The sequence below is a fragment of the Heterodontus francisci genome, unplaced genomic scaffold, assembly GCF_036365525.1.
Source record: "Heterodontus francisci isolate sHetFra1 unplaced genomic scaffold, sHetFra1.hap1 HAP1_SCAFFOLD_146, whole genome shotgun sequence".
Lineage (NCBI taxonomy): Eukaryota > Metazoa > Chordata > Chondrichthyes > Heterodontiformes > Heterodontidae > Heterodontus > Heterodontus francisci.
The window spans coordinates 2158980-2303158 of record NW_027140336.1 but is presented as its reverse complement, the minus strand read 5'-3'; positions in this window follow the sequence as shown (position 1 = coordinate 2303158).

Genomic DNA, 144179 nt, shown 5'->3' with positions numbered 1-144179 from the left:
CTCAGGTGATAATATTCCAGTTAATTGTTAAATTAGAAGTCATCACTAATGCACAAGGGATAATATTCCAGTTAATTGTTAAATTAGATGTCATCACTGATACAGGGGCGATAATATTCCCATTAATTGTTAAATTAGATGTCATCACTAATACACAGTTGATAATATTCCAGTTAATTGTTAAATTCGATATCATCACTAATACACAGGTGATAATATTCTGGTTAATTGTTAAATTAGATGTCATCACTAATACACAGGGGATAATATTCCAGTTAATTGTTAAATTAGATGTCATCACTAATACACAGGGGATAATATTCCAGTTAATTGTTAAATTAGATATCATCACTAATGCACAGGGGATAATATTCCAGTTAATTGTTAAATTAGATATCATCTTTAATGCACAGGGGATAATATTCCAGTTAATTGTTCAACTAGAAGTCATCACTAATGCACAGGGGATAATATTCCTGTTAATTGTTAAATTAGATGTCATCAGCAATGCACAGGGGATAATATTCCAGTTAATTGTTAAATTAGATGTCATCACTAATACACAGGGGATAATATTCCAGTTAATTGTTCAACTAGAAGTCATCACTAATGCACAGGGGATAATATTCCAGTTAATTGTTCAACTAGAAGTCATCACTAATACATGGGGGATAATATTCCAGTTGGTTGTTAAATTAGATATCATCACTAATACACAGGTGATAATATTGCAGTTAATTGTTAAATTAGATGTCATCACTAATACACAGGGGATAATATTCCAGTTAATTGTTCAACTAGAAGTCATCACTAATGCACAGGGGATAATATTCCAGTTAATTGTTCAACTAGAAGTCATCACTAATACATGGGGGATAATATTCCAGTTGGTTGTTAAATTAGATGCAATCACACATACATAGTGTATAATATTCTGGTTAATTGATATATTATATGTCATCACTATTACACAGGGGATGATATTCCAGTTGTTTGTTAAGTTAGGTGTCATCACTAATACACAGGTGATAATATTCCAGTTTGTTGTTATATTAGATGTCATCACTAATACACAGGTAATAATATTCCAGTTAATTGTTAAATTAGATGTCATCACTAATACACAGGTGATAATATTCCAGTTAGTTGTTAAATTAGATGTCATCACTAATACACAGGGGATAATATTCCAGTTAATTGTTAAATTAGATGTCATCACTAATACACAGGTGATAATATTCCAGTTAATTGTTAAATTAGATGTCATCACTAATACACAGGTGATAATATTTCAGTTAATTGTTAAATTAGATGTCATCACTAATACACAGGAGATAATATTCCTGTTTATTGTTAAATTAGATGTCATCACTAATACACAGAGGATAATATTCCAGTTAATTGTTAAATTAGATGTCATCACTAATACACAGGAGATAATATTCCTGTTTATTGTTAAATTAGATGTCATCACTAATACACAGAGGATAATATTCCAGTTAATTGTTAAATTAGATGTCATCACTAATAGACAGAGGATAATATTCCAGTTAATTGTTAAATTAGATGTCATCACTAATACACAGGTGATAATATTCCAGTTAATTGTTAAGTTAGATGTCATCACTAATACACAGCTGATAATATTCCAGTTAATTGTTAAATTAGATGTCATCACTAATACACAGGTGATAATATTCCAGTTAATTATTAAATTAGATGTCATCACTAATACACAGGGGATAATATTCCAGTTAATTGTTGAATTAGATGTCATCAATACACAGGGGATAATATTCCAGTTTAATTGTTAAATTAGATGCCATCACTAAGACACAGGGGATAATATTCCCTTTAATTGTTAAATTAGATATCATCACTAATACACAGGTGATAATATTCCAGTTAATTGTTAAATTAGATGTCATCACTAATGCACAGGGGATAATATTCCTGTTAATTGTTAAATTAGATATCATCACCAATGCACAGGGGATAATATTCCAGTTAATTGTTCAACTAGAAGTCATCACCAATGCACAGGGGATAATATTCCAGTTAATTGTTCAACTAGAAGTCATCACTAATACACAGGTGATAATATTCCAGTTAATTGTTCAACTAGAAGTCATCACTAATACATGGGGGACAATATTCCAGTTGGTTGTTAAATTAGATGCAATCACACATACATAGTGTATAATATTCTGGTTAATTGTTATATTATATGTCATCACTATTACACAGGGGTTGATATTCCAGTTATTTGTTAAGTTAGATGTCATCACTAATACACAGGTGATAATATTCCAGTTAATTGTTCAATTAGATGTCATCACTAATACACAGGGGATAATATTCCAGTTAATTGTTAAATTAGATGTCATCACTAATACACAGGTGATAATATTCCAGTTAATTGTTAAATTAGATGTCATCACTCATACACAGGGGATAATATTCCAGTTAATTGTTAAATTAGATGTCATCACTAATACACAGGGCAAATGCGAGGTGATGCATTTTGGAAGATCCAATTCAAGAGTGAACTATGCAGTAAATGGAAAAGTCCTGGGGAAAATTGATGTCCAGAGAGATTTGGGTGTTCAGGTCCACTGTTCCCTGAAGGTGGCAACGCAGGTAAATAGAGTGGTCAAGAAGGCATACGGCATGCTTTCCTTCATCGGAAGGGGCATTGAGTACAAGAGTTGGCAGGTCATGTTACAGTTGTATAGGACTTTGGTTCGGCCACATTTGGAATACTGCGTACAGTTCTGGTCGCCACATTATCAAAAGGATGTGGATGCTTTGCAGAGGTTGCAGAGGAGGTTCACCAGGATGTTGCCTGGTATGGAGGGCGCTAGCTATGAAGAGAGGTTGAGCAGATTAGGATTATTTTCATTAGAAAGACGGATGTTGAGGGGGGACCTGATTGAGGTGTACAAAATCATGAGAGGTATAGACAGGGTGGATAGCAAGAGGCTTTTTCCCAGAGTGGGGGTTTCAATTACTAGAGGACACGAGTTCAAAGTGAAAGGGGAAAAGTTTAGGGGGGATATGCGTGGAAAGTTCTTTACGCAGAGGGTGGTGGGCACCTGGAACGCATTGCCAGCGGAGGTGGTAGATGCGGGCACGATGGAGTCTTTTAAGATGTATCTAGACAGATACATGAATGGGCAGGAAGAAAAGAGATACAGAACCTTAGAAAATAGGCGACATGTTTAGAGAGAGGATCTGGATCGGCGCAGGCTTGGAGGGCCGAAGGGCCTGTTCCTGTGCTGTAATTATCTTTGTTCTTTGTTCTTTGTTTAGGATAATATTCCAGTTAATTGTTAAATTAGATGTCATCACTAATACACAGGTGATAATATTCCAGTTAATTGTTAAATTAGATGTCATCACTAATACACAGGGGATAATATTCTGGTTAATTGTTAAATTAGATGGCATCACTAATGCACAGGGGATAATATTCCAGTTAATTGTTAAATTAGATATCATTACTAATGCACAGGGGATAATATTCCAGTTAATTGTTTAATTAGATGTCATCACTAATACACAGATGATAATATTCCAGCTAATTGTTAAGTTAGATGTCATCACTAATACACAGCTGATAATATTCCAGTTAATTGTTAAATTAGATGTCATCACTAATACACAGGTGATAATATTCCAGTTAATTATTAAATTAGATGTCATCACTAATACACAGGTGATAATATTCCAGTTAATTGTTAAATTAGATGTCATCACTAATACACAGGTGATAATATTCCAGTTAATTGTTAAATTAGATATCATCACTAATACACATGTGATAATATTCCAGTTAATTGTTAAATTAGATGTCATCACTAATACACAGGTGATAATATTCCAGTTAATTGTTAAATTAGATGTCATCACTAATACACAGGTGATAATATTCCAGTTAATTGTTAAATTAGATGTCATCACTAATGCACAAGGGATAATATTCCAGTTAATTGTTAAATTAGATGTCATCACTAATACACAGGTGATAATATTCCAGTTAATTGTTAAATTAGATGTCATCACTAATACACAGGTGATAATATTCCAGTTAATTGTTCAACTAGATGTCATCACCAATGCACAGGGGATAATATTCCAGTTAATTGTTCAACTAGAAGTCATCACTAATACACAGGGGATAATATTCCAGTTGGTTGTTAAATTAGATGCAATCACACATACATAGTGTATAATATTCTGGTTAATTGATATATTATATGTCATCACTATTACACAGGGGATGATATTCCAGTTGTTTGTTAAGTTAGATGTCATCACTAATACACAGGTGATAATATTCCAGTTTGTTGTTATATTAGATGTCATCACTAATACACAGGTAATAATATTATGTTTAATTGTTAAATTAGAAGTCATCACTAATACACAGGTGATAATATTCCTGTTAATTGTTAAATTAGATGTCATCACAAATACGCAGCAGATAATATTCCAGTTAATTGTTAAATTAGATGTCATCACTAATACACAGGGGATAATATTCCAGTTAATTGTTAAATTAGATGTCATCACTAATACACAGGGGATAATATTCCAGTTAATTGTTAAATTAGATGTCATCACTAATACACAGGTGATAATATTCCTGTTAATTGTTAAATTAGATGTCATCACAAATACGCAGCAGATAATATTCCAGTTAATTGTTAAATTAGATGTCATCACTAATACACAGGGGATAATATTCCAGTTAATTGTTAAATTAGATGTCATCACTAATACACAGGGGATAATATTCCTGTTAATTGTTAAATTAGATGTCATCACTAATACACAGGGGATAATATTCCAGTTAATTATTAAATTAGATGTCATCAATAATACACAGGTGATAATATTCCAGTTAATTGTTAAATTAGATGCCATCACTAATACACAGGTGATAATATTCCAGTTAATTGTTAAATTAGATGTCATCACTGATACAGGGGCGTTAATATTCCCTTTAATTGTGAAATTAGATGTCATCTCTAATGCACAGGGGATAATATTCCAGTTAATTGTTCAACTAGAAGTCATCACTAATACATGGGGGATAATATTCCAGTTGGTTGTTAAATTAGATGCAATCACACATACATAGTGTATAATATTCTGGTTAGTTATTATATTATATGTCATCACTATTACACAGGGGATGATATTCCAGTTATTTGTTAAGTTAGACGTCATCACTAATACACAGGTGATAATATTCCAGTTTGTTGTTATATTAGATGTCATCACTAATACACAGGTAATAATATTCTGTTTAATTGTTATATTAGATGTCATCACTAATACACAGGGGATAATATTCCAGTTAATTGTTAAATTAGATGTCATCACAAATACACAGGGGATAATATTCCAGTTAATTGTTAAATTAGATGTCATCACTAATACACAGGGGATAATATTCCAGTTAATTGTTAAATTAGATGTCATCACTAATACACAGGTGATAATATTCTGGTTAATTGTTAAATTATATGTCATCACTAATACACAGGGGATAATATTCCAGTTAATTGTTAAATTAGATGTCATCACTAATACACAGGGGATAATATTCTGGTCAATTGTTAAATTACATGTCATCACTAATACACAGGGGATAATATTCCAGTTAATTGTTAAATTAGATGTCATCACTAATACACAGGTGATAATATTCCAGTTAATTGTTAAATTAGATGTCATCACAAATACACAGGTGATAATATTCCTGTTAATTGTTAAATTAGATGTCATCACTAATACACAGGGGATAATATTCCAGTCAATTGTTAAATTATATGTCATCACTAATACACAGGTGATAATATTCCAGTTAATTGTTAAATTAGATGTCATCACTAATACACGGTATAATATTCCTGTTAATTGTTAAATTAGATGTCATCACTAATACACAGGGGATAATATTCTGGTTAATTGTTAAATTATATGTCATCACGAATACACAGGTGATAATATTCCAGTTAATTGTTAAATTAGATGTCATCACTAATACACAGGGGATAATATTCCAGTCAATTGTTAAATTAGATGTCATCACTAATACACAGGTGATAATATTCCAGTTAATTGTTAAATTAGATGTCATCACTAATACACGGTATAATATTCCTGTTAATTGTTAAATTAGATGTCATCACTAATACACAGGGGATAATATTCTGGTTAATTGTTAAATTATATGTCATCACTAATACACAGGGGATAATAATCCAGTTAATTGTTAAATTAGATGTCATCACTAATACACAGGTGATAATATTCCAGTTAATTGTTAAATTAGATGTCATCACAAATACACAGGTGATAATATTCCAGTTAATTGTTAAATTAGATGTCATCACTAATACACAGGTGATAATATTCCAGTTAATTGTTAAATTAGATGTCATCACTAATACACAGGGGATAATATTACTGTTAATTGTTAAATTAGATGTCATCACTAATACACAGGGGATAATATTCCAGTTAATTGTTAAATTAGATGTCATCACTAATACACAGGTGATAATATTCCTGTTAATTGTTAAATTAGATGTCATCACTGATACACAGGGGATAATATTCCAGTTAATTGTTAAATTAGATGTCATCACTAATACACAGGTGATAATATTCCAGTTAATTGTTAAATTAGATGTCATCACTAATACACAGGGGATAATATTACTGTTAATTGTTAAATTAGATGTCATCACCAATACACAGAGGATAATATTCCAGTTAATTGTTAAGTTAGATGTCATCACTAATACAAAGCTGATAATATTCCAGTTAATTGTTAAATTAGATGTCATCACTAATACACAGGTGATAATATTCCAGTTAATTGTTAAATTAGATGTCATCACTAATACACAGGGGATAATATTCCTGTTAATTGTTAAATTAGATGTCATCACTAATACACAGGGGATAATATTCCAGTTAATTGTTAAATTAGATGTCATCACTAATACACAGGGGATAATATTCCTGTTAATTGTTAAATTAGATGTCATCACTAATACACAGGGGTAATATTCCAGTTAATTTTTAAATTAGATGTCATCACTAATACACAGGTGATAATATTCCAGTTAATTGTTAAATTAGATGTCATCACTAATACACAGGGGATAATATTCTGGTTAATTGTTAAATTAGATGTAATCACTAATGCACATGTTATAATATTCCAGTTAATTGTTAAATTAAATGTCATCACTAATACACAGGGGATAATATTCCAGTTAATTGTTAAGTTAGATGTCATCACTAATACACAGCTGATAATATTCCAGTTAGTCGTTAAATTAGATGTCATCACTAATACACAGGTGATAATATTCCAGTTAATTATTAAATTAGATGTCATCACTAATACACAGGGGATAATATTCCAGTTAATTGTTAAATTAGATGTCATCACTAATACACAGGGGATAATATTCCAGTTAATTGTTAAGTTAGATGTCATCACTAATACACAGCTGATAATATTCCAGTTAGTCGTTAAATTAGATGTCATCACTAATACACAGGTGATAATATTCCAGTTAATTATTAAATTAGATGTCATCACTAATACACAGGGGATAATATTCCAGTTAATTGTTAAATTAGATATCATCACTAATACACAGGGGATAATATTACAGTTAATTGTTAAATTAGATATCATCACTAATACACAGGTGATAATATTCTGGTTAATTGTTGAATTAGATGTCATTACTAATACACAGGTGATAATATTCTGGTTAATTGTTAAATTAGATGTCATCACTAATACACAAGGGATAATATTCCAGTTAATTGTTAAATTAGATGTCATCACTGATACAGGGGCGTTAATATTCCCGTTAATTGTTAAATTAGATGTCATCACTAATACACAGGGGGTCTTTTGGGCCTCCTTATCTCAAGAGACAATGGATTCGCGCCTGGAGGTGGTCAGTGGTTTGTGAAGCAGCGCCTGGAGTGGCTATAAAGGCCAATTCTGGAGTGACAGGCTCTTCCACAGGTGCTGCAGAGAAATTTGTTTGTTGGGGCTGTTGCACAGTTGGCTCTGCCCTTGTGCCTCTGTCTTTTTTCCTGCCAACTACTCAGTCTCTTCGACTCGCCACAATTTAGCCCTGTCTTTATGGCTGCCCGCCAGCTCTGGCGAATGCTGGCAACTGACTCCCACGACTTGTGATCAATGTCACACGATTTCATGTCGCGTTTGCAGACGTCTTTATAACGGAGACATGGACGGCCGGTGGGTCTGATACCAGTGGCGAGCTCGCTGTACAATGTGTCTTTGGGGATCCGGCCATCTTCCATGCGGCTCACATGGCCAAGCCATCTCAAGCGCCGCTGACTCAGTAGTGTGTATAAGCAGGGGATGTTGGCCGCTTCAAGGACTTCTGTGTTGGAGATATAGTCCTGCCACCTGATGCCAAGTATTCTCCGAAGGCAGCGAAGATGGAATGAATTGAGACGTCGCTCTTGGCTGGCATACGTTGTCCAGGCCTCGCTGCCGTAGAGCAAGGTACTGAGGACACAGGCCTGATACACTCGGACTTTTGTGTTCCGTGTCAGTGCGCCATTTTCCCACACTCTCTTGGCCAGTCTGAACATAGCAGTGGAAGCCTTACCCATGCGCTTGTTGATTTCTGCATCTAGAGACAGGTTACTGGTGATAGTTGAGCCTAGGTAGGTGAACTCTTGAACCACTTCCAGAGCGTGGTCGCCAATATTGATGGATGGAGCATTTCTGACATCCTGCCCCATGATGTTCGTTTTCTTGAGGCTGATGGTTAGGCCAAATTCATTGCAGGCAGACGCAAACCTGTCGATGAGACTCTGCAGGCATTCTTCAGTGTGAGATGTTAAAGCAGCATCGTCAGCAAAGAGGAGTTCTCTGATGAGGACTTTCCGTACTTTGGACTTCGCTCTTAGACGGGCAAGGTTGAACAACCTGCCCCCTGATCTTGTGTGGAGGAAAATTCCTTCTTCAGAGGATTTGAACGCATGTGAAAGCAGCAGGGAGAAGAAAATCCCAAAAAGTGTGGGTGCGAGAACACAGCCCTGTTTCACACCACTCAGGATAGGAAAGGGCTCTGATGAGGAGCCACCATGTTGAATTGTGCCTTTCATATTGTCATGGAATGAGGTGATGATACTTAGTAGCTTTGGTGGACATCCGATCTTTTCTAGTAGTCTGAAGAGACCACGTCTGCTGACGAGGTCAAAGGCTTTGGTGAGATCAATGAAAGCAATGTAGAGGGGCATCTGTTGTTCACGGCATTTCTCCTGTATCTGACGAAGGGAGAACAGCATGTCAATAGTCGATCTCTCTGCACGAAAGCCACATTGTGCCTCAGGGACGACGCGCTCGGCCAGCTTCTGGAGCTTGTTCAGAGCGACTCGAGCAAAGACTTTCCCCACTATGCTGAGCAGGGAGATTCCACGGTAGTTGTTGCAGTCACCGCGGTCACCTTTGTTTTTATAGAGGGTGATGATGTTGGCATCGCGCATGTCCTGGGGTACTGCTCCCTCGTCCCAGCACAGGCAATATTCCAGTTAATTGTTAAATTAGATATCATCTCTAATGCACAGGGGATAATATTCCAGTTAATTGTTCAACTAGAAGACATCACTAATGCACAGGGGATAATATTCCCGTTAATTGTTAAATTAGATGTCATCGCTAATACACAGGTGATAATATTCCAGTTAATTGTTCAATTAGATGTCATCACTAATACACAGGGGATAATATTCCAGTTATGTGTTAAATTAGATGTCATCACTCATACACAGGGGATAATATTCCAGTTAATTGTTAAATTAGATGTCATCACTATTACACAGGTGATAATATTCCAGTTAATTGTTAAATTAGATGTCATCACAAATACACAGGTGATAATATTCCAGTTAATTGTTAAATTAGATGTCATCACTAATACACAGGTGATAATATTCCAGTTAATTGTTAAATTAGATGTCATCACTAATACACAGGGGATAATATTCCAGTTAATTGTTAAATTAGATGTCATCACTAATACACAGGGGATAATATTCCAGTTAATTGTTAAATTAGATGTCATCACTAATACACAGGTGATAATATTCCAGTTAATTGTTAAATTAGATGTCATCACTAATACACAGGTGATAATATTCCAGTTAATTATTAAATTAGATGTCATTACTAATACACAGGGGATAATATTCCAGTTAATTGTTAGATTAGATGTCATCACTAATACACAGGGGATAATATTCTGGTTAATTGTTAAATTAGATGTCATCACTAATGCACAGGGGATAATATTCCAGTTAATTGTTAAATTAGATGTCTTCACTAATACACAGATGATAATATTCCAGTTAATTGTTTAATTAGATGTCATCACTAATACACAGGGGATAATATTCCAGTTAATTGTTAAATTAGATGTCATCACTAATACACAGGTGATAATATTCCAGGTAATTATTAAATTAGATGTCATCACTAATACACCGGGGATAATATTCCAGTTAATTGTTAAATTAGATGTCATCACTAATACACAGGGGATAATATTCCAGTTAATTGTTAAATTATATGTCATCACTAATACACAGGGGATAATATTCCAGTTAATTGTTAAATTAGATGTCATCACTATTACACAGGTGATAATATTCCAGTTAATTGTTAAATTAGATGTCATCACAAATACACAGGTGATAATATTCCAGTTAATTGTTAAATTAGATGTCATCACTAATACACAGGGGAAAATATTCCAGTTAATTGTTAAATTAGATGTCATCACTAATACACAGGTGATAATATTCCAGTTAATTGTTAAATTAGATGTCATCACTAATACACAGGGGATAATATTCCAGTTAATTGTTAAATTAGATGTCATCACTAATACACAGGGGATAATATTCCAGTTAATTGTTAAATTAGATGTCATCACTAATACACAGGTGATAATATTCCAGTTAATTGTTAAATTAGATGTCATCACTAACACACAGGGGATAATATTCTGGTTAATTGTTAAATTAGATGTCATCACTAATGCACAGGGGATAATATTCCAGTTAATTGTTAAATTAGATGTCATCACTAATACACAGATGATAATATTCCAGTTAATTGTTTAATTAGATGTCATCACTAATACACAGGGGATAACATTCCAGTTAATTGTTAAGTTAGATGTCATCACTGATACACAGCTGATAATATTCCAGTTAATTGTTAAATTAGATGTCATCACTAATACACAGGTGATAATATTCCAGTTAATTATTAAATTAGATGTCATCACTAATACACAGGGGATAATATTCCAGTTAAATTAGATGTCATCACTAATACACAGGGGATAATATTCCAGTTAATTGTTAAATTGGATATCATCACTAATACACAGGGGATAATATTCCAGTTAATTGTTAAATTTAATGTCATCACTAATACTCAGGTGATAATATTCCAGTTAATTGTTAAATTAGATGTCATCACTAATGCACAAGGGATAATATTCCAGTTAATTGTTAAATTAGATGTCATCACTGATACAGGGGCGTTAATATTCCCGTAAATTGTTAAATTAGATGTCATCACTAATACACAGGGGATAATATTCCAGTTAATTGTTAAATTAGATATCATCTCTAATGCACAGGGGATAATATTCCAGTTAATTGTTCAACTAGATGTCATCACTAATACACAGGGGATAATATTCTGGTTAATTGTTAAATTAGATGTCATCACTAATGCACAGGGGATAATATTCCAGTTAATTGTTAAATTAGATGTCTTCACTAATACACAGATGATAATATTCCAGTTAATTGTTTAATTAGATGTCATCACTAATACACAGGGGATAATATTCTGGTTAATTGTTAAATTAGATGTCATCACTAATACACAGGTGATAATATTCCAGGTAATTATTAAATTAGATGTCATCACGAAGGCACAGGGGATAATATTCCAGTTAATTGTTAAATTAGATGTCATCACTAATACACAGGGGATAATATTCCAGTTAATTGTTAAATTATATCTCATCACTAATACACAGGGGATAATATTCCAGTTAATTGTTAAATTAGATGTCATCACTATTACACAGGTGATAATATTCCAGTTAATTGTTAAATTAGATGTCATCACAAATACACAGGTGATAATATTCCAGTTGATTGTTAAATTAGATGTCATCACTAATACACAGGGGATAATATTCCAGTTAATTGTGAAATTAGATGTCATCACTAATACACAGGTGATAATATTCCAGTTAATTGTTAAATTAGATGTCATCACTAATACACAGGGGATAATATTCCAGTTAATTGTTAAATTAGATGTCATCACTAATACACAGGGGATAATATTCCAGTTAATTGTTAAATTAGATGTCATCACTAATACACAGGTGATAATATTCCAGTTAATTGTTAAATTAGATGTCATCACTAATACACAGGGGATAATATTCCGGTTAATTGTTAAATTAGATGTCATCACTAATGCACAGGGGATAATATTCCAGTTAATTGTTAAATTAGATGTCATCACTAATACACAGATGATAATATTCCAGTTAATTGTTTAATTAGATGTCATCACTAATACACAGGGGATAACATTCCAGTTAATTGTTAAATTAGATGTCATCACTAATACACAGGGGATAATATTCTGGTTAAGTGTTAAATTAGATGTCATCACTAATGCACAGGGGATAATATTCCAGTTAATTGTTAAATTAGATGTCATCACTAATACACAGATGATAATATTCCAGTTAATTGTTTAATTAGATGTCATCACTAATACACAGGGGATAATATTCTGGTTAATTGTTAAATTAGATGTCATCACTAATACACAGGTGATAATATTCCAGGTAATTATTAAATTAGATGTCATCACTAATACACAGGGGATAATATTCCAGTTAATTGTTAAATTAGATGTCATCACTATTACACAGGTGATAATATTCCAGTTAATTGTTAAATTAGATGTCATCACAAATACACAGGTGATAATATTCCAGTTAATTGTTAAATTAGATGTCATCACTAATACACAGGGGAAAATATTCCAGTTAATTGTTAAATTAGATGTCATCACTAATACACAGGTGATAATATTCCAGTTAATTGTTAAATTAGATGTCATCACTAATACACAGGGGATAATATTCCAGTTAATTGTTAAATTAGACGTCATCACTATTACACAGGTGATAATATTCCAGTTAATTGTTAAATTAGATGTCATCACAAATACACAGGTGATAATATTCCAGTTAATTGTTAAATTAGATGTCATCACTAATACACAGGGGAAAATATTCCAGTTAATTGTTAAATTAGATGTCATCACTAATACACAGGTGATAATATTCCAGTTAATTGTTAAATTAGATGTCATCACTAATACACAGGGGATAATATTCCAGTTAATTGTTAAATTAGATGTCATCACTAATACACAGGGGATAATATTCCAGTTAATTGTTAAATTATCTGTCATCACTAATACACAGGTGATAATATTCCAGTTAATTGTTAAATTAGATGTCATCACTAATACACAGGGGATAATATTCTGGTTAATTGTTAAATTAGATGTCATCACTAATGCACAGGGGATAATATTCCAGTTAATTGTTAAATTAGATGTCATCACTAATACACAGATGATAATATTCCAGTTAATTGTTTAATTAGATGTCATCACTAATACACAGGGGATAACATTCCAGTTAATTGTTAAGTTAGATGTCATCACTGATACACAGCTGATAATATTCCAGTTAATTGTTAAATTAGATGTCATCACTAATACACAGGTGATAATATTCCAGTTAATTATTAAATTAGATGTCATCACTAATACACAGGGGATAATATTCCAGTTAAATTAGATGTCATCACGAATACACAGGGGATAATATTCCAGTTAATTGTTAAATTGGATATCATCACTAATACACAGGGGATAATATTCCAGTTAATTGTTAAATTACATATCATCACTAATACACAGTTGATAATATTCCAGATAATTGTTAAATTTAATGTCATCACTAATACTCAGGTGATAATATTCCAGTTAATTGTTAAATTAGATGTCATCACTAATGCACAAGGGATAATATTCCAGTTAATTGTTAAATTAGATGTCATCACTAATACACAGGGGATAATATTCCAGTTAATTGTTAAATTAGATATCATCTCTAATGCACAGGGGATAATATTCCAGTTAATTGTTCAACTAGAAGTCATCACTAATACACAGGGGATAATATTCCAGTTAATTGTTAAATTAGATGTCATCACTAATACACAGGGGATAATATTCCAGTTAATTGTTAAATTAGATATCATCACTAATACACAGGGGATAATATTCCAGTTAATTGTTAAATTAGATATCATCACTAATACACAGGGGATAATATTCCAGTTAATTGTTAAATTAGATGTCATCACTAATACACAGGTGATAATATTCCGGTTAATTGTTATATTAGATGTCATCACTAATACACAGGGGATAATATTCCAGTTAATTGTTAAATTAGATGTCATCACAAATACACAGGTGATAATATTCCGGTTAATTGTTAAATTAGATGTCATCACTAATGCACAGGGGATAATATTCCAGTTAATTGTTAAATTAGATGTCATCACTAATACACAGGTGATAATATTCCAGTTAATTGTGAAATTAGATGTCATCACTAATACACAGGAGATAATATTCCTGTTAATTGTTAAATTAGATGTCATCACTAATACACAGAGGATAATATTCCAGTTAATTGTTAAATTCGATGTCATCACTAATACACAGGTGATAATATTCCAGTTAATTGTTAAATTAGATGTCATCACTAATACACAGGGGATAATATTCCAGTTAATTGTTAAATTAGATGTCATCACTAATGCACAAGGGATAATATTCCAGTTAATTGTTAAATTAGATGTCATCACTGATACACAGGGGATAATATTCCAGTTAATTGTTAAATTAGATATCATCACTAATACACAGGGGATAATATTCCAGTTAATTGTTAAATTAAATATCATCTCTAATGCACAGGGGATAATATTCCAGTTAATTGTTCAACTAGAAGTCATCACTAATGCACAGGGGATAATATTCCTGTTAATTGTTAAAATAGATGTCATCACTGATACACAGGGGATAATATTCCAGTTAATTGTTAAATTAGATATCATCACTAATACACAGGGGATAATATTCCAGTTAATTGTTAAATTAAGTATCATCTCTAATGCACAGGGGATAATATTCCAGTTAATTGTTAAATTAGATATCATCACTAATACACAGGTGATAATATTCCAGTTAATTGTTCAACTAGAAGTCATCACTAATACACAGCTGATAATATTCCAGTTAATTGTTAAATTAGATGTCATCACTAATACACAGGTGATAATATTCCAGTTAATTGTTAAATTAGATGTCATCAGTAATACACAGGTGATAATATTCCAGTTAATTGTTAAATTAGACATCATCACTAATACACAGGTGATAATATTCCAGTTAATTGTTAAATTAGATGTCATCACTAATACACAGGGGATAATATTCCAGTTAATTGTTAAATTAGATATCATCACTAATACACAGGGGATAATATTCCAGTTAATTGTTAAATTAGATGTCATCACTAATGCACAAGGGAAAATATTCCAGTTAATTGTTAAATTAGATGTCATCACTAATACACAGGGGATAATATTCCAGTTAATTGTTAAATTAGATGTCATCACTAATGCACAAGGGAAAATATTCCAGTTAATTGTTAAATTAGATGTCATCACTGATACAGGGGCGTTAATATTCCCTTTAATTGTGAAATTAGATGTCATCACTAATACACAGGGGATAATATTCCAGTTAATTGTTAAATTAGATATCATCTCTAATGCACATGGGATAATATTCCAGTTAATTGTTCAACTAGATGTCATCACCAATGCACAGGGGATAATATTCCAGTTAATTGTTCAACTAGAAGTCATCACTAATACATGGGGGATAATATTCCAGTTGGTTGTTAAATTAGATGCAATCACACATACATAGTGTATAATATTCTGGTTAATTGTTAAATTAGATGTCATCACTATTACACAGGGGATGATATTCCAGTTATTTGTTAAGTTAGATGTCATCACTAATGCACAGGTGATAATATTCCAGTTAATTGTTGAACTAGAAGTCATCACTAATACATGGGGGATAATATTCCAGTTGGTTGTTAAATTAGATGCAATCACACATACATAGTGTATAATATTCTGGTTAATTGTTAAATTAGATGTCATCACTATTACACAGGGGATGATATTCCAGTTATTTGTTAAGTTAGATGTCATCACTAATGCACAGGTGATAATATTCCAGTTTGTTGTTATATTAGATGTCATCACTAATACACAGGTAATAATATTATGTTTAATTGTTAAATTAGATGTCATCACTAATACACAGATGATAATATTCCAGTTAATTATTAAATTAGATGTCATCACAAATCCACAGGGGATAATATTCCAGTTAATTGTTAAATTAGATGTCATCACAAATACACAGGGGATAATATTCCAGTTAATTGTTAAATTAGATGTCATCACAAATACACAGGGGATAATATTCCAGTTAATTGTTAAATTAGATGTCATCACTAATACACAGGTGATAGTATTCCAGTTAATTGTTAAATTAGATGTCATCACTAATACACAGGTGATAATATTCTGGTTAATTGTTAAATTAGATGTCATCACTAATACACAGGGGATAATATTCCAGTTAATTGTTAAATTAGATGTCATCACTAATACACAGGTGATAATATTCCAGTTAATTGTTAAATTAGATGTCATCACTAATACACAGGTGATAATATTCTGGTTAATTGTTAAATTAGATGTCATCACTAATACACAGGGGATAATATTCCAGTTAATTGTTAAATTAGATGTCATCACTAATACACAGGGGATAATATTCCGGTTAATTGTTAAATTATATGTCATCACTAATGCACAGGGGATAATATTCCAGTTAATTGTTAAATTAGATGTCATCACTAATACACAGGTGATAATATTCCAGTTAATTGTTAAATTAGATGTCATCACTAATACACAGGGGATAATATTCCAGTGAATTGTTAAATTAGATGTCATCACTAATACACAGGTGATAATATTCCAGTTAATTGTTAAATTATATGTCATCACTAATACACAGGGGATAATATTCCTGTTAATTGTTAAATTAGATGTCATCACTAATACACAGGTGATAATATTCCAGTTAATTGTTAAATTAGATGTCATCACTAATACACAGGTGATAATATTCCAGTTAATTGTTAAATTGGATGTCATCACTAATACACAGGGGATAATATTCCAGTTAATTGTTAAATTAGATGTCATCACTAATACACAGGTGATAATATTCCAGTTAATTGTTCAATTAGATGTCATCACTAATACACAGGGGATAATATTCTGGTTAATTGTTAAATTAGATGTCATCACTAATGCACAGGGGAAAAGTATTCCAGTTAATTGTTAAATTTGATGTCATCACTTGTACACAGATGATAATATTCCCGTTAATTGTTTAATTAGATGTCATCACTAATACACAGGGGATAATATTCCAGTTAATTGTTAAGTTGGATGTCATCACGAATACACAGCTGATAATATTCCAGTTAATTGTTAAATTAGATGTCATCACTAATACACAGGTGATAATATTCCAGTTAATTGTTAAATTAGACATCATCACTAATACACAGGTGATAATATTCCAGTTAATTGTTAAATTAGATGTCATCACTAATACACAGGTGATAATATTCCAGTTAATTGTTAAATTAGATGTCATCACTAATACACAGGTGATAATATTCCAGTTAATTGTTAAATTAGATAAAATACACCCCCGTGAACAGAGACACTTCTAAATACACCCCCGTAAACAGACTCTCGTCGAAATACACTCCCGTGAACAGACTCTCATCTACACACCCCCCCGTTAACAGACACCCATCGACATACACCCCCGTGAACAGACTCTCATCTAAATGCACCCCCGTGAAAAGACTCTCATCTAAATACACCCCCGTTAACAGAGTCACATCTAAATACCCCCCCGGGAACAGACACTAGTCTAAATACATCCCTGTGAACAGACTCTCATCTCAATACACCCCCGTTAACAGAGTCACATCTAAATACACCCCCGTGAACAGACTCACAGCTAAATACACCCCCGTGAACACACTCCCATCTAAATACACCCCCGTGAACAGAGTCACATCTAAATACACCCCCATGAACAGACTCTCGTCTAAATACACCCCCGTGAACAGAATATCATCTAAATACACCCCCGTTAACAGAGTCACATCTAAATACACCGCTGTGAACAGAGTCACATTTTAAATACACCCCCGTGAACAGATTCACAGCTAAATACACCACTGTGAACAGACTGTCATCTGAATACAGCCCCGTTAACAGAGTCACATCTAAATACACCCCCGTGCACAGCGTCAAATCTAAATACACCCCCGTGAACAGACACACATCAACATGCACCCCCGTGAACAGAGTCACATCTAAATACACCCCCGTGGACAGACTCTCATCTAAATACACCCCCGTGAACAGACTCTCATCAAAATACACCCCTGTTAACAGACTCTCATGTAAATGCACCCCCGTGAACAGAGTCACATCTAAACTGAACCGTGTGAACAGACTCTCATCTAAATACACCCCCGTTAACAGAGTCACATCTAAATGCACCCCCGTGAACAGCGTCAAATCTAAATACACCCCCGTGAACAGACTACCATCTAAATACACCCCCGTGAACAGACACCCATCGACATGCACCCCCGTGAACAGACTCTCATCTAAATGCTACCCCGTTAACAGACTCTCATTTAAATACACACCCTTGAACAGACGCTCATCTAAATACACCCCCGTGAACAGACGCCCATCTAAATACACCCCCGTGAACAGACTCTCATCTAAATACACCCCCGTGAGCAGATTCGCATCTAAATATACCCTCGTGAACAGACCCCCATCTGAATATACCCCCGTGAAAAGACACCCATCCACATAAACCCCCGTGAACAGACTCTCATCTAAATACACCCCCCTGGACAGACACTCATCTGAATACACCCCCGTGAACAGACTCTCGTCTAAATACACCCCCGTGAACAGACTCACAGCTAAATACACCCCCGTGAAAAGCGACAAATGTACATACACCCCCGTGAACAGAAACCCATCTACATGCACCCCCGTGAACAGAGTCGCGTCTAAATACACCCCCGTGAACAGAGTCACATCTAAATACACCCCCGTGGACAGACTCTCATCTAAATATACCCCCGTTAACAGAGTCACATGTAAATACTCCCCCGTGAACAGAGTCACATCTAAATACACCCCCGTGAACCGACTCACAGCTAAATACACCCCCGTGAACAGACACCCATCTACATGCACCCCCGTGAACAGAGTCGCATCTAAATATAACCCCGTGAACAGAGTCACTTCTAAATACACCCCCGTGAACACACTCCCATCTAAATATACCCCCGTGAACAGAGTCACATCTAAATACACCCCCGTGAACAGACTCTCGACTAAATACACCCCCGTGAACAGACTATCATCTAAATACACCCCCGTTAACAGAGTCACATCTAAATACACCGCCGTGAACAGAGTCACATCTAAATACACCCCCGTGAACAGACTCACAGCTCAATACACCACCGTGAACAGACTTTCATCTAACTACAGCCCCGTTAACAGAGTCACACCTAACTACACCCCCGTGCACAGCGTCAAATCTAAATACACCCGCGTGAACAGACACCCATCAACATGCACCCCCGTGAACAGAGTCGCATCTAAATACACCCCCTTGAACAGAGTCACATCTAAATACACCCCCGTGAACAGACTCTCATCAAAATACACCCCCGTTAACAGACTCTCATGTAAATACACCCACGTGAACAGAGTCACATCTAAACTGAACCGTGTGAACAGACTCTCATCTAAATACACCCCCGTTAACAGAGTCACATCTAAATGCACCTCCGTGAACAGCGTCAAATCTAAATACACCCCCGTGAACAGACTGCCATCTAAATACACCCCCGTGAACAGACACCCATCTACATGCACCCCCGTGAACAGACTCTCATCTAAATACAACCAAGTGAACAGACTCTTATTTAAATACACACCCTTGAACAGACACTCATCTAAATACACCCCCGTGAACAGACACCCATCTGCATGCACCCCCGTGAACAGACTCTCATCTAAATACAACCAAGTGAACAGACTCTTATTTAAATACACACCCTTGAACAGACACTCATCTAAATGCAACCCCGTGAACAGACTCTCATTTAAATACACACCCTTGAACAGACACTCATCTAAATACACCCCCGTGAACAGACGCCCATCTAAATACACCCCCGTGAACAGACTCTCATCTAAATACACCCCCGTGAGCAGATTCGCATCTAAATATACCCTCGTGAACAGACCCCCATCTGAATATACCCCCGTGAAAAGACACCCATCCACATAAACCCCCGTGAACAGACTCTCATCTAAATACAACCACGTGAACAGACTCTCATCTAAATGCACCCCCGTGGACAGACACTCATCTAAATACAACCACGTGAACAGACTCTCATCTAAATACACCCTCCTGGACAGACACTCATCTGAATACACCCCCGTGAACAGACTCTCGTCTAAATACACCCCCGTGAACAGACTCACAGCTAAATACAGCCCCGTGAAAAGCGCCAAATGAACATACACCCCCGTGAACAGACACCCATCTACATGCACCCCCGTGAACAGAGTCACATCTAAATACACCCCCGTGGACAGACTCTCATCTAAATATACCCCCGTTAACAGAGTCACATGTAAATACTCCCCCGTGAACAGAGTCACATCTAAATACACCCCCGTGAACCGACTCACAGCTAAATACACCCCCGTGAACAGACACCCATCTACATGCACCACCGTGAACAGAGTCGCATCTAAATATAACCCCGTGAACAGAGTCACTTCTAAGTACACCCCCGTGAACACACTCCCATCTAAATATACCCCCGTGAACAGAGTCACAACTAAATACACCCCCGTGAACAGACTCTCGACTAAATACACCCCCGTGAACAGACTATCATCTAAATACACCCCCGTTAACAGAGTCACATCTAAATACACCGCCGTGAACAGAGTCACATCTAAATACACCCCCGTGAACAGACTCACAGCTAAATACACCACTGTGAACAGACTTTCATCTAACTACAGCCCCGTTAACAGAGTCACATCTAAATACCCCCCCGTGCACAGCGTCAAATCTAAATACATCCCCGTGAACCGACACACATCAACATGCACCCCCGTGAACAGAGTCGCATCTAAATACACCCCCTTGAACAGAGTCACATCTAAATACACCCCCGTGGACAGACTCTCATCTAAATACACCCCCGTGAACAGACTCTCATCAAAATACACCCCCGTTAACAGACTCTCATGTAAATACACCCCCGTGAACAGAGTCACATCTAAACTGAACCGTGTGAACAGACTCTCATCTAAATACACCCCCGTTAACAGAGTCACATCTAAATGCACCTCCGCGAACAGCGTCAAATCTAAATACACCCCCGTGAACAGACTACCATCTAAATACACCCTCGTGAACAGGCACCCATCTACATGCGCCCCCGTGAACAGACTCTCATCTAAATACAACCAAGTGAACAGACTCTTATTTAAATACACACCCTTGAACAGACACTCATCTAAATACACCCCCGTGAACAGACGCCCATCTAAATACACCCCCGTGAACAGACTCTCTTCTAAATACACCCCCGTGAGCAGATTCGCATCTAAATATACCCTCGTGAACAGACCCCCATCTGAATATACCCCCGTGAAAAGACAACCATCCACATAAACCCCCGTGAACAGATTCTCATCTAAATACAACCACGTGAACAGACTCTCATCTAAATGCACCCCCGTGAACAGACACTCATCTGAATACACCCCCGTGAACTGAGTCACTTCTAAATACAATGCCGTGAACACACTCCCATCTAAATACACCCCCGTGAACAGAGTCACATCTAAATAGAGCCCCGTGGACAGACTCTCATCTAAATGTACCCCCGTTAACAGAGTCACATGTAAATACTCCCCCGTGAACAGAGTCACATCTAAATACACCCCGTTAACAGAGTCACATCTAAATGCACCCCCGTGAACAGCGTCAAATCTAAATACACCCCCGTGAACAGACTACCATCTAAATACACCCCCGTGAACAGACTCTCATCTAAATACAACCCCGTGAACAGACTCTCATTTAAATACACACCCTTGAACAGATACTCATCTAAATACACCCCCGTGAACAGACGCCCATCTAAATACACCCCCCTGAACAGACTCACATCTAAATACACCACCGTTAACAGACTGTCATCTAAATACAGCCCCGTTAACAGAGTCACATCTAAATACACCCCCGTGAACAGCGTCAAATCTAAATACACCCCCGTGAACAGACACCCATCAACATGCACCCCCGTGAACAGAGTCGCATCTAAATACACCCCCGTTAACAGAGTCACTTGTAAATATTCCCCCGTGAACACATTCCCATCTAAATACACCCCCGTGAACAGAGTCACAACTAAATACACCTCCGTTTACTGACACTCATCTAAATACACGCCCGTGAACAGACTCTCATCTAAATGCACCCCCGTTAACAGAGTCACATCTAAATGCACCCCCGTGAACAGCATCAAATCTAAGTACACCCCCATGAACAGACTACCATCTAAATACACCCCCGTGAACAGACACCCATCTGCATGCACCCCCGTGAACAGACTCTCATCTAAATGCAACCCCGTGAACAGACTCTCATTTAAATACACACCCTTGAACAGACACTCATCTAAATACACCCCCGTGAACAGACGCCCATCTAAATACACCCCCGTGAACAGACTCTCATCTAAATACACCCCCGTGAGCAGATTTGCATCTAAATACAACCACGTGAACAGACACCCATCCACATACACCCCCGTCAACAGACACTCACTAAATACACCCCCGTGAACAGTCTCTCGTCTAAATACTCCCCCGTGAACAGATTCTCATCTAAATACACCCCCGTTAACAGAGTCACATCTAAATACACCCCCGTGAACAGAGTCACATCTAAATATACCCCCGTGAACAGACTCACAGCTAAATACACCACCGTGAACAGACTGATTTCTAAATACACCCCCGTTAACAGTATCACATCTAAATGTACCCCCGTGAAAAGCGTCAAATGTACATACACCCCCGTGAACAGACACCCATCTACATGCACCCCCGTGAACAGAGTGGCATTTAAATACACCCCCGTGAAAAGAGTCACTTCTAAATGCAATCCCGTGAACACACTCCCATCTAAATACACCGCCGTGAACAGAGTCACATCTAAATACACCCCCGTGGACAGATTCTCATCTGAATACAACACCGTTAACAGAGTCACATGTAAATACACCCCCGTGAACAGTGTCACATCTAAATACACCCCCGTGAACAGACTCTCATCTAAATACACCCCCGTTAACAGAGTCTCATCTAACTGCACCCCAGTGAACAGCGTCAAATCTAAATAAACCCCCGTGAACAGACCACCATCTAAATACACCCCCGTGAACAGACACCCAACTACATGCACCCCCGTGAACAGACTCTCATCTAAATACAACCCAGTGAACAGACTCTCATTTAAATACACACCCTTGAACAGACACTCATCTAAATACACCCCCGTGAACAGACGCCCATCTAAATACACACCCGTAAACAGACTCACAGCTAAATACACCACCGTGAACAGACTGTCATCTAAATACAGCCCCGTTAACATAGTCACATCTAAATACACCCCCGTGAACAGCGTCAAATCTAAATACACCCCCGTGAAGTGACACCCATCAACATGCACCCCAGTGAACAATGTCGCATCTAAATACACCCCCGTTAACAGAGTCACTTCTGAATACACCCCCGTGAACACACTCCCATCTAAATACACCCCCGTGAACAGAGTCACATCTAAATACACACCCGTGAACAGACTCTCATCAAGATTCACCCCCGTTAACAGAGTCACATGTAAATACACCCCCGTGAACAGAGTCACATCTAAACTGTCCCCTGAGAACAGACTCTCATCTAAATACACCGCCGTTAACAGAGTCACATCTAAATGCACCCCCGTGTACAGCGTCAAATATAAAAACACCCCCGTGAAAAGACTACCATCTAAATACACCGCCGTGAACAGACACCCATCTACATGCACCCCCGTGAACAGACTCTCATCTAAATAAAAACACCGTGAACAGACTCTCATTTAAATACACGCCCTTGAACAGACACTCATCTAAATACACCCCCGTGAACAGACGCCCATCTGAATACACCCCCGTGAACAGACTCTCATCTAAATACACCTCCCTGAGCAGATTCGCATCTAAATACACCCTCGTGAACAGACCCCCATCTAAATATACCCCCGTGAACAGACACCCATCCACATACACCCCCGTGAACAGACTCTCATCTGAGTACAACCACGTGAACAGACTCTCATCTAAATACACCCCCGTGAACAGACTCTCGTTTAAATACACCCCCGTGAACAGACTCTCATCTAAATACACCCCCGTTAACAGAGTCACATCTAAATACACCCCCGTGAACAGAGTCACATCTGAATGCACCCCCGTGAACAGACTCACAGCTAAATACACCCCCGTGAACAGACACCCATCTACATGCAACCCCGTGAACAGAATCACTTCTAAATACACCCCCGTGAACACACTCCCATCTAAATACACCCCCGCGAACAGAGTCACATCTAAATACACCCCCGTGAACAGACTCACAGCTAAATACACCACCGTGAACAGACTGATTTCTAAATACACCCCCGTTAACAGAGTCACATCTAAATGCACCCCCGTGAAAAGCGTCAAATGTACATGCACCCCCGTGAACAGACACCCATCTACATGCACCCCCGTGAACAGAGTCCCATCTAAATACACCCCCGTAAACAGAGTCACTTCTAAATACAATCCCGTGAACACACTCCCATCTAAATACACCCCCGTGAACAGAGTCACATCTAAATACACCCCCGTGGACAGACTCTCATCTAAATGCACCCCCGTTAACAGAGTCACATCTAAATGCACCCCCGTGAACAGCGTCAAATATAAATACACCCCCGTGAACAGACTACCATCTAAATACACCCCCGTGAACAGACGCCCATCTGAATACACCCCCGTGAACAGACTCTCATCTAAATACACCCCCCTGAGCAGATTCGCATCTAAATACACACTCGTGAACAGACCCCCATCTAAATATACCCCCGTGAACAGACTCCCATCCACATACACCCCCGTGAACAGACTCTCATCTGAGTACAACCACGTGAACAGACTCTCATCTAAATACACCCCCGTGAACAGACACTCATCTAAATACACCCACGTGAACAGACTCTCGTTTAAATACACCCCCGTGAACAGACTCTCATCTAAATACACCCCCGTTAACAGAGTCACATCTAAATACACCCCCGTGAACAGAGTCACATCTGAATACACCCCCGTGAACAGACTCACAGCTAAATACACCCCCGTGAACAGACACCCATCTACATGCAACCCCGTGAACAGAATCACTTCTAAATACACCCCCGTGAACACACTCCCATCTAAATACACCCCCGTGAACAGAGTCACATCTAAATACACCCCCGTGAACAGACTCACAGCTAAATACACCACCGTGAACAGACTGATTTCTAAATACACCCCCGTTAACAGAGTCACATCTAAATACACCACCGTGAAAAGCGTCAAATGTACATGCACCCCCGTGAACAGACACCCATCTACATGCACCCCCGTGAACAGAGTCCCATCTAAATGCACCCCCGTAAACAGAGTCACTTCTAAATACAATCCCGTGAACACACTCCCATCGAAATACACCCCCGTTAACAGAGTCACATGTAAATACACCCCCGTGAACAGAGTCACATCTAAATACACCACCGTGAACAGAATCTCATCTAAATACACTCCCGTTAACAGAGTCACATCTAAAAGCACCCCCGTGAACAGCGTCAAATCTAAATACACCCCCGTGAACAGACTACCATCTAAATACACCCCCGTGAACAGACACCCATCTGCATGCACCCCCGTGAACACTCTCATCTAAATACAGCCCCGTGAACAGACTCTCATTTAAATACACCCCCTTGAACAGTCACTCATCTAAATACACCCCCGTGAACAGACTGCCATCTAAATACACCCCCGTGAACAGACTATCATCTAAATACACCCCCCTGAGCAGATTCACATCTAAATACACCCTCGTGAACAGACCCCCATCTAAATATACCCCCGTGAACAGACACCCATCCACATTCACCCCCGTGAACAGACTCTCATCTAAATACAACCACATGAACAGACTCTCATCTACATACACCCCAGTGAACAGACACTCATCTAAATACACACCCGTGAACTGACTGCCATCTAATTACAACCCCGTGAGCAGCCTCTCATATAAATCCACCTCCGTGAACAGACTCCCATCTAAATACAACCCCTTGAACAGAGTCAAATCCAAATACACACCCGTGAACAGACTCTCATCTAAATACACCCCCGTGAATAGATGCCCATCCAAATTCACCCCCGTGAACAGACTCAAATCTAAATACACCCCTGTGAACCGACTCAAATATAAATACACCCCGTGCACAAAGTCCCGTCAAAATACACCTTCGTGAACAGAGTCACATCTCCATACTTTCCCGTGAGCAGTCTCACATCTAAGTACACTCCCGTGAACAAGGATACTTCTAAATACATCCCCGTGAACAACCTCCCATCAAAATACACACCCGTGAACAGAGTCACATCTAAATACCCCCCCGTGAACAGACACCCATCTAAATACACCCTCCTGAACAGACCTTCATCTGAAAACAACCACGTGAACAGACTCTCATCTTAATATACCCCCGTTAAAGGTGTCTCATCTAAATACACCCCCGTGAGCAGAGTCACATCTAAATAAAACCCCGTGAACAGTCACACAGCTAAATACACCACCGTGAACAGACTCCCATCTGCATACACCCCCGTGAACAGAATCTCATCTAAATACACCACCCGTGAAAAAACTCCCATCTAAATAAACCCTCGTGAACAGACTCCCATCAAAATACACCCCCGTGAATAGAGTCATATCTAAATAAATCCCCGTGAACAGACTCCCATCTAAATACACCCCCGTGAGCAGACTCTCATCTAAATACCCCCCCGTGAAAAGATTCGCAACTAAATACACCCACGTTAACAGACTCCCATCTAAATACACCCCCGTGAACCCACTCCCATCTACATACACCCCCGTGAACAGAATCTCATCTAAATACAACCCCGTGAACACACTCGAATCTAAATACACCCCCATGAACAGACACTCATCTAAATACACCACTGTGAAAAAGAGACTATCGTCTGAATACACCCCTGTGAACAGACTCTCATCTAAATACACCGCCGGGAACAGACTTTCACCTAAATACACCCCCGTGAACAGAGTCACATCGAAATACACCAACGTGAACTGACACTCATCTAAATACACCCCGTGAGCAGACTCCCATCTAAATAAAACCCCGTGAACAGACACCCATCTAAATGCACCCCTGTGAACAGACTCTCATCTAAATACACCCCCGTGAACAGATCCCCATCTAAATACACGCCCGGGACAGTCTCCCATCTAAATACCCTCCCGGGAACAGATCCCCATCTAAATACCCTCATCCCCCCCAGGAACAGACCCCCATCTAAACACCCACCCGGAACCGACTCCCTTCTAAATACCCCCCACTGAATACAGCCCCATCTAAATACCCGCCCGGTAACTGACCCCCATCTAAATACCCGCCCGTCACAGACTGCCATATAAATGCACCCACCCCACCCTGGGAACAGACCACCATCTAAATACCCCCACCCGCTCGGTAACAGACTCCCATCTAAATACCCCCCAGGAACAGACTCCTATTTAAATACCGGCCCCCTCCCGTGAACAACTCCCCTTCTAAATAGCCCCCCCATTAACTGATCCCTGTCTAATTCTCTCCCCTGCTCCCACTGTAAACATTCCCCCTTTCTAATTAACCTCCCTGTCCTATAAAAGCCCCCACTCTACTATTTCCCACCATGTTTCTTCTCCCCCATGAACAGCCGCACCCACCCGCTCCCCCTGTGCAACTCCCATCCCAGTCACCATCCTCCTCTCGCCCCCTGTGTAATTTCCACCCACCTCCATCACTTTCATGGTTTTGGCTCCGTCTCCCAACAGTTTTAATTCACTTTAATTCCTGGTCTGGATAAGCCACTGGAATTCCATCAACTGGCTCCCAGACCCCCCGGCACCTTTAGCTCATGTCCGGTCTGACACAGGGACGGGCATTGAGCATGGACCTCCAGAGGCTTAGAGGCTAACTGCCATTCTGAGCTTTTAATGCACAGGACGATCCCAGCCCCTCTCTGCAGAAAGGTGTTTCACCTGTTCTCCCCATCGGCTTCAGGGAATCAAACTGAGGGAGACACACACAAACACACACACACTGACTGACACAGGGACGGGAGGAGGCCATTCAGCCCTTTGATCCTGTCCCACCCCATGTTAGATCATGGCTGATCTGTCCCTTCCCCCATCGGGCCACAAGTAGATGGGCAGAGGCAGTCGGGGAGCAGATACACAGAGAGGCATAGAAACACTGGGCTGGACTCGGCCTTGGTACCAATGGTGCAAACCAGGGTGGAGGGGAGGAGGGTGGTTGTGAATCGGCTGCCCGTTCAGCATCTCTCCCCTGTTTTTACCTCAACGGGAGCAAACTGGGCAGAGAAGGAAAGCAGGATCCCGGCTCACAGTCACCCTGTACAACACCAAGGCAGCGAGTTTCCATGACTTTACCTGTGTCTCTCTCATGCTATCTCTCCCTCTCCCTCTTTTAATCACTCTCTCCTTCCCTCTCTCCTTGGAAAACCATGCTTTCAGTCATTTCGTAGTTAATTTCGAACCTGTAACTCTTGCCCTTGTTGGGAAAGTCACTGTAGTTTGAAAATATCAAACATAGATCCAATACTCACCCTAAAACCCTCACACGAAAGCCCCAATAATGAACTGAACAGAACGTGAGGATTATTACTAAGGTTCTGTCAAGTACTCCTTTCACCCTGTCTCCCTTCTTCCCTGCTTGTAATGTGTATCAGTTTTTTTCAAATAATATTTTTTCAACAACAATATATGTAAAAGTAAATTAAACCTGAGGCTCAGCATCAATAGCCATTTGTGTCAGAAACTTCCAAACAAATATCCCACCTGGTGTGTTGATATCTTTCTTCATTTCACTCTTGAAAGGTTTTTAGGCTATGTTTAGATTTTTAGACTATGTTCCAAAGTTCCTGACTCCGCAGCCAGTGGGAATAGTTATGCTCTGCATACCTTATCATTTTCCCTTACTATCTTGAAAACTTTAATCAAATCACCCCTTAACCTTCTAAATTCCAGGGATACAGAGTAAATCTCCACCGACAATGTCCCAGTAAACACTCCCAAGCCAAACACAACGGGAACACAGAGAGGGGAAACCTGGGGTGAGATACAGGGTAAAGACAGGGCCTATTGTATTAGAAACATCGAAATGGTCTTATGCAGTACAAACTGAGACCAGGTGAAACAAAGCAGAACCAGAGACTTGGCCGAGTGTAACAAACCGAGACGTTGTCTAGTGCAGTAATAATGGAGGCAGGGTCTCGTGCTTTACGAGCAGAGGCAGGATCTAGTGCAGTAATAACTGAAATAGATTGTTGGTCTTATACAGATAAAGACAAGGTCGCTAATCATGGGGCTGTTTGATTGGGGGATGAAGGGATGGAGTGTAATGTATCCACTTAGCTTATAACACAAATTGAGGTGAGACAGTAAGCTCAGTGACACAGAGAGGGTATGGAGTCTGGACTTCTTCAGTGAGTGAACAAGAAAGTGGTTGATGGAATATACAGTGGTGAAAAGTCAGGTATTCAAATTGGCTGAAAGAAAATGTCATTGACATTGAAATTATTGTGTTTTATTCAGCACATTATTTACATCAGAGTCAAATCTGCTGATGTAATATATTTGTTCAGGTGGGTGTAAATAATAGCAATACTCAGGGGTATAACCGTGTCAGTGGAGCCGTATCCCCTGTATAAATCAGCACCCATTGGAATGGATCAGCTCATAGTGCTGGAGCTGTGGGTTCCAGGCTAACAGAAGTCTCTGCTTCTCACAGGAATGGGATATTTAGTAATTCTTGAGATCGCATCGATTTATTATCCTGTACTTGCTGCAATTGGAATTCCTGGTTAGCCTGTATTTCAGTTGATAATGGTGTAACCCGATGTTAACTGTGCTGCTGTACTCGGTATTATTTCTCACTGTGTGTTTTACAGAGTCAATTTACTGATGTAATCTCCTCACTGTCTACTCTTTCAGTCTTGCAGGAGCTGCATTATAATGAATGCTTTTGGTTTTAGTAATCCTGGAATAGTTACTGGATTATTAAGTCTATTTATTATATTTGAATCAGATGTCTCGGTTAAGATCAAGAATAAGAGCATCAGGAGATTTTCACACTTTCGTGATGTGCAACTAACCGATCGTGCATTGTTTTTATGATTTTCTTTTTCGCTCTTTGATAATAAGACCTCCCATGGTGTCTATGCTACAAGGAGGCAGCAGAATATTCTTCCAACCCAATAACATGGTTCAGTTTAACAGGGATTTCAATGTATTTATTGGTTATCGCTGTTATAAAATATACTGTGTATGTCTGACGCTGCTTCAGAGGTCTGGCTACTGAACTGAGTTTACTGCTGCCTCTTTCACATCTCCTTCTCTGCTTCACTGTGGAGCCTTCACTGTCACTAAACTACATAGTAAAACAGAAAGTATTGATGTGATGTTTTATTGGTTTACACTGTATCAGTTGGAATCAAGAGTCTTTCCATTTATCTGCAGATTATCAGCTGCACCGCTGGTGTTGGTGTTTTTATTAATTTAACAACCCCACATTCTAACGGTGTACATTATAATTCCAGGAGAATGAATTTCAATGATTGTAAGCTTTGCCTGGTAGAAGCTTTCGATTCAGTTTATTCCATGCATTGTGGATGAAGTGAAGAGTGTAGGTGAACAGATGGAGATTTATGTGCTCTGTCGAGACATTAAATTATTCACAGAGGTTTCACCATTGAGCAAACCGACTCTGAGAATAGAATCATTGAACATGGGGCTGATGAACAGAACAAAGGCACAGAATGTGAGGATCAAATCGCTTCTGAAAAGTGGCATTAAGTAACAGTTTGCAAGGTTTGAGGAGCTCAGACCATCTGCTTCCGTCTCCTCTCCAGCTCAAACATGTCGTTTTCCTTCTCTGCCTCCCAATCACACTCAATTGTTCCACCTCCAGCTGCCTCTTCCAAATAAATTCCAACCCTCAAACTCACCGCAGTTGCTCTCAGACTTTTCCCACCTTGTACCGGCCCCTATCGGCTCTCTGAACCCAGAGAAACGAACCAGCTGTCCATCCCGCTGTTCTCAAACCTTCCCGAGCGACAATCTGGAGATAAATCCCCATTTAACACATTGGATTCCATCTCTGTAAAACCCCTTCTCATTTCCCGACTGGTAGTGCATCCTCACTCAGTACTTTCAGTTGCTCCAGTGCTGGCTTTACTCACTTTCTGTATCAATTTCCCAATTCATTAATAATAATTCAAGATGATTTATCACCATCTTGAAAAGAATAAGTTAATTAGCGATAGTCAGCACGGTTCTGTGAAGGGTACGTCGTGCCTCACAAACCTTATTGAGTTTTTTGAGAAGGTGACCAAACAGGTGGATGAGGGTAAAGTCGTGGATGTGGTGTATATGGATTTCAGTAAGGCGTTTGATAAGGTTCCCCACGGTAGGCTATTGCAGAAAATACGGAAGTATGGGATTGAAGGTGATTTAGTGCTTTGGATCAGAAATTGGCTAGCTGAAAGAAGACAGAGGGTGGTGGTTGATGGCAAATGTTCATCCTGGAGTTTAGTTACTAGTGGCGTACCGCAAGGATCTGTTTTGGGGCCACTGCTGTTTGTCATTTTTATAAATGACCTGGATGAGGGTGTAGAAGGGTGGGTTAGTAAATTTGTGGATGACACGAAGGTCGGTGGAGTTGTGGATAGTGCCGAAGGATGTTGTAGGTTACAGAGGGACATAGATAGGCTGCAGAGCTGGGCTGAGAGATGGCAAATGGAGTTTAATGCGGAGAAGTGTGAGGTGATTCACTTTGGAAGGAGTAAAAGGAATGCAGAGTACTGGGCTAATGGGACGGTTCTTGGTAGTGTAGATGGGCAGAGACGTACATAAATCCCTGAAAGTTGCCACCCAGGTTAATAAGGCTGTTAAGAAGGCATATGGTGTGTTAGCTTTTATTAGTAGGGGGATCGAGTTTCGGAGCCAGGAGGTCATGCTACAGCTGTTCAAAACTCTGGTGCGGCCGCACCTGGAGTATTGCGTGAAGTTCTGGTCACTGCATTAAAGGAAGGATGCGGAAGCTTTGGAAAGGGTGCAGAGGAGATTTACTAGGATGTTGCCTTGTATGGAGGGAGGGTCTTATGAGGAAAGTCTGAGGGACTTGAGGTTGTTTTCGTTAGAGAGAAGGAGGAGGAGAGGTGACTTAATAGAGACATATAAGATAATCAGAGGGTTAGATAGGGTGGATAGTGAGAATCTTTTTCCTCGGATGGTGATGGCAAACACGAGGGGACATAGTTTTAAGTTGAGGGGTGATAGATATAGGACTGATGTCAGAGTTAGTTTCTTTACTCAGAGAGTAGTAGGGGCGTGGAACGCCTTGCCTGCAACAGAACTAGACTCGCCAACTTTAAGGGCATTTAAGTGGTCATTGAATAGAGATATGGATGAAAATGGAATAATTTAGGTCAGATGGTTTCACAGGTCGGCGCAACATCGAGGGCCGAAGGGCCTGTACTGCGCTGTAATGGTCAATGTTCTAATTGTGTTTCAACATTTCACTGTTGCAAAGAACTGCCCTGGTCAATGAATCAGTTTTACTGTTCAATGCAGCAACAAAGCTGGAAATTTCAGCTCTGATCCTGTCAAACTGCTGCTATTTCCCCAAGCCTGATCACTAATTTCTTTGTTTCCTTTTCTCTCTCTTCCAGTTAACTTGATGGCGATTGTGATCCTGTCCCGAAGAAAGTGCGGTCTCTCCAAATGTATCACATTCTACCTGGTGGGAATGGCAGTGGCTGATCTCCTGGTCGTTATCTCTGGTCCGATATCGTTGTGGATTGTTTTCATGCATTTCCCAGATTCATTCCTGAGAATTACTCCCATGTGTTCTCTCATGGCCGTTCTGTTTTTTGCAGCGACATTTATTTCTGTCTGGCTCACAGTCTCTTTCACATTTGATCGATTTGTGGCCATTTGCTGTGAGAAGTTGAAAACAAAATATTGCACCAAGAAAACGGCAGCTGTGGTTGCAGGAACAGTGAGTGTGCTGGGCTGTTTAGAGAATGTCCCAGTTTACTTTGCATTTAAACCAAGGTACTTTATTGATAATGTTCCCATATTTTGTGTTTATAAACCGAGCTTCTTCACTTCCCCCACTTGGGGGGCATTTGAATTATTTAACCTCATTTTAATCCCTTGTGTCCCGGTATTTCTGATTTTGCTGCTCAATATTCTGACGGTCAGACGTATTTTATTGTCCAGTAAAGTCCGCAGGGGATTCCGGGGCCACAGAAATGGAGAGAATAACAAGGACCCAGGGATGGAGAATCGGCGAAAATCAATTGTTTTACTCTTCAGTATATCCGGCAGTTTTATATTGTTGTGGCTGACCCGGGTTGTGTATGTCATTTATAAGCGAATTGCAGATATTCGGGATAACTTCTCCGACACTGAGCCTCACGATACCGCAAATCACACATCAATGATGCTGCAGGTTCTCAGTTCCTGCACCAACACATGTATTTACGTTGTGACCCAGACTAAATTCAGACAGGAGCTGAAGTACGCGGTGAAATATCCTGTCAATCTCATTGTTAAATTAGTGAAATCATAGAAAGAGCTGACGGTTTCAAACTCTGAAACTAAATCCCATTCACTAAACTCCCCACAGGACAGAAAGTGCATTTTATATTCCCAGCACTGAGCCCTGAAATGATTTTAAATCTGTTTCGGAGATCACATTTTACTGATAATCAGACCGATTGAGGTGGGACTTCCTCTGCAGATGATTCATGAATTGTTTTGAAAATGTGTCACTGGAATGCGCCACTGAATTCAACTGAACCATCCCCGGACCCACAGCAAAATGGACAAAGTTGCAAATCACAGCGATTGTGAGATGGTGAGAGGGGCAGAAGCTGCAGTGAATCAGGGACACCAGAAGGTGGAGATGGTGAGAGGGGCAGAAACTGCAGTGAATCAATGACACCATCACCTGGAGATGATGAGAGGGGGCAGTAACTGCAGTGAGACAGGGGCACCAGCAGATGGAAATGGTGAGAGTGGGCAGTAACTGCAGTGAGACAGGGACATCAGCAGATGGATCTGTGAGAGGGGCAGAAGCTGCAGTGAACCAGGGACACCATCAGATGGAGATGGTGAGAGTGGGCAGTAACTGCAGTGGATCAGGACATCAGCAGATGGAGATGGTGAGAGTTGCAGAAACTGCAGTGAATCAGGAACACCAGCTGACGGAGACGGTGAGAGGGGAGACAGTAACTGCAGTGAGACAGGGACGCCAGCAGCTGGCGATGGTGAGAGCGGGCAGCAACTGCAGTGAAATTAGGGACACCAGCAGATGGAGTTGGAGAGGAGCAAAAACTGCAGTGAATCAGGGACACCAGCAGATGGAGATGGTGGGAGCGGGCTGTAACTGCAGTGAATCAGGGACACCAGCAGAAGAAGATGGTGAGAGTGGGCAGTTGCTGCAGTGAGACAGGGACACCAGCAGATGGAAATGGTGAGGGGCACAAACTGCAGTGAATCAGGCACACCAGCAGATGGAGATGGTGAGAGTGGGCAGTAACTGCAGTGAGGCAGGGACACCAACAGATGGAGATGGTGAGGGGCAGACACTGCAGTGAATCAGGGACACCAGCAGATGGATATGGTGAGAGTGGGCTGTTGCTGCAGTGAGACAGGGTCACCAGCAGGTGGAGATGGTGAGGGGCAGAAACTGCAGTGAATCAAGGACACTAGCAGATTGAGATGGCGAGAGTGGGCAGTAACTGCAGTTAGACAGGGGCAGCAGCAGATGGAGATGGTGAGAGGGGCAGTAACTGCAATCAGTCAGGGACACCAGCTGATCTAGATGGTGAGAGGGACAGTAACTGCAGTGAGACAGGGACACCAGCAGATGGACATGGTGAGAGGCGCAGTAGCTGCAGTGCGTCAGGGACACCAGCAGATGGAGATGGTGAGAGTGGGCTGTAGCTGCAGTGTGTCAGGGACACCAGCAGATGGACATGGTGAGAGGGGGCAGTGCCTGCAGTGAGGCAGGGAGACCAGCAGATGGAGGAGGTCAGAGGGAGGAAGTAACTGCAGTGAGAAAGGGACACCAGCAGATGGAGATGGTGAGAGTGGGCAGTAACTGCAGTGAATCCGGGACACCAGCAGTTGGAGATGTGGAGAGATGCAGAACCTGCAGCCAATCAGGGACGCCAGCAGATGGAGATGGTGAGAGGGGCAGTAACTGCAGTGAATCATGGACACCAGCAGATGGAGATGGTGAGAGTGGGCAGTAACTGCAGTGAGACAGGGACACCTGCAGATGAAGATGGTGAGAGTGGGCAGTAGCTGCAGTGAGGCAGGGACACCAGCAGATGGAGATGGTGAGAGTGGGCAGTAGCTGCAGTGAGACAGGGACACCAGCATTTGGATATGGTGAGAGTGGACAATAGCTGCAGTGAGTCAGGGACACCAGCAGATGGGGATGCTGAGAGGGGGACCGTAACTGCAGTGAGTCAGCGACACCAGTAGATGGAGATGGTGAGAGGGACAGTAACGGTAGTGAGACGGGGGCACCAGCACATGGACATGGTGAGCAGGGAAGAAACGTCAGTGAGACAGGAACACCAGGAGATGGAGAGGGTGATAGCGCGCAGTGCCTGCAGTGAGGCAGAGAAACCAGCTGTTGGAGGAGGTCAGAGTGAGGAAGTAACTGCAGTGAGACAGGGAAACCATCAGATTGAGGTGGTGAGAGGGGTCAGTAACTGCAGTAAGACAGGGACACCAGCAGATGGAGATGCTGAGAGGGGGACCGCAACTGCAGTGAGACAGGGACACCAGCAGATGGAGTTTGTGAGAAGGGCAGTAACTTCAGTGAGAAACGGACACCAGCAGTTAGAGATGCTGAGAGCGGGTAGTCAATGCTGAGAGACAGGGACGCCAGCAGATGGAGATGGTGAAAGGGACACTTACTGCATTGAGATAGGGCCACCAGCACATGGAGATGATAAGTACAGTGAGACAGGGCAACAGCAGATGGAGTGATGAGAGGGAGCTGTAACTGCAGTGAGACATGGAGATGAGCAAATGGAGATGGTGAGACGGGCAGTAACTGCAGTGAAACAGGGACACCAGCAGATGGAGATGATGAGAGGGAGCATTGACTGCAGTGAGATAAGGGTGAGGAAGAAAGAGCAAGAGAGAGAGAGAGACAGGGTGACATAGAAAGTGATAGATAGGGAGAGGTGCAGACTGAGGAGGCGAGAAGGTAGTATATGTAAACAGAGCTTCACTCCAGCTAACCCGTGTTGTACCTGCACTGGGAGTTTTCGGGAAAGGGTAGACAGGGCTTTGCTCTGTATTCATTGTGAAATGCAGCTGCTCTGTGCATTTTTGACAGAGCATACTGGAGGAAACTTTACTCTATACCATAACTTGTGCTTTACCTGCCCTGGGAATTTTGAAGGAATGGTGTAAATGTAGAAGTCTGGGACCAACTGGCTCATGAGGAGGTCATAATGTTGCCTCATAATTGACTGGTTAGCAAAATGAAAGCTCATTGAATGAACGGGACATTCGCAGAGTGGATACGACATTGGCTAAGGTACAGTACACAGAGAGTAGTTTTGAATGGCTGTTTCAGAATGGAGTGCACTATCTTTACCTGACATAATCTTGTACACGTCTATTGAATCATCCCTCAATCTCCTTTGTTCTAAGGAGAACAAACTCAGCTTTGCCAACCTAACCTTGTAACTAAATTACCTCATCCCTGGAACCATTCTGGTAAATCAGCTCCGCACCCTCTCTCAAGGATCCTCACCTCCTTTCTAAAGTTTGGGAAACAGAACTGGACACAATACTCCAGTTGTGGCCTAACCAGTGCTTTATAAACGTTCAACATAACCTCCCTGCTTTTGTAATCTCTGTATACAGTGTACACTGCGGTACAGTGGTATTCCCAGGGGCTTGGATTAGGACGAATGATATTTTTGACATATATTAAAAACTTGGACTTGAGTTTACGGGGCATAACTTCAATATTGTGCCATCTGCAATGTATTAAACAGGATAGGGAAGCGTTGCAGACTTCAGGAGGATAGAGGCAGTCTGCTTAAATGGACAGACACATGGCAGGATAACTTCAATGCTGCGAAATGTGAAATGCAGCATTTTTGAAGGAAGGCTGAGGAGAAGTTATATAACCTAAATGATACAATGTTAAAATGGGTGCAGGGACAGACTTTTTTCTGTCTTAAAGATTCAATTTGGCTCTTGGATTTCTCAGCTAAATCCAGAGTTAGCAAACGTGTTAGGTAATGTGTTATAAGTTTGTTCCATTCAGATATTACTGCATTGAGCAAGTCATAGGGAGATACAGCACTGAAACAGGCTCTTTTGCCCACCGACTCTGTGCTGAGTAACAATCAGCCAATTATACTAATCCTATATTAATCCCATTTTCACTACCACATCCTCACCATTCTCCTACCAACACTCGGAGCAATTTACAATGGCCAATTTACTTATAAACCTGCAAGTCTTTGGCTGTGGGAGGAAACCAGAGTACCCGGTGGAAAGCCACGTGGACACAGGGAGAACATGCAAACTCCACACATGTAGTCCCAAGAACCAAACCCGGGTTGCTGGAGCTGTAGAACCAGGGAATAGGGGTGTTTCAATAGACTTGAACGTATAGGTTCATGGTGTAAGATGAGAATTTGATTTGTGTCCCTTGCAAATGCACAGAATTGAAGGTATTATGGTGCACCACATGAAGGAAACAATATACAAAACTGGAGACAGTCAGATAATAGCAGTTGGAAAGTCAGTCTCTTTTTAATGGTTTTGGTTTGAAGGCCTGAGCTGATGATTGAAAAAGCCACAGTTCAAATCCCACTGGGCTGTTGTGAATTTCAATTCTTTTTTTTTTCTAACAACTAAAACTTAAATCTGGAATCAAAGAAAACTCCAGGATGTAATGATTCACTCCTGTCTGCTAGTGCAAAACCCGTCTGTGTCACAGTTTTTCTATATTTAACGATTGAAGATGAGGGGTTGAATGCCACATACCCAAGTTTGCCAATGACACAAAAATAGGCAGCATTGTGAGCAGTGTAGCTGGAAGAATACATTTACAGAGATATTAATACCCTAACTGAATGGGCAAAACTGTGGTGGATGGATTTCAATGATAGGGGAAAAAGAACTGAACAGAGTACATTCTAAATGCTGATAAACTCGAAACACTGGAAGTGCAAACAGACTTAGTACCTGCAGTGAGACAGGGCCACCAGCAGATGGAGATGCTGAGAGGGGACAGTAATGCAGTGAGACGGGGACACCAGCAGATGGAGATAGTGAGAGGGAGAACAGTAACTGCAGTGAGAGAGGGGCACCAACAGATGGAGATGGTGAGAGGGGGACAGTAACTGCAGTGGGACAGGGACACCAGAAGATGGAGATGGTGAGGATGCGGTTACTGCAGTGAGACAGGAACAGCAGCAAATGGAGATGCTGATGGGCCATTCTTTGTGACTGAACGTTTGGAAGTTTCCACAAGGTTGAGCAATGTATTTTATGTAAACTTGAGATGCTGAATTAAAAAAAAAATTGAGTTAAATGGATGTTTTGCAACTCTCTAAAAACTTGTGACATTAACCTGGTTCCTGTTTGGATAATTATTTTGAGTGATTCAAGGTAATGCATAAATTAACATCTGCATCAAATAAAACTCAATCACTTACAAATAAAAACTCTCTAAATAAGTTCTGTTGAGTTCTTCATCACTAAAGTTATGGCTTCTTTCTCTTCCACATCTCTTTTATGCTGGTATCTTCTCTTCTATAACTACGAGTATGTGAAGTTTTGATTCAATTGTTTATTGTTTATTGAAAGTCAGTATTTAATCTGCTTTCAGTAACCTGTCAGAGAGTGAATTCCAGACCATAACAACTCCCTGCCTATTTGTTTCTTCTCTCTGCTTGTGTAAACAGTCTCTCCTCATGTTTCCAAACTGAGGGAAATATATTGAATCCAATTTATTGCTCCAGGACAGCAGCTGCAGAGGAACTGGAACCTCCTGAATGTGGACAAGTGATGATCAAAAATAATTCTGAATCCCCCAGAAGAGCAGATGAAATGAACAAACAGGAAGGAAAGGGAAACAAGTGACACTATATTGCAACAGCACAAACTCTTCATCAGAATGTGGAGGTCTTTATTGATAAGCTTTATATAAACAGGCGGTGAAAAGTGGAAGATCTTTCATACAATGTGTGCTAAACGGCCATTTTCCAGCTGTGTAACACCTGTAACATTAAAGTGATAAATGTTAAGAAAGTTTATTCAATTGATTACAGGATAATACATAAATACAGCAGTATCAATTAAAGTACAAACAATCATTAACAAATATAATTGCAAATACGGGTCAAAATTGTTGTGTGAAATGGCAGCAGTTGTAAAAGTTCTCTTGGCAGCATCATTAACCGATTAAAAACTGCCTGTTTGTGCAGCAGTCAAACAGGCCTCTCAAGAAAAAAACTGTCAGAATTTCAAGGTAAATACAATGAGACATTTGCAGTCATTTTATGAAATTTCTGTTCACTGGAGATGAATATTGAAAGACATTAAAGCAATTTGTGACAAATGACCATTATCAAAAGCAGCCCCTCCAGTTTTAAAATTGCAGCAGTTTTTCTGCACTGTTAATTATGTTTTTGGGGAGGGAGAGAGCCAGACAGGCAGACAGGTTTCTGTCTGGAATGGTCCATTTAGGATATGGCTGTAATAAATCCTCACTCCCTCATTCCCTATTTACACAGAAACTCACCTTGGGCTGTTCCATACCTGGGATGGAGTGGCCAGATAGAGGAAGCTGAGAGCGAATTGGATGAGCAGCATTTTGGGTGGACTAGCTATATGAGTGACCGATTCTGGGATAGATTGGGACAACATCATCCACCATTCTTTCTTTCCATGCGGCTCGTGTCTGAAGGTGAGTTTCTGTGTCTCAGTCTCTGTATCTTTGTGCCCTGATGAATTGGAGCTGATTACAGTGTGTGTGTGTGTGTATGAGAGAGAGAGAGAGAGAGAGAGATTCCAGCCTGAATCCTCCTCTCTCTGTCACAGTCCTGACTCTTTTCTACAATTCCACCCCACTGCCCCTGTACATGACTTTTTTCCCATGGGCGAGCTGATGGAGGGAAGGTGCTAGAGTCCAACAATGGAGCGAAGATAATGTGGGATGGTGAGTATCACATGCTTGTTGTCTCCCTCTATCTTTCTCCTTCATTCTGACTCAATCTCTCGCTCTCAATCTTTCTCTCAATCTCTCTCTATCTGTGATTTTCTCTCTCACTGGTTTTCTTTCAAACTCTCTCAATATCAATCTCTTTCTCTCTAACTTTCTACCACTTTGTGTTCCTTCTCTCCCTTTATCGTTCTTTCTCTCTCTCCGTGTTTATCACTGTATGATTCTCTGTGTGTCTTTCTCTCTCACTGGATTTCTCTTGTTCAACCTCTCTCTCTCAATCTGTCTCCCTCTCTCTGTCTCTCTTGCTTTATTTATTTGTGTGTTTCTTTCTCTCTCTCTGATTTTTTTGTGTGTCTTTCTCTCTCTCTGGCTTTCTGCCTGTCTCTCTGGTGCCTGCAATTTCTTTGTGCCTCCATTCTTTCCCTCCGCTTTATTCCGCCAGTTTTTCTTTCTGTCTCTTGCATCGTTTCTCTATTGCTCTAATTTCTTTCTATCTTTCACTATCTCTATGACTTTTTCTGTCTCTTTCTTTGGCTCTTTCTGATTTTCTGTCCTCTCGAACTTTGTTCCTTTCGTTGCTTTCTGACTTTCTCTCTGATTTCTGACTACTTCTCAGCTTTCTGACTCTTTATCTGCTTTCTGACTCTTTCCCTGCTTTTGTAACCTTCTCTGCATTCTGTCACTTTCTCTGCTTTTGAATGTTTCACTGTTTTCTGAATCTTTCGCTGTGCTCAGTCTCTTTTCCTGCTTTCTGCCTCTTTCTCTGTTTTCCGTCTGTTGTGCTGTTTTCTCACGCTTTCTCTGTTTTCTGTCTCTTCTTCTGCTTTCTGTCTCTTTCTCTGCTTTCTGACTCTTTCTCTGTTTTCTGTCATTTACTCTGCTTTCTGTCACTTTCTCCGCTTTCTGTCTCTTTCTTTGCTTGCTGTCTCTTTCTGTGCTTTCTGACTCTTTCTCTGCTTTCTGTCCCTTTCACTAATTTCTGTCTCTTTCCCTGCTTTCTGTCTCTTTCTCTGCTTTCTGTATCTTTCTCCACTTTCTGTCTCTTTCTCCGCTTTCAGTCTCTTACTTTGCAATCTGTCTCTTTCTCTGTTTTCTGACTCTGTCTCTGTTTTCTGTCACTTACTCTGCTTTCTGTCTCTTTCTCTGCTTTCTGGTACTTTCTCTGCTTTCTGTCTCTTTCTCTGCTTTCTGTCTCTTTCCCTGCTTTCTGACTCTTTCTCTGCTTTCTTTCTCTTTCTCCGCTTTCTGTCCCTTTCTCCGCTTTCAGTCTCTTTCTCTGCTTTCTGTCGCTTTCTCTGCTTTCGTCTCTTTCCCTGCAATATGTCTCTTTCTCTGCTTTCTGTGTCTTTCTCTGCTTTCTGGCACTTCCTCTGCTTTCTGTCTCTTTCACTGCTTTCTGTCTCTTTCCCTGATTTCTGTCTCTTTCTCTGCTTTCGAATCTTTCTCTGCTTTCTGAATCTTTCTCTGTGTTCAGTCTCTTTTTCTGCTTTCTGTCGCTTTCTCTGTTTTCTGTCTCTTGTTCTGTTTTCTGTCTCTTTCTCTGCTTTCGGTCTCTTTCTCTGCTTTCTGGGACTTTCTCTGCTTTCTGTCGCTTTCTCTGCTTTCTTTGTCTTTCCCTGCGTTCTGAGTCTTTCTCTGCTTTCAGTCTCTTTTGCTGCTTTCTCTCTCTTTCTCCGCTTTCGTTTCTTTCTCTGCAATCTGTCTCTTTCTCTGCTTTCTGTCTGTATCTCTGCTTTCTGTCTCTTACTCTGCAATCTGTCGCTTTCTCTGCTTTCTGTCTCTTTCTCTGCTTTCTGTCTCTTTCTCTGCAATCTGTCGCTTTCTCTTCTTTCTGACACTTTCTCTGCCTCAACCCACTATAAATTCCCCAGCGCAGCAAATTACCCCTCCCAACACGCCCCCACCCCCACTCCCAATCCCGGGAACTGACTCCCAACTAATTTCTCCTGTGAATGGATTCCCCCAATCTAATTCCACCCCAATCCCCACACCCCCACTCCCCCGCACCCCTTCCCCACGCACCCGTCCCGTGAACAGTCCCATACCTAAACCCCCCATGAACAGACAGTAAAAGCTCCATCCCCAATTCAAATTAAATCCTGGAGAAGACCCACCTCCCATTTTAAAAGTGAAGAAGAATACCCTCCGATTTTAAATGTGGAGTAGACCCCCCACACATTTTAAACCTGGAGTAAACCCCGCTCCCTTTTTAAACCTGCAGTAGAGTCCCTTCCGAATTTAAACCGGGCGTCGATCCACATCCCATTTTAAACCTGGAAAGCCCCCCCCGCTCCTATTTTAAACCTGCTGCAGACCCAGCTCCCATCTTAAACCTCAGTCCCCCCGCCCAATTTGAACTGGGATGGTCCCACGTCCCATTTGAAACCGAGAGAATGCCCATCCCATTTTAAACCTGAAGAGCCCCCCTCCCATTTTAAACTTGGAAAATTGTCCCTCCCATTTGAAACATTACCTAATTCCCACAGTGAACATCGCCCTCTAATTCTTCCCTGCCTCCACTGTAAACACACCTCCCTTTCTAAGTTACCCTATCGGCCCAGTAAAAGTCGCCCGTCTCTGCTAATTCCCAATCTGTATCATCTCCCTTGTGAACATTCCCCCTCTGTGTAACTCCCGTGGCTGTGTAATTCCAAACTCCATCACGTTCCCGGGTGTGGCTCCATCCCCCGACTGTCTTTAATTCGTTTTAATTCCGGTCTGGATAAGCCGCTGGAATTTATCAAATGGCTCTCAGGCACCTGGCACCTTTTACTCCTTCTGACCAGACACAGGGTCAGCAGATAGCAAGGATGTGAAGAGGCTACCTGGCATTCTGAGCCTTTTATGCCCAGCAATATCCCAGCCTCAGACACATCCCTCCCTGCAGAAAGGTGTTTCACCTGTTCTCCCCATCACCCCCGTTAGCATCAGTGAAACAAGACTGAGGTGCACACACACACACACACACACACACACTGGTTGGAGCAGGGACAGGACGAGGCCATTCAGCCCTTTGAACCTGTCCCACCGATGTTAGATCATTGCTGATCTTTCCCTTTCCCCCTGAGCCACAGGAAGACAGGCATAGACAATCGGGAAGCGGATACACAGAGAGGCAAAGAAACGCTGGGCTGGACTTGGACTTGTTGCCAATAGTATGAACCGCGATGGGGGCAGCTGGTTCAGCATCTCTCTGCTATTTTACCTCCATTGGGAGAAGAACTCGGAAGTGATGGAAAGCAGGATCCCGGTTCACACTCACCCTGTACAATACCATGGCAGCGAGTTCAAATCCACCCCCAGAGAGAGGAACAGAGGCACAGAAAACAGAGATCCAGGGATCAGGACAGAACTGACTGAGGGAGAGCGTGAGAGAGAAACAAATGGAAAGGGAGATGGGGAATGAAAGAGAGGCAGGGAGTCAGAAAACAGTGAGAGAAACTAAAAGCACAGGGCAGAAATACAAAGAAGGACAAATAGAGAGATGGAGGTGCAGATAGAGAATGCAGCAGCGATGTAGATATTGAGAATAATCCCAGAAAAATAGAGAGATGCCGAGACAGAAAGATGTCGAGCAGCAGATTTACAAAGTAAGGTGTGGATTCTGAATAGAGAGGGCTGTCTCTGGAAGGGGTGTGGGAAATGCAGAGATAATCTTGCAGGAAATGATATGTGGAACTGAGTGAGAGAGAAATGCACTGAGAAACAGATAAAGATACAAAGAGTTGCAGAGCGAGAACCAAGACAGAGGCAGAGATATAATGGATATTGAGCGATGCAGAGCTAGGGATTTAAAGATGTGAAGAACCTAAGTGATGAACAAGGAGGGAAGGGGCAGAGAAATATTTGTAGCAAGAGATGGAGAGAGGGAAATATATGGGATTACATTGACTGTTCTGGGACAGCGCTTCCCAAACTATTTGCTTCAGAGGCCCCTCCAGTCCCCTCCCTTGTGGTAAAAAGGCCTCGTTCCCTAAAGCACAAAATCAAAATACTGCGGATGCCGGAAATCTGAAATCAAAGCCGTACTGGAAACACTGAGAATTTCCAGCACTTTGATTTTATATCAGCCACAAAAACACAAGGTCTTCTTTCCTGAATCTAAAAATGAATTAGACAATAACGCATATATATTTATTATCATTTTCCTCTCTGGTTAAAGCTCTTTTCTGAGAATTCCACGTATCAAAAGATTCTCCCTCTGCATCATCAAAGCTGCAATTTCTGGAAAGATTCTCCTTGGGAATAAGAGAAATAAAAAATGATTAACACAAAGCAAAACATTGTTGAACATCAAACAAACAGTGCAAGAGCCCAGGGCTCTTTCTCTCACTCACTGACATAAACAAATCTCTCAGTGGCACCCCATCTTACAAATACATCCCCCGATACAGAGAATGGGAGGTGATGGGAGATGTGTGAGAGCGTTTTCGGGGCTGAGTACATGCCCATTGTCCTGTTAATCCAGGTAATATCGCCAGCTGTGAGCAGAGGCATGACAAGCAGCTGCTTCCTGATGACCAGCAAACTTTTCAGTCCAAACGCCATTGTGGACATCATTGCTGTAATTTACACACAAACATTTGCAGCAATCAGCTCAATTCTGTTCCCAGAAACTGTGAAATTCGCTTTTTTAAAAAAAACTGAGATTAACGTGCCAACACTTAATCACTGCCCCAGCGTTTAACTTACCTCAAAGTCAAGCCACCCTCAAGAGTGGGAAATGTGGTTTGCAGGGTTGTGATGGGCTGTGGAGCTTCTCTACAGGGGCTGGGAGCTGGGCAGTGACTAAACACTGCAGAGCCCCCAGAGCCTGTGTGTCTCCCTCTATGTTTACCCTGTTACTTACTGCTGTTTCTCTCTCTCTCTTTCTGTCTCTCTCCATTTCTGTGTGTGTGTCTCTACATTGTTTCTGCCTCATTGTAAAAATACACAAACACTGCTGACCTCATCCCCTCTCCCGTAGAATGCTAGAAAGTGAAATCCACATTCTGTTCCCTGAAAATCTGAATTCAAATATCCCCTCGGTGTTACATTTCACTGTCAAATTCAGCCATCAGCCTAAAAAACCGACATTATTCGGGAATGATAACAAACCTTTACAAAACTTTGCATTTCGGCCACTGTCTGAAGATGAGTTTCTGTGTTTCAGTCTCTGTGTCAGTGTGCCCAGCTGAATTGTAACTGATTATAGTGTGGGTGTGTGTGTGGGACAGAGAGTTCAGCTATAATCCCCCTATGGTTATTCCAGTCTTAACACTTTCCCCCTATTCCAACCCCAATGTCCCCCGTTCCAAGGTTTTTCACCGACCCCGCCCCCCCTCCCACCCCCATCATGGACGAGCTGATGGCCGGAAGGGTAGAGAGTCCAACGAGGGAGCACATACCGTGTGGCATGCTGAGTACTAAATGTTTAATGTCCCTCACTGTATTTCTCCCTCTATCTCTCTTTGTGTGTCTCTTTCCCCTTCTTTGTGCCTCTTTCTTTCTCTGGCTTTCCTTTTGTCTGTCTTTCTTTCGCTCTCAGTCTCTCTCTCTCTCTCTGTCTCTGGCGGTCTTTATTTCTCTCTCACTCTCAGGCATTCTTTTCCCTTTCTTTCTTTGCCTCTTTCGCACTCTTCTCTAGCTTTCTTTCTCCCTATCTCTCTGACTCTTTCTCTCTCTGTTTCTCTCTCTCTCTCTGTCTCTCTGCTCTCTCTTTCTCTCTCTGGCTTTCTCTTTAGCTCGTTCCCTGGCTTTCTTCCTCTCTCTCTTTCTCTTTATATCTCTCTCATTCACAGGCTCTGTCTCTGTCTCTCCCTCTCTCTCTTCGGCTTTCATCTCACCATCTCTCTCTCCCTTTGGCTCCTTCTCTCTGTTTTCTGACTTTCTCTTTAGCTGTTGCTTTGATTTTCTTTGGCTCCTTCTCTTTTTCCTCGCTTTCTCTGGCGTTTTCTCTCTTTATATTTGGCTCTTTTTCTTTGGTTCTCTCTCTCTCTCTCTCTCTGTCTTTCCATGGTTTTTTCTCTCTCTATCTTTCTCTGGCCTTTTTTCTCTTTCTCTCTATCGCTGCCTTTTTTCGCTCTTTCGCTGGCTTATTATCTCTGGCTTTTTCTCATTGGATGTTTCTCAGTGGCTTTCGCTTTCTCCTCTAGCTATCTCTTTCCATATCTGTCTGTTTTTATTCTCCCTCTTCCTCTTGCTTTTTATTTCTTTGGCTCTTTCTCTGCGGCTTCTTCTCCTGAGAGCCTACAAAAGGCAGAGATCTCTTTGCTCATGGACTGAGAAGATTTATCTCCTGTCTGCTCCCATTTCTTTCTCACAGGCCTTTGAAGACACAAGAACCCCAAGAGAGAAAAGTCTCCTACAGTGAACAAGGTTTAAGACGAATACTGGGCCCCAACGAAATGCAAGATTACCTACAATAAAGGACTCTGCAGTGAGCTCAAAGAACAGTAACAACAACTCTTCAGATAGTTCCTCAAACATTTCTACTTTTTTATTCTGCTCTTTTCTGTCACTATTTGCATGTGTGTATCGTGTATGCATGCAAGCGTGGGCACGTCTTGTATCAGTAGATATCAACCAAATTAGAGTTCAAGTTTAATACATGTCAACTTTTCTTCTTTAAACCTAAGAAAGCCTGTTTATTCTGGTTTCTTTGCCTTAAAATTGGAAAGCGGTGAAGAAGGATTCGTCAAGGAGGGGCTAAGATTATCCTTTGTCTTCATTCCATCTTTTTTTAATCTGCATTTCCTTACGCCTCTTTCACTTTCTCGCTAAAATGCTCTCTCTTTCTCCCTTCCCTCTTTTTGAAGTCAAGTTTTGAAAATTATTTTTCAGCCTCAAGTTTTTCTTTTTCCATTTCTTACAGAATTCCAGCCAATTCAACTGTGTCACTCACTGACGTACTCTATTCTTCTTCTTCCAATTTCTGGTGTTGGTCTATTTCATTAATTATCTCCAGTTTTCTTTCGTACCTGATTTCAATTTTAACCCCAATTGTGCTACCAACTATTTTAGCTTTCTCGTTTCTTCAAGATTTCAAGTCACTGTTGGACACATTCTCCTCTCCCAGAAAAAAAACGAACTGCTGCAACTGCAAATACCATTCTGATGGTATAGCCTTCAACCTATTATATGGGAAAGCTGGCTATTTATTTTCCCTTTCAATTATTTACTTCCCTTGTACTTCATGTAATTAGTGTTGGAAACGATCCCAAGAGTCAGCAATTAACATGTTACGACCAAGGCGTGAGTAATGCACTGCTAATTCAGTCCCACTTCTCCACAGGTAGTTGCATACCATGTAAAGTTTTCCAGCTAGTGGACAATAGCAAAATTTAGCACTCTATTTGCGCACCAGAATGAAGTGCACAAAACCAGGTTTAATTTAACAATAACATTAACTATTTATTATTAAACTAAATCTTAAACAATAATGATATAAATCTATATCTGAAAGATTTTAAACTCCTTATTCTTCTTAACCCTCATGTACACAGGCATGCACTCAATAAACAGGTTAACCGGGTAAAAGGCATTTTTAGATTATAACTGTTTCTTGGAAATAATAAAATAACTGGGTTTTCACGGTCCAGTTGGGTATTTCCGGGTCGGTAAAGCGTCCCAGAGTCAAACAGTCAGATTCCACTCGAAGTAACTGCAGGCGACGTTGATGAACAGTCTGTGATGGGTAGGACGTCAAGGCAATTCGTTCGCAGCAGGCATCACACAAGGTGTTCCAACAGGGGTGCAGAAAAAGCTGTCAGTTATCACACTCAATGCAAAAATTCCCGATAAAAAATGCATGATTTTTGCAAATTCAGGACTTCTTCAAACACTGGAGGCAACAGTACTGCTTCCTGCAGAGATTCTTCAGAGAGAAGGGGCAACAGTAATCTGTTCCTGTTCCTGTTCCTCTCTCCAGGCAGACACAGCAACAAGGGTTCAGCTCCCATACATTTACTTCACACTCATGCAAAGTTCTTTTAACTTCATGAGGAAATTTCAATTACACTTGATGCAGGAATTATTTTCAAGAGAAAGACATTATTGGCTATATTTCTGGCAGGTCTAGTAGCGACTGAACTCAATCCAAAAGTGAAACTAACTTTTTCAACAGTCATGTCACATGACAGTCATAAATTTTCCTGTCATTTCCCTGTTGACTTGTTTGGAAACAGGTGCCTTGCAGTCTGAGCTCACTTCACTCAGTCCACAGTATTGTTTTCCAAGAAAGATAGAAGGAATCACATAACAGCTTTTATAAGAGCAAGTTTTATTTTCAAAACAGATCTGTGGAACTGAGAATGGAATCAATGGAGGTGGAAGTGAGAGTGTGACTGCTGTTCCGCCTCCTGTCCTGCAGGCAGCGCTCTGACAATCATCCCACCACCTTTCTGTCGGGCTCTCTAAAAGTGAAATCTTCCTGCTGCCCCGCTGTCCTTTGCTGTGTGTGATCAAGAGCCACCCACCCTCATCAGTGGATTTCCGGTCATCCAGCTGTCAGTCACCTCTTTTCTGCTGCAGCTACTGTTGTTGGGCGTGTGTGACCTCTCCCCTGCCAGTGAATTTTCGGGAATCCAACAGTCAGTCACCACTTGGAAGTTCGGGATAAATATTACATTCATCGACTGGAAACACTGGGACACTCTCTGGGCTGATCGCAATTGTTTTGTTTATTCATTAATTGAATAATTGATGCAACTGGATATTTCACCGCACTCTTGAACCACTTTCTGACCTTGGACTGAGTCACCACAGAAATAAATGCGTTTGGGGAGCAACTTAAGTTCAGCAACATCCATCCGACTTTTGGAATATACATTCGGCGAGCCTGCAATACAAGAGATCTCTTCCTGCAATGTTGTAATATAAGAAATCTGTAACAAATACCAACCACAGGAACATGAACTTATCGGATATGGTGAAGAGTAAAATGCTAGATTTCCTTCTGCCCTCTATCGCTGGGTCACTGCGATTCTCTCCCTTGCTGTCATCCCTCAGTCCCTTATGGACTCAACTGGTCACTAAAACGTGTTTGCCTGTCAGAGCGTTGAGGATCGGAATTAAAGCGATTGGGTGCAATCGGGTTAAAAACGTTTCAAATCTGTCAAATCATACTGATCCAGGATCAGTAAAATAGCTTTTCTCTGGAAAACAGAAGCATGATATATTGTTGATGCTCTCTGCAGGCTGATGTACAAAGTAGAAGCAGTCGTTTTCGAAACTGAGCAGCATGTAGATTGCTGATAGAACCACAGTCATAATTTTCTCGGTGCAATATTTTTCTTCCAGCTTCCAGCAACAAATGGACACAAATTGATCAAAGGTGAAAGTGATGGTCAACCAGACAGAAAATTCTCCGGCAGCACCAGCCAGGACACTGGTCATTGTAAACACAGGGGTGATATCCAGGAAAGATATTGCAAAGTAATACGAATTGATACGGTTCATTATCACGGCGATAATAATGAGCAGTGGATCCGCCTTTGCCATGGGCACCAGGTAGCCAATGGGACAGGGGAAGAGGCCGCAATTTACGTGGTTTAGCATCACAGTCGCCAGTAAATTAACTGCATGAGAGAGAAGGGAAAAGGGACTCGAATTACGAATCAAACATTTTGCGTGTCCGAGCCAAAGAGTAAGGGAAGGGCTGTAGCACCAAAAACAGGTTTATTGGAGGCCGGTCAGAGGTAGAAATTAATAAGCAAATCACAACTGACCTCTAAGCCACCCAGTTCTGGGTTTAACCGAGCCGGAACAGGGAGGGGCAGGCACTTGCTCACAGGGGTCACGTTGGAAGTGCCAATATTTAAATGAGACTGGAATTTTCTGAGTTAATCTGTGTTAGAGAAGTAACTCTGGCCCCTGGTTATCCCCATTATATCACACACCGCAAACAATGACACCCAGTATTGGTAGAGTCAGAACTGACACTCACGGCAGGATCAGACACTTTCCCTCCACCAAGATTGGATATCCCCTGAGATTGGATTCTCCCCAGGATCAGACACTTCCACTCCAGCAAGATTGGATATCCCCTGAGATTGGATTCTCCGCAGGATCAGACCACCCGCCCTGCTCTGACATCCCGCCTCCCTGGCATTTAAACCCTGGGATCAGATCCCTCCCAGAAATTTATCACACCCACTAAGTAGGACTGAGTACTCACAAACCCCTCCCGGGATTCGATATTCTCGGATCAGAAATCCCGCAGGGATTAGACCACCCACACGGGACTGCAACTCCACCCATGGATCGGACATCCCGGGTGTCAGAACCCACACATCAAGTCTGGAATCAGACACTCCGCGTGCCCCATCCACCTTTCCGGACTCGGAACACACTCCAGTATAGGAGAGCCCTCCCGGGTTTGGGAATCACTCTCCCTCCCCCAGACCCTTATGTGTCCAAGTTGTCAGATCACAGTCCAGCATGGGAAACCCCTTCCCAGTTTTGGGACCCACTCTCCCTCCCCCAGACCCTTCTCTGTCCCAGTTGTCAGACCACAGTCCAGCATGGGAGACCGCTCCCCAGGTTTGGGAATCACTCTCCCTCCCCCAGACCCTTATGTGCCCCAGCTGTCAGACCACACTCCAGCATGGGAGACCCCTCCCCAGATTTGGGAATCACTCTTCCTCCTCCAGAACCTTCTCTGCCCCGTTATCAGATCACACTCCAAGATGGGAGACCCCTCCCCACGATTGGGAATTACTCTCCCTCCTCCAGACCCTTCTCTGTCCCCGTTATCAGATCACACTCCAGTATGGGAGTTACTTCCCCAGGTTTGGGAATCACTCTCCCTTCCTCAGACCCTTCTCTGCCCCAGGTGTCAGAGCACACTTCAGCATGGGAGACCACTCCCGCTGTTGGGAATCACTCTCCCTCCTCCAGAGCCTTCCCTGTCCCAGGTGTCAGTCCAATCTCCACCATGGGAGACGCTGCCCTGGATTTAAGGACCAGACACACTCTCTAGCTGACTTCACATCTCAAGACTCGGACTGCACTGCCTGATAGGAGACCACTCCAGGGGTTGTGGATCCGCTGTCCGGCGATCAGTAATGTAACCACCCTCCCCACCTCCGGAGTTGGTGATTGGACACTCCCCAATACCAGGGAGCTCCCTGTACCTCGGGCTCATTGTTTGGACAATCCTGGGCCCGGGTCCTGCTCCAGAGTCCACCCCCTGTCCGACCGAAAGCCAAGCCAAGGCAATTACAATCTGCCTGACTTCAGAATTCAGGATGGGAACTAGTCAAGGTAAAAACAGACAGTCTGTGGAGCTAACACTCTGACAACTCGCACCCCACCGATGTTACTCACCTCTGTAATACCCAGGAATAATTACTGGATTAAAACTAAAATAATGGAACGGTTTTAAATCTGATACAATTAGGAGAATGCTGAAAACACTCAGAAGGTCAGGCAGCATCTCTGTAGACAGAAAAGAGAGTTAACACTTCAGGCTGAAAGCTTTTCATCAGAATTTGAATGTATTGCAGAATAACAGCGTTAAAGCAATGGTAAAGCCAGTGAAAAGTGGGGCAGAGGGTGGAAATAACAAAGGGGAAGGTCTGTGATCGAATGGAGGGCAAGAATGATTCAATGACCAAAAGGATGATGGTGCAAGGCGAATGAGATAATTAAAGAGCAAGAGGCTGGGTCCAGAGGAGGTGTAAGTGGTTACAGAATAACAGAGTGGGAGGGAAGTATGGAAAATCTGGCAAAGAGCAGAAGGTTGCATTCGACTGGAGAAGTGACAGCGAATGGTGAGTAAACTCCAGGGGCATGCACCAGTCTGCCAGCTTTGCTCCAAGAGGTGATCCCCAGGGAATATACCAGCCTGCACTGCCTCCACTCTCAGTGTGTCTGGTGTAGCCATCCTCCATTAACAGCAGAACCGTCCGAGAAAGTAGAAATAATTGTTATAATCTGACAGGCAATAAAGTGCCTCATTGAAATATGTGGTTCCGTTCTTCATTGAGCTTCAGTCGAAGCATCGTATTGGTCGGGGTTAGAAAGGTCAGAGTAGGACTGGTTGTAGAAGTAACGTGACAAGGGACTGGGAGCTCAGGGTCACGTTTGTCGACAGATCAGAGGAGTCCAGCAAAGCAATCACACAATCTCCATTAGCTCCACTCCCCAATGTCCAGGGAACTCCATTGCGTGCAGTGAATACAATTACTGGCTTGTAAGAAGTGGATAGAATTGGCATTTATAGCCACTCCAGGCGCTGCTCCACAAACCACTGACAACCTCCAGGCGCTTACCCATTGTCTCTCGAGACAAGGAGACCAAAGAAGAAGAAGAAGAAGTGGGAGCAATTCCCTGTTTCACCTGGAAGGAGTGCTTGTCCTTGGATAGTGGTAAACAAGGAGATGAAAGTCCTGATGTTGCATCTCCTGCACTCGCATGGAAAGGTGCTGCAAGAAAGGAAGCAGTTATTGGGGGAATTGAGGAGTTGACCAGGGTTTCATAATGAGCAGGGGGACGGGAGGGGAACAGAATATACGGTTGTACATGGGCATAGCCGAATGTGGCAGAAATCTGGCGGATGGTGCTTTGAATATGAAGGCTGGTAGGATGGAAGGCGAGGACGAATCGATCATTATCGTGGTCCTGGCACGGAGGGGAAGGGGAGATGGCAGTAACGGGGGAAACGGGATGGACACAGTCAAGGGCCCTGTTAGAAACAGTGGAGGGGAATATCTGGTTGAGGAATAATGAATATATTTCATAAGCACTGGTGTGGAAGGAAGCATAATCGGAAAAGATGTAACGGAGGTGGAAGAACTGGAAATTTGGAACAGAGTATTTCCATTAATTTCGGTGGGGGGAAGTATAGGCAAGGTAGTTGTGGGAGTCAGTGGGATAATAGCGGATATTAGTGGGAAGCCAATTTCCTGCAATGGAGGTGCAGAAGTAGAGGAAGAGAAGGGGAGTGTGAGAGATGAACAATGTTTTCGACGGGGGATGGTTAGAAATTAGAAGCAATGTTGACGAAATATTCCAGTTCAAGGCAGCAGAAGGAAATGGCATCAGCACAGTTATCAAAGTATCAAAAAAAAAACAATATGTAAAGGGAAGAAGCTGAGTAGAATTGGAATTTATCCTACACAAAGGCTCATCTCTCGGACCCAAACAGGCTTCCTTAGCATTTGAGTGTGGAATATTCATAGTCGAGACGTCCACTTTACAACAGGGTCATTGCCGCCAGGTCAAGATCAGGATCCTGGGAGGATTTCCATTCCCAGATGAGAGTCGCAGAGGAAAAGAGGTGTTCCAACAGGAATAGCGAGTGAATGAAAGACATCAATAACAAATGGGGCCCTGGGAATGTATCAGCAGGAGATGGTGAAGGGAAACTGGCTTCAAATGGCCTCGTAGTGTCTGTCAGGCAAGATCACATCCACTATGACTTTAAGGACATCTCGGGTGTACTGGAATCTGGATCAGAGAGGGGCAGACTGACATGGATAGAAATTTAGATGGAATTCTGGAGCACACCTTTGAGCTCAGAAGGAAGTAAGGCTCGTGTGCTGTGGGACCATTGGGGCTGAATGAACCCGTGGATAAGGATTCTGAGCTTGAAGGAGGGACAGAGATCTCTGAGGGGTGGAAGTAAATTTTGAAATAAGAGTGAATAAATTTGACATAAAAATCCTTCAAGATATTCAGTGGGAGATATTTGGTCAAGTTATCAAAAATAAGGTAGACTTTCTGCTTCGGATGGATTGCATCCACATACTGAAAAGATAGAGGAGAGATAGTAGAGGCACGATTATCTGTTCATTAATAATCATCAGAATCGGGAATACTACCAGAGGAATGATGAACAGCTACTGTGAGCCTGGTATTTAAAAAAAGATCGAACAAGTTCAAGGAACTATAGTCCAGTTCACATAACATCAATGGTAGGAAAAATAATGGAATCCTCATTCAAAGAAGAAATACATAAACATCTAAAACAAACACATGACATAATGAAGAGAAGCCAGCACACATTCCAAAAGGATATTTATCCTTGGCAAACCTGTTAGAATTATTTGAATAAGTGTCAGAAATAATAGATACAAATATAATATAGTACATGTAATATACATTAGCATTCCAACGGCCTTCGATAAGGCACCACACAGCAGACTCATGACTAATCTCAAAGCAAGTGGAGTTAGGGGACAAGAAGCAGAATGGACTTCTAGCTGGTGTTCTCACGTTGACAGAAGGTTGTCATTGATATTCCCCAAGCATTGGCACTTGGCCCACTCTTATTCACCTATTATCGAATTTACAGGGGATTGGGAAGGATGAGTAAAATTCATAATTTACGGACAAATCCAAAATGAGAGTAAAATTAATACAGAGGAGATTGCAACAAATACCTGGATACATGAACAAAAACCTGCACCACGTACAGGATTTTGAGAAGACAACACCAGGAGTAGTGTCTGCAGCTTTGCTCTCCGCATCTAAGGAGGCATATACTTCCCTTGGAAGGTGTGAAATGAAAGTTCACCAGATAGATTCCTGGGAGGAGAGGATTGTCCAATGAGCAGATATTGATTAAATGTGCCCGTATTCTCGGGAGTTTTAAAGAATGAGAGGTGATCTCACTGCAACATATAGGATTCTGAGACGGCTTTACATGGTAGATGAAAGTCTAGTTACCACTGGATGGACAATCTAGAATATGAGGCATTGTCTCAGGACATGGGGTCAGCTATTTCATACTGAGAAGAGGATACATTTCTTTACTCAGAGTGTTGTGAATCTTTGGAATTCCCTACCCCAGAGAGCTGTGGATGCTCAGTCGTTAAGTATATTCAGGACTGATTTCGATAGATTTTTAGATTCTCAGAGAATCGGCCGTGACCTTGTTGAATTGTAAAGCAGGCTCAAGGTCTGTGGTCTATTGAAGCTTCTATTTCTTATCTGTCAGTCTTATGTAAATCAGGCTGACCAATATATCTTAGATTCCATTCTATTGTTACATCAGGTGACGTATATTTTATGCCAGGGTAATTGCCTTCAAGGTGACACGTTGCTTCTGGCTGTGAACGTTAGCTGTGCCTCTGCCTGTCTTTGAGGGGGATCGATTTCGACTCGGGAACATGGTCGGCTCCAGTCAGGGCGCTTCCCCGCTGACAGCGAAAAGGTCTCTGGCTGTCCGCAAAACCACTTGTGGGGATGGACCGACAGGTGGAGGAGCAGCTGAAGCCTCCTGGATGTCTCTGATTGAGTGTTTGGAGTCTTCTCAGTAGCTGAGTACTCAGTACTCAGTTCTCCGCATTCTTCTCAGTGGCTGGTCTCGCATGGCCTGAACTGCCTCTTGGAAATGCTCTCTGTGTCATTCCACACAGCACAGAGGGACATAGTTTACGGGCTGCTCTTGCTCGCCCTCGTCTGGCACCCGGACACACCATGACTGTCCATGCTGCCATCTGGAGGCTAGGGGAATACAAGGTGGAGGTGTCTCATGCAGCAGCCCTCACCTTTTTGATCAGGAGATTGCTGCATAAGGAAGTCCCGTGCAATAAGCTTTGCCATAGATTCATGGGCTCCCAGGACACCTATAATTTCTGCAGCCTGGACAAGGTCATGCATCATGTTTATTTGGAGTGTGAATGTTTGCAGACGCAATTTGAAATTAATGGTGCTGTTCCTCCATGTTCAGCTCGATTCATCCCTGCAACCTTCACTCTTGGGCACGCGGGGCGGTGGGGTTTAGGCACAGGAGGAAGATCTGCCTTCTGCCTGCTCCTGGCCATGGCCAAGTTGGCATCTCACAGGTTCTGTCAGTGGGCCATGGGGAGGCGAGGTGAACGTGGTTTTGTCTGCACTGACTGCCTGTCCTCTTCACAAGTTATGTTTGCAACCATGTGTCTCTGGAGAAGAAACATGCGGTGCCCATCGGATCACTTGTGGCCTTCCACGGTACTTTCGTTTGAATTTTGTTTAATTTGTCTCTTAGTTCAGATATATAGTAAAGCGCGCTCTAGACTGTCCCATTAAACCTGATATAAAAGCAAAATACTGCGGATGCTGGAAATCTGAAACAAAAACAAGAAATGCTGGAATCACTCAGCAGGTCTGGCAGCATCTGTGGAAAGAGAAGCAGAGTTAACGCTTCGGGTCAGTGACCCTTCTTCGGAACCTGATGATGGAAGATGCTGAACCGATTAGGTACAGATCGAACCACCAATTAACAAGGCTTCATTATAAATTCCCAGTTCAGGTACAGACTGCCTACACACTATCTGTCCAGCATTTCCAGGGCTGCCCTCAGAGTGTTTGGAGGCAGAATAGATGTTTTTCAATTTTCTTGCACTGCAATGCCTCTAACCTTTCATCGTCAGTGAATATAATGGGACAAGTGATTGGGATTGAATATGTTGAATTGAGCTGAGTGTTAGTTTGGGGAATCTATTCAATTATATTGAGTAACATAAGAAATGTTCACGGGGAATTGTGTAACTTTGTGTCCTTAGCTCAAAAGAAGCTGAGATCTATTTTCCAACTGAGTAACATTAATTCCAGTCACTGAGCTGCATCATTAACTATTTACTATCTGGCTCTTTTTATATATTTATATCCAGGCGTCGGACAGATCTATATTAAAACCCACACAAACACATGAATATGATCATTGGAATGACTATTGGGAATTAAACCTGAACCCAATCTCTCAATCTGACGAGGACAATGTGAAGTGGGAACTGATTTGTTTACAGATTTAGAATTATTCACACGATGCTGATGTAATCCTTTCATTCTAGTGGATATACTTTCTATCCAATTCTCAGCACTGAGCTCCGGACTCACACATGGGCACTGACCCAAATAACTGGTCAGGTTCCATAAAAATATCAGAAATGGGGAAATCAGACATTTTCTATTGCTTTAACATCATGGTTCCTTCCCAGGATTTTTGCAATAATCTAAAACATGTTCTCTGCTCAGTATTTAATGAAAGCAATGGTCAGCGCAGATAAATTTACTGAGCATATTAACTATGTTGTGCAACACTGCCTCTGATCAACGAGCTGAAGGTGGTGGGAGCATCAGCAACTGCATGTTCCCCTCGAGGTCACACACCATCCTGACTTGGACATATATCACCTTGACTGCCGCTGGTTCAAAATTCTGGATCCCCATCCTAACAACACTGTGTGTGTACCTAAACCATAAGGATTGCAGTGGTTCAAGAAGGTGGCTCAACATCACCTTCTCAAGAAAAATTAGATATGGACAATAACTGCAGGCATAGCCAGTGACGCTCACATCCAGTTAAAGGATAAACTAATTATGGTACACTGAAAGAGAGTCTTTTTTTCTGAGGCAGCGACGTCGCCCAACACTGCGCCAATGTTGTACAAGGATGGTTAGTGAAAGTACAAGTCATGGCAGTGATATACCTGGATGGCCAGTAACGGTAATTTTGTCAGTGATATAAATGCAAGGGTAGTGGCAACGAGGTTGAGGCCTGTACTGCATCTGCAAGAGTAATAACAGTATAAAATCGCTCCATCATATATCTGGATGACTAGCAACATAAGAAGTGAGGTCAGTCATATATCTGTACTGATATTTACCGCAAAGGTAAGGTCAGTGATATATCTGAATGGCTATTTACAGTAAAGGTGAGGTCAGTGATATATCTGAATGGCTATTTACAGTAAATGTTAGGCCAGTGATATATCTGGATTGGTATTTAGAGTAAAAGTGAGGCCAGTGATGTATCTGGATTGGTATTTAGAGTAAAGGTGAGGCCAGTTATGTATCTGGATTGGTATTTAGGTTACAAGTGAGGCCAGTGATATATCTGGATTGGCTTTTATAATATTAGTGAGGTCAGCGATAAATCTGGATTATTTTATAATATAAATGGGGTCAGTGAGAGTGAGTGACAGAAAGCAGAGAAAGAGACAAAATGCAGAGAAAGAGACAGAAAGAAGAGAAAGAGACAGAAAGCAGAAAAAGAGACAGATTGCAGAGAAAGAGACAGAATGCAGAGAAAGCGACAGAAAGCAGAGAAAGAGGTAGAAATCAGAGAAAGAGACAGAAAGCAGAGAAAGAGACAGAAAGCAGAGAAAGATACAGAAAGCAGAGAAAGTGACAGAATGCAGAGAAAGATACAGAAGCTGGGAATGAGTCAGAAAGCGGAAAAAGAGTCAGAAAGCTGAGAAAGAGTAAGAAATCAGAGAAAAAGTCAGAAAGCAACGAAAGAAGCAAAGCTCGAGAGGATAGAAAATCAGAAAGAGCCAAAGAAAGGGACAGAAAAAGTCATAGAAATAGTGAAAAACAGAAAGAAATTAAAGCAAGAGAGAAAAGACAGCAAGAGACAGAAACAGAACTGGAGGTATAAAGCGGAGGGAAAGAATGGAGGCACAAAGAAATGGCAGGCACCAGAGAGACAGCCAGAAAGCCAGTGAGAGGGAAAGACACACAAAGAATCACAGAGAGAGAGAGAGAAACACACACTTAAAGAAATACAGAGAGAGACAGACAGAGAGAGAGATTGAGAGAGAGAGGTTGAACAAGAGAAAACCAGTGAGAGAGAAAGACACTCAGAGAATCATACAGAGAGAAACACGGAGTGAGAGAAGGAAATATAAAGAGAGAGAAGGAACACAATGTGGCAGAAAGTTAGACAGAGAGAAACTGAGATTAAGAGAGATTGAAATAAAATCAGTGAGAGAGAAAAACACAGATAGAGAGAGATTTAGAGAGAGATTGAGAGCAAGAGTTTGAGTCAGAATGAGGGAGAAAGACAGAGGGAGACAACAAACAGATGATACTCACCATCCCACATTGTATTCGCTCCATTGTTGGACTCGAGCTCCTTCCCTCCATCAGCTCGCCCATGGGGAAATAATCCTGTGCAGGGGCATTGGGGTGGAATTGTAGAAAAGAGTCAAGACTGGGACAGAGAGAGAAGCATTCAGGCTGGAATCTCGCTCTCTCTAATACACACACACACACACACACACACACACACACACACACACACACACACACACACACACACACACACACACACACACACACACACACACACACACACACACACACACACACTGTAATCAGCACCAATTCACCAGGGCACAGAGATACAGAGACTGAGACACAGAAACGCACCTTCAGACACTAGGAAAGAAAGAATGGTGGATGATGTTGTCCCAATATATCCCAGAATCGGTCACTCATATAGCTAGTCCACCCAAAATGCTGCTCATCCAACTCGCTCTCAGCTTCCTCCATCTGGCCACTCTCTCCCAGGTATGGGACAGCCCAAGGTGAGTATCTGAGTAAATAGGGAATGAGAGAGTGTGGGATCGTACAGCCATATCCCAAATGGACCATTCCAATAGGAAACCTGTCTGCCTGTCTCTCTCTCTCCCTCCCCCAAAACATCATTAACAGTTCGGAAAAGCTGCTGTAATTTTTAACCTGGAGGGGCCGCTTTGGATAATGGTCATTTGACACAAATGGCTTTCATGTCTTTCAATATTCATCTCCAGTGAACAGAAAGTTCAGAAAATGACTGAAAATATCTCATTGTATTGACCTTGAAATGCTGACAGTTTTTTCCTTGAGAGGCCTGTTTGACTGCTGCACAAACTGGCAGTTTTTAATCGGTTAATGATGCAGCCAAGAGAAATTTTGCAACTGCTGCCATTTCACACAACAATTTTGACCCGTGTTTGCAATTATATTTGTTAATGATTGTTTGTACTTTATTTGATACTGCTGTATTTATGAATTATCCTGTAATCAATTGAATAAACTTTCTTAACATTTATCACTTTTATGTTACAGGTGTTACACAGCTGGAAAATGGCCATTTAGCACACATTGTATGAAAGATCTTCCACTTTTCACCGCCTGTTTATATAAAGCTTAGCAGTAAAGACCTCCACATTCTGATGAAGAGTTTGTGCTGTTGCAATAAAGTGTCACTTGTTTCCATTTGCTTCCTGGCTGTTTATTTCCTCTGCTGTACTGGGGGATTCAGAAGGATTTTTGATCATCACTTATCCTCATTCAGGAACTACCAGATACTCTGCAACTGCTGTCCTGGAGAAATAAATTGCATTCAAAAGCTTTCCCTCAGTTTGGAAACATGAGGAGAGACTGTTTACACAAGCAGAGAGAAGCAACAAATAGGCAGGGACTTGTTATGGTCTGGAATTCACTCTCTGACAGGTTACTGAAAGCAGATTAAATACTAACTTTCAATAAACAATAAACAATTAGATCAAATCTTCAATTACTCGTAGTTACAGTAGAGAAGATACCAGCATAAAAGAGATGTGATAGAGAAAGATGCCATAACTTTAGTGATGAAGAACTCAACAGAGCTTATTTAGAGAGTTTTTATTTGCAAGTGATTGAGTTTTATTTGATGCAATTGTTAATTTATGCATTACCTTGAATCACTGAAAATAACTATCCAAACAGGAACCAGGTTAATGTTACAAGTGTTTACAGAGTTGCAAAACATCCATTTAACACAATTTTTTATTTTATTCAGCATCTCAAGTTTACATAAAATAAATTGCACAAACTTGTGGAAACATTCAAACCCGCAGTGACACAGAATGGCCCATCAGCAATAGCTCAGCATCTCCATCTTCTGGTGTCCCTGTCCCACTGCAGTTACTGTTCTCCCCCTCATTATCTCCATTTGCAGGTGCCCCTGTCTCACTGCAGGTACTGCTCCCTCCAACCAAGTCTGTTTGCACCTCAAGTGTTTCTAGTTTTTCAGCATTTATAAAGTACTCTGTTCTGTTCTTTTACCCCATAATATTGAAATCCATCCACCATAGTTTTGCCCATTCACTTAAGGTATTAATATCTCTGTAAATGTTATGCTTCCAGCGACACTGCTCACAATGCTACCTTTTTTTGTGTCATTGGCGAACTTGGGTATGTGGCATTCAACCCCTCATCTTCAATCGTTAAATATAGAAAAACTGTGACACAGACGGGTTTTTCACTGGCAGACAGGACTGAATCATTCTATCCTGGAGTTTTCATTGATTCCTGATTTATGTTTTAGTTTTTCGGAAAAAAAACAGAAATTCAAATTCACAAGAGCCCAGTGGGATTTGAACTGCGGCTTTTTCAATCATCAGCTCAGGCTTTCAAATTAAAACCATTAAAAAGAGACTGACTTTCCTACTGCTATTGTCTGAAAGTCGCTGGTTTGTATATTGTTTCCTTCATGTGGTGCACCATAATACCTTCAATTCTGTGCATTTGCAAGGGACACAAATCAAATTTTCACCTTCCAACATGAACCAAAACGTGCAAGTCCAATAAAATACCTCTATTCCCTGGTTCTACAAAAGTCGCTCAGCTGATGCAGTGGTGAGCACCACAGCTCCAGCAACCCGGTTTTGGTTCTGGGTACTGCATGTGTGGAGTTTGCAAGTTCTCCCTGTGTCCACGTGGCTTCCCACCCGGGTACTCTGGTTTCCTCCCACAGCCAAAGACTTGCAGGTTGATAAGTAAATTGGCCATTGTAAATTGCCCCTAGTGTAGGTATGAGAATGGGGAGGATGTGGTAGAGAAATGGGATTAATATAGGATGAGTATAATTGGCTGGTTGTTATTCAGCACTGAGCCGTTTGGCAAAAGAGCCTGTTTCAATGCTGTATCTCTCTATGACTTCCTCAATGCAGGAATGTCTGAATGGAACAAACTTATAGCGACAAGGTTAGGTTGGCAAACACTGGATTCAGCTGAGAAATCCAACCCCCAAATTGAATCTTTAAGACAGATAAACGTCTGTCCCTGCACCCATTTTTAGCATTGGATCATTTAGGTTATATAACTTCCCCTCATCCTTCCTTCAAAAATGTATCATTTCATTTCTCTCAGCATTGAAGTTATCCTGCCATGTGACTGTCCATTTCACCAGACTGCCTCTATCGTCCTGAAGTCTGCAACTCTTACCTATCCTGTTTAATACATTGCAGATGGCACAATATTGAAGTTATGCCCCGTAAACTCATGTCCAATTTATTAATATATGTCAAAAAGACCATTCGTCCTAATCCAAAACCCTGGGACTACCACTGTACCGCAGTGTACACTGTATCCAGTGATGACAAAAGCAGGGAGGTTATGTTGAACGTTTATAAAGATCTTGCTAGGCCACAACTGGAGTATTGTGTCCTGTTCTGTTTCCCAAACTTCAGAAAGGAGGTGAAGATCCTTGTGAAAGGGTGAAGTGGTGATTTATCAGAATGGTTCCAGGGATGAGGTATTTTAGCAACAAGGTTAGGTTGGCAAAGCTCAGTGTGTTCTCCTTAGAACAAAGGAGATTGAGGGATGATTCAATAGACGTGTACAAGATTATGTCTGGTAAAGATACCGCCCTCCATTCGGAAACAGCCATTCAAAACTACTCTCTGTGTACTGTACCTTAGCCAACGTCATATCCACACTGCGAATGTCCCGTTCATTCTATGAGCTTTCATTTTGCTAACCAGTCAATTATGAGGCAACATTATGATTTCCTCATGCGCCAGCTTGTCCCAGACTTCTACATTTACACTGTCTCTTCATATTTCACCGGGCAGGTAAAGCACAATTTATAGCATTGAGTAAAGTTTCCTCTACCATGCTCCATCAAACATGCATAGGGCAGCTGCAGTACACAATAAATACAGAGCAAAGCTCTGCCTACCGTTTCCCAAAAACTCCCAGTGCAGGTACAACACGGATTAGCTGTAGTGAAGCTCTGTTTACATATACCACCTTCTCGCCTCCTCAGTCTACACCTCTCCCTATCTCTCACTTTATGTGGCACCCTGTCTCTCTCTCTAGCTCTTTCTTCCTTACCCCTATCTCACTGCAGTTACTGCTCCCTCTCATCACTCCATCTGCTGATGTCCCAGTCTCACTGTGCTTACTGTCCCCTCTCACCATCTCCAGGTGCTGGTGGCCCTATATCACTGCAGTAACTGTTCCTTTCACCATCTCCAACTGCTGGTGTCCCTGTCTCACAGCATTTACTAACCCCTCTCAGCATCTCCAACTGCTGGTGTCCGTTTCTCACTGAAGTTACTGCCCTTCTCAAAAACTCCATCTGCTGGTGTCCATGTCTCACTGCAGTGACGGTCCCACTCTCAGTATCTCCATCTGCTGGTGTCCTTGTCTTACTGCAGTTACTGTCCCTCTCACCATCTCCATCTGCTGGTGTCCCTGACTCACTGAAGTTACGGTTCCCCTCTCAGCAAGTCCATCTACTGGTGTCCCTGAGTCACTGCAGTTACTGACCCCTCTCACCACCTCAATCTGATGGTTTCACTGTCTCACTGCAGCTACTTCGTCCCTCTGACCTCTTCCATCTGCTGGTGTCCCTACCTCACTGCAGGCACTGCCACCCTCTCACCATCTGCATCTGCCGGTGTCCCTGACTCACTGCAGTCACTGCCCCTCTTAACATCTCCATTTGCTGGTGTCCCTGTCACACTGCAGTTACTGCCCCTCTCGCCATCTCCATCTGCTGGTGTCCCTGTCTCACTGCAGTTCCTGCCCCTCTCACCATCTTCATCTGCTGCTGTCCCTTTCTCACTGCAGCTACTGCCCCTCTCACCATCTTCATCTGCTGGAGGCCCCTGTCTCACTGCAGGTACTGCTCCCTCTAACTAAGTCTGCTTGCACATCCAGTGTTTCTAGTTTTTCAGCATTTATAAAGTACTCTGTTCTGTTCTTTCCCCCCCAATATTGAAATCCATCCACCATAGTTTTGCCCATTCCCTTAAGGTATTAATATCTCTGTAAATGCTATGCTTCCAGCTACACTGCTCACAATGCTGCCTTTTTTTGTGTCATTGGCGAACTTGGGTATGTGGCATTCAACCCCACATCTTCAATCGTTCACAAATATAGAAAAACTGTAACACAGACGGGTTTTGCAATGGCAGACAAAAGTGAATCATTCCATCCTGGAGTTTTCAATGATTCCTGACGAATGCTTTAGTTTTTAGGGAAAGAAAAAGGGAATTCAAATTCACAAGAGCCCAGTGGGATTTGAACTGCGGCTTTTTCAATCATCAGCTCAGGCTTTCAAACTAAAACCATTAAAAAAAGACTGACTTTCCTACTGCTATTGTCTGACTGATTCTGGTTTTGTATATTGTTTCCTTCATGTGGTGCACCATAAATACCTTCAATTCTGTGCGTTTCCAAGGGACACAAATCAAATTCTCACCTTACACCATGAACCAAAACGTGCAAGTCCATTAAAATACCCCTATTCCCTGGTTCTACAAAAGTCGCTTAGGTGATGCAGTGGTTGGCACCGCAGCTCCAGCAACCCAGGTTCTGTTCTGGGTACTGCAAGTGTGGAGTTTGCAAGTTCTCCCTTTGTCCACGTGGCATTCCACCGGGTACTCTGGTTTCCTCCCACAGCCAAAGACTTGCAGGTTGATAAGTAAATTGGCCATTGTAAATAGCCCCTAGTGCAGGTAGGAGAATGGTGAGGATGTGGTAGAGAAAATGGGATTAATATAGGATTAGTATCTGGTTGTTACTCAGCACAGAGTCGTTGGGCATAAGAGCTTGTTTCAATGCTGTATCTCTCTAAGACTTCCTCAATGCAGGAATGTCTGAATAGAACAAACTTATGACATATTACCTAACACGTTTGCTAACACTGGATTCAGCTGAGAAATCCAAGCCCAAATTGAATCTTTAAGACAGATAAAAGTCTGTCCCTGCACCCATTTTAACATTGTATCATTTAGGTTCGATAACTTCTCCTCAGCCTTCCATCAAAAATGCTTCATTTCACATTTCTCATTTATGTGCCTGCCATGTGTCTGTCAATTTCACCAGACTGCCTCTATCCTCCTGAAGTCTGCAACTCTTCCCTATCCTGTTTAATACATTGCAGATAACACAATATTGAAGTTATGCCCCGTAAACTCAAGTCGAAATTATTAATATATGTCAAAAAGATCATTCGTCCTAATCCAAATCCCAGGAATACCACTGTACCGCTGTGTACACTGTAAACAGTGATTACAAAAGCATGGAGGTTATGTTGAACGTTTTTACACACTTGTTCGGCCACAACTGCAGTATTGTGTCCAGTTCTGTTTCCCAAACTTTGGAATGGAGGTGAGAATCCTTGTGAGAGGGTGCAGAGGTGATTTACCAGAATGGTTCCAGGGATGATGTATTTTAGCTTCAAGGTTATGTTGGCAAAGCTCAGTGTGTTCTCCTTAGAACAAAGGAGATTGATGGATGTTTCAATAGACGTGTACAAGATTATGTAGGTAAAGATACCGCCCTCCATTCTGAAACAGCCATTCAAAACTACTCTCTGTGTACTGTACCTTCGCCAATCCACTTTGTGAATGTCCCGTTCATTCTATGAGCTTTTTGCAAACCAGTCAATTATGGGGCAACATTATGACCTCCTCATGAGCTAGTTGGTCCCTGACTTCTACATTTACACTGTCTCTTCAAAATTCCCTGGGAAGGTAAAGCACAATTTATGGTATAGAATAAAGCTTCCTCTGCTATGTTCCGTCAAACATGCACAGGGCAGCTGCAGTACACAATAAATACAGAGCAAAGCTCTGCCTACCCTTTCCCGAAAACTCCCAGTGCTTGTACAACACGGGTTAGATGGAGTGAAGCTCTGTCCACATATACCACCTTCTCTCCTCTAGAGTCTACACCTCTCCCTATCTCTCACATCCTGTGTCACCCTGGCTCCCTAGCTATTTATTCCTCACCCTTATTTCGCTGCAGTTAATGCTCCCTGTCATCATCAAAAAGCCAGCATGAAATTTTCACAAACAATATCATGAGGGTGTAATGGCTCCCACAGTGGAATAGCTTGCTGAATATTTAAAATGGAGACTAATCCTTCTGGACCATCAGAAGTGTCCGCCTGTGCCCCAACTTCATCTGTATTTCCCCCTCTCCCGATGATTTTTTCCCCTCCATTCCTATCTCTTATATGTTTGTGTACACAGCAGTGAAGGATTACATCAAATTAATATATCTTACATTATCCTTTTCATCCACCTCAACAGTCTCTCTCGCTCCAAGTTTGTCCCTCTCTACAGCCCTCTCTGCCTTCATATCTAACCCTCCCTCCCTCTCCTCGTGTCAGTGATAGCAGAGAGAGAGAGAAAGATAGAAAGAGAGAGAGGGAGTGACAGAGAGGGAAGGACAGATGGAGGGACAGAGAGAGAGACAGAGATAGAGGTAGAAACAGAGAGAGAAGGAGAGAGTGGGAGAGACAGAGAGGGAAATAGAGATGAAGGGACAGAGAAAGATACGGAGACAGAACGAGAGAGAGCGAGAGACAGAGAGGGAAAGAGAGATGAAGGGACAGAGAGTGGCAGAGAGAGAGAGAAGGATAGAGAGAGGGAGACACAGAGAGGGACAGACATATGGAGAGACAGAGAGAGAGGCAGAGAGAGAGAGAGAGAAGGAGAGAGGGAGACACAGAGAGGGAAAGACAGATGGAGAGACAGAGAGAGGGAGACAGAGATAGAAGGAGAGAGAGAGAGACAGAGAGGGAAAGAGAGATGAAGGGACAGAGAGAGATACAGAGACAGAACGAGAGAGAGGGAGTGTCAGGGAGGGAAAGACAGATGCAGGGGCAGAGAGAGAGATAGAGAGAGAAGGAGAGAGAGGGAGTGACAGGGAAGGAAAGACAGATGGAGGGTCAGAGTGAGAGACAGAGAGAGAGGAGAGAGATGGAGTGACAGGGAGGGAAGGACAGATGGAGGGATAGAGAGAGAGTGACAGAGATAGAATGAGAGAGAGGGAGTGTGAGAGAGGGAAAGACAGATGGAGGGAGAGAGAGAGAGAGACAGAGAGAGAAGGAGAGAAAGGGAGAGACAGAGAGGGAAAGACAGATGGAGAGACTGAGAGTGAGAGACAGAGATAGAAGGAGAGTGAGGGAGTGTCAGGGAGGGAAAGACAGATGGAGGGACAGAGAGAGAGATAGACAGAGATAGAAGGAGAGAGAGGGAGTGACAGGGAGGGAAAGACAGATGGAGGGACAGAGATAGAAGGAGTGTGAGGTAGTGTCAGGGAGGGAAAGACAGATGGAGGGACAGAGAGAGAGAGAGACAGAGATAGAAGGAGAGTGAGGGAGTGTCAGGGAGGAAAGACAGATGGAGGGACAGAGAGAGAGAGAGAAAGAGATAAAAGGAGAGAGGGAGTGACAGAGAGGGAAAGACATATGGAGGGACAGAGAGAGACAGAGATAGAAGGAGAGAGAGGGAATGTCAGGGAGGAAAGGACAAATGGAGGGATGGAGAGAGAGACAGCGATAGAAGGAGAGAGAGGGCGTGACAGAGGGGGAAAGACAGATGGAGAGAGAGAGAGAGAAGGAGAGAGAGGGAGAGAGAGGGAGTGTCAGGGAGGAAATGGCAGATGGAGAGACAGAGAGAAAGACAGGGATAGAAGAGAGAGACGGAGAGACAGAGAGGGAAAGACAGTTGGATAGACAATTGGTAGACAGAGAGAGAAGGAGAGAGATGGAGTGACAGGGAGGGAAGTTCAGTTGGGGGGATAGAGAGGTAGATGCAGAGATAGGAGAGGGAGTGACAGAGAGGGAAGGATAGATGGATGGATAGAGAGAGAGATACAGAGATAGAAGGAGAGAGAGGGAGTGACTGAGAGGGAAAGACAGATGGAGGGACAGAGAGAGAGAGAGGCAGGGAGAGAGGCAGAGACAGAATTAGAAGGAGAGAGAGGGGGTGACAGGGAGTGGGGAAGACTGATGAAGAGAGAGAGAGTCAGAGAGAGGAGAGAGATGGAGAGACAGAGAGGTAAAGACCAATGGAGAGACGGAGAGAGATTGGCAGAGATGGACGGAGAGAGAGGGAGTGACAGTGAGGGAAGGACGGATGGAGGGATAGAGGTAGAGAGATAGAGATTGAACGAAAGAGTGGGAGTGACAGAGAGGGGCAGACAGATGGAGGGACAGGGAGAGAGGCAGAAAGAGAGGCAGAGACAGATAAAGGAGAGAGAGGGAGTGACAGGGGGTGGGGAAGACAGATGCAGATGCAGAGAGAGAGAGAGAGAAAAGGAGAGAGAGGGAGAGACAGAGAGGGAAAGTCAGATGGAGAGACAGAGAGGGAGAGGCAGAGATAGAAGGAGAGACAGGGAGTGTCAGGGAGGGAATGACAGATGGAGGGACACAGAGAGAGAGACAGAGAGAGGAGAGAGAAGGTGTGACAGGGAGGGAAAGACAAATGGAGGGACAGAGTGAAAGACAGAGAGAGAAGGAGAGAGATGGAGTGAAAGGGAGGGAAGGAGAGATAGAGATGCAGAGAAGTGACCCTGAGATTCTCTCTCTCACACACACAAACATACAGACACACACATAAAGGGACACACAGAGACACACACACACAGACACTCACACACATGGACACACACTGACACTCACACAGACAGATTTTACAATCCACGCTGATGTCAGTAAAAATGGCCAACAGAACCTCAGCGACAATACCCAGTTTCTGCCTAGTCCTGAGAGAGGCAGAGAGAGAGAGAGATAGAGAGTGACAGAGAGAGACAGTGAAAGAGGAAGGACGAAACAGCTTGTGGGAGAAACTTTACATTTATTTATGTTCCACAGATTTTATTAAAAGTTGAAAGGGACTGGAAACTGATAAACCTGTCAGCACACAACAACAACCCTGAGAGACTTTAGAAGTAAGGGAAAGGGAAACACATTAAAATTCACACTGATGTTAGTAAAGATCCCCAAACACAATTTCTGTAACGATCCCCATTTTCTGCCCAGTCCTGTATTGTAGGTTTAGTGTGAAGGTTTCAGGGGTGAGTGTTGGATCGGTATTTGATATTTTCAAACTGCAGGGAAAGAATTAAAGGTTTAAAATTAATGAAGAGATGGCTGAAAGCACTGCTGTGCTGGGATAAACATATCAATGGACTGGAAGAGTCAGGAAGGCCCTGTGCTGGGATTAACATATCAATAGACTGGAAGAGTCAGGAAGGTCCTGTCCGGGGATGAACATATCAATGGACTGGAAGAGTCAGGAAGGTCCTGTCCTGGGATTAACATATCAATGGACAGGCCCCCTCCCCCACCCCCGAGGCAGGAGATTGAGAGACAGCCCAACATGTCAGAGGCTCAAGGGGTGGTGTTTGCAAACAGCACACTCAGGATTTAACTGGGTTTGAAGATTCCAGTTCCAATCACAAAACCTACCTTCCATTCTCTCTCTAGAGAGAGTGGACACATTCCCCAGTCTGGTTCAGTGTGTGTGTCTGTGTGTGTGTGTGTGTGTCTGTGTGTCTGTGTATGTGTGTGTGTGTGCGTATCTGTGTGTCTGTGTGTGATCCCTCTGTCTCAATCTGGTTTATAACTGTTACTTGATTGTATTTCAATATTGCTGATTGTCTGTGTAACTGCGAAAGGAAACCCTGGGCTCTTGCTATGCTATTTTGCTTAAAAATGTCCTCGCTTTGTATTTTAATCGAATTTCTTTCTCCTTCTTTCCCCTGAGGAATTATCATTCTGAAAACTGCATCGTGATGGTGAAAAGAGGGAAAGTTTGGGATGAGGAATCCTTGGACAGCAGCTTCCTCCCGAGGGGACGGACTGAGGCCTTGTCCACAGGCTGCACCCAAAGGGCCCACGTGAGTTGTGTCTGTTTATTCGCCCAAGGTTCAATTTCCTCTCTGGGGCCCGCCTCACAAGACTCTCTCTCTCTCTTCATCTGTCTCTCTGAATGAGAGTAGCCGGAGGGAGAGAGATGCAGGAGAGTGAGGGAAACATGGAGGGTATCAAAGGGGGAGAGGAGGGGTAGCCGGCTGTTATCAGATTGCTGTTTGTCGGATCTTGTTGTGCACCAATGGCCTGCAGTATTTCCAACATTGCAACAGTGACGATCACTTTCAAAGTTAACTCATTGAGGGTCAAAAGCTTGGAATTCAGTCACAAATGTGATAGTTTGTAAAGGCTTGTTATAATTCTAGAGTAATCCATATCCTTTGGGCAATGTTCTGAATCTTTACTGTTAAATAAGATGTACGGAGCTTTTTTGTTTAACAATGCCTTTTAATCAATTTTCTGTCTCTCCCTCTTGCCTTCAGGAATTTTCATTCTGAAAACTTCATCATGAAGATGAAAGGAGGTAAAGTTTGGAACGAGCAATCATTGGACAGGAGCTTCCTCCAGAGGGGACGGACTGAGGCCTTGTCCACAGGCTGCACCTCAAGGGCCCACGTGAGTTCTGTCTGTTTATTAGCCCGAGGTTTGATTTCCTCTCTGGGGCCTTGGGTTAACCATTTCATGTCGGATTGGGGTTCCTGGAGTTTTAAACAGGTTGAAAGCCTGGGGTTAAAAGAGCAGCCCCAGGAGGGAGTCCCATATGCCACTTGCTCCATCCAGCCCTCAGTCTGTGAGGTTTGCTGATGATTTGAGCAATGCTTCGTGAACTGAGTGAAATAAGATGCATGACGCCCATTTTAATTTATTTCACTGTTGGCCTGAGCTTTCTCTCTGTCTCCACATTCTTTCCCTGTGTCTCTATCTCCCCCCTATGCTTTCTCTTCTCTGCCTCGGTTTCACACTCTCATTCTCCAATTAAACCTTTGATAAATAAAAAAACATGCCACACACAGCAATGTGATTTGTTGTTATTTGAAATGGTGAGACTGAATCAGCCACTTATTCCCAGTTTAAAGAAGGCGTTTCGCCCTTTATGGGGACTGATATCTGGCTATTATCACATTGCTGCTTCTGGGATCGTGCTGTGCATTTAGTGCCCTGCAGCACTTCCTACATGACAACAATGAGGACACTTCCAAATTCAGCTTCCTGAGGGTCTGAGTGTGGATTTCTCTGTGTTTTTACAAAACTTTTACAACAATTACAAGAACTGAACGTGAAGCTGGATAAAGACTTGTTAGAAGTTTAAAGATGGAGTTTTGCATTTTCGGAGGACTGTGATGGGATATCTGGCTATTATCACATTGTGGGATCCTGCTGTGCTTAAATTCCCTGCACTAATTCCTGCAGTACAACACTGAGGCCCAAACAGATGGAGAGAAAAAGAGGGAGAGAGAGAAACAGCTGGAGGTGGCAGGTTAAACGGAGAGAGAGAGAGAGAGAGAGAGACAGGTGGAGTGTGGGTGAGGGAGGAAAGGCAGAGAAGGATGGAGAAAAACAGAAAGAGAGAGAGAGAGAGACAGAGAGCAATCCACAATAAAATCCTTGGTTCATTGAATTTTGAAGTGTCACCATGGCTGGTATCTTGCTGTGCACAGCTTGCCTGCAGAATTCCCTGCATTATAACAGTGACTGCGTTTTAGAAGTGAATTCATTGTGTGTAAAGCTCGCTCTCCTGAAGGCCTGGAAGTAAAGTCCTGAGCTTGGAGCCGGTAGAATTCCCCAATAATGCAGGTTTTTTGGGACAGTGCTGTGAAGTTGAGAGCGAAATGAAATTGTGGGATCTTGCTGTGCACAAATGGCATGCAGTGTTTCCAACATTGCAATAGTGACGAGCACAATTCACTGTTCACTGAGTGTCAAATGTTCCCGATTCAAACAATTCATTTTACTAAAGTTCTGAGTTTCGATTTTTCTCTCTGTCTCTCTCCAGCTTTCTTTCCCTCTTTCTCACTATTTAAACCTTTAATAGTTAAAAACACACACAACTATGTGATTTGTTGTTGGTTTAAATGGTGAGACAGAAATATTTCTCAGCTATTTTCAGTCAAGATTACATTTGAAATAGAGGGACAAAAACAGATCTGGACAGAGAGAGAGAGATTGGGGGTCAAATGAGAAAGAGACAGCGAGAGATACAGAGACAGGGAGAGAGATACAGAGACAGACAGACAAAGACACACAGTGGTGGAGGTTGCTGTCTCATACCCCTTTATCCTTCGGTTCGAACTGTGATTTGTCTGCATTTGGGTGTTGCTGAGAGAGTGTCTGTGTAACCGAGGGCAATTCCTGGGCTCTTGCTGCGTTATTTTGTTTAACAATGCCTTTTCATCAATTTTCCCTCTTTCCCTCTTGCCTTCAGGAATTTTCATTCAGAAAACTGCATGATGAAGATGAAAAGTGGGAAAGTCCCGAACGAGGAATCCTTGGACAGGAGCTTCCTCCAGAGGGGATGGACTGAGGCCTTGTCCACAGGCTGCACCCAAAGGGCCCACGTGAGTTGTATCTGTTTATTAGCGCGAGGTTTAATTTAATCTCTGGGGCCCTGGGTTAACCATTTCATGTTGGATTGGGGCCCTGGAGTTTTAAACAGATTGAAAGCCTGGGGTTAAGGAAGCAGCCCCAGGAGGGAGTCCCGTTTGCAACTTGCTCCATCCAACCCTGTCTGTTTGCTGGTGTTTTGGGCAATGCTAGGAAGCTAACAGTTAAATAAGATGCACAGTTCCCATTTTAATTCATTTTACTGTAGTTCTGAGGTTAGCTTTCTCTCTGTCTCCACATTGTTTCCCTGTGTCTCTATCTCCCCCCATGTTTTCTCTTCTCTGTCTCTGTTTCACACTCTCCTTCTCCAATTAAACTTTTAATAAATAAAAAAACATGCCACACACAGCAATGTGATTTGTCGTTATTTGAAATGGTGAGACAGAATCAGCAGCTTGTTCCTAGTTTAAAGAGGGTGTTTCGCCCTTTCTGGGGACTGAAATCTGGCTATTATCACATTACTGCTTGTGGGATGTTGCTGTGCATCTAGTGCCCAGCAGCATTTCCTGCACAGCAATGAGGACACTTTAAAATTCAGCTTCCTGAGGGCCTGAGTGTGGAATTCTCTGTGTTTTCTCTCCATCTTCCTCTGCTTTTATCTCCCCCGCACTTTCCCTATTTTAACCATTGATCAATAGTTGCCACAATGTGTGCACAGCAAGATCCCACAGGCAGCAATATGATAATATGCAGATAATCTTTTTTCAGTGATGTAAGTTTAGGGATGGCAGAGGGAGGGACTTTCCTGCAGCGGCTAAGTGGTTAGCACCGCAGCCTCACAGCTCCAGCAACCCAGGTTGGGTTCTGGGTCCTGCCTGTGCGGAGTTTACAAGTTCTCCATGTGGGTTTCCTCCGGGTGCTCTGGTTTTCTGCCACATGCCAAAGACTTGCAGGTTGATAGGTAAATTGGCTTTTATAAAAATTGCTCCTCGTGTAGGTAGGTGGTAGGAGAATTGAGGGAAGGTGGGGATGTGAAAGGGGGGACAATGGCATTAATGTAGGATTAACATAAATGGGTGGCTGATGGTCAGCGTTGGGCCGAAGGGCCTGTTTCAGTGCTGTGTCTCTCGATGACTTGAATGTGATGTGTGGTTATATTAAACGGTGACAGAATCATTTCAGCGGCCGTTTCAATCTAGATTAAATCCCAGATCGAGAGAGAATGAAACAGATGTTGACGAGTTCGGGGAGGGAGCAGGAGAAAGACAGGGAGAGGGGTGTTTGAGATTTTCAAACTGCAGTAAAGTCCCTCCCTCTGGGATCTCTAAACTTACATCACTGAAAACAGATTATCTGCATATTATCATATTGCTGCTTCTGCGATCTTGCCGTGCACAACTTGGATTGAAGCCCTGGAGTTTTAAACAGATTGAAAGCCTGGGGTTAAAGGAGCAGCCCCAGGAGGGAGTCCCATTTGCCACTTGCTCCTTCCAGCCCTGTCTGTGAGGTTTGCTGGTGTTTTGGGCAATGCTCGGAAGCTTACAGTGAAATAAAATGCACGGTCCCCATTTTAATTCATTTTACTGTAGGCCTGAGGTTAGCTTTCTCTCTGTCTCCACATTCTTTCCGTGTCTCTATATTCCCCCATGCTTTCTCTTCTCTGTTTCACACTCTCCTTCTCCAATTAAACCTTTAATAAATAAAGAACATACCACACACAGCAATGTGATTTGTCGTTATTTGAAATGGTGAGACAGAGTCAGCAACTTGTTCCCAGTTTAAAGAAGGAGTTTCACCCTTTCTGGGGACTGAAATATGCCTATTATCATATTGCAGCTTGTGGGATCTTGCTGAGCATCTACTGCCCTGCAGCATTTCCTGCATGACAACAATGAGAACATTTATATAAACGACATAGATGACTATGTGGGGGGTAGGATCAGTAACTTCGTGGATGACACAAAGATTGGCAGAGTGATTAACAGTGAGGTTGAGTGTCTTAGGTTACAGGAAGATATAGACGGGATGGTCAAATGGGCAGAAAAGTGGCAGATGGAATTTAACGCTGAAAAGTGTGAGGTGATACACTTTGGAAGGAGTAATGTGACACGGAAGTATTCAATGAATGGTCTGAGACTGGGAAGTTATGAGGAACAAAGGGACCTTGACGTGTTTGCCCATAGATCTCTGAAGGTAGAAGGGCAGATTAATAGGGTGGTGAAAAAGGCATATGGGACACTTGCTTTTCTCGATCGAGGCATCGATTACAAAAGCAGGGAGGTCATGTTGGAGTTGTACAGAACTTTGGTAAGGCCACAGCTGGAGTACTGTGTGCAATTCTGTTGGCCACATTATAGGAAGGATGTGATTGCACTGGAGAGGGTGCAGAGGCGATTCACCAGGATGTTGCTTGGGATGGAACATTTAAGCTATGAAGAGAGGTTGGAAATGCTTGGGTTGTTTTCACTGGAGCAGAGAAGACTGAGGGGTGACGTGATCGAGGTGTACAAGATTAAGAGGGGCATGGATAGGGTGGATAGGGAGCAGCTGTTCCCCTTAGTTGAAGGGTCAGTTACTCGGGAATACAAGTTTAAAGTGAGGGGCAGGAGGTTATTGCGGGATTTCAGGATGAACGTTTTTACCCAGAGGGTGGTGACGGTATGGAGTGCCCTGCCTGGGAGGGTGGTAGAGGCGGGTTGCCTCACATCCCTTCAAAAAGTACCTGGATGAGCGCTTGGCACGTCATAACATTCAAGGCTATGGGCCAAGTGCTGGCAAATGGGATTAGGTAGACAGGTCGGGTGACTTTAGTGCATCGGTGCAGACTCGATGAGTCAAAGGGCCTCTTCTGCATTGTATTCTTCTGTGGTTCTCTCTCCATCTGCCTCTCGTAATGACAGTAACAGGAGGGAGAGAGACGCAGGAGAGTGAGGGAAACATGGAGGGAATCAGAGGGGGTAGAGAAGGGGTAGCCTGCTGTTATCACACTGTGGCTTGTGGGATCTTGCTGTGCACCAATAGCCTGCAGATTTTCCAACATTGCAACAATGACGACCACTTTGAAAATTACGTAATTGAGTGTCGTTTGTTCCCGATTCATTTCAATTCATTTTACTGATGTTCTGAGTTTCGATTTCTCTCTCTGTCTCTCTCCAGCTTTCTTTCCCTCTGTCTTTCCATTTAAACCTTTAATAGTTAAAAACACACACAGCAGTGTGATTTGTTGTTGTTTTAAATGGTGAGACAGAAATATTTCAGAGCTATTTTCAGTCAAAATTACATATGAAATAGAGGAGAAACAGTAACATATATGGAGAGAGAGAGAGACAGGGGACAAATGAGATGTGGACAGAGAGAGATACAGAGAGAGGGAGAGAGATGGAGAGAGGGAGAGAGAGATAGAGAGACAGGGGAGAAAGATACAGAGACAGGGAGAGAGAGATACAGAGACAGGGAGAGAGAGATTCAGAGACAGGGAGTGAGAGATACAGAGACGGGGAGAGATACAGAGAAAGGGGGAGAGATACAGAGACAGGGGAGAGAGATACAGAGAGAGGGAGGGAGAGATACAGAGACAGGGAGAGAGATAGAGAGACAGGAAGAGAGAGATACAGAGACAGAGGGAGAGAGATACAGAGACAGGGAGAGAGAGATACAGAGGCAGGGAGAGAGAGATACAGAGACAGGGAGAGAGATACAGAGACAATGGGAGAGATACAACGACAGGGGGAGAGAGATGCAGAGACAGGGGAGAGAGATACAAAGACAGGGAGAGAGAGATACAGAGACAGGGAGAGAGATATAGAGACAGGGGGAGAGAGATACAGAGACAGGGGGAGAGAGATACAGAGACAGGGAGAGAGAGATACAGAGATGGGAGAGAGAGATACTGAGACAGGGGAGGGAGATACAGAGAGAGGGAGAGAGAGATACATAGACAGGGGAGAGAGATAGAGAGAGAGGGAGAGAGAGAGCTACAGAGACAGGGTGGAGAGATACAGAGACAGGGGAGAGAGATACAAAAAAGGGGAGAGAGATACAGAGACAGGGGGCGAGAGATGCAGAGAGAGGGAGAGAGAGCTACAGAAACAGGGGAGAAAGATACAGAGACAGGGGAGAGAGATACAGAGACAGGGGGCGAGAGATACATAGAGAGGGAGAGAGAGATACAGAGACAGGGGAGAGAGATACAGAGAGAGGGAGAGAGAGATACAGAGACAGGGGTCGAGAGATAGAGAGACAGGGAGAGAGATACAGAGACAGGGAGAGAGAGATACAGAGACAAGGAGAGAGATACAGACACAGGGGAGAGAGATACAGAGACAAGGGAGAGAGAGATACAGAGACAGGGGAGAGAGATATAGAGACAGACACGCACACAGAAGTGGAGGTTGCTGTCTGAACCCTTTTATCCTTCGGTTTATTAACTGTGATTTGTCGGTATGTGGGTGTTGCTGAGAGAGTGTCTGTGTAACCGAGGGCAATTCCAGGGCTCTTGCTGTGCTGGAGTTGGCAGGTTAAACAGCGATAGAGAGGGAGAGACAGGCGGAGTGTGGGTGAGGGAGGGAAGGCAGAGAAAGATGGAGAAAAGCAAAGAGAGAGAGAGAGAGCGAGAAATCCACGCTCAAAATCTTGGTAAACATCATGCTGAAGTGTCACCATTGCTGGGATCTTGCTGTGCACAGCTTGCCTGCAGAATTCCCTGCATTGTAACAGTGACTGCATTTCAGAAGTGAATTCATTGTGTGTAAAGCTCGCCTGAAGGCCTGGAATTAAAGTCCTTGAAGCTGGTATAATTGCCGCACAAGCCTTATTGAATTCTTTGAAGATGTGACACAACACATTGATGAAGGAAGAGCAGTGGATGTGATGTATATGCATTTTAGCAAGGCGTTTGATAAGGTTCCCCATGGTAGGTTCATTCAGAAAGTAAGGAGGCATGGGATTCAGGGAAAGTTGGCTGTTTGCATACAAAATTGGCTGGCCCATAGACGTCAGAGGGTGGTAGTAGATGGAAAGTATTCAGCATGGAGCTCGGTGACCAGTGGTGTTCCACAAGGATCTGTTCTGGGACCTCTGCTGTTTGTGATTTCTATAAATGACTTGGATGAGGAATTGGAAGGCTGGGTTAGCAAGTTTGCCGATGACACGAAGGTTGCTGGAGTTGTGGATAGTGTGGAAGGCTGTTGGAGGTTGCAAGAGGAAATTGACAGGATGCAGAGCTGGGCTGAGAAGCGGCAGATGGAGTTCAACCTGGAATAGTGTGAAGTGATTCATTTTGGAAGGTCGAATTTGAATGCAGAATACAGGCTTAAAGACAGGATTCTTGGTAGTGTGGAGGAACAGAGGGATCTTGGGGTCCATGTCCATAGATCGCTCAACGTTGCCACCCAAGTTGATAGGGTTGTTAAGAAGGCGTATGGTGTGTTGGCTTTCATTAACAGGGGAATTGAGTTTAAGAGCTGCGAGCTTATGCTGCAGCTCTATAAGGCCCTGATTCGACCACACTTGGAATAATGTGTTCAGTTCTGGTCGCCTCATTATAAGAAGGATGTGGAAGCTATAGAGAGGGTGCAGAGGAGATTTACCAGGATGGTGCCTGGACTGGAGGGCATGTCCTACTAAGAAAGATTGAGGGAGCTAGGGCTTTTCTCATTGGAGCGAAGAAGGATGAGAGGTGACTTGATAGAGGGGTACAAGATGATGAGAGGCATAGATAGAGTGAATAGTCAGAGACTTTTTCCCAGGGCAGAAAGGGCTATCACCAGGAGGCCTAATTTTAAGGTGATTGGAGGAAGGTTTAGGGGAGATGTCAGAGGTAGGTTCTTGACACAGAGAGTGGTGGGTGCGTGGAATATGCTGCCAGCGGTGGTAGTAGAAGCAGATACATTAGGGGCATTGAAGCGACTCTTGGATAGGTACATGGATGATAGTAGAATGAAGGGTAGGTAGTTACTTAGATGTTTGAGTAGGTTAAAGGTTCGGCACAACATCGTGGGCCGAAGGGCCTGTACTGTGCTGTACTGTTCTATGTTCTATAATAATGCTGGTGTTTTGGGCAGTGCCGTGAATTTGAGGGTGAAATTAAATCTGCAGCAGCCATTTTAATTGAGAGTGAGGCTCTGAGTGTGGATTTCTCTGTTTCAGTCTCTGTCTCTCTCATTCCATCTGTCTCACTGAATGAGAATAACAGGAGGGAGACATAGGAAAGTGAGGGAAATACAGAGGTAATCTGAGGGGTAGCCAGCTGTTATCACACTTCTGCTTGTGGGACCATGCTGTGCATTTGGTGTGACAGAATCAGCAGCTTGTTCCCAATTTAAAGAGGGCACTTTGCCCTTCCTGGGACCTGAAATTTGGCTATTATCACCTTACTGCTTGAGGGATGTTGCTGTGCATCTCACGCCCTGCAGCATTTCCTGCATTGGGGCACTTTAAAATTCAGCTTCCTGGGGTTCTGAGTGTGGATTGCTCTGTGTTTTTACAAGAATTTTACAATAATTACAAGAGCTGAATGTGAAGCTGTATAAAGACTTGTTAGAAGTTTAGCAATTTCGGAGGACTGTGATGGGATATCTGGCTATTATCACATTGTGGGATCCTGCTGTGCATACATTCCCTGCATCAATTCTTACATTACAACACTGAGGCAGAAACAGATGGAGAGAAAAAGAGGGAGAGTGAGAAACAGCTGGAGGTGGCAGGTGAAACGCAGAGAGAGAAAGACAGGCGGAGTGTGGGTGAGGGAGGGAAGGCAGAGAAAAATGGAGAAAGACAGAGAGAGAGAGAGAGAGAGAGAGAGTAATCCACTCTCAAAATCTTAGTTAACTGAATTTTGAAGTGTCACTATTGCTGGGATCTTGCTGTGCACAGCTTCCCTGTAGAATTCCCTGCATTGTCACAGTGACTGGAGTTTAGAAGTGAATTATTTGTGTGTAAAGCTCTCCTGAAGGCCTGGAATTAAAACCAGTGCTTGAAGCCCGTCTAATTCCCGAATAATGCTGGTGTTTTGGGCAGTGCCATGAATTTGTCTGTCTCTCTCCACCTGTCTCTCTGAATGAGAGTAACAGGAGGGGCAGAGGCGCAGGAGAGTGAGGGAAACATTGGGGGAATACGAGGGGGAGAGGAGGGGTTGCCGACTGTTATCAGACTGCTGCTTGTGGGATCTTGCTGTGCACCAATAGCCTGCAGCATTTCCAACGTTGCAACAGTGACAACCACTTTAAAAAATCATTCATTGAGTGTCAAATGCTTCTGTGAATCAGCAATGAAAAGGGTGAAATGTGAACGTTTGTAAAGGCTTGTTCTCATTCCCGAATATTGCTGGTGTTTTAGGCTGTGGGCTGAATTTGACAGTGAACTGAAACACCCGGCGGCCATTTGTATTCAGATTTTCAGGGATGGGAACGTGGATTTCTCCCTCCATCCTTCTACGGGAGAGGGGATGGGGGTCACCAGTTTTTGTGTGTTTTTACAATGAGGCAGAAACAGATGCAGAGAGACACAGAGAGAGAGAGAGAGACAGCAGGAAATGACAGGGTAAACACATCCACACTTCCCAGTCTCTGGCTCTGTGTCGGGGGATATGTATGTAAGTTACTGAGAGATTGTTTTATGTCAGTGAGTGAGAGAAAGAGCCCTGGGCTCTTGCTGTGCTTTATTTCGGTGCAAAAATGCTTTGCTTTGTTTGAATCAATTTTCTTTCTCTTATTCCCAAGGAGAATCTTTTCGGAAGCTGCAGCTATGATGATGCAAAGGGAGAATCTTTTGGCCACGTGGAATTCTCAGAAAAGTGCTTTAACCAGAGAGGGAAAATGATATTAAATATATATTTGTCATTGTCAAATTCATTTCTAGATACAGAAAAGAAGACTGTGTGTTTTCGGGGCTGATAGAAAAACAAAGTGTTGGAAATGCTCAGTATTTCCAGCACGGTCAGTATTTCCAGCACGGTTTTTATTTCAGATTTCCAGCATCCACAGTATTTTGATTTTGTGTTTTCGGGGGTCTGTGGATTTTTTACCACAAGGGAGGGGGCTGGATGGTTCTCCGAAGGGAATAGTTTGGGAAGCGCTGCTCCAGAACAGTCAATGTAATCCCCGAGATTTCCCTCTTTCCATCTCTTGCTGTAACTTGTTCCCTGAACCTTCCTCCTTGTTCCCAGCTCTATTTCGTCACATCTATAAATCCCTATCTCTGTATCTCTGTACATCCTTTAAATCTCTGCCCCTCTCTTGCGTCTCACAAGTTTCCATTGTCACTCTCTTTCTGCGACTCTCTGCATCTTTTCTGTCACTCTCTCAGTCCACTTCTTCTCTCACTCAGTTCCAAATCCCTGAATCTTTCCATCTCTGTTCCTCCTTTCCTGCAAGATTATCTCTGCATTTTCATCCCCCCTGTCCCAGGAGACCCCTCTCTATTCTGTAAACACATCTTACTTTGTATCTCTGCCCCTGCACATCTTTCTGTCTCTGCATCTCTCTCTTTGTCTGGGATCTTTCTCAATATCTGCATCACTGCTGCATTCTCTCTCTACACCTCCAGCTCTCTCTCTCTCTCTGTATGTCTCCATTTCTCTCTCTGTCCTTCTTGGTATTTCTGACCCACAGCTCTCAGTTTCTCTCTCACTGATTTCGGACTCCCTGCATGTCATTCTTCATCTCCCTTTCCATTTATTTCTCCCTCTCTCTCTCTGTTCTTTCCTAATCCCGGGATCTGTTTTCTGTGTCTCTGTCCCGCTGTCTGGGGGTGGATTTGAACTCGCTGTTATCCACCTCTGCCCAGTTTTTCTCCCATTGAGGTAAAAACAGGGGAGAGATGCTGAACGGACAGCCGATTCACAACCACCCTCCTCCCCTCCAACCTGGTTTGCACCATTGGTAACAAGTCCGAGTGTAGCCCAGTGTTTCTTTGCCTCTCTGTGTATCTGCTCCCCGACTGTCTCCTTGGGGCCCGATGGGGGAAGGGACAGATCAGCCATGATCGAACATGGGGTGGGACAGGATCAAAGGGCTGAATGGCCTCCTCCCGTCCCTGTGCTATTCAGTGTGTGTATGTTTGTGTGTGTCTCCCGCTGTTTGATTCCCTGAAGCCGATGGGGCGAACAGGTGAAACACCTTTCTGCAGAGAGGGACGTGCTGAGGCTGGGATATTCCTGTGCGTTAAAAGCTCAGGATGCCGGTTCGCCTCTGAAGCTCCTTGCTCAACGCCTGGCCCTGTGTCTGGCCGGACATGAGTTAAAGGTACCGGGGGGTCTGGGAGCCAGTTAATGTAATTCCAGTGACTTATCCAGGCGAGGAATTAAAGTGAATTAAAGACTGGCAGGAGACGGAGCCAAACCCAGGAAAGTGATGGAGGTGGGAATTACACAGGCGGGGAAAGAAGGGGCTGGTGACTGGGACGGGACTTACACAGTGGGGGCAGGCGGGGGCGGCTGTTCACAGGGGAGATGATACAGGGTGGGAATTAGGGAGGGGGGATTTTACAGGACCGGGAGGGTATTTTGAAAGGGGGGAGTGTTTACAGTGCGGGCAGGGGGAAGAATTAGATTTGGGTAAGTTAAAGGGGGGATTATTTGGATGGGGGTCGCTACTCAGAGGGTATTGAGATGGGAGTCTGTTCCAGGGGGGAAGGGTATTTAGATGGTGGTCTGTTCCGGGGGGGGGTATTTAGATGGGAGTATATTCCCGGGGGGTATTTAGATGGGAGTCTGTCCCCGGCAGGTACTTAGATGGGGGTCTGTCCTGGGGGGTATTTAGATGTGGGTCTGTCCTCGGGGGTGCATTTAGATGGGAGTCTGCCCCCGGGGGGTACTTAGATGGGGGTCCATCCACGGGGGCTATTTAGATGGGAGTCTGTCCCCAGGTGGTATTTAGATGGGGGTCTGTTCACAGGGGTGTATTTAGATGGGAATCTGTCCCCGGGGGTGGGTATTTTGATGGGGGTCTTTCCCCGGGGGTGTACTTAGGTGGAGGTCTGTCCCCGGGTGTGTATTTAGATGGGAGTCTGTCCCCGGGGGGTATTTAGATGGGGGTATGTCCCCTGGGGTGTATTTAGATGGGGGTTTGTCCACGGTGGGGTTATTGAGATGGGAGTCTGTCCCCTGGGGTGCATTTAGATGGGGGTCTGTCCCCGGGGGTGTATTTACATGGGAGTCTGTTCCCGGGCGGTATTTAGATTGGGGTCTGTCCCCGGGGGTGTATGTAGATGGGGATCTGTCCCTGGGGGTGTATTTAGATGGCACTCTGTTACTGGGGGTGTATTTAGAAGGGTGTCTGTCCACGGGGGTGTATTTAGATGGGAGTCTGTCCCCGGGGGTGTATTTAGATGGGAGTCTGTCCCCGGGGGGTGGGTATTTAGATGGGGGTCTTTCCCCAGGGGTGCATTTAGATGGGAGTCTGTCCCCGGGGATGCATTTAGAATTAGACTTAGAATTTAGAACATTACAGCGCAGTACAGGCCCTTCGGCCCCCGATGTTGCGCCGACCTGTGAAACCATCTGACCTAGACTATTCCATTTTCATCCATATGTCTATCCAATGACCACTTAAATGCCCTTAAAGTTGGCGAGTCTACTACTGTTGCAGGCAGGGCGTTCCAGGCCCCTACTACTCTCTGAGTAAAGAAACTATATCTGACATCTGTCCTATATCTTTCACCCCTCAACTTAAAGCTATGTCCCCTCGTGTTTGCCAACATCATCCGAGGTAAAAGACTCTCACTATCCACCCTATCTAACCCTCTGATTATCTTGTATGTCTCTATTAGGTCACCTCTCCTCCTCCTTCTCTCTAACGAAAACAACCCCAGGTCCCTCAGCCTTTCCTCGTAAGACCTTCCCTTCACACCAGGCAACAGCCTAGTAAATCTCCTCTGCACCCTTTCCAAAGCTTCCACATCCTTCCTATAATGCGGTGACCAGAAATGCACGCAATACTCAAGGTGCGGCCTCACCAGAGTTTTGTACAGCTGCATCATGACCTCGTGGCTCCGAAACTCGATCCCCCTACTAATAAAAGCTAACACACCAAATGCCTTCTTAACAGCCCTATTAACCTGGGTAGCAACTTTCAGGGATTTATGTACCTGGACACCAAGATCTCTCTGTTCATCTACACTGCCAATAATCTTCCCATTAGCCCAGTACTCTGCATTCCTGTTACTCCTTCCAAAGTCAATCACCTCGCACTTCTCCGCATTAAACTCCATTTGCCATCTCTCAGCCCAGCTCTGCAGCCTATCTATGTCCCTCTGTACCCCACAACACCCTTCGACACTATCCACAACTCCACCGACCTTCGTGTCATCCGCAAATTTACTAACCCACCCTTCTACACCCTCATCCAGGTCATTTATAAAAATGACAAACAGCAGTTTCCCCAAAACAGAACCTTGCTGTACAACACTAGTAACTAAAATCCGGGATGAACATTTGCCATCAACCACCACCCTCTGTCTTCTTTCAGCTAGCCAATTTCTGATCCAAAGCTCTAAATCACCTTCAACCCCATACTTCCGTATTTTCTGCAATAGCCTACCGTGGGGAACCTTATCAAACGCCTTACTGAAATCTATATACACCACATCCACGGCTTTACCCTCATCCACCTGTTTGGTCACCTTCTCGAAAAACTCAATAAGGTTTGTGAGGCACGACCTACCTTTCACTAAACCGTGCTGAATATCGCAAATGAACTTATTCTTTTCAAGAATATTATAAATCCTATCTCTTATAACCTTTTCCAACATTTTACCCACAACCGAAGTAAGGCTCACAGGTCTATAATTACCAGGGCTGTCTCTACTCCCCTTCTTGAACAAGAGGACAACATTTGCTATCCTCCAATCTTCCGGCACTACTCCTGTCGACAATGACGACATAAAGATCAACAACAACGGCTCTGCAATCTCCTCCCTGGCTTCCCAGAGAATCCTAGGATAAATCCCATTTGGCCCAGGGGACTTATCTATTTCCACACTTTCCAAAATTGCTAACACCTCCTCCTTGTGAACCTCAATCCCCTCCAGCCGAGTAGGCTGTATCTCAGTAATCTCCTCGACAACATTTTCTTTCTCTACTGTAAATACTGACGAAAAATATTCATTTAACGCTTCCCCTATCTCCTCTGATTCCACACACAACTTCCCACTACTATCCTTGATTGGCCCTGTTCTAACTCTAGTCATTCTTTTATTCCTGATATACCTATAGAAAGCCTTAGGGTTTTCTTTGATCCTATCCGCCAATGACTTCTCGTGTCCTCTCCTTGCTCTTCTTAGCCCTCCCTTTAGATCCTTCCTGGCTGGCTTGTAAATCTCAAGCGCCCGAACTGAGCCTTCACGTCTCATCCTAACGGATGCCGAATTCTTCATCTTGACATGCGCTTCAACTTCTTTAGTAAACCACGGCTCCCTCGCTCGACAACTTCCTCCCTGCCTGACAGGTACATACTTATCAAGGACACGCATTATCTCCTCCTTGAATAAGCTCCACATTTCGAATGTGCCCATCCTCTGCAGTTTCCTTCCCCATCCTACACGTCCTAAATCTTGCCTAATCGCGTCATAATTTCCTTTCCCCAGCTATAATTCTTGCCCTGCGGTATATACCTGTCCCTGCCCATCGCTAAGGTAAACCTAACCGAATTGTGATCACTATCGCCAAAGTGCTCACCTAAATCTAAATCGAACACCTGGCCGGGTTCATTACCCAGTACCAAATCCAATGTGGCATCGCCCCTGGTTGGCCTGTCCACATACTGTGTCAGAAAACCCTTCTGCACACACTGGACAAAAACAGACCCATCTAAAGTACTCGAACTATAGTATTTCCAGTCAATATTTGAAAAGTTAAGGTCCCCCATAACCACTAACCTGTTACTCTCGCTCCTGTCGAGAATCATCTTCGCTATCCTTTCCTCTACATCTCTGGAACTATTCGGAGGTCTATAGAAAACTCCCAACAGGGTGACCTCTCCTCTCCTGTTTCTAACCTCGGCCCATACTACCTCAGTAGACGAGTCCTCAAACGTCCTTTCTGCCTCTGTAATAATCTCCTTGATTAACAGTGCCACACCCCCCCCCCCTTCTTTTACCCTCTTCTCTGTTCTTACTGAAACATCTAAATCCCGGAACCTGCAACATCCATTCCTGCCCCTGCTCTCCCCATGTCTCCGAAATGGCCACAACATCAGGATCCCAGGTACCAACCCATGCTGCAAGCTCACCCACCTTATTCCGGATGCTCCTGGCGTTGACGTAGACACACTTTAAACCAAGTTCTTGCTTGCCAGTGCCCTTTTCCGTCCCTGTAACCTTATCCCCTACCTCACTACTCTGAACAGCCAGTACACTGGAACTGCAATTTAGGTTGCCATTCCCCTGCTGATTTAGTTTAAACCCCCCCGAAGAGCACTAACAAATCTCCCCCCCAGGATATTGGTACCCCTCTGGTTCAGGTGAAGACCATCCTGTTTGTAGAGGGCCCACCTACTCCAGAAAGAGCCCCAATTATCCAGGAAACGAAAACCCTCCCTCCTACACCATCCCTGCAGCCACGTGTTCAACTCCTCTCTCTCCCTATTCCGCTCTTCGCTAGCACGTGGCATGGGCAACAGCCCAGAGATAACAACTCTGGTTGTTCTCGCTCTAAGCTTCCACCCTAGCTCCCTGAATTTCTGCCTTAAATCCCCATCTCTCTTCCTACCTATGTCGTTGGTGCCTTTGTGGACCACGACTTGGGGGTGCTCCCCCTCCCCCTTAAAGATCCCAAAAACACGATCAGAGACATCATGTACCCTGGCACCTGGGAGGCAACACACCAACCGTGAGTCTCTCTCGTTCCCACAGAACCTCCTATCTGTTCCCCTAACTATGGAGTCCCCAATGACTAATGCTCTGCTCCTCTTCCCCTTTCCCTTCTGAGCAACAGGGACAGACTCTGTGCCAGAGACCTGCACCCCATTGCTTACCCCTGGTAAGTCTTCCCCCGCAACAGTATCCAAAACGGTATACCTGTTGTTGAGGGAAACAGCCACAGGGGATCCCTGCACTGCCTGCTGGTTCCCTCTCCTTCCCCTGACGGTAACCCATCTACCTACTTCTTTTACCTGAGGTGTGACTGCCTCCCTGTAACTCCTGTCAATAATCCCCTCCGCCTCCCGAATGATCCGAAGTTCATCCAGCTCCAGCTCCAGTTCCCTGACGCGGTCTGCGAGGAGCTGGAGTTGGGTGCACTTCCCGCAGATGCAGTCAGTAGGGACACTCTTGGCGACCCCTACCTCCCACATTCTGCAGGAGGAACATACAACTGCCTTTACCTCCATTCCCACTATTCTAGATTCCCAACAAATATACTGAAAAACCAAACAAAAAAAAAAGTCAAAACTTGTTCGCTTAGCAATCCGACGGACTGAACTTTTTAAATAAAAAGCTTACCTTATCAACACGCCAGAGGCCTTTATTTTTAGTTAGAGGAGAGGGTGGGTGGGAGACACTACACGTGGGGTGTCTCGGGTACAGCCATTGCCCAAATAAATATTTTTCCCTTACCCAGCAGTCCCCTGGTCCTCCGAAACAAAAGTGGATTAACTTGTAACTGACACTGAAATTGACTGCTCAGCTGTAAATTCGCTCCACACCTAGTTCTGTCAAAGCTGCTCCTCGCAAAAAGAAAATGATTTTAAAACTGCCCAAATAAATAGTTTTCCCTTACCCAGCAGTCCCCTGGTCCTCCGAATCAAAAGGGGATTAACTTAGATGACGGTCTGTCCCCGGGGGGTGGGTATTTAGATGGGGGGCTTTCCCCGGCGGTGTATTTAGATGGGAGTCTGTCCCCGGGGGGTATTTAGATGGGGTTATGTCCCCGGGGGTGCATTTAGATGAGACTCTGTCCCCGGGGGTGTATTTAGATGGGAGTCTGTTCCCGGGGGGTATTTAGATTGGGGTCTGTCCCCGGGGGTGTATTTAGATGGATGTCTGTCTTTGGGGGTGTACTTAGATGGAAGTCTGTCCCCGGGGGTGTATTTAGATGGGGGTCTGTCCCCGGTGGGGTATTTGAGATGGGAGTCTGTCCCCGGGGGCGCATTTAGATGGGGGTCTGTCCCCGGAGGTGCATTTAGATGAGACTCTGTCCCCGGGGGTGTATTTAGATGGGGGTCTGTCCCTGGGGTGTATTTAGATGAGAGTCTGTCCCTGGGGGTGTATTTAGATGGGAGTCTGTTCCCGGGGGTGTATTTAGATGGGGGTCTGTCCACGGGGGTGTATTTAGATGGGAGTCTGTCCCCGGGGGTGTATTTAGATGTGAGTCTGTCCCCGGGGGAGATTTGTAACAGGGGTATTATAAGGGGATAATTAGATGGGGGTTTGTACAAAGGGGGAAAATTTGCTTGGCGGTGTAATAAATTTTTGTATCAGCCCGCAGTGCTACAGCACCTCCTATCTCTGCAATCTAGCCCAGCCCCTACAACCCTCCCGATCTCTGTAATATCCTCCATCCCTGCAACCCTCCCTATCTCTGTCACCTCCTTCAACCCATACAACCCTCCTTCTCTCTGCAATATCCCGCAGCCACTGCAACCCTTCCTAACTCTGTAACCTCCCCCAGCCCCTACACCACTCCCCATCTCTGTAATATCCTCCAGTCCCTATAACCCTCCCTATCTCTGTAAACTCTTCCAGCCCCTACACCCCTCCCTATCTCTGTAACCTCCTTCAACCCCTACAACCCTCCTTATCTCTGCAATATCCCGCAGTCTCTGCAACCCTCCCTATCTCTGTAACCTTCTCCAGCCCCTACAAATATCCATATGTCTGCATCCTCCACCAGCAACTGCAAACCTCCCAATATCTGGAATTTCCCCAGCCGGTACAGCCGTCCAAGATTTCTGCACTCCTCCAATACTGGAATCCTGAGAATCCCACAAAACCATAACACCACCGGCTGCATCAGGAGAGGGAGAAAGAGAGTCAGATGGCAGTGACTAGGTGGGGGGAATGGAAGTGAGATAGGCTCAGAGTCTCAAAAATCAAAAGAAAGTAACAATAATCAACTGACAGGAGAACCTTTCCAGTGTCTGCAGCAGTTTTCATTTGTACGTTCAAGTTTTCTTCATTAACCAGATGTGAGTGTTGGAAAATTTTCTGAGCTTTGCTAATTATTACTTAACTTTGTAGAAATAGAGAAACAGGACGCAGCTTGTAGCTAACCTAACCAATGGTCATAAAATGTAGACAGAGCAACTGACCACAATCAATTGTCTTACGAAGAGACAGAGCTCATGATGGATTTTGGGGAAATGAACTCAGACTGTTTGTTGCTGACTCTTCCGCTTTTATCATGTTTGTGCAACCTAGCCAGAAGTAACGGCCAGATATAGTCTGGAGTGGGCATTGAATTAAGGAACTAGCATGTTAAGCTCGAACTAACGCTCTACTGACCTCGGACTTTGCAAAGGGCACAGAGCTGCAGGCGGTCTTGTGGTTGTCCTGTGGTTTATGCTTAATTGCGAAACTGCTAGCTCTGCTTCTTTTATACTATATAAGTCCACGGCGATTTGTAGCTCGGGGGGAGTAGCACTGGACCGCCTTTAGGTCAGGTGTGCACCCCCATGATATCATGCAATAAAAAGTTTGTTCTCATCGTCTGGGTCCGGAGAATTTGTTCAACAATTGGACACAATCTGGATTTTTCTCCAACAGATTTGGCGTAGTCGGCAGGATCCCTTTTGTACGGGATCCTGAATGAACCTAACAGGGATTAGGAACCTAAAGTAGAAAATCCAGTAAAATGTGGCGAATTCGGTGTAGTAGTGGTACCAAATTCCGGGAAGTTGGTGATCCTAATTTGAGTTTGCACGAGCTGTTCCTCCACCGGGTGGAGTGAAGAGGCTGTGGGACAAAAGGAATTAGGACAACCGTCTGGGACGGTGAACGACTGGGGCTGGAACTAGACTACCAAAGTGACTCAACAGGCACGTGATCGTTGCTCCTGAGTACACGAGCCGGAATCTGGCCCCAGAGAGAGAGGCTGTGGGACGGAGGGAGAACGAAAGAGCGTTGGCCTGAGAGACAGGGTGTGCCGGTTAGCTGACCTTGAGAATTTAACATTAACTGCGCCTCTTCGTACCCTTGTGTCTATTCGTTTTGTTGTGTCTTGTTTGTTTTCCTTTGTTTTAATGCTACTTGATTCATAGAAAAGAACTCGTAAATTTAGAAGGTTTTGAGAAAGTAGAAGTAAGAGTGGACTCAACGGCTTCCAAGCAGGAAGGGTCACCCCTGGGTACAAGTAAACCATGTCCTCTGGAGAAAGGCGACCCACGTCCGTTTCCCCCCTCGAAGGAGATGCAGAAACGCCACGGTAGATATGTGTTTTAAAGATAGGTATGTGTTAGAGTAAAAACAAGTTACTGTGTCTTTGATTCGACTGTGAGAATGTCGGAAGCTTCCGCGTATGAATTGAATATCTGGGAAGAACAGATTGTGTTCTGTAGAACTGACTGTCGTTAAGTCTTTGTGTCTGGCTTTAATGTTGAAAGCAGGAGTTTATTAAGTTGTTTGGAATTGAGTGAGTGTGAAAAGTGATTGTTGAGTGTGTTCATTACGATTTAGTGTTGTGCACCCAGGAATGGGATATAAAATTGAATTATATATTAAGTTAAAGTTTTATTTTTAGTTGGTTTTGCAACTGTGAAAAGACAATGAACAATTTTCTGAGAGATAAGCTTCAGCCTTGAAGGTCTGAAGATGTCTGGCAGAAATCTAATTTGGGGTTTGGAACATTGTTTTAATTGGAAACTCTGCTATTGTTTTATTTTACAGTCTAAATTTGAATACATGTTTTACTGACAGTTGTATTGTTTTAAGGGAAAGAAAGGATAGAAAAGGAGATATAGGAAAGATTCTGTCTATTTAAAAACATTAAAGTTTGTGTAAGGACCTAGTGTTAAGTCCTTTGCTGGAAGAATGTAAAATAACTTTTTCTTTAGTTTTTGGTTTTATTGCAGTCATTTGAAAAGGCGCCTGAAGAAAGAGCAAGAAAATGACGTAATTTACCTATCTTTTAAAATAAGCACGTGCTATTCTGTTCTGTTGTGTGTACTTAATAAGTATTATAAGTTAATAAGTCTGAATTGAATTAATACTGTTCAGGTTAATTGACCTGTTTAAGTTGAAGAACTGGAAATTTAATTTGTTGCAACAATGAACTTTCAAGTTTATTATGTCATGTTTTGGAGGAGTCTTAAGTTCCAGACGTGGGACTCACTCATATAACATCGGCAGATTTGATTTTTTAAAAAAAATATTATTGCAGTGAATTGGAATTGGAATCATCTTTGTTGTAAAAATCCTTGGATTAGGAACCTCTTGCAAAAGATACCAAAAAATTTGGAAACAATTGGAGTGTAATCTAAAATGCTGTCTTTCCTGATGGAGATGCTTTCCTTTGAAGTTGAAAAATGTTACACATGATTTTGTTGTTTTTAAACACTAAGGATACCAAAAGGATTGAAAAAATTAAAAATGGATAGTTCTTTTCGATCAAAAACAAAAGTTTCGTAAAGTGACGTAGCTGAGAATGTTTTGTTCCGCCCCCTTGGAGACAAACAAAGAACTTCACCCGCTGCAGCTTTTTGCATTGCTGAGAGTCAAATTTATACATATTGGACATTGTTAAATTTTACATTTCTAATAGACAGATAGAATTGGACAAATTAACCCATTGGGCTCAGGGGCAGAGCCACAATGGATTCTTTTTAAGCAGGTGACGGCAGGTTCCAAGGCCACATGAGAACTGATGCCACAACAAGAGATCCAGCAGCTTCGAGAATTTAAAATTTAATTGCAGACATCAAATATCATAGCATCTTTATCAATGAGACAAAATGCTTGAGAAGGAAAGATAGTTGCAAACACTTCTGTCCTTAACGTACAAAAAGTACAACCAACTCTGGGCAAAAGAAATTGGAATCAATAAACAAATTTTAATTGATATGAGCGGTTATTTAAAGCGCTCAAAGGGAAATTTATCTGATATTTAAGAGGACAATCAAAGTTTTAGAAAATAACATTAGCAATGGGTTCTGGTCCATACAGTTGGCACAAGAGTCAATATAAATTTGCATTTACGTTCAAGGGACAACATTACATCTGGACGTGTCTCCCCCAGGGATCTTATAATAATCCATCGATATTCCACCTTCCTTCAGAAGGTTAGAGTGAAAGTTAAGCTGAAAATGGCACCGATAATGAAGAAAAAGGTTTCATATTTGGGAATAGTAATAACACAGGGAAAGCATGATACAGAGCAAAAGTGAGTGCAGACAATCCTCGAACTCCCCCTAGCGCAAGATATTAAAGCTCTAAGATAAAAAAAAGGACACTTCCTATTTCAGGTTGTGAGATTAAGCAGACAAGAAGCACCAACCCCCACGGTTAACCCCACATTCTAATTACTAACGAGTAAGATTACGACCCAACAGCCACAAGTGACTGGTCTCCATTGCCCTGTCTTGACTACAGTATTGAAAATGGAATTGCGATAATAAAAAGTAATACAATTGTATATGATAATATAAAGCTTGAGTTGGTGCAGGTAATATTGATTTTCTCAGATATCCAGCTACCTGTCTGGTGCACTGAGAAGACCAAAGAGTTGTACAAGGTATTACTGTAACAATTGTTGAGACAGGAATTTGGTAATGAGAAAATGATAAAAAGATTACATAAAATACAATGATATTTTACCCTATGTTATGGAAATTGGAAAAGAGGTAATTGGAACAACATTGTCCATTGTCTGAGTGTAGTCTGGAAAACCAGGTGATCAAATGTCCTCATCCTTTAGATAAATTGGCAGAATCAAAATGTGGATTTAATGCAACTGTAAATTGCACCATGGAAACTAGGAGAGCATTGTCAGGACTAACCCATTTGGCCTATATGGGAAAGGGGAGATATTGCTTAAACACCACTGCGAAGGTGTACCAGTATGGAGATAAACGGACTTGTCCGGTGAGCAACAGTACATTTTGGTTCAACCCACAAATACCAATCCGAGTAGGGAAGATGGAGTTGGTAGAGATACAAAAACAAAAGACATAAACAATAACTGTGACAGAAAGTATTAAGGAGGATTTGACAAATTACCTCCGGGACTATGAATATACTATTCATCCATTGCCCACACGCTTGGGTAAAGAGAGACAGCAGCTAGAAGTCATTGCAAGCTGGAACAACAGTCGAAGATGCTACAAGATGAGATTGACAAGATACATGATTCTACCTGGCAGGAGGACTTATGGAACTGGGGGTCAGACGTGCAGATACACCCCTGGTTTAGAATTATCTCCCATGTCCTGATAGTGGTTTTGGGTATCCTGGTGTTAGATGTGACATACTTAATTTGGCAACTTTAGAAATTAATTAGGCAACGCAGGAGGATGTATGAACGCAGGTTGGACAGCTACCCGAAAAGCAATTAGTGTTCGAATTTGCTCTGTCAAAGGAGGGACAATTAGTTATGACATAAAAGGGGTAATTGTGTAACCTTTTCATGTATACTGAAAGTGAGCTGATGAATGATCAAAGTGCTTTATGAAATTATATTATGTTTATACAAACGATTATGTAACGGTGATGTTTAAATGAATTTGTAATTGTACAAGTGTACCACCTTTTATTTTGGAAACAAGTAATTGAACCTCTGGAAAACTTATGTCTTTACAGAGTTCCCGCTGCCCCTTGTGATATAAGCAGGCAACGTATTGAAAGTGACCCCTCCGGGTGTTGAAGGCCGTTTCTAGACAAATAGAGACCATTAAAGGCACCCAGGTGGGATCAAGGGAAAGATTCTTAAAAGGGTTTTGAAGAGTCAAGAGGGGGACTGTGAGAACGGAATATTAGAATTTTAAGAACAGAATTTTATGGGGACATTTAAGCTGAGATTAATCAATCATGTATTGCTGCAGAGATGGTGTAGGAGGGAGGGTTTTGGTTTCCTGGATAATTGGGGCTATTTCTGGGGTAGGTGGGACCTCTACAAACAGGATGGTCTTCACCTGAACCAGAGGGGTACGAATATCCTGGGGGGTAGATTTGCTAGTGCTCTTCGGGGGTGGTTAAACTAATTCAGCAGGGGGATGGGAACCAAAATTGTAGTTTCAGTGGACAGGATGTTGAGAGTAGTGAGGTCAGGGATAAGGTTACAAGGACGCAAGAGGGCACTGGCAAGCAAGAACTTGGTTTAAAGTGTGTCTACTTCAACGCCAGGAGCATCCGGGATAAGGTGGGTGAGCTTGCAGCATGGGTTGGGACCTGGGATCTCGATGTTGTGGCCATTTCGGAGACATGTGTCGAGCTGGGACAGGAATGGATGTGCAGGTTCCGGGATTTAGATGTTTCAGTAAGAACAGAGAAGATGGTAAAAGAGGGGGGGGTGTGGCATTGATAATCAAGGAGAGTATTACGGCGGCAGAAAGGACATTTGAGGACTCGTCTGCTGAGGTAGTATGGGCCGAGGTTAGAAACAGGAGAGGAGAGGTCACCCTTTTGGGAGTTTTCTATAGACCTCCGAATAGTTCCAGAGATGTAGAGGAAAGGATAGCGAAGATGATTCTTGACAGGAGCGAGAATAACAGGGTAGTTGTTATGGGGGACTTTAACTTTCCAAATATTGACTGGAAATACTATAGTTCGAATACTTTAGATGGGTCAGTTTTTGTCCAGTGTGTGCAGGAGGGTTTTCTGACACAGTATGTAGACAGGCCAACCAGGGGTGATGCCACATTGGATTTGGTACTGGGTAATGAACCCGGCCAGGTGTTAGATTTAGATGTAGGTGAGTACTTTGGTGATAGTGATCACAATTCGGTTAGGTTTACCTTAGCGATGGGCAGGGACAGGTATATACCGCAGGGCAAACATTATAGCTGGGGGAAAGGAAATTATGATGCGATTCGGCAAGATTTAGGATGCGTAGGATGGGGAAGGAAACTGCAGGGGATGGACACAATCGAAATGTGGAGCTTAATCAAGGAGCAACTACTGCGTGTCCTTGATAAGTATCTATCTGTCAGGCAGGGAGGAAGTTGTCGAGCGAGGGAGCTGTGGTTTACTAAAGAAGTTGAAGCGCTTGTCAAGAGGAAGAAGAAGGCTTATGTTAGGATGAGACGTGAAGGCTCAGTTAGGGCGCTTGAGAGATACAATCTAACTAGGAAGGATCTTCAGGGAGAGCTTAGAAGAACGAGGACAGGACACGAGAAGTCATTGGCGGATAGGATCAAGGAAAACCCTAAGGCTTTCTATAGGTATATCAGGAATAAAAGAATGACTAAAGTTGGATTAGGGCCAATCAAGGATAGTAGTGGGAAGTTGTGTGTGGAATCAGAGGAGATAGGGGAAGCGTTAAATGAATATTTTTCGTCAGTATTTACAGTGGAGAAAGTAAATGTTGTCGAGGACAATACTGAGATACAGACTACTAGGCTAGATGGGATTGAGGTTCACAAGGAGGAGGTGTTAGCAATTTTGGAAAGTGTGAAAAAAGATAAGTCCCCTGGGCCAGATGAGATTTATCCTAGGATTCTCTGGGAAGCCAGGGAGGAGATTGCAGAGACTTTGTCCTTGATCTTTATGTCGTCATTGTCGACAGGAATAGTGGCAGAAGACGGGAGGATAGCAAATGTTGTCCCCTTGTTCAAGAAGGGGAGTAGAGACAGCCCTGGTAATTATAGACCTGTGAGCCTTACTTCGGTTGTGGGTAAAATGTTGGAAAAGGTTATAAGAGATAGGATTTATAATATTCTTGAAAAGAATAAGTTCATTACCGATAGTCAGCACGGTTTTGTGACGGGTAGGTCGTGCCTCACAAACCTTATTGAGTTTTTCGAGAAGGTGACCAAACAGGTGGATGAGGCTAAAGCCGTGGATGTGGTGTATATGGATTTCAGTAAGGCGTTTGATAAGGTTCCCCACGTTAGGCTATTGTAGAAAATACGGAAGTATGGGATTGAAGGTGATTTAGTGCTTTGGATCAGAAATTGGCGAGCTGAAAGAAGACAGAGGGTGATGGTTGATGGCAAATGTTTATCCTGGAGTTTAGTTACTAGTGTTGTCCCGTAAGGATCTGTTTTGGGGCCACTGCTGTTTGTCAATTTTATAAATGACCTGAAAGAGTGTGTAGAGGGGTCGGTTAGTAAATCTGCGGATGACAAGAAGGTCGGTGGAGTTGTGGATAGTGCCGAAGGATGTTGTCGGTTACAGAGGGACATAGATAGGCTTCAGAGCTGGGCTGAGAGATGGCAAATGGAGTTTAATGTGGAAAAGTGTGAGGTGATTCACTTTGGAAGGAGTAACAGGAATGCAGAGTACTGGGCTAATGGGAAGATTCTTGGTCGTGTAGATGAGCAGCGAGATCTTGGTGTCCTGGTACATAAATCCCTGAAAGTTGCCACCCAGGTTAATAGGGCTGTTAAGAAGGCATATGGTGTGTTAGCTTTTATTAGTAGCGGGATCGAGTTTCGGAGCCACGAGGTCATGCTGCAGCTGTACAAAACTCTGGTGCGGCCGCACCTGGAGTATTGCATGCAGTTCTGGTCACCGCATTATAGGAAGGATGTGGAAGCTTTGGAAAGGGTGCAGAGGAGATTTACTAGGATGTTGCCTGGTATGGAGGGAAGGTCTTACGAGGAAAGGCTGAGGGACTTGAAGTTGTTTTCATTAGAGAGAAGGAGGAGAGGTGACCTAATAGAGACAGACAAGATAATCAGAGGGTTAGATAGGGTGGATAGTGAGAGTCTTTTTCCTCGGATGGTGATGTCAAACACGAGGGGACATAGCTTTAAGTTGAGGGGTGATAGATATAGGACACATGTCAGAGGTAGTTTCTTTACTCAGAGAGTAGTAGGGGCGTGGAACGCCCTGCCTGCAAAAGTAGTAGACTCGCCAACTTTTAAGGGCATTTAAGTGGTCATTGGATAGAAATATGGATGAAAATGGAATAGTGTAGGTCAGATGGTTTCACAGGTCGGCGTAACGTCGAGGGCCGAAGGGCCTGTACTGCGCTGTAATGTTCTATGTTCTATGCTAGCTTGGCCTTGCGGCTGGTCCAGCGCGATGGCAGGAAAGATATTATGCTTCAATGACTACTTAAATACCTCTCCCCTCCACATACGATGATATTGTGTTATCATGGTATGATAAAAGGAGGGATTGTTGGAGAATTTTCTGAGCTTTGCTAATTATTACTTAACTTTGTAGAAATAGAGAAACAGGACGCAGCTTTTAGCTAACCTAACCAATGGTCATAAAATGTAGACAGAGCAACTGACCACAATCAACTGTCTTAGGAAGAGACAGAGCTCATGATGGATTTTGGGGAAATGAACGCAGACTGTTCGTTGCTGACTCTTCTGCTTTTATCATGTTTGTGCAACCTAGCCAGAAGTAACGGCCAGATATAGTCTGGATTGGGCATTGAATTAAGGAACTAGCGTGTTAAGCTCGAACTAACGCTCTACTGACCTCGGACTTTGCAAAGGGCACAGAGCTGCAGGCGGTCTTGTGGTTGTCCTGTGGTTTATGCTTAATTGTGAAACTGCTCGCTCTGCTTCTTTTACACTATATAAGTCCACGGCGATTTGTAGCTCGGGGGGAGTAGCACTGGACCGCCTTTAGGTAAGGTGTGCTACCCCATGATATCATGCAATAAAGTGTTTGTTCTCATCGTCTGAGTCCGGAGTATTTGTTCAACAATTGGGCACAATCTGGATTTTTCTCCAACAGTGTTGAACTGAGAATGGAGCCAGTAGAGGTCGAGGAGAGACTGAGGTTGTTGTTTCCACTCCTCTCCTGCATGGGTCGCTCTGAACCTCCTCCAGCCCCTTTTCTGTCTGGCCCTATTTATTTCACCACTTTCCCATTGTCCTGTTGCTCATTGGCATGTCTGACACCTCCCCTCCCCCCGGCTGCCCACCCCATTCCAGTCCCACAGCAGTGTATGTTGGGTCATCATGCTGTCGGTCCCTTTTGCCCATTGGGCATAAATATTACATTCACGGACAAAAAATTGGGACCCCCCCCCTTATGCTGTTCTCATTTATTTTGTTTATTCATTAATGAATAATTGATGTAAATGGATATTTCACTACGCTCTTGACCTGCTCTGTGAACTTGGACTGAGTTGCCCCATAAATAAATGTGTTTGTGCAGCAACTTAAATTCCGCAGCATATATCCAAGATGTTCCAATGTATATTCAGAATCATTGTAATCCCGTGGATTTTTTTTCTGCAATGGTACAATATAAGAATTCTATAATGATTACCAGCCACAGAAGTATGAAGCTGCCGGATATGGTGAAGAGTAAAATCATAGACTTCCTTCTGCTCTCCATCTCTGGGTCACTGCGATTCTCTCCCTTGCTCTGACCCCTCAGTCCCTTGCGGACTCGACTGGCCACTAAAATGTGCCTGACTGTCAGAGCATCTAACAACAGAATTGAAGCAAATGGGAGCAAAGGGGTTAAAACCTTATCAATCCAGTCGAATCCCACCCATCCAGGCTCAGTGTAATAAATTCGTTTTGTAACACAGCCCCATGGTACTTTGTCGATTATCTCTCTCGGTTTAAATATAAAGTAGAATGGGACGCTTTGAAAACAGAGCAGAATGGAAGTTGCTGCGAGTACCACAGCCGCAGTTTTCTCGGTACCGTATTTTGTTTTCAGCTTCTGGCAATAAATGGCCACATATCGATCAAAGGTGAAAGTGACGGTGAACCAGACTGAAAAATCTGTTGCTCCACGTCTCAGGGCAGTGATAACGCTACACACAGGGGTGGTGACGAGGAATGAGCCTGGGAAATAATAATAACTGATCTGATACAGTCTGACCTCAGCGATAATGACCAGCAGATCCGCTGCTGCCATGGCAACCAGGTAGCGAGTGGTGCAGGTGGAGAGGCCACACTTTCCCCGGGACAGGATCACAATCGCCAGTAAATTAATTGCAAGAGAGAGAGCAGGTAAAAGAGACTGAAAATTACTGATCAAACATTCTCTGTGTCTGACCACACAGTAAGGGCAGGATTTTAGCACCAAAAACAAGGGAACTGGGGGCAAAGACAGAAGTTAAAATTCAAAAATCTCAACCTTGACACCAAACTATCTTCAACCTGGCCACTTACAGTTTTAACCGAGTCAGGAAGGGGATGGGCAGACAACCACTCCTTGGAGGCGAGTTTGCATATGTAAATATTTAAATAAGGATGGAAGACTTACCCTCCGGGAGTGGAGTGGACCTGTGGGGAGAACGCCAAGAGCGGAGCCGATAAATTGAGCCCGAGGATCGCAGACCAGTCACTTACCTTACGGGAGCGGAGAGGAGTGGACCTGTGGAGAGAATGCCGAGAGCAGAGCTGATGAATTGAACCCGAGGATCGTGGCCCAGCCACTTACCTTCCGGGAGAGGAGTGGACGTGTGGGAGAATGCCGAGGGCAGAGCTGATGAACTGAACCCGAGGATCGTGGCCCAGCCACTTACATTCCGGGAGTGAAGCGGACCTGTGGGGAGAATGCCGAGAGTGGAGCCGATAAATTGAGTCCGAGGATCGCATACCAGTCACTTCCATTCCGGGAGCGGAGCAGAGAGCAATCCAGTCACGGCAGAATTTGAGAAAAAAGTGAGCAGTGACATAACAGGAAAGGTACAAGGTGATTGGTTGGTGAGTAACTGCTGTCAGGGAATAACTCTAAATAGCTGGGTAAGTAACTATAAGTGAAGGGAAGGGTTTACAGTTTTCATTTTAATATACTTTTGTTTTACGGAATCAAGGTCCCTAGTGTAAATAATCTAATTTTGGGTAATTTGAGGGGGAAACGTACGGCAAAGTCATGGCAGGGCAGCTCGGCAGTGTGGAGTGCTCCTCCTGTGCAATGTGGGAAGTCAGGGACACTTCCAGTGTCCAGGGCGAGCACGTGCACGGGATGTGTCTCCAGCTATAACTGCTCGAAATTCGCGATTTGGATCTGGTGTGGCGCTGGAGACATTGTGGAGCATCCGCGAGGCTGAGATCATCGTGGACAGCACGCACAGGGAGGTCACACTGCAGGTAAAGACTGCTCAGCAGAAAGGAAATGGGTGACCACCAGGCAAAGTAGAAGAGCTACGCAGGTAGTGAAGGAATCCCCTGGGTCTATCTCCCTCTCTGACAGATTTTCCGCTTTGAATACTGTTGGGGAGATAGCTTCTCAGGGGAATGCACCAAGGGCCAAGTCTGTGGCACAATGGGTGGCTCATCAGCACATGAGTGGAAGGAAAGGAGTGGAAGAGCTATAGTGATAGGGGATTCTATCGTACGGAGTACAGATAGGCGTTTCTGTGGCCGCAAACGTGACTCCAGGATGGTATGTTGCCTCCCGGGTGCTAGGGTCAAGGATGTCATGGAACAGCTGCAGGATATTCTGAAGTGAGAGGGTGAACATTCAGAGGTCTTGGTACACATTGGTACCAATGACATATGTTGAAAGAGGGATGAGGTCCGGCAACAAGAATTTAGGGAGCTTGGTAGCAGATTAAAAAGCAGGACATCAAAGGTTGTAATCTCTGGATTGCTCCCTTTGCCACTTGCGTGTGAGTATAGGAATAGGTGGATAGAGCACATGAATGCATAGCGGAGGAGATGGTGCAAGAGGGAGGGCTTAATTTTTCTGGATCACTGGGTCTGTTTCTGGCAAAGGTGGGACATGTTCAAGCTGGACGGGTTGCACCTGAACTGGAATGGGACCAGAATCATTGCTAGGAGGTTTGCTAGTGCTGCTGTCGGGTTTTTTAAATAATGTGGCAGGGGGATGGGATACAGATTGGAGGTACAGTAGGGGGTGATGCACAGTCAAATATAGAAGAGAAACTGAGTCAGTCTGGAAGGAAGAGCAAATATAGACATGTTAAGGCGCAAGTGAAAGAAGCAAGTCTAGATTGCATCTGTTTTAATGCAAGGAGACTGACTAGGAAGGCAAATGAATTGAGGGCATTGATTAGCACATGGGATTATGATATTACTGCAATCACAGAGACATGGTTGAGGGAGGGGCTGGACTGGCAGCTCAATATTACAGGAATTCGAATCTTCAGGCATTATCGGGGAGGGGCTAAGAGAGGAGGTGGCAAGGTACTGTTGATCAAGGAGTCAATTACTGCAGTAAGGAGGGATGATATCTGAGAAGATCAGCGAGGGGGATTGTGATATATTTGAACATATCAGCATTGAAAGGGAGGAAGTATTAGCTGTTTTAGCGGGCTTAAATGTGGATAAATCCCCAGGCTCAGATGAGATGTATCCCAGGCTGTTATGTGAGGCAAGGGAGGAGATAGCAGGGGCTCTGACACAAATTTTCAAATCCTCTCTGACCACCGGAGAGGTATCAGAGGACTGGAGGACAGCGGATATGGTGCCATTATTCATGAAGGGTAGCAGAGATAAACCTGGTAATTACAGGCCAGTGAGTCTCACATCGGAGGTTGGGAAACTACTGGGAAAAATCCTGAATGTCAGAATAAATCTCCACTTGGAGAGGCAGGGATTAATCAGAGATAGTCAGCATAGCTTTGTTAGGGGGAGATCGTGTCTAACTAACTAGATTAAATTTTTCGAGGCGGTGGCTAGATGTGTAGATGAGGGTAAAGACGTTGATGCAGTCTACATGGACTTCAGTCAGGCTTTTGCTAAGGTCCCGTATGGAAGATTTTAAAATAAAATTCATTCATGGGATGTGGGCGTCGCTGGTTAGGCCAGCATTTATTGCCAACCCTAATTGCCCATTAGACGGTGGTGGTGAGCTGCCTTCTTGAACCGCTGCAGTCCATTTGGAGTAGGTATACCCACAGTGCTGTTTGGAAGGGAGTTCCAGGATTTTGAACCAGTGACAGTGAAGGAACGGCGATATAGTTCCAAGTCAGGATGGTGTGTGACTTAGAGGGGAACTTACAGGTGGTGGTATTCCCATGCATTTGCTGCCCTTGTCCTTCTAGTCGGTAGAGGTCGTGGATTTGGAAGGTGCTGTCTAAGGAGCCTGGGGGCATTTCTGCAGTGCAGCTTCTAGATGGCACACTCTGCTGCCTCTGGGCGTCGGTGGTGGAGGGAGTGAATGTTTAGAAGGTAAGAGCCCATGGGATTCAGGGCAATTTGACAAAGTGGATCCAAAATTGGCTTAGTGGCAGGAGGCAGAGGGTGATGTTCAATGGTTGTTTTTGCGAATGGACGCCCGTGAGCAGCAGTGTACCACTGGGATCGGTGCTGGGACCCTTGCTGCTTGTCGTGTACATTAATGATTTGCACGTGAATATCGGTGATATGATCAGTAAGTCACAGATAACACGAAAATTGATGGTGTCATAAATAGTGAGGAGGAAAGCCTTAGTTTACATACGATATAGATGGGCTGGTGAGATGGGAGGAGCAGTGGCAAATGGAATTTAATCCTGAGAAGTGTGAGATGATGCATTTTGGGAGGACTAACAAGGCAATGGAATATACAATGGATGGTAGGACCCTAGGAAGTACAGAGGGCCAGAGGGACCTTGGCGTACTTGTCCATATATCACTGAAGGCAGCAGCACAGGTAGATAAGGTGGTTAGGAAGGCATATGGGATACTTTCCTTTATTAGCCGAGGCATAGAGTATAAGAGCAGGAAGGTTATGATGGAGCTGTATAAAACGCCAGTTGGACCATAGCTGGAATACTGTATACTGTTCTGAGCACCACACTATAGGAAAGGTGATTACACTGGAGAGGGTGCAGAGAAGATTCACCAGCATGTTGCCTGGGCTGGTGCATTTCATCTATGAAAAGAGACTGGATAGGCTATGGCTGTTTTCCTTAGAGCAGAGACCTGATTGAGGTATAACAAATTATGAGGGGCATTGATAAGTTAGATAGGAAGAATTTTTTTCCCTTAACAGAGGGATGAATAACCAAGGGGCATAGATTTAACGTAAGAGGCAGGAGGTTTAGTGGGATTTGAGGAAAAAAATCATTCAGCGGGTGGTTGAAATCTGGAACGCACTGCCTGAAGAGGTGTTAGGGGCAGCAACCCTCACAGCATTTAAGAAGCATTTAGATGAGCACTTGAAACGGCATTGCCTACAAGGCCAAGTGCTGGAAAATGGGATTAGAGATGTTAGGTGCTTGATGGCCAGCACATACACGATGGGCCGAAGGGCCTGTTTCTGTACTGTATAACTCTATGACTGTGTATTCCTTTGTCTTGCCAGTTTGACTCTTGCCGGCAGGATTTCCCCATTAGATCCTTGGCAATTTACAAAGACACCTAGAATTGGTGATTGGAACTGTCAACCTTGTCCCAATATTGAAACACCTCCGGATCAGTTACTCTGGGGCTGAACAATGTCCTTCCCGGATTGGATGATCTTCTGCGTCAGACAGCTCCCCAGGATCGGAAAGCCCCAGGATCAGCCCACACCTGGGCCCAGACCCCCTCCCAGGATCAGAGTTCTTTCAGATTCCGACCACGTTCCAGAATAGGAGACCCCTTGCTGGCGTTGGGGAGCAACAGCCCAGTAATTAGAGATGTCAACAGTCTTCGAAATTGATGATTGGCACCCGCCCACCTCCCGATATCAGACAGACCCACTCCCTCCCAATACCCCGGGTTCATGGTTTCGATTTCCCTGGTCCCAGAGGCCTGTTATAGAGTCCTGCCTGTTCGACAGGAAGCCAGGCCTATCAAGTAGCATGAAATAAGTGCGGATAACCTGTCAAGCATAAATGAGGCAGTCTGTGGAGTTGAAACGCTGAAAATTCGCCCCCCCCCCCACCTATGTCGCTCACCACTGTTAATATTCGGACCTAATCACTAGAGTTAAAACTACTGAAACTGCTGTAAATCTGGTAAAACAAAAAGAGAGATTAATGAAAGCACTCAGCAGGTCAGACAGCATCTGCAGAGAGAAATAGTTAATAGTCCAGACTGATAGCCTTTCATCAGAACCATAAGATATCTGAGATTAGCAGTTTTAAAGCAATGATAGCGCCGACATAAAGTGGGGTATAGGGGGAGGAACGAACAAATGGGAATTTCTGCAATCGGGTGGAGGGCAGGAGTGATTCAATGGCAAAAGATAGGATGGTGCAAGGCGAATGAGGCTATTAAATATACAGATGATGGGTCCAGAGGACTTGCAATTGGTTACAGCAGAATAACAGAGGGTGAGTAGAGCCTGGAACATCTGACAAAGTGGAGAAGGCTCCAGTGACCAGGAAAAGTGATGGAGAATGGTGGGTAGACCCCAGGGGTGTGGACCAGCCTGCTGGCTGTATATTGATAGCGAATCCCCCACCCCAAGCACAAACCCACTCCCCCTCCATTCCCAGCAGCTCTAGTGTAACCATCCTATATTACTGGCAGAGGTCATCCGAGAAAGTGGGAGCAATGGCTATAATATGAAATTTATCACCTCAGCGTTGATTTGAGAAGTAATAAAATGTCTAATAGATAAAAAGAATCTGGTGCTGTTCCTCATTGAGTTTCAGTGGAAAAGTACAGGAGGTCGAGGATGGAGAGGTCAGTGGGAAGTCGAATTAAAATGACATGTGCCCGGAAGCTCAGCGTCAAGCTTGCAGACTGAACAGAGGAGTGCGTCATAGTGATCACCCAATCTGCATTTACTGCTCTCCCATTGTTCAGGGGACTCCATCGTGAACAGCGAATACTGTTAATAAATTGTAAGAGGTACAAGAAAATCCCCGTTTCACCTGAAAGGAATATCTGGAACCTTGGATAGTGGAAGGGAAGATGTGTAAGGGCAGTTGTTGCATCTCCTGCACTTGCATGTAAAGGTGCTCTAGGGAAGGGAGCATATGTTGAGGTCAATTGAGCAGTGGAATAGGGTTTCACTCTGAGCAGCAGGACGGGAGGGAAGTATAATATATGTTTGGTATTATAATTAGCTTGATGTGGAAGAAATGTTGGAGGATGATGCATTGAATGCGGAGGCTAGTGAGGTGGAAGGAGAGGAGAAGGCGAGACCTATCGTGATTCTGGCAGCAAGGGGAAGGGGTGAAGGCAGTAACGTGGGAAATGGGATGAACAAGGTCCAGGGCCCTTTTTACCACATGGAAATAAATCTTCAGCTGAGGAATAATGGAGACATTTCAAAAGTACAGTCTGGAAGGCAACATTGTCAAAACAGATAGAATGGCAGAGGAGAAATTGGGAGAATGATAAAGAGTCTTCCAAGAATCGGGGTGGGAGGAAGTATAATCAAGGTTGTTGTGCATGACGGTGAGATTATATTAGATATTGGTGGACAGCCAATTCCCTGAAATGGAGATAGAGAAGTTGAGGAACGGAAGTGAAGTGTCAGAGACGGACCATATGAAGATGATGGAGGGTGGAAATTAGAAACAAATTTGATGAAATGTTGCAGTTCAAGCCAAAAGAAGAAAATGAACCAGCACAGTGATCAAAGTATTGGAACAAAATATGTGAAGCAGATCACCTGAGTAAGATGAGAACAACGAATGGTCTCAACATGCAACACAAAGGCAGCATAGCTAAGACCCATACAGCTCCCTTGGTGACACAAGTTGACTGCAGAATATACAAGTGTTTACACCAAAGGATCCACACACCTATATTTTCCAACGGGGTCCCTGCACTGGGCCAAGGATCAAGAACCTGCGAGTGTTTTCATTCTGAGCCCAGAGCCATTGAAAGGGAGAGCAGTTCTAATGGAAATGGTGAGGCAATGAAACAAAATGAATCAATTCCAATAGGGTCCTTGAAATGTACCAGCAGGAGATATTGGAGGAGAACTAGCCAGGGAATTGTCTCATGGTGTCTCGGACAAGATCCAATCCACTATGAGTTTCAGGTAAGATCGTATTTACCAGACTTTGAAGCAGAGAGGGGCAGACTGACATGGTCAGAAATGTAAATTGAATTCCGGAGCAGAGCTCCAAGCTTAGAAGGAAGGACGTCTCTGGTGCTGTGGGGCAGTCTAGACAGAAGGAAACAGTGGATGAGGATTCAGAGCCTGAAGAAGGGGCAGAAAGATCACAGAGGGCAGGAACTAAACTGTCAAATAATAATGAGTAATTCAACAGAAAAACTTCAAGACATTTCAGGTAGAAAGTGGAGATATGAAAGAAAGTAATCAAAGAAAGGGGAAACTCTCTGGTTAGCATGGATTGCATGCACACATACTAACAAAAAACAGAAGAGCTAGCAGAGGCACAATTATCTGTTAAACAATATTCATCCAAATAGGGAATAGTGCCGTACGATTGATTGACAGCTAATACGATTCTTGTATTGAAAACTGAAGATAGACAAAGTCCAAAGAGCTATAGACCAGTTAGTATAACGTCAGTGGTAGGACAAGTAATTGAATCCTCATTCAAAGATGCAACTGAAATCAGATTGAAACACACAATATAATAGAGTAGTCAGCACAAATTCTGAAGATAAAACATGCTTGACCAACCTTCTTGAATTCTTTGACTCATATTAGAAAGAGTAGATAAGACGAATGTAGTAGGTGTAATATTCACTGAAATTCTAAAGGACTTCGATCAGTACCACACAGCAGACACATGACTAATCTCACAGCAAGTGGAGTTAGGGGACAAGCAACAGAATGGAGAGCAAGCTGCCTACGAAAACAGAAAACAGGGAGGAAGGGTTTAAGGTATTTCGTCAGATTAGTGGAAGGTGGGAAAAGGTGTTCCACAAGGATCAGCGTTGGGAACACTGTCGCTCACCATTTACACAAAGATATGGAGTCGGGAAGGGGAAGCACAATTTCAAAATGTGCAGCCATATCCAAATTGAGCGTTCAGTTAATACAAAGAAAGAATATGACAAAATGCCTGAAGATATTATTGATAATAATTATTAAAGTTGCACAATAGGCAATAAAATGCCAAATTAATTTCAGTATAGCTACGTTTGAGGCTCTGAATTTTTGTTGGAAGAAGAAGCTTCCCAAATAATCCTTGGAAAATAAGTGAGCGAATAAGGTAGGGGGGGGGGGGGGAAGGGTACACAGGGACAGATCCACAAACCGTTTAAAGTAGCCATGCAGATGAACAGGGCCATAAAATTGCAAACAAAGCATGGAGATCATTCCCAGAGACATGGAATTGAAAAAAGCAAAGTACTGAAATTAAACTAGTCTACCACATTGATTCTGTAACACTTAGTGTACTGTAATAAAAACAAGAAATGCTGGAAATACTCATCAGGTCTGGCAGCATTTGTGGAGAGAGAAACAGAGATATTATTTCTGGTCAGTGACCCTTCATCAAAACTGGCAGATATAAGAAATGTAAAAGATGTTAAGCAAGTAAAGCGGTGGTTAGTGGTTTGTGAAGCAGCGCCTGGAGTGGCTATAAAGGCCAATTCTAGAGTGACAGTCTCTTCCACAGGTGCTGCAGAGAAATTTGTTTGTCGGAGCTGTTAAACAGTTGGCTCTCCCCTTGCGCCTTTGTCTTTTTTCCTGCCAACTGCTCAGTCTCTTCGACTCGCCACATTTTAGCCCCGTCTTTATGGCTGAACGCCAGCTCTGGCGAACGCTGGCAACTGACTCCCACGGCTTGAGATCAATGTCACAGATTTTAATGTCGCGTTTGCAGACGTCTTTAAAGCGGAGACACGGACGGCCATGTGGGTCTGATACCAATGGCGAGCTCGCTGTACAATGTGTCTTTGGGAATCCTGCCATCTTCCATGCGGCTCACATGGCAAGCCATCTCAAGCGCTGCTGACTCAGTAGTGTGTACAAGCTGGGGATGTTGGCCGCCTCGAGGAATTCTGTGTTGGAGATACGGTCCTGCCACTTGATAACAAGCATTCTACGGAACCAGCAAAGATGGAATTAATTGAGACGTCGCTCTTGGCTGACATACGTTGTCCAGGCCTCGCTGCCATAGAGCAAGGCACTGAGGGCACAGGCCTGGTACACTCGGACTTTTGTGTTCCGTGTCAGTGCACCATTTTCCCACACTCTCTTGGCCAGTCTGGACAGAGCAGTGGAAGCCTTTCCCATGCGCTTGTTGATTTCTGCATCTAGAGACAGGTTACTGGTGATAGTTAACCCAATGTAGGTGAACGCTTGAACCACTTCCAGAGCGTGGTCGCCAATATTGATGGATGGAGCATTTCTGACGTCCTGACCCATGAAGTTCGTTTTCTTGAGGCTGATGGTTAGGCCAAAGTCATTGCAGGCAGCCGCAAACCTGTCGATGAGAATCTGCAGGCACTCTTCAGTGTGAGATGTCAAAGCAGCATCGTCAGCAAAGAGGAGCTCCCTGATGAGGACCTTCTGTACTTTGGACATCGCTCTTAGACGGACATGGTTGAACAACCTGACCCCTGATCTTGTGTGGAGGAAAATTCCTTCTTCAGAGGACTTGAACGCATGTGAAAGCAGCAGGCAGAAGAAAATCCCAACAAGTGTGGGTGCGAAAACACAGCCCTGTTACACGCCACTCAGGGTAGGAAAGGGCTCTGATGAGGAGCCACCATGTTGAATTGTGCCTTTCATATTGTCATGGAATGAGGTGATGATACGTAGTAGTTTGGTGGGCATCCAATCTTTTCTAGTAGTCTGAAGAGACCACGTCTGCTGACGAGGAAAGGACAGCACTACCACTGAAATAATCACGAGTGCCAAGCCTGCGAGACTCTCAGCACTACATGAACTGCTATGCCTGTGCTGGGACTTGGGAGCAGTACCCCAGGACATGCGCGATGCCAATATCATCACCCTCGAAAAAAGCAAAGGTGACCGCGGTGACAGCAACAACTAGTGTGGAATCTCCCTGCTCATCAGAGTGGGGAAAGTCTTTGCTTGAGTCGCTCTGAACAGACTCCAGAAGCTGGCCGAGCGCGTCTACCCTGAGGCATAGTGTGGCTTTTGTGCAGAGAGATCGACCGTTGAAATGCAGTTCCTCCTTCGTCAGATACAGGAGAAATGCCATTAGTGACTCACACTCAGTACAATTCTACAGTTACAGTTATCCCAATAATACATGGTCACTGGGGTCAGGTGCTCCACTCTGGTCAGTGACCCACACTCAGCACAATTCTGCAGTGACAGAGACTCCCAATAATACATGGTCACAGGGATCAGGTGTTCCATTCTGGTTAGTAATCCACACTCAGCACAATTCTGCAGTGACAGATACTCTAAGTAATACATAGCCACTGGGATCAGGTGGAGCACTCCGGTTAGTGACCCACGCTCAGTACAATTCGACAGTGACAGATACTCCCAATAATACATGGTCACTGGGATCAGGTATTCCATTCTGGTTAGTGACCAACACTCAGTACAATTTTACAGTGACAGATACTCCAGTAACACATAGTCACTGGGATCAGGTGTTCCGTACTGGTTAGTGATTTACACTCAGCACAATTCTGCAGTGACAGATACTCCAGTAACACATAAACACTGGGAGTAGGTGTTGCACTCCGGTCAGTGATCCACACTCAGTACAATTTTACAGTGACAGATACTCCCAGAAATACATAGCCACTGGGATCCGGTGTTGCACTCCGGTTAGTGACCCACGCTCAGTACAATTCTACAGTGATAGATACCCCCAGTAATTCATAGCCACTGGGATCAGCTGATGCACTCCGGTTCGTGACCCACACTCAGTACAATTCTGCACTGACAAACACTCCAGTAATAGATAGTCACTGGGATCATGTGTTCCATTCTGGTTAGTGATTAACACTCAGCACAATTGTGCAGTGACAGATACACCTAATAATACATGGTCACTGAGACCAGGTGTTCCTTTCTGGTTAGTTACCAACACTCAGTACAATTCTACAGAGACAGATACTCCCAATAATACATGGTCACTGGGATCAGGAGTTCCACTCCGGTTCGTGACCCACAGTCAGAGCAATTCTACAGTGACAGACACTTCCAGTAATACATGGTCACTGGAATCAGGTGTTCCACTCTTGTTAGTGATTCACACTCAGTATAATTCTACAGTGACAGTTACTCCCAATTATGCATGGTCACAGGGATCAGGTGTTCCATTCTGGTTAGTGATCCACACTCAGCACAATTCTGCAGTGACAGATACTCCAAGTAATTCATAGCCACTGGGATCAGGTGTCGCACTCCGGTTAGTGACCCACGTTCAGTACAATTCTACAGTGACAGATACTCCCAATAATACATGGTCACTGGGATCAGGTGTTCCATTCTGGTTAGTGACCAACACTCAGTACAATTCTACAGTGACAGATACTCCTAGTAACACATAGCCACTGGAATCAGGTGTTGCACTCTGGTTACTGATCCACACTCAGTACAATTCTACATTGACAGATACTGCCAATAATACATGGTCACTGGGATCAGGTGTTCCACTCCGGTTAGTGACCCACACTCAGTACAATTCTACAGTGACAGATACTCCTAGTAACACATAGTCACTGGAATCAGGTGTACCACTCTTGTTAGTGACTCAAACTCGGTATAATTCTACAGTGACAGTTGCTTCCAATAATACATGGTCACTGGGGACATGTACTCCACTCGGGTTAGTGACCCACACTCAGTACAATTCTGCAGTGAAAGAGATTCCCAATAATACATGATCACCAGAATCAGTTGTTCCACGTTGGTTAGTGACCTACATTCAGTACAATTCTACATTGACAGATACTCCAGTAATACATAGTCACTGGGATCAGGTGTTGCACTCCGGTTGGTGATCCACACTCAGCACAATTCTACAGTGACAGACACCCCCAGTAAGTCATAGTCACTGGGATCAGGTGTTGCACTCCGGTTAGTGACCCACACTCAGTAGAATTCGACAGTGACAGATACTCCAGTAACACATAGTCACTGGGATCAGGTGTTCCATTCTGGTTAGTGATTTACACTCAGCACAATTCTGCAGTGACAGATACTCCAGTAACACATAAACACTGGGAGCAGGTGTTGCACTCCGGTTGGTGATCCACACTCAGTACAATTCGACAGTGATAGACACTCCCAGTAATACATAGTCAATGGGATCATGTGTTCCATTCTTGTTAGTGATTCACACTCAGTACAATTCTACAGTGACAGTTACTCCCAATAATACATGGTCACTGGGGTCAGGTGCTCCACTCTGGTTAGTGACCCACACTCAGTACAATTCTACAGTGACAGATGCTCCAGTAACGCATCGTCACCGGGGTCAGGTGTTGCACTCTGGTTAGTGATCCACACTCAGAACAATTCTACAGTGATAGACACTCCCAGTAATACATAGTCAATGGGATCATGTGTTCCATTCTTGTTTGTGATTAACACTCAGCACAATTCTACAGTGACAGACACTCCCAATAATGCATGGTCACTGGGATCACGTGTTCAATTCTGGTTAGTGACCCACACTCAGTACAATTCTACAGGGACTGTTACTCCCAAGAATACATGGTCACTGGTGTCAGGTTCTCCACTCTGGTTAGTGACCCACACTCAGTACAATTCTACAGGGACAGATGCTCCAGTAACACATAGTCACCGGGATCAGGTGTTGCACTCTGGTGCTTGATCCACACTCAGTACAATTTTACAGTGACAGATACTCCCAGTAATACATAGCCACTGGGATCAGGTGTTGCACTCCGGTTAGTGACCCACACTCAGTACAATTCTACAGTGACAGATACGCCCAGTAATTCATAGCCACTGGGATCAGGTGTTGCACTCCGGTTAGTGACCCACACTCAGTACAATTCTACAGTGACAGATACTCCCAGTAATACATAGCCACTGGGATCAGGTGTTGCACTCCGGTTAGTGACCCACACTCAATACTGTTCTACAGTGACAGATACTCCCAATAGCACATGATCACTGGGATCAGGTGTTCCATTCTAGTTAGTGACCCACACTCAGTACAATTCTACAGTGACAGATGCTCCCAGTAATACATAGTCAAAGGGATCATGTGTTCCATTCTGGTTAGTGATTAACACTCAGTATAATTCTACAGTGACAGTTACTCCCAATAATACATGGTCACTGGGGTCAGGTTCGCCACTCTTGTTCGTGACCCACATTCAGTACAATTCGACAGTGACAGATGCTCCAGTAACACATAGTCACCGGGGTCAGGTGTTGCACTCTGGTTAGTGATCCAAACTCAGTACAATTCTACAGGGACAGACACTCCCAATAATGCATGGTCACTGGGATCACGTGTTCAATTCTGGTTAGTGACCCACACTCAGTACAATTCTGCAGTGACAGATACTCCTAGTAATACATGGTCACTGGAATCATGTGTTCCACTCTTGTTAGTGATTCACACTCAGTATAATTCTACAGTGACAGTTACTCCCAATAATACATGGTCACTGGGGTCAGGTCCTCCACTCTTGTTAGTGACCCGCATTCGGTACAATTCTGCAGTGACAGATACTCCTAGTAATACATGGTCACTGGAATCAGGTGCTCCACTCTGGTTAGTGACCCACACTCAGTACAACTCTACAGTGACAGATACTCCCAGTAATACATAGCCCCTGGGATCAGGTGATGCACTCCGGTTGGTGATCCACACTCAGTACAATTCTACAGTGACAGACATTCCTAGTAATACATAGCCACTGGCTTCAGGTGCTGCACTCCGGTTTGTGACCCACGCTCAGTACAATTCTACAGTGACAGACACTCCCAATAATACATGGTCACTGGGATCACGTGTTCCATTTTGGTTAGTGACTCACACGAAGTACAATTCTACAGTGACAGATACTCCTAGTAATACATGGTCACTGGAATCAGGTGCTCCATTCTGGTTAGTGACCCACACTCAGTACAATTCTACAGTGACAGATGCTCCCAGTAATACATAGCCACTGGGATCACGTGTTGCAATCCGGTTAATGCCACACGCTCAGTACAATTCAACAGTGACAGCTACTCCAGTCGCACTTAATCACTGGGATCAGATGTTGCACTCCGATTAGTGATCCACACTCAGCTCAATACTGCAGTGACAGATACTGCCAATAATACATGATCACGAGAATCAGGGGTTCCACTTTGGTTAGTGACCCACACTCAGTACAATTCTACAGTGACAGATACTCCAGTAATACATCGTCAGTGGGAGCAGGTGTTCCATTCTGGTTACTGATTTACACTCAGCACAATTCTGCAGTGAAAGATACTCCCAATAATACATGATCACTGGGATCAGGTGTTCCATTCTGGTTAGTGACCTACACTCAGTACAATTCTACATTGACAGATACTCCAGTAACTCACAGCCACTGGGATCAGGTGTTGCACTCCGGTTGGTGATCCACACTCAGTACAATTCGACAGTGAAAGATACCTCCAGTAATTCATAACGAATGGGCTCAGGTGATGCACTCCGGTTCGGGACCCACGCTCAGTACAATTAACAAAGAACAAAGAACAAAGAAAATTACAGCACAGGAACAGGCCCTTCGGCCCCCCAAGCCTACGCCGATCCAAATCCTCTTACTAAACCTGTCGCCTATTTTCTAAGGGTCTGTATCTCTTTACTTCCTGCCCATTCATGTACCTGTCTAGATACATCTTAAAAGACGCTATCGTGCCCGCGTCTACCACCTCCGCAGGCAAAGCGTTCCATGCACCCACCACCCTCTGTGTAAAGAACCTTCCACGCATATCCCCCCTAAACTTTTCCCATTTCACTTTGAACACGTGTCCCCTTGTAATTGAATCCACCACTCTGGGAAAAAGCTTCTTGCTCTCCACCCTGTCTATACCTCTCATGATTTTGTACACCTCAATCAGGTCCCCCCTCAACCTCCGTCTTTCCAATGAAAATAATCCTAATCTACTCAACCTCTCTTCATAGCTAGCGCCCTCCATACCAGGCAACATCCTGGTGAACCTCCTCTGCACCCTCTCCAAAGCATCCACATCCTTTTGGTAATGTGGCGACCAGAACTGCACGCAGTATTCCAAATGTGGCCGAAACAAAGTCTTATACAACTGTAACAAGACCTGCCAACTCTTGTACTCAATACCCCGTCCAATGAAGGAAAGCATGCCGTATGCCTTCTTGACCACTCTATTGACCTGCGTTGCCACCTTCAGGGAACAATGCACCTGAACACCCAAATCGCTCTGTACATCAATTTTCCCCAGGACTTTTCCATTTACTGTATAGTTCACTCTTGAATTGAATCTTCCAAAATGCATCACCTCGCATTTGCCCTGATTGAACTCCATCTGCCATTTCTCTGCCCAACTCTACTGTCGATCTATATTCTGCTGTATTCTCTGACAGTCCCCTTCAGTATCTGCTGCTCCACCAATCTTAGTGTCGTCTGCAAACTTGCTAATCAGACCACCTATACCTTCCTCCAAATCATTATGTATATCACAAACAACAGTGGTCCCAGCACGGATCCCTGTGGAACACCACTGGTCACACGTCTCAATTTTGAGAAACTCCCTTCCACTGCTACTCTCTGTCTCCTGTCGCCCAGCCAGTTCTTTATCCATCTAGCTAGTACACCTTGGACCCCATGCGACTTCACTTTCTCCATCAGCCTACCATGGGGAACCTTATCAAACGCCTTACTGAAGTCCATGTATACATCTACAGCCCTTCCCTCATCAATCAACTTTGTCACTTCCTCAAAGAATTCTATTAAGTTGGTAAGACATGACCTTCCCTGCACAAAACCATGTTGCCTATCGCTGATAAGCCCATTTTCTTCCAGATGGGAATAGGTCCTATCCCTCAGTATCTTCTCCAGCTGCTTCCCTACCACTGACACCAGGCGCATCGGTCGATAATTACCTGGATTATCCCTGCTACCCTTCTTAAACAAGGGGACAACATTAGCAATTCTCCAGTGCTCCGGGACCTCACCCGTGTTTAAAAATGTTGCAAAGATATCTGTAAAGGCCCCAGCTATTTCCTCTCTTGCTTCCCTCAGCAACCTGGGATAGATCCCATCCGGACCTGGGGACTTGTCCACCTTAATGCCTTTTAGAATACCCAACACTTCCTCCCTCCTTATGCCGACTTGACCTAGAGGAATCAAACATCTGTCCCTAACCTCAACATCCGTCATGTCCCTCTCCTCGGTGAATACCGATGCAAAGTACTCGTTTAGAATCTCACCCATTTTCTCTGACTCCACGCATAACTTTCCTCCCTTGTCCTTGAGTGGGTCAATCCTTTCTCTAGTTACCCTCTTGCTCCTTATATATGAATAAAAGGCTATGGGATTTTCCTTAAGCCTGTTTGCTAAAGATATTTCATGACTCCTTTTAGCCCTCTTAATTCCTCGTTTCAGATTGGTCCTACAATCCCGATATTCTTTCAAAGCTTCATCTTTCTTCAGCCGCCTAGACCTTATGTATGCTTCCTTTTTCCTCTTAGCTAGTCTCACAATTTCACCTGTCATCCATGGTTCCCTAATCTTGCCATTTCTATCCCTCATTTTCACAGGAACATGTCTCTCCTGCATGCTAAACAAACTCTCTTTAAAAGACTCCCACATATCAAATGTGGATTTAACTTCAAACAGCTGCTGCCAATCTACATTCCCCAGCTCCTGCCGAATTTTGGTATAGTTGGCTTTCCCCCAATTTAGCACTCTTCCTTTTGGACCACTCTCATCTTTGTCCATGAGTATTCTAAAACTTACGGAATTGTGATCACTATTCCCAAATTAGTCCCCTACTGAGACGTCAACCACCTGGCCCGGCTCATTCCCCAACACCAGGTCCAGTATGGCCCCTTCCCGAGTTGGACTATTTACATACTGCTCTAGAAAACCCTCCTGGATGCTCCTTACAAATTCTGCTCCGTCTGGACCTCTAACACTAAATGAATCCCAGTCAATGTTGGGAAAATTAAAATCTCCTCTCACCACCACCCTGTTGCTCCTACAGCTTTCCATAATCTGTTCACATATTTGTACCTCTATCTCACGCTCGCTGTTGGGAGGCCTGTAGTACAGCCCCAACATTGTTACCGCACCCTTCCTATTTCTGAGTTCTGCCCATATTGCCTCACTGCTCGAGTCCTCCATAGTGCCCTCCTTCAGCACAGCGGTGATATCCTCTTTGACCAGTAATGCAACTCCTCCACCCCTTTTTCTCCCTCTCTATCCCGCCTGAAGCATCGATATCCTGGGATATTTAGTTGCCAATCATGCCCTTCCCTTAACCAAATCTCAGTAATAGCAATAACATCATACTCCCAGGTACTAATCCAAGCCCTGAGTTCATCTGCCTTACCTATTACACTTCTTGCATTAAAACAAATGCACCTCAGACCTTCAGTCCCTTTGCTTTCATCATCTGCTCCCTGCCTACTCTTTCCCTTAGTCAAGCTGACTTCATTATCTAGTTCCTTACTGGCTTTAGTTACTACATCCTTACTCTCCACTGACCTCATTTGGTTCCCATCCCCCTGCCACATTAGTTTAAACCCTCCCCAACAGCGTTAGCAAAAGCACCCCCAAGGACATTGGTTCCAGTCCGGCCCAGGTGTAGACCGTCCAATTTGTAATAGTCCCACCTCCCCCAGAACCGGTCCCAATGTCCCAAAAATCTGAACCCCTCCCTCCTGCACCATCTCTCAAGCCACGCATTCATCCCGACTATTCTTTCATTTCTACTCTGACTATCACGTGGAACTGGTAGCAATCCTGAGATTACTACCTCTGAGGTCCTACTTTTTAACTTGGCTCGTAACTCCCTAAATTCTGCTTGTAGGACCTCATCCCGTTTTTTACCTATATCATTGGTGCCTATGTGCACAACGACAACTGGCTGTTCACCCTCCCCCTTCAGAATGTTCTACAATTCGACAATGACAGACACTCCCAATAATACATGGTCACTTGGATCCGGTGTTCCATTCAGGTTAGTGACCCACAGTCAGTACAACTTTACAGTGACAGATATTCCAGCAGCACATAGTCACTGGGATCAGGTGTTGCACTCCGATAAATGATCCACACTCAGTACAATTCTGCAGTGACAGATACTCCCAATAATATCTGGTCACTGGCATCAGGTTTTCCATTCTGGTTAGTGACCCACACTCAGTACAATTCTACAATGACAGATACTCCTTGTAATACATAGTCAATGGGATCATGTGTTCCATTCTGGTTAGTGATTAACACTCAGCACAAATCTGCAGTGACAGATACTCCTAATAATACATGGTCACTGGGATCAGGTGTTCCATTCTGGTTCATGCCCCACGCTCAGTAAAATTCTAGAGCGACAGATGCTCCCAATAATATATGGTCACTGGAATTAGGTGTTCCATTCTGGTTAGTGACCCACTATCAGCACAATTTTACAGTGACAGATACTCCAGTAATACATAGCCACTGGGAGCAGGTGTGGCACTCCGGTGAGCGACCCACACTCAGTACAATTCTGCAGTGAAAGATACTCCCAATAATACAGGATCACGAGAATCAGGTGTTCGACTTTGCTTAGTGAACCACACTCAGTACAATTCTACAATAACAGATACTCCCAATAATATATGGTCACTGGGATCAGGTTTTCCATTCTGGTCAGTGACCCACTATCAGCTCAATTTTACAGTGACAGATACTCCAGTAACACATAGTCACTGGGATCAGGTGTTCCACTCCGGTTAGCGACCCACAGTCAGTACAATTCTGCAGTGACAGATACTCCCAATAATACATGATCACTAGAATCACGTGTTCCACTTTGCTTACTGACCCACGCTCAGTACAATTCTGCACTGACAGATACTCCAGTAATGCATAATCACTGGGATCATGTATTCCATGCTGGTTAGTGATTATCAGTCAGCACAATTCTGCAGTGACAGATACTCATAATAATACAAGGTCACTGGGATCAGGTGTTCCATTCTGGTTAGTGACCCACACTCAGTACAATTTTACGGAGACAGATACTCCCAATAATACATGGTCACTGGGATCAGGAGTTCCACTCCGGTTCGTGACCCACACTCAGTACAATTCTGCAGTGACAGACACTCCCAGTAGTCCATAGCCACTGGGATCAGGTGTTGCACTCCGGTTAGTGACCCACGCTCAGTGCAATTCTACAGTCACGGAATCTCCCAATAATACATGGTCACTGAGACCAGGTGTTTCTTTCTGGTTATTGACCCACACTCAGTACAATTCTGCAGTGACAGATACTCCAGTAAGACTTAGTCACTGGTATCATGTTATTAGAATTAGAATTAGAATTAGAATATTACAGCGCAGTACAGGCCCTTCGGCCCTCGATGTTGCGCCGATCATCTGACCTACACTATTCCATTTACATCCATATGTCTATCCAATGACCACTTAAATGCCCTTAAAGTTGGCGAGTCTACTACTGTTGCAGGCAGGGCGTTCCACGCCCCTACTACTCTCTGCGTAAAGAAACTACCTCTGACATCTGTCCTATATCTTTCACCCCTCAACTTAAAGATATGTCCCCTCGTGTTTGCCATCCTCATCCGAGGAAAAAGACTCTCACTATCCACCCTATCTAACCCTCTGATTATCTTGTATGTCTCTATTAAGTCACCTCTCCTCCTCCTTCTCTCTAACGAAAACAACCCCAAGTCCCTCAGCCTTTCCTCGTAAGACCTTCCTTCCATACCAGGCAACATCCTAGTAAATCTCCTCTGCACCCTTTCCAAAGCTTCGACATCCTTCCTATAATGCGGTGACCAGAACTGCACGCAATACTCCAGGTGCAGCCTCACCAGAGTTTTGTACAGCTGCATCATGACCCCGTGGCTCTGAAACTCGATCCCCCTACTAATAAAGGCTAACACACCATATGCCTTCTTAACAGCCCTATTAACCTGGGTAGCAACTTTCAGGGATTTATGTACCTGGATACCAAGATCTCTCTGCTCATCTACACTACCAAGAATCTTCCCATTAGCCCAGTACTCTGCATTGCTGTTACTCCTTCCAAAGTGAATCACCTCACACTTCTCCGCATTAAACTCCATTTGCCATCTCTCAGCCCAGCTCTGCAGCCTATCTATGTCCCTCTGTACCCTACAACACCCTTCGACACTATCCACAACTCCACCGACCTTCGTGTCATCCGCAAATTTACTAACCCACCCTTCTACACCCTCATCCAGGTCGTTTATAAAAATGACAAACAGCAGTGGCCCCAAAACAGAACCTTGCGGTACACCACTAGTAACTAAACTCCAGGATGAACATTTGCCATCAACCACCACCCTCTGTCTTCTTTCAGCTAGCCAATTTCTGATCCAAAGCTCTAAATCACCTTCAACCCCATACTTGCGTATTTTCTGCAATAGCCTACCGTGGGGAACCTTATCAAACGCCTTACTGAAATCCATATACACCACATCCACGGCTTTACCCTCATCCACCTGTTTGGTCACCTTCTCGAAAAACTCAATAAGGTTTGTGAGGCTCGACCTACCTTTCACAAAACCGTGCTGACTATCGCAAATGAACTTATTCTTTTCAAGATGATTATAAATCCTGTCTCTTATAACCTTTTCCAACATTTTACCCACAACCGAAGTAAGGCTCACAGGTCTATAATTACCAGGGCTGTCTCTACTCCCCTTCTTGAACAAGGGGACAACATTTGCTATCCTCCAGTCCTCCGGCACTACTCCTGTCGACAATGACGACTTATAGATCAACAACAACGGCTCTGCAATCTCCTCCCTGGCTTCCCAGAGAATCCTAGGATAAATCCCATCTGGCCCAGGGGACTTATCTATTTTCACTCTTTCCAAAATTGCTAACACCTCCTCCTTGTGAATCTCAATCCCATCTAGCCTAGTAGGCTGTATCTCAGTAATCTCCTCGGCAACATTTTCTTTCTCTACTGTAAATACTGACGAAAAATATTCATTTAACGCTTCCCCTAACTCCTCTGATTCCACACACAACTTCCCACTACTATCCTTGATTGGCCCTGTTCTAACTCTTATCATTCGTTTATTCCTGATATACCTATAGAAAGCCTTAGGGTTTTCTTTGATCCTATCCGCCAATGACTTCTCGTGTCCTCTCCTTGCTCTTCTTAGCCCTCCCTTTAGATCCTTCCTGGCTAGCTTGTAACTCTCAAGCGCCCTAACTGAGCCTTCACGTCTCATCCTAACATAAGCCGCCCTCTTCCTCTTGACAAGCGCTTCAACTTCTTGAGTAAACCACGGCTCCCTTGCTCGACAACTTCCTCCCTGCCTGACAATCCGTTTAGTGATCCACACTCAGTACAATTTTACAGAGACAGATAGTCCCAATAATACATGGTCACTGGGATCAGGTGTTCCACTCCGGTTCTTGACCCACACTCAGTACAATTCTACAGTGACAGACTCTCCCAGTAAAACATAGTCACTGGGATCAGGTGTTGCACTCCGGTTAGTGACCCATGCTCAGTCCAATTCTACAGTCACAGAATCTCCCAGTAAAACATAGTCACTGGGATCAGGTGTTTCATTCTGGTTAGTGATTAACACTCAGCACAATTCTGCAGTGACAGATACTCCCAATAATACATGATCACTGGGATCTGTGTTCCATTCTGGTTACTGACCCAAGCTCAGTACAATTCTACATTGACAGATACTCCAGTAATACATAATCACTGGTATCATGTGTTGCACTCCGGTTGGTGATCCACACTCTGTACAATTCTACAGTGACAGACATTCTCAGTAATACATAGCCACTGGGATCAGGTGTTGCACTCCGGTTACTGACCCACGCTCAGTACAATTCTACAGTGACAGATACTCCTAGTAATACATAGTCACTGGAATCAGGTGTTCCACTCTTGTTAGTGATTCACACTCAGTATAATTCTACAGTGACAGTTGCACCCAATAATACATGGTCACTGGGGTCAGGTGCTCCACTCTGGTTAGTGACCTACACTCAGTACAAATCTACAGTGACAGATGCTCCAGTAACACATAGTCACCGGGATCAGGTGTTCAATTCTGGTCAGTGTCCCACACTCAGTACAATTCCACGGTGACCGATACTCCAGTGACACATAGTCACTGGGATCAGGTGTGGCACTCCGATTAGTGATCCACACTCAGCTCCATTCTGCAGTGACAGAGCCTCCCAATAATACATGATCACTAGAATCAGGTGCTCCACTTTGCTTAGTGACCCACACTGAGTACAATTCCACGGTGACCGATACTCCAGTAACACATTGTCACTGTGACCAGGTGTTTAGTTCTGGTGAGTGACCCACACTCAGTACAATTCTACAGTGACAGATACTCCAGTCACACTTAGTCACTGGGACCAGGTGTTGCTCTCCGATTAGTGATCCAAAATCAGTACAGTCCTACACTGAGAGATACTCCAGTATTACATAGTCTCTGGTATCATGTGTTCCATTCTGTTTAGTGATTAACACTCAGCACAATTCTACAGTGACAGTTACTACCAATAATACATGATCACTGGGATCAGGTGTTCCATTCTGGTCAGTGACCCACACTCAGTACAATTCTACATTGACAGATACTCCAGCAACACATAATCATTGGGATCAGGTGTTGCACTCCGGTTGGTGATCCACACTCAGTACAATTCTACAGTGACAGATACTCCAGTAATACGAAGCCACTGGGATCAGGTGTTGCACTGCGGTTAGTGACCCACACTCAGTACAATTCTACAGTGACAGGCACTCCCAATAATACATGGTCACTGGGATCAGGTATTCTTTTCTGGATAGTGACCCACACTCTGTACAATTTTACAGTAAATGATACCCCAGTAAAACATTGTCACTGGGATCAGGTGTTGCACTCCTGTTAGTGATCCACACTCAGTACAATTCTACAGTGACAGAGACTCCCAATAATCCAGGGCCACCGGGATCAGGTGTTCCACTCCGGTTACTGACCCACACTCAGTACAATTCTACAGTGACAGATACTCCCAATAATATATGGTCACTGGGATCAGGTGCTCCACTCTTGTTAGTGACTCACACACAGTACAATTGTATCGCGAAAGAGACTCCCAATAATACAAGGTCACTGGGACCAGGTGTTCCATTCTGTTTAGTGATCCACACTCAGTAGAATTCTGCAGTGACATATACTCCAGTACCACATCGTCACTGGGATCAGTTGTTGCACTCCGGTTAGTGATCCACACTCAGTAGAATTCTACAGTGACAGATACTCCCAATAATATATGGTCACTGGGATCAGGTGTTCCATTCCGGTTAGTGACCCACACTCAGTACAATTTTACGGAGACAGATACTCCCAATAATACATGGTCACTGGGATCAGGGGTTCCACTCCGGTTCGTGACCCACACTCAGTAGAATTCTACAGTGACAGACACTCCCAGTAGTCCATAGCCACTGGGATCAGGTGTTGCACTCCGGTTAGTGACCCACGCTCAGTGCAATTCTACAGTCACGGAATCTCCCAATAATACATGGTCACTGAGACCAGGTGTTTCTTTCTGGTTATTGACCCACACTCAGTACAATTCTGCAGTGACAGATACTCCAGTAAGACTTAGTCACTGGTATCATGTTATGCAATCCGTTTAGTGATCCACACTCAGCACAATTCTACAGTGACAGACTCTCCCAGTAAAACATAGTCACTGGGATCAGGTGTTGCACTCCGGTTAGTGACCCACGCTCAGTACAATTCTACAGTGACAGACACTCCCAATAATACATGGTCACTGGGATCACGTGTTCCATTCTGGTTAGTGACCCACGCTCAGTACAATTCTGCAGTGACAGATACTCCTAGTAATACATAGTCACTGGAATCAGGTGTTCCACTCTTGTTAGTGATTCACACTCAGTATAATTCTACAGTGACAGTTACACCCAATAATACATGGTCACTGGGATCAGGTGCTCCACTCTGGTTAGTGACCCACCCTCAGTACAATTCTACAGTGACAGATGCTCCAGTAACACATAGTCACCGGGATCAGGTGTTCAATTCTGGTCAGTGACCCACACTCAGTACAATTCCACATTGACAGATACTCCTGTAACACATAGTCACTGGGATCAGATGTGGCACTCCGATTAGTGATCCACACTCAGCTCAATTCTGCAGTGACAGATACTCCCAATAATACATGATCACTGGGATCAGGTGTTCCATTCTGGTTAGTGGCCCACACTCAGTACAATTCTACATTGACAGATACTCCAGTAACACATAGTCACTGGGATCAGGTGTTGCACTCCGGTTGGTGATCCACACTCTGTACAATTCTACAGTGACAGATACTGCCAATAATATATGGTCACTGGGATCAGGTTTTCCACTCTGGTTAGTGACTTACACTCAGTACAATTTTACAATGACAGATACTCCTAGTAATACATATTCAATGGGATCATGTGTTTCATTCTGGTTAGTGATTAACACTCAGCACAATTTTACAGTGACAGATACTCATAATAATATATGGTCACTGGAATTCGGTGTTCCATTCTGTTTAATTACCCACAATCAGTACAATTTTACAGTGACAGATACTCCAGTAACACATAGTCACTGGGATCAGGTGCTCCACTCCAGTTAGCGACCCACACTCAGTACAATTCTGCAGTGACAGAGCCTCCCAATAATACATGATCAGTAGAATCAGGTGCTCCACTTTGCTGAGTGACCCACGCTCAGTACAATTCTACACTGACAGATACTCCAGTAATACATAATCAATGGGAACATGTGTTCCATTCTGGTTAGTGACTAACACGCAGCACAATTCTGCAGTGACAGATACTCCCAATAAGACATTGTCACTGTGACCAGGTGTTTAGTTCTGGTGAGTGACACACACTCACTACAATTCTGGAGTGACAGAGACTCCCAATAATACATGGTCACTGAGACCACGTGTTTAGTTCTGGTTAGTGACCCACACTCAGTACAATTCTACAGTGACAGATACTCCAGTCACACTTAGTCACTGGGACCAGGTGTTGCACTCCGATTAGTGATCCAAAATCAGTACAATTCTACACTGAGAGATACTCCAGTATTACATAGTCTCTGGTATCATGTGTTCCATTCTGTTTAGTGATTAACACTCAGCACAATTCTGCAGTGACAGATAATTCCAATAATACATGATCACTGGGATCAGGTGTTCCATTCTGGTCAGTGACCCACACTCAGTACAATTCTACAGTGACAGATACTCCAGTAATACGAAGCCACTGGGATCAGGTGTTGCACTGCGGTTAGTGACCCACACTCTGTACAATTCTACAGTGAATGGTACCCCAGTAAAACATTGTCACTGGGATCAGGTGTTGCACTCCTGTTAGTGATCCACACTCAGTACAATTCTACAGTGACAGATATTCCCAGTAATACATAGCCACTGGGATCAGGTGTTGCACTCCGGTTTGAGACCCACGCTCAGTACAATTCTACAGTGACAGAGACTCCCAATAATACATGGCCACCGGGATCAGGTGTTCCACTCCGGTTACTGACCCACACTCAGTCCAATTCTACAGTGACAGATGCTCCGAGTAATACATGGTTACTGGAATCAGGTGCTCCACTCTTGTTAGTGACTCACACACAGTACAATTGTATCGCGACAGAGACTCCCAATAATACAAGGTCACTGGGACCAGGTGTTCCATTCTGTTTAGTGATCCACACTCAGTAGAATTCTGCAGTGACATATACTCCAGTACCACATCGTCACTGGGTTCAGTTGTTGCACTCCGGTTAGTGATCCACACTCAGTACAATTCTACAGAGACTGATACTCCCAATAATACATGGTCACTGGGATCAGGCGTTCCACTCTGGTTAGGGACTCACACTCAGTACAATTCTGCAGTGACAGATACTCCCAAAAATACATGGTCACTGAGATGACGTGTCCCAGTCCGGTTAGTGACCCGCACTCAATAGAATTCTACAGAGCCAGATACTCCCAATAATACATGGTCACTGGGACCAGGTGTTTTATTCTCGTTAGTGACCCAAACTCAGTACAATTCTACAGAAACAGTTACTCCCAATAATGCATGGTATCTGGGATCAGGTTTTCTTCTCCGGTTAGTGACCCACACTCAATTTGATCTTACACTCAGTGATACTCCGACCAATACCTTCAATCAGACTGTTGCCTTCTCTGAGTTCTAGTCAGCATTAGACAATACTCCACTGAATACAATGACTTGATCATTCAGTGAACCTGTCACTTATAAACAGAGGTTTATCATCTGTTGAGGAAATGGAATAACGCCTTGCAGGTAATTCAAGAAATTTTAGTTAAGCAAGTGAAATCGCTGTTCGTTGTCTGTTTTACGTTGACCAGTAGATCAGCACGTGACATTACCAGTCACAGAGTCAAACTGGAGACCAACTCACACGCGGATTTGCAGAACTTCAATGGTTATAGTCAGTTACCAGGAACACCAATGAAGGCAAGGTTCAGGTAACATAGTTTCAAGATACTACTAAATGTTTCCTACATTTTCCTTGTGAAGTGATGCGTCTCTTTGTGCTGAAGCTACTCTCTCTGTATTAAACTCTGAGGCCATACACTCACAGAGCCTGCAATTTATACCCTGTGGAATCTCCAAGGGGTTACTGAGGTTGCAACATCGTTCATTTTTTTAAATAGTTTGAACAAACAGATTACGACATCGCGTTCAACCCATGATATGATAGAATATATATATATTTTTGAGATTGAATTTGCGATTAAGATTGATAATTGTGATCACATGAATTAATTAATGACAATAAGAAGTTGTATTCTCCCAGCAATGAAATTGTTCTTTCAAACAACATCAGTTCCATCTGTCCATTCCATGTTGTTTCAGTGATGCCCTTCACGTGACATTGTCCATTTAGTAATAAACACCAAATATGACATTATCTCTCTGATCTCCTCTACTGCACTCTGGAATGTGGCTGTCCTCTTTGACTGTGGACATTCAGTGTAGTAATTAAAGTGATTTATTTGTGAGTATGCATTACAAATTTCAGCAGATTCAGCATCTGAAACTAATTTAACACCACAAACTGATACAGCATCTCAATGTAATACAATACTTCAAGTTAATACAATGCTTTAAACCAGTAGAAAACTGAAATAATACAGACCCTTCAACTGGTAGAATCCTTCCAATCGATTCACCCCTACAACTGATACAGTTGCTGGCCTGTAGTCCTGGCCATGGCACCTCAGATGCACAACCAAGTGTTTTATTTTAATAAGTTGAGGCTTTCTGCATCTGCCACCCTTTCACGCAGTGAGTTCGAGACCCCACTACCCGCTGGGTGAAGATAATTATCCTCAACACACCTTTAATACTTAAAAAATATATTTTCAATCGATGCCCTATGATTATAGGACTCCCTTACGGATAATAGCACCTTCCTGTGCACTATAGCTCGGGTCCTCATAATTGTACACGCCTCAATTACATGCCCCCTCATCCTCCTCTGTTCCAAAGAGGAAACTCCACGTCTGTCCAATCTTTCCTCATAGTTAAAATTCTCCAGTCCAGGCAATGTCCTCTGTACTTATTCTCTGAACTCTCTCCAGTGCGATCACATGCTTCTTATAATGTGGTAACCAGAACTGTGTGCAGTTCTCTCGCTGGATTTAGTGTGTTCAGTACAGAGAAGTCATAAATGGAGCGCATTGTAAACAGAGTGTAAAGGTTGGGAATTTGGTGTGGGGAAATTCGGAGCAGAGGGTGAAGTTGCTTCTTTACCTCCAATATTTTAGTGGTTCGTGTTACAGGTAAATATTTAACTTAATCTACCAATAATTTAAACTGGATCAAATAAATAAGTACCAGAACATTTCTGCCATTTTCTCTTTTGCATGATTAGAATTAGAATTAGAACATGACAGCGCAGTGCAGGCCCTTCGGCCCTCGATGTTGCGCCGACCTGTGAAGCCATCTGACCTACACTATTCCATTTTCATCCATATGTCTATCCAGTGACCACTTAAATGCCCTTAAAGTTGGCGAATCTACTATTGCTGCAGGCAGGGCGTTCCACGCCCTTACTACTCTCTGAGTAAAGAAACCACCTCTCACATCTGTCCTATATCTATCACCCCTCAACTTGAAGCTTTGTCCTCTCGTGTTTTCCATCACCATCCGAGGAAAAAGACGCTCACTATCCACCCTATCTAACCCATGATATTGTGTGTTGACCTGGAGGAAGTAATAATGAAATAAATAAAACAAAGACATGCATTTCTTTAGTGCCTTTCACAATACAGCGACCAGCATAATGGGAGTTACAGCCAATTAACTACTTTTTGAAGTGTTGTGCCGGTTGTAATGAACGCTCAAGGTCCGCATAGCAAGCTCCCACAAACGGCAATGTGATGTCAATTGATAGGGCTAGAGGAAGCTGCACAGAGAGGGAGGGTTGTACAGACTGGAGGAGGCTCCACAGATAAGGAGGGCTGCAGGGACTGCAGGAGGTTACAGAGATAGGGAGGGATTTGGGGCTGAGAAAGGTTCCACAGCTAGAAGGGGTGTCGGGCTGGAGGAGGTTAGGGAGATAGGGATAGGCAAAACAATAAAAGAATTTGAAAACAAGGAAAACACAGAGGGAGAGGGGGAACACCGAAGGAGTGGGGAACATACAGAGGGATATTGGGACGCACAGAGGGAGAGGCGGACGCACAGAGCGAGAGGGGGACACACAGAGGAGATGGGGGAAGCACAGAGGGAGTCGGGGACACACAGAAGGAGTGGGGGTCACGCAGAGGGAGAGAGGGATTCGCAGAGGGAGAGGGGGACACACAGAGGCAGTCGGGGACACACAGAGGGAGATTGGGACGCACAGTGGGAGATTGGGATGCACAGTGGGAGGGGGTGGCACACAGAAGGAGTCGGGGACTCACAGAGGGAGTGGGGCACACACAGACGGAATGGGGGACACACAGAGGGAGAGGGGCACACACAGAGTGAGAGGGGTTCATACAGAGAGACTGGGGGCACACAGAGGGAGAGGGGGAGACACAGAGGGAGAGGGGATCATACAGAGGGAGAGGGGTTCATGCAGAGGGACTGGGGGACACACAGAGGGAGAGGGGGACACACAGAGTGAGAGGGGTCACACGGAGGGAGATTGGGACACACGGAGGGAGATTGGGATACACGGAGGGAGATTAGGACACACAGAGGGAGAGGGGGTCACACAGAGGGAGAGGGTGTCATACAGAGGAAGATTGGGACACACGGAGTGAGATTGGGACACACGGAGTGAGAGGGAGAACACAGAGGGAGAGGGGGAACACAGAGGGAGAGGGGGTCGCACAGAGGGAGAGGGGACACACAGAGGGAGAGGGGGACACACAGAGGAAGAGGGGGTCACACAGAGGGAGAGGGGGACACACAGAGGAAGATTGGGACACACGGAATGAGATTGGGACACACGGAGTGAGAGGGAGAACACAGAGGGAGAGGGAGAACACAGAGGGAGAGGGGGAACACCGAAGGAGTGGGGAACATACAGAGGGATACTGGGACGCACAGAGGGAGAGGGGGACGCACAGAGCGAGAGGGGGACACACAGAGGAGATGGGGGAAGCACAGAGGGAGTCGGGGACACACAGAAGGAGTGGGGGTCACGCAGAGGGAGAGGGGGATTCGCAGAGGGGGAGGGGGACACACAGAAGGACTCTGGGACACACAGAGGGAGAGGGGGACTCACAGAGTGAGAGGGGGACACACGGAGGGAGAGGGTGACTCACAGATAGAGAGGGGAACACACAGAGGGTGATTGGGACGCACAGAGGGAGATGGGACACACTGAGGGAGATTGGGACACACAGAGGGACTGGGCGACACACAGAGGGAGAGGGGCACACACAGAGGGAGAGGGGTTCATACAGAGGGACTGGGGAACACCCAGAAGGAGAGGGGGACGCACAGAGGGAGAGGGGTTCATGCAGAGGGAGAGGGGACACACAGAGCAAGAGGTGGACACACAGAGGGAGAGGGGACACACGGAGGGAGATTGGGACACACGGAGGGAGATTGGGACACACAGAGTGAGAGGGGGATACACAGAGGGAGAGGGGGACACACAGAGTGAGCGGGGGATGCACAGCGGAAGAGCGGGTCACACAGAGGGAGAGGGAGACACACAGAGGAAGATTGGGACACACGGAGTGAGATTGGGACACACGGAGTGAGAGGGAGAACACAGAGGGAGATCACCGAGGGAGAGGGGGAACACCGAAGGAGTGGTAACATACAGAGGGAGATTGGGATGCACAGATGGAGAGGGGGACACACAGAGGGTGTGGGGGACACAAAGATGGGGTCGGTGACACACAGAGGGAGTCGGGGACACACAGAGGGAGATAGGGACGCACAGTGGGAGATTGAGATGCACAGTGGGAGAGGGGGTAACACAGAGGGAGTCGGGGACTCACAGAGGGATTGGGGCACACACAGACGGAGTGGGGGACACACAGACGGAGTGGGGGACACACAGAGACGAGATTGGGAAACACAGAGGGAGATTGGGACACACAGAGTGAGTGGGGAACACACAGGGGGAGACTTGTACACACAGAGGGCGAGGGTGCACAGAGAGGGAGATAGGGACACACAGTTGGACAGGGGACACACAGAAGGAATGGGGGACACACAGAGGGAGAGGGAGATACTCAGAGGGAGTCGGGGACACACAGAGGGAGTCGGGGGCACACAGAGGGAGTTGGGGACACACAGAGGGGGTGGGGGACACACAGAGGGAGTGGGGGACACACAGAGGAAGAGGGGATACACAGAGGAAGAGGGGGTCACACAGAGGAAGAGGGCGACACACAGAGGTAGATGGGACACACAGTGGGTGTGGGGGACACACAGAGGAAGAGGGGGACACACAGAAGGAGTCGGGGTCACTCAGTGGGAGAGGTGGAAACTCAGAGAGAGAGGGGGACACTCAGAGTGAGCTTTGGACACACAGAGAGACTGGGGGACACACAGAAGGAGTGGGGAACACAGAGAGGGAGAGGGGTTCATACAGAGGGAGAGGGGGACACACAGAGGGAGAGGTGGACACACAGTGGGAGAGGGGGACACACGGAGGGAGATTGGGACACACGGAGGGAGATTAGGACACACAGAGGGAGAGGGGGTAACACAGAGGGAGAGGGGGTCACACAGAGGGAGAGGGGGTCATACAGAGGAAGATTGGGACACACGGAGTGAGATTGGGACACACGGAGTGAGAGTGAGAACACAGAGGGAGAGGGGGATCAAAGAGGGAGAGGGGCAGTCACACAGAGGGACAGAACACACAGAGGGACAGAGTCAAAGAGGGATAGACACAGAAAGGGACAGACACACAGAGCGACAGAGACAAAGAAGGAGAGCCACACAGAGGGACAGACACACAGAGGGAATGAAAACACAGACGGACAGAAAGCACAGAGCGACAGACACACAGAGGGACAGAAAACACAGAGGGACAGAACACACAGAGGGACTGAAACACAAAGGGACAGAGAACACAGTGGGACAGAAAACATAGAGGGGCAGACACACCTAGGGACAGAGACAAAAAGGAACAGAGACAAAGTGGGGCGGGACACAGACGGATAGAAAACACAGATGGACATAAAACACTGTGTGAAAGAGACAAAGAGGAACAGGCACACAGAGGGACAGAGACAAAGAGGGACGGGGCAAAGAGGGGTGGCACACAGATAGAAAGAAAAACAGTGTGACAGAAAACAAAGTGGACAAAGACACAAGGGACAGGGACACAGAGGGACAGACACACAGAGGGACAGACACTCAGAGGGACACAAACTCTGAGGGACAGAGACAAAGAGGGACAGAGACACAACAGGACAGAAAACACAGTGGGACAGAAACACAGTGGGACAGAAAATTGGGTGAGACAGACACACAGTCGGACAGAGACAAAGATGGGGAGACACACAGAGGGACAGTCACACAGAGGGACAGAACACACAGTGGGACAGAACACACAGAGGCACAGATGCACAGTGGGACAGAAAGCACCGAGGGACAGAACACACCGAGGGACAGAGCACAGAGAAGGACAGACACACAGAGGGACAGACACAAAGGGGGAGAGGCAAACAGTCGGACAGACACACAGAAGAACAGAGACACAGAGGGACAGACACTCAGAGGGACAGAAACTCAGAGGGACAGAGACAAAGAGGGACAGATATACAGGAGGACAGAAAACACAGTGGGACAGAAACACTGTGGCACAGAACATTGGGTGGGATAGACACACAGTCGGACAGAGACAAAGATGGGGAGACACACAGAGGGACAGAATACACAGTGGGACAGAACACACAGAGGCACAGACGCACAGTGGGACCGAAAACACAGAGGGACAGAACACACCGAGGGACAGAGCACACAGAAGGACAGACACACAGAGGGACAGACACAAAGGGGGAGAGGCACAAGCGAGGGACAGACACACAGAAGAACCGAGACACAGAGGGGCAGAGGCACTGAGGGACGGACACAAAGAGGGGGCGGCACACAGAGGGGCAGACACACATAGCGGGACAGGCACACAGTGGGACAGAGACAAAGAGGGGGCGACACGCAGAGGGGCAGTCACACAGAGGGACAGACACACAGAGAGACAGTTACACAGAGGGACAGAACACACAGAGGGACAGAGTCAAAGAGGGATAGACACACAGCCGGACAGACACACAGTGGGACAGAGACAGAGAGGGAGAGGCACACAGAGGGACAGACACACAGAGGGATAGAAAACACAGACGGACAGAAAGCACAGATGGGCAGAACACACAGACGGACAGACACAAAGAGGGACAGAGACAAAAAGGAACAGAGACAAAGTGGGGCGGGACACAGACGGATAGAAAGCACAGAGGGAAAGAAAACACAGTGGGACAGAGACACAGAGGGACAACAACACGGAGGGAAAGACACGCAGAGGGACAGACACTCAGAGGGACAGAGACACAGAGGGACAGAGACAAAGAGGGACAGAGACAAAGAGGGACATAAAACACAGTGGGACAGAAACACAGTGGGACAGAAAATTGGGTGGGACAGACACACAGTCGGACAGAGACAAAGATGGGGAGACACACAGAGGGGCAGACACACAGAGGGACAGAAAATACAGTGGGACAGAACACACAGTGGGACAGACGCACATTGGGACTGAAAACACAGAGGTACAGAACACACCGAGGGACAGAACACACAGAGGGACATACACACAGAGGGACAGATACAAAGGGGGAGAGGCACACAAAGGGACAGACACGCAGAAGAACAGAGACACAGAGGGACGGAGACACTGAGGGACAGACACAAAGCCGGGGCGGCACACAGAGGGACAGACACACACAGCGGGACAGGCACACGGTGGGACAGAGACAAAGAGGGGGTGACACACGGAGGGACAGAACACACAGAGGGACAGAGACAAAGAGGTGTCGATACACAGAGCGGCTGACACACAGAGGGTCAGACACACAGAGAGACAGATACACAGAGGGACAGAGACACAGAGGGAAAGAGACAAAAAGAGACAGAGACACTGAGGGACAGGCACACAGATGGACAGAGACAAGGAGGGAGAGACACACAGAGGGACAGACAGACAGAGGGACAGAAAACACAGACGGACAGAAAGCACAGAGGGACAGACACACAGAGTGACAGAAAGAACAGAGGGACAGAAAACATAGAGGGACAGACACACCGAGGAACAGAGACAAAGAGGAACAGAGACAAAGAGGGGGCGGTACACAGACGGACAGAAAACACAGACGGACAGAAAGCACAGAGGGACAGACACACAGAGGGACAGAAAACACAGAGGGACAGAACACACAGAGGGACAGAACACACAGTGGGACAGAAAACATAGAGGGACAGACACACAGAGGGACAGAGACAAAAAGGAACAGAGACAACGTGGGGCGGGACACAGACGGATAGAAAACACAGAGGGACAGAAAACACAGTGGGACAGAGACAAAGAGTGTGCGGGACATAGAGGGACAGAGACACAGAGGGAAAGAGACACAGAGGGACAGACAAACAGCAGGACAGACACAAAGAGGGACAGACACAAAGAGGGACAGAGACAAAGAGGGACAGAGACAAAGAAGTGTGGCACACAGATAGAAAGACAAACAGAGGGAAAGAAAACACAGTGGGACAGAGACAAAGAGTGTGCGGGACATAGAGGGACAGAGACACAGAGGGAAAGAGACACAGAGGGACAGACAAACAGCGGGACAGACACAAAGAGGGACAGAGACACAGAGGGACAGACACTCGGAGGGACAGAGACTCAGAGGGACAGAGACAAAGTGGGACAGAGACACAGAGGGACAGAAAACACAATGGGACAGAAACACGGTTGGACAGAAAATTGAGTGGGTCAGACACACAGTCGGACAAAGACAAAGATGGGGAGACACACAGAGGGACAGACACACAGAGGGACGGAACACACAGTAGGACAGAACACACAGAGGGACAGACGCACAGTGGGACAGAAAACACAGAGGGACAGAAAACACCGAGGGACAGAACACAAAGAGGGACAGACACACAGAGGGACAGAAAACACTGTGTGACAGAAAACGTAGAGTGACAGACACGCAGAGAGGCAGACAAGCAGAGAGGTGGCACACAGAAAGGAGGCACACAGAGAAGAGTCACAGAGAAAGGAGGCACGCAGAGAGGAGGCACACAGAAAGGAAGCACACAGAGAGGAGGCACACAGAGATTGGACACACAGAGAGAGGGGAGACACAGAGGTTGGGAGAGAGTGAGAGAGAGACAGAGAGAGGGAGGCACACTCAGAGGCGGAACAAACAGAAAGAGGCGGCACAGAGAGAGGCGGAACATAGAGAGGGGGCAGAGCCAGAGGGGGCAAATCAGAGAGGGAACAGACACAGAGAGGGGACACACACACAGAGGGGATACAGAGAGAGAGGGAACACAGAGAGAGAGGGGACAGAGAGAGAGAGAGGGGACACAGACAGAGACTGGATAGAGAGAGAGAGGGACAGAGAGGGAAGGGACATTGAGGGAGGGAACAGAGAGGGAGAGAGGGAGAGACACGCAAATAGAGAGGGAGGCACACAGAGAGGAGGCACACAGAGAGGAGGCACACATAGATTGGATACACATACATTGGACACACCGAGAGAGGGGAGACATAGAGGGAGAGAGAGAGAGCGAGACAGAGAAGGAGACAGAGAGAGGGAGACTGAGAGAGACAGGGAGACAGAGATAGATAGGGAGAGAGAGAGAGATAGATAGAGACAGAGAGAGACACACACACACAGAGAGGCACACAGAAAGAGGGGACAAACACAGAGAGGCGGTACAGAGAGAGGCGGCACATAGAGATGGGGTACAGCCAGAGGGGTCACAGAGAAAGGGGGCACACAGAGAGGCGACACAGAGAGAGTGGGTACAGATAAAGGGGACACCGAGTGAGGGGACACAGAGAGAAGGTGGACACACAGTGAGGGGGGACAAACAGAGAAGGAGGACACTCAGAGAGAGTGGACACACAGAGAGGGGGGACACACAGAGAGGGGTGACACACAGAGAGGGGACAGAGAGAGAGACACACACACACACACAGACAGAGGAAACACTCAGTGAGGGGACACAGTCAGAGAGGGGACAGACACAGAGAGGGGGCACACACAGAGAGGGGACACAGAGAGAGAGAGGGGACAGAGAGAAAGAGAGGGGACAGAGAGAGAGAGGGATAGAGGGACAGAGAGGGAGGGGACAGAGAGGGAGGGGACAGAGAGGGAGAGAGGAAGAGACACACCAATAGAGAGGGAGACACAGAGAGAGAGGCACTCACAGAGAGAGAGAGACTCACACAGAGAGAGGGGCTCACACAGAGAGAGGTGCCCACACAGAGAGAAGGGCTCACAGTGTGGCAGCACACAGAGAGGGGACTCAGAGAGAGTGGACACACAGATGAACCGGCACACAGAGGAGCCATAGAGAGAGGAGCCACACAGCGAGGAGCCACACAGAGGGACAGACACACAGAGGGACAGACACACAGAGGGGGCGGCACACAGAGGCACAGACACACAGATGGCAGACACACAGAGGGATAGAAAAGACAAAGGGATAGAAAACACAGAGGGACAGAGACAAAGAGGGACAAAAAACACAGGACAGAAAACACAGAAGGACTGAGACAAAGAGAGACAGAGATAAAGAGGGACAAAAACACAGTGGGACAGAAAATTGCGTGGGTCAGACACACAGTCGGACAGAGACAAAGAGGGGGCGACACACAGTGGGACAGAACACACAGTGGGACAGACGCACAGTGGGACAGAAAACACAGAGGGACTGAACACAGAGAGGGACAGAAGACAGAGGGACAGATACAAAGAGGGGGCGACACACAGAGCGACAGAACACACAGCGGGACAGAACACACAGAGGGACAGAACAAACAGAGGGACAGAGACAAAGAGGGGACGACACAAAGAGGGACAGGAAACACAGTGTGACAGACACTCAGAGAGGCAGACAGGCAGAGAGGGGGCACACAGAAAGGAGGCACACAGAGAGGAGTCACACAGAAAGGAGGCACACAGAGAGGAGACACACAGAGAGGTGGCACACAGAGGCACAGACACACAGATGGCAGACACACAGAGGGATAGAAAAGACAAAGGGATAGAAAACACAGAAGGACTGAGACAAAGAGAGACAGAGATAAAGAGGGACAAAAACACAGTGGGACAGAAAATTGCGTGGGTCAGACACACAGTCGGACAGAGACAAAGAGGGGGCGACACACAGTGGGACAGAACACACAGTGGGACAGACGCACAGTGGGACAGAAAACACAGAGGGACTGAACACAGAGAGGGACAGAAGACAGAGGGACAGATACAAAGAGGGGGCGACACACAGAGCGACAGAACACACAGCGGGACAGAACACACAGAGGGACAGAACAAACAGAGGGACAGAGACAAAGAGGGGACGACACAAAGAGGGACAGGAAACACAGTGTGACAGACACTCAGAGAGGCAGACAGGCAGAGAGGGGGCACACAGAAAGGAGGCACACAGAGAGGAATCACACAGAAAGGAGGCACACAGAGAGGAGACACACAGAGAGGTGGCACACAGAGATTGGACACACAGAGAGGGGGGAAACACAGAGGTAGGGAGAGAGAGAGAGACAGAGAGAGAGACAGCGAGAGGGAGAAAGAGAGAGAAGGAGAAGGAGAGAGAGTGGGAGAGAGAGAGAGAGAGGCACACACAGAGAGGCGACAAACACATAGAGGCGGCACAGAGAGAGGAGGCACATAGATAGGGGGCACAGAGAGAGGGAGCACACAGAGAGGGGGCACACAGAGAGGGGGCACAGCGAGAGGGGCACATGGAGAGGTGGCACAGAGAGAGGGGAAAAAGAGAAAGGGGACACAGAGAAAGGGGACACAGAGAGAGGGGACACAGAGAGGGGACGCAGAGAGAAGGGACACAGAGAAAGGGGACACAGTGAGAGGGGGCACACAGAGAGGGGATACATAGAGAGGGGGGACACAGAGATGTGGCACACAGAGAGGGGGGACACACAGAGAGGGGGACACACATACTGGTGAGGCACACAGAGAGGGGGACACACAGAGAGGGGGGACTCACAGAGAGGGGAGAAACACAGAGAGGGGAGACACACAGAGAGGAGACACAACCAGAGAGGGGACACACACAGAGTGGGGACACAGAGATAGGGGGGACAGAGAGAGAGAGAGGGCAGAGAGAGAGAGAGGTCACACAGAGAGAGGGGGGACACAGAGTGATAGGGGACAGAGAGAGATAGGGGACAGAGAGGGAGGGGACAGAGAGGGAGAGACACGCCAAGAGAGAGGCACTCACACAGAGAGAGGGACTCGCACAGAGAGAGGTGCTCGCTGTATGGTGGTTCACAGAGATGGGACTCACAGAGAGGCGGCACACAGAGAGGGGACACACAGATGAGCCTGCACACAGAGAAGCCACAGAGAGAGGAGCCACACAGAGGGACAGACACACAGAGGGACAGACACACTGAGGGGGCGGCACACAGATGGACAGACACACAAGGGCAGACACATAGCGGGACAGAAAACACAGTGGGACAAAGACAAAGAGAGACAGAGACAAAGACGGACAGAAAACACAGAGGGACAGAGACAAAGACGGACAGACACACAGAGGGACAGACATACAGAAGGAAAGGGATAGAGGGGACAGAAAACACAGGGGGACAGACACACAGAGGGGTAGAGTCAAAGAGGGACAGAGCCAAAGAGGGGGTGGCACACAGAGGGACAGACACACAGAGGTTAGAGACACAGATGGACAGACACACAGAGGGACAGTAAGCACAGAGGGACAGAGACACAGAGGGACAGGAACACAGAGGGGGCGTCACACAGAAGGACAGACACACAGAAGGACAGAGACACAGAGGGACAGAGACACAGAGGGACAGAGGCAAAGAAGGGGAGGCACACAGAGGGACAGAGTCAAAGAGGGCGGCACAGTGGCGCAGTGGTTAGCAACGCAGCCTCACAGCTCCAGCGACCCGGGTTCAATTCTGGGTACTGCCTGTGTGGAGTTTGCAAGTTCTCCCTGTGTCTGCGTGGGTTTCCTCCGGGTACTCCGGTTTCCTCCCACATGCCAAAGACTTGCAGGTTGATAGGTAAATTGGCTGTTAGCAATTGTCCCTAGTATAGGTAGGTGGTAGGGAAATATAGGGACAGGTGGGGATGTGGTAAGAATACGGAATTAGAGTAGGATTACTATAAATGGGTGATTGATGGTCGGCACAGACTCGGTGGGCCGAAGGGCCTGGTTCAGTGCTGTATCTCTCTCTCTCTAAAGGGATAGACACACAGAGGGACAGACACACAGATGGAAAGAAAACACAGTGGGACAGCAAACATAGAGGGACAGACACACAGAGGGACAGAGACAAAAAGGAACAGAGACAAAGTGGGGCGGGACATAGACGGATAGAAAGCACAGAGGGACAGAAGACACAGTGGGACAGAGACACAGAGGGACAACAACACAGAGGGAAAGACACACAGAAGGACAGACACTCAGAGGGACAGAGACTCAGAGGGACAGAGACACAGAGGGACATAAAACACAGTGGGACAGACACACAGTCGGACAGAGACAAAGGTGGGGAGTCACACAGTGGGACAGAAAACACAGTGGGACAGTACATACAGTGGGACAGACGCACAGTGGGACTGAAAACACAGAGGGACAGAACACACCGGGGGACAGAACAGACAGAGGGACAGACACACAGAGGGACAGATACAAAGGGGGAGAGGCACACAGAGGGACAGACACGCAGAAGAACAGAGACACAGAGGGACGGAGACACTGAGGGACAGACACAAAGCCGGGGCGGCACACAGAGGGACAGACACGCGGTGGGACAGAGACAAAGAGGGGGCGACACACAGAGGTACATAGACAAAGAGGGGGTGACACACAGAGTGACAGAATACACAGAGGGACAGAGAAAAAGAGGTGTCGAGACACAGAGCGGCTGACACACAGAGGGACAGACACACAGAGAGACAGATACACAGAGGGATAGAGACAAAAAGAGACAGAGACACTGAGGGACAGGCACACAGATGGACAGAGACAAGGAGGGAGAGACACACAGAGGGACAGACAGACAGAGGGACAGAAATTACAGACGGACAGAAAGCACAGAGGGACAGACACACAGAGGGACAGAAAACACAGAGGGACAGAAACACAGAGGGACAGAAAACACAGTGGACAGAAAACATAGAGGGACAGACACAAAGAGGGACAGAGACTAAAAGGAACAGAGACAAAGTGGGATGGGACACAGACGGATAGAAAACACACAGGGACAGAAAACACAGTGGGACAGAGACTAAGAGTGTGCGGGACACAGAGGGACAGAGGCACAGAGGGAAAGAGACACAGAGGGACAGACAAACAGCGGGACAGACACAAAGAGGGACAGACACACAGAGGGACAGAGACAAAGAGGGACAGAGACAAAGAAGTGTGGCACACAGATAGAAAGACAAACAGTGGGACAGAAAACACAGTGGACAAAGACACAGAGGAACAGAGACACAGAGGGACAGACACTCGGAGGGACAGAGACTCAGAGGGACAGAGACAAAGTAGGACAGAGACACAGAGGGACAGAAAACACAGTGGGACAGAAACACGGTTGGACAGAAAATTGGGTGGGACAGACACACAGTCGGTCAAAGACAAAGATGGGGAGGCACACCGAGGGACAGACACACAGAGGGACGGAACACACAGTAGGACAGAACACACAGAGGGGCAGACGCACAGTGGGACAGAAAACACAGAGGGACAGAAAACACCGAGGGACAGAAAACAAAGAGGGACAGACACACAGAGGGACAGAAAACACTGTGTGGCAGAAAACGCAGAGTGACAGACACGCAGAGAGGCAGACACGCAGAGAGGTGGCACACAGAAAGGAGGCACACAGAGAGGAGTCACAGAGAAAGGAGGCACGCAGAGAGGAGGCACACAGAGATTGGACACACAGAGATTGGACACACAGAGAGAGGGGAGACACAGAGGTAGGGAGTGAGTGAGAGAGAGACAGAGAGAGGGAGGCACACTCAGAGAGGGGACAAACAGAGAGAGGCGGCACAGAGAGAGGCAGCACATAGAGAGGGGGCACAGCCAGAGGTGGCACACAGAGAGGGGGCAAATCAGAGAGGGAACAGACACAGAGAGGGGACACACACACGGAGGGAATACAGAGAGAGAGGGAACACAGAGAGAGAGGGGACAGAGAGAGAGAGAGAGGGACACAGACAGAGAGTGGATAGAGAGAGAGGGGGACAGAGAGGGAAGGGACATTGAGGGAGGGAATAGAGAGGGAGAGAGGGAGAGACACGCAAATAGAGAGGGAGGCACACAGAGAGGAGGCACACAGAGAGGAGGCACACATAGATTGGACACACAGACATTGGGCACATCGAGAGAGGGGAGACACAGAGGGAGAGAGAGAGAGCGAGACAGAGAAGGAGACAGAGAGAGGGAGACTGAGAGAGACAGGGAGACAGAGATAGATAGGGAGAGAGAGAGAGATAGACAGAGACAGAGAGAGACACAGAGAGAGAGAGAGGCACACATAAAGAGGGGACAAACACAGAGAGGCGGCACAGAGAGAGGCGGCACATAGAGATGGGGTACAGCCAGAGGGGTCACAGAGAAAGGGGGCACACAGAGAGGCGACACAGAGAGAGTGGAGACAGATAAAGGGGACACAGAGTGAGGGGACACAGAGAGAAGGTGGACACACAGTGAGGGGGGACAAACAGAGAAGGAGGACACTCAGAGAGGGTGGACATACAGAGAGGGGGGACACACAGAGAGGGGTGACACACAGAGAGGGGACAGAGAGAAAGACACACACACAGAAAGAGGAAACACTCAGAAAGGGGACACAGTCAGAGAGGGTACAGACACAGAGAGGGGGCACACACAGAGAGGGGACACAGAGAGAGAGAGGGGACAGAGAGAAAGAGAGGGACAGAGAGAGAGAGGGGACAGTGGGACAGAGAGGGAGGGGACAGAGAGGGAGGGAACAGAGAGGGAGAGAAGAAGAGACACACCAATAGAGAGGGAGACACACAGAGAGAGGCACTCACGCAGAGAGAGAGACTCACACAGAGAGAGGGGCTCACACAGAGAGAGGTGCCCACACAGAGAGAAGGGCTCACAGTGTGGCAGCACACAGAGAGGGGACTCAGAGAGAGTGGACACACAGATGAACCGGCACACAGAGGAGCCATAAAGAGAGGAGCCACACAGCGAGGAGCCACACAGAGGGACAGACACACAGAGGGACAGACACACAGAGGGGGCGGCACACAGAGGCACAGACACACAGATGGCAGACACACAGAGGGACAGAAAACACGAAGGGATAGACAACACTGAGGTACAGAAAACACAGAGGGACAGAGACAAAGAGGGACAGAAAACACAGGACAGAAAACACAGAAGGACTGAGACAAAGAGAGACAGAGATAAAGAGGGACAAAAACACAGTGGGACAGAAAATTGCGTGGGTCAGACACACAGTCGGACAGAGACAAAGAGGGGGCGACACACAGTGGGACAGAACACACAGAGGGACAGACGCACAGTGGGACAGAAAACACAGAGGGACAGAACACAGAGAGGGACAGAAGACAGGGACAGAGACAAAGAGGTGGCGACACACAGAGCGACAGAACACTTAGCGGGACAGAACACACAGAGGGACAGAACAAACAGAGGGACAGAGACAAAGAGGGGACGACACAAAGAGGGACAGGAAACACAGTGTGACAGACACTCAGTGAGGCAGACAGGCAGGGAGGGGGCACACAGAAAGGAGGCACACAGAGATTGGACACACAGAGAGAGGGAAGACACAGAGGTAGGGAGAGAGAGAGAGACAGAGAGAGAGACAGCGAGAGGGAGAAAGAGAGAGAAGGAGAAGGAGAGAGAGTGGGAGAGAGAGAGAGAGGCACACACAGAGAGGCGACAAACACATAGAGGGGGCACACAGAGAGGGGGCACACAGAGAGGGGGACACACAGAGAGGGGGACTCACAGAGAGGGGAGAAACACAGAGAGGGGAGACACACAGTGAGGAGACACAACCAGAGAGGGGACACACACAGAGTGGGGACAGAGAGAGAGAGTGGACAGAGAGAGAGAGGGCACAGAGAGAGAGAGAGGTCACACAGAGAGAGGGGGGACAGAGTGATAGGGGACAGAGAGAGATAGGGGACAGAGAGGGAGGGGACAGAGAGGGAGGGGACAGAGAGGGAGAGACACGCAAAGAGAGAGGCACTCACACAGAGAGAGGGACTCGCACAGAGAGAGGGTCTCGCTGAATGGTGGTTCACAGAGATGGGACTCACAGAGAGGCGGCACACAGAGAGGGGACACACAGATGAGCCTGCACACAGAGAAGCCACAGAGAGAGGAGCCACACGGAGGGACAGACACACAGAGGGACAGACACACTGAGGGGGCGGCACACAGATGGACAGACACACAGAGGGACAGACACGCAGAGGACAGACACACCGAGGACAGGCACACAGAGGGACAGACACACAAGGGCAGACACATAGTGGGACAGAAAACACAGTGGGACAGAGACAAAGAGAGACATTGACAAAGAGGGACAGAGGCAAAGAGGGACAGAAAACACAGAGGGACAGAGACAAAGAGAGACAGAGACAAAGACGGACAGAAAACACAGAGGGACAGAGACAAAGACGGACAGACACACAGAGGGACAGACATACAGAAGGACAGGGAAAGAGGGGACAGAAAACACAGGGGGACAGACACACAGAGGGGTAGAGTCAAAGAGGGACAGAGACAAAGAGGGTGTGGCACACAGAGGGACAGACACACAGAGGTTAGAGACACAGATGGACAGACACACAGAGGGACAGAAAGCGCAGAGGGACAGAGACACAGAGGGACAGAAACACAGAGGGGGCATCACACAGAAGGACAGACACACAGAAGGACAGAGACACAGAGGGACAGAGACACAGAGGTACAGAGGCAAAGAAGGGGAGGCAGACAGAGGGACAGAAAACACAGAGGGACAGAAAACACAGAGGGACAGAAAAGACAGAGGGACAAAGACACAGTGGTTCAGGGACAAAGAGGGACCGAGACAAAGAGGGACAGAGACAAGAGGGGCTGCACACAGAGGGACAGACGCACATATGGACAGACACACAGAGATACAGAAAACACAGAGGGACAGAAATGACAGAGGGACAGACACACAGCGGGACAGAGACAAAGAGAGTGCGGCACACAGAGGGACAGATTCACAGAGGTACAGGGACACAGACGGACAGAAAACAAAGTGGGACAGAGACAAAGAGGAACAGAGACAATGAGGGGCTGCACAGAGATGGACAGACACACAGATGGACTGAGACACAGAGGGGCAGAGCCGCAGAGGGACAGGCACGCGGATGGACAGACACACAGAGGGACAGACAACACACAGAGGGACAGAAAACACACAGAGGGTCAAAATACAGAGAGGGACAGAAAACACAGAGGAACAGAGACACAGAGGGACAGAGACAACGAGGGACAGAGACAAACAGAGGGCGGCACACAGAGGGACAAAGACACAGATGTACAGAGACACAGAGGGACAGAAAACACAGTGGGACAGTAAACACAGTGGGGCAGGCACGCAGAGGGACACATAATCCGAGGGACAGGGACAAAGAGGGACAGAGGCAGATTGACAGAGACAGCATGTGGCAGCACACAGAGGGACAGACACACAGAAGGACAGAGACGCAAAGAGGGACAGATACACAGAGGGACAGCCACAAAGAGGGGGCGGCACACAATGGGACAGACACTCAGAAGGACAGAAAACACAGAGGGACAGAACGGAGAGAGGGATAGACACACAGTGGGACAGGCACGCAGATGGACATACACACAGAGGGACAGAAAGCACACAGTGGCACAGAAAACACACAGAGGCTCAATATACACAGAGGGACAGTAAACACAGAGGAACAGACACACAGATGGACAAAGACAAGGAGGGACAGACACTCA